Source organism: Schistocerca cancellata, chromosome 5 (genome assembly GCF_023864275.1).
Source record: "Schistocerca cancellata isolate TAMUIC-IGC-003103 chromosome 5, iqSchCanc2.1, whole genome shotgun sequence".
Lineage (NCBI taxonomy): Eukaryota > Metazoa > Arthropoda > Insecta > Orthoptera > Acrididae > Schistocerca > Schistocerca cancellata.
The window spans coordinates 393,437,106-393,573,795 of record NC_064630.1 but is presented as its reverse complement, the minus strand read 5'-3'; the positions used below and the strand labels follow the sequence as shown (position 1 = coordinate 393,573,795).

Genomic DNA, 136,690 nt, shown 5'->3' with positions numbered 1-136,690 from the left:
GCGGGCGCGAACGGCTGATGACGACATACTAAATCATCCTCATTCATTATGCGAAACATTTTTTTTACAATTTTTTGCTCATTATGTGAATTGTGCGTTATGGGAGGCACTCGTTAAGCGAGGTTCCACTGTATGTTACACTGTGGCATGTTTGCATTGCCGACAGGACATTGCCACAATGTGATCTCTGGAAACTCTTGAAAATGATGTGTTCAAAAGGGGAGTTAATTTGCAGTAGGTAGACTTATAGTAGAGGCAGAAACCATCCCTTGCGGAGGTCTGCAGCCAACCAAAAATGGTGTAGAAGGTCAGCTCTTATCAGAGGCTAAGCGACAACAGCCATGATGAAACACCACTGAATCATACGTTTTCTGACCAAGGTCCAATTCAATTCGTTTTTGAGATGTCTGAATGTGGGAGCTGTTGGCAGCTGTCAGCAGCTACATGCTAAGAGAGCTGTCTCCTTCAGAGCAGTGTGGTGGGAGCATACTACAATCAGACCCCATGTCTTCCAGAAATGTGGTGCCAGGCAGTTTGTAAGTCACAAGCAAATCTCTCTAAACTGTTCCTTCTGCATGTGCAAAAGCAATCTTCAGTATTCTGTCCACCTATGAAGGATAAATCGCGGCATTTTCCATATCAGTTAATCTTAATTTTTCAAACCTGTAATCCTCAAAACCTGTCATAAATGAGCAGGGTATTCAGTGTCCTGGAAAATGGAAAAGTCGGGGAATTTTTGTGTTTTGCCTAAAAAAAAAAGCCTGGCGTCTCATTTGAATTTTGGCAGATGCATTTGCATTTGCTTGCCTTCTGGTTGACTTGATGCAGTACTTTGCTCGCTGTTCACCCTCAACTCGGTGCTGTGAGAGCACCCTTTACTAGCATTGTGGTATCCCCCAACCTTTGCTCTTGCTCAGTCCAATGCAATGCTAACCAGCCCAGCCTGGCCAAGCCCAGACAGGTTGTGTGGAGGTTCGTCATTGCTGATATGGAATGGCTTGCGTGCTTGGACATGCTACACTGAATTGTTATTGTTGTCATGATTTTATGTAAAAATAAATTTCTTTTACTTTGCATCTATGGGCATAACTTTTATATCACACTACCGGTTTCAGTTTATAATGACCATCTTGAAATCTGTTTCATAAAAACATGTCCTAATGTATGGAAGCCATATTGCCATCATCAAATGTTAAACACAAAATCAGCACCAGTGTCATAAAATATATATAAATAACAGCATATGGAAGTGTCGTCTTGTCAGCAGCATTACTGTTCAAAACTGAAGGGGCCATCAACAAGGTCAGTGTACGAACTATTCAATGAAACATCATCGATATGGGCTTTCAGAGCCAAAGGCTCACTCATATGCCCTTGATGACTGCACAACACAAATCTTTATGCCTCACCTGAGCCAGTCAACACTGTCATTAGACTGTTGATGACTGGAAATATGTTGCCTGGTTGGACAAGTCTTGTCTTGAGCGGATGGACATGTACCGATATGGAGACAACCTAATGAATCCATGGACCCTGTATGTCAACAAGGGACTGCTCAAGCTGGTGGAGGCTCTCTAATGATGTGGGGAGTGTGCAGTTGGAGTGATATGAGACCCCTTATATGTCTAGATATGACTCTGACAGGTGACACATACGTAAGTATCCTGTCTGATCACCTTCATCCATTCATGTCCATTGTGCATTCCGACGGACTTGGGCACTTCCAACAGGACAATGCGACACCCCACATGGCCAGAATTACTACAAAGTGGCTCCAGGAACGCTCATCTGAGTTTAAACACTACCACTGGCCACCAAATTCCCCAGACATGAACATTGTTGAGCGTATCTGGATGCCTTGCACATTGCTGTTCAGAAAAGATCTCCACCCCCTTGTACTCTTGCGGATTTATGGACAGCCCTGCAGGGTTCATGGTGTCAGCACTATTGACATTATTAGAGTCCATGCCACAACACGTTGTGGCACTTCTGCATGCTCGCAGGGGCTCTACATGATATCAGGCAGGTGTACCAGTTTCTTTGGCTGTTCAGTTATGTGCAACTGTTAAGCATACAGACTGCCTACACGAATCAAGGGGCTACCAACAGTGTCTCCTCAATGACTGGTCAGCGATCACTGCAGCATATGGGCCTTCGCAGCAGGTTCCTGGTTCTTTCGTGACACTCTGGTGAGTGTCCAGATAGTTTTACAAAACTCAGGGAACGTTAATGCATGTAGATTCACTGGCACTAAAGGAGTGTTCATGGGAATAAGTGTCATTTCTCCCCACATGGAAGCTTGGAGCACTATGTGTACTGACTAATTGGGTGGCAAGAAGCCATTGCTCACCCAGAATCACATTTGTTGTCGTAGCAGAATTACTATGCAGGAAGGCACTCGGCGCCTTCACAGTGCTATCACCTGCCACACTGGGAATTCGACACACCTCTTGGATGATTTGATGTGAAGTGACGTGGAAACAGTGGAAGCATTGTTTTTGGTTCACTACACACTGCCAAATGGGACACTTTGCTCAGGTTTTGGCGTAACTGCAGCAAACTAAGGCACGCAATGTTCGTGGAATTCACAGGCATTGATGAAGAGGTGAGACTGACATCCCTCACAACAAGAAACGGTTGAGTTTGAGGTAGCTGCAGCATTGCAGAACAACAGACAGACACGGGAGATTTTATATTTAAAATGCACGTCACCACTGTAGGAAGTACGGTACTCGGGATAGTAGTTATGTATAATGTATGTTATGTATAATAACAACTAACAGGTTGTACGATTCCATGCACATAGATTATATTGTCCTACAAGATACGAAACATCTTGTACTTTGTAGGACAATAAATATATTTTTACAGAATCATACGACCTTTTAGTTGTTATTGTGCACAACTACTATTTTGAGTACTGTAGTTCCTAGTTCTACAGCTCTACATAAGGCGCTCAGTAACTGGACAAGATTCTAGTGAATGCAAGTACAAATTGTCTTAAAGTCACCATGCATACTATGTAAGCTATATATTCTGAAGTCCAAAAGCATGAGACTCTCTGGGTTACCTTAAACTTTGACCTGGCTTTTCAGCTCTCTTAGGAATGCTTTATTAACATTAGTGCCATCCGTGGACACATGGATCAGAACGAGCTAATTGCAGGCCCAGAGAGGTTAGTTGAGCTACCTCAGAGCAGCGATATTGTTCTTGGCGACTCCATATAATCATGAAAAACTACTATAATAACTAGAATTAAGACCAGTATCACCATGTACGAAGTGGCTGAGTGGTTCTAGGCACTACAGTCTGGAAACGCGTGAATGCTACTGTAACAGGTTCGAATCCTGCCTTGGGCATGGATGTTTGTGCTGTCCTTGGGTTAGTTTAAGTAGTTCTAAGTTCTAGGGGACTGATGACCTCAGAAGTTGAGTCCCATAGTGCTCAGAGCCATTTTTGAACCTTGTACCCTGTACAACAAATGATGAAAAGACTAAATACATAAACCAACAAACGAATAAATCTATTTAAAAATGAACCCTCCCACCAAGCTGATTTCAACGATAGAGCAAGCACCTTTGTTTTCCGACAGAACTTTGGCGCTGTTTGGTGGGTGAAAAATGAAATAGTGTCAGTCTTGGCTCAGCAAATATTAATGGCTGTTTTAAAGTGTGTAAAAGAAGTAGAAAGAGTAAAAAAGGGCCAGAAGTAGGTGAAACCAAAACCTAGGGTCTCTATTGGAATTCCTAAGAATCATGGCGATCAGCTAGAGCGTAACTCTTTGCATGGCAAGATGCTTATAGTTCATCACGCCATTTTTGAGACTATGGCTGGCTGCCCAGGTTGAGACGTTTCTGACTAGATTTCAGTCAGATGCTCCCTTAGCTCCTTTCCTCTATAATTCTGCTAAGTCTGTGGTCAGATAATTAATGAGCAAATTTGTCCCAACAAAATTTAACAAAATGTGTTGCAAACTAGGAAAGTGGGCATCAGGTAAGAACCAAAAAACCTCTGGGTCAAGGTAACGTATCAGAGAAAGATATTTTGGCGTTCTGGAATGAATGTCTTACATTTATGAAGACTCTGGTATCCAAAATTCTGGATAAATCGCCCCTTGCTTATTTCATTACAAAGGGCATACCATGTTCAGTCCCAGAAGTGGCCATTAATGCCGGTCAGGAGGGGAGATGGTTAGGCATAGGATTGCTTTGGTCGTCTTGAAGCTGACGCCATTGCTTCAGAGTTCCAGACTCTAACACAGATCTTTTCAGTAAAGGAAATCCTCAAAGAATTTTATGCAGATCATGTTCACACCAGTTAATTCTGGATGATGATCACTGGGTTCCAGAGTGGGCATGAAAATGTGAAGAGATTTATCAAGGTTGCTTACAGTCTCTGATTGTGACTTCACTTTATGTCCATAATGTGTCCTTATCAGATTATTCTATTACTGTTTCTTCAATAATCATATTTGAATTTTATTCTTAAATCTCTATGTAAAAAGCGTAATTTTTTACTGAAATAGATAATGTCATTTTTATGTCTGTGTGCTCCCAGTGGCTGATTGTTCCTGATTTAAACTTTTATTAATGATATTTTACTTCCTTTGCGACCTAGTTTCATCCTTCACTGTCAAGTCGCATTAACGGACCAGCTGTCAAAAGCCTGAATACTATCCCCAAGAATAGGTGCATGCTCGTATTCACCCAGCGTACCTTCCAGAATGACGAGATCACCCAGGATATGCCACAAAAAAATTTCCCAGTTCATAAAGCTCCCTCCTCCAAACTGGACCCCTTGCTTCCAAACATTTCTCGTCGTACACACAAGTGGCCCTCTGTCGAATGGAGCATAAAACGTGATTCATCTGTTAAGGTAACCTGTCACCATTCAGATGTCTATTTACTATATTGGCGTGCAAATTCCAGTCTTCGTCGCCTTGAAAAGTAGTCAGCATAGTTGGATGTACCAGGAACCTGCTGTGGAGGGCCATAGACTGCAACGTTCGCTGAACGATAGTTGAGGAGACACTGTTGGTAGCCCTTTGATTCATCTAGGCAGTCCATGCACTTAACAGTTGCACATAAACTGAACAGCTAAAGAAACTGGTACACCTGCCTGATATCATGTAGGGGGCCTGCAATCACTCGGAAGTGCCGCAACAGGACTTGGCATGGATACGACTAATATCTGAAATAGTGCTGTACGGAACTGACACCATGAACCATGTAGGGCTGTCCATAAATCCATAAGAGTACGAGGGGTGGATATCTCTTCTGAACAACACGTTGCATGGCATCCCAGATATGCTCAATAATGTTCATGTCTGGGGAGTTTGGTGGCAAGCAGAAGTGTTTAAACTCAGAAGAGTATTCCTGGTGTCACTCTGTAGCAATTCTGGTCGTTTGGGGTGTCATATTGTCCTGCTAGAATTGCCCAAGTCTGTCGGAAAGCACAATGGATATGAATGGATGCAGGTGATCATACAGGATGCTTCCATACGTGTCACTTGTCAGAGTCGTATATCACTCCATTGATTCATGAGGTAGTCTCCATGACCGTACATTTCCATCTGCTCAATGCGATTTGAAATGAGACTCATCTGACCAGGTAACATATTTCCAGTCGTCAACAGTCCAATCTCAGTGTTGACATACCCAGGTGAGGCATAAGGCTTTGAGTTGTGCAGTCATCAAAGGGTATATAAGTGATCCTTCAGTTCCGAAAGCCCATATCGATGATGTTTCGTTGAATGTTTCACACTGACTTTTGTTGATGGCACAGCATTGAAATCTGGAACAATTTGCGGAAGGGTTGCACTTCTGTCATGTTGAACGATTCTCTTCAGTCGTCGTCGGTCACGCTCTTGCAGCATCTTTTCCCTGCCACAGCGATGTCTGAGATTTAATGTTTTACTAGATTCCTGATATTCACGGTACATTCTTGAAATGGTCATACGGGAAAATCCCCATTTCATCGCTACCTCAGAATGCTGTGTCCCATCGCTCGTACGCCGACTATAACACCACTTTCAAACTCACTTTAATCTTGATAACCTGCCATTGTAGTGACAGTAACTGATCTATCAAGTGCGCCAGACACTTGTTGTCTTATATAGATGTTGCAGACTGCAGCACCGTATTATGCCTGTTTACAAATCTTTGTACTTCATATGCCAGTTTCTTTGGCACTTCAGTGTATATTCACCTATACACATCTCTGCAACTATCATTAACCCCCTAATCTACAGCCTGTCACGCAGCACTGGTGCGTCAACACTGGTTTTGGATAGCACAGTATACTTAACCCGTGGTGGCATGTGAATGGTTTACAAACGTAGCTGTATCAGAAATGCTTCCACCCTTGGCCAGCAAGCCAATGATCATGCTCTTTTGGACGTCAGATAAATTGCTCCGTTTCTGCGTTACGACAACGGCTGTACTGTTCTCTGTGTCCCCCAATGTGCTTTGTATACCCTCCACTAATAGTGCTTCCACCTGCCATCTGTGAGTGATTATTGCACGTTGACATCGAACAGAGGCGGTGGTCACATGAATATGACTGACCTGTGTAATCTTCCTGTAACTTTTTTGTTCACCCTAAATTTTACACTTAATTCGGTTGTCAGATACTGGGACGTTTATTTCCTGCTTAAAAGGAACCATTTCATTTAGGTTTTTTGTCTTTTAACTCAGTGAATAGCCCCAATTATGTTCCTATATACTGACGTAATTCGTAGATCGATCAAAACTGGTTAAGGTCTAAGCACAATGCGACCCTGGAACAATCAGAAACTGGCCTGGAGAACCTGTAATTCTCAAAGACTTTTTTGAGGTCACTGTTAGACACGCTGATGAGATTTAGTGATGTGTGGTGCTTTTCGTGTAGGTACTCCATCCTTTAAATAACCTCAGAACCCTGATCTGGTGCGAACTTGACGTTGTAAGTTCTGGAATGGCAATGAGTGTATCCGAATTGAGGCCTATTGGCCATGCCAGTTTTCTTTGGGGTCTGGAGAACATTAACGTGATGAGGGTGTTACGGAACAGTCTGCTTGCTGAAGTGCCTATTGTCTCTGCTAGACCATTTGGTACTGTAGCCAGTGGAGTAAGATGTAGTATGTTCATGGATGTCTTCTTTGTTGTTCATTCAAGTGACATATGTGACAGAAATACCATGGAAGTCTTCTCACATAGTGGATCTTGATGTACTCGGTGGGTCAGAATTGAAACCTACCTCTCTTTGTTACTGGCGCGGAAGGGAGAAATGGGGGGATGTAGGTTGGTGATGAACAGGTACTTGCACCCTTTAGGGGCCGTCACATGCGTTTGGGTGACTACATGGTTCGGGCCTTGCTGCTAAACCTTTGGTGATATGATACTAACACCAGCCGCGAAAACTATGTTACTTGCCTTCTTGCTCAGTGAAAGTGATGGTCAGTTTCCGAAATATTCCTAACTTGCCTTTTAAAGCAGCTATTGTGGCGTGCAGTGCCTGTACACACTAACAAGCGAAGGCCAGAGTGGCCGTGGGGTTCTAGGCGCTACAGTCTGGAACCGCGAGACCGCTATGGTCGCAGGTTCGAATCCTGCCTTGGGCATGGATGTGTGTGATGTCCTTAGGTTAGTTAGGTTTAAGTAGATCTAAGTTCTAGGGGACTGATGACCTCAGATGTTGAGTCCCATAGTGCTCAGAGCCATTTGAACCATTTATGAACTGATGAGCCATTTCCTCCTTTGCGTTGTAAGAAATGCGCGTGTTGGAGCTGATGGGAGTTCCCACCCCATGGGTCCTTGGTCCAGATGTGCAGTGGGCCGCCTTATTGCCACTCTCTACAGTGGTGCAAACATTATACTGTGAGCTATTGGCAATGGCTTTCACATTATTAGCCAAAACATTGAGTGGTAAATCAGTGTGAGCCGCTAAAATTGACCTAATATTTGGAGGAAGACACTTAAACTATACCAAGTGTAAGGAATTTTCCATTAATAAGTCATTTCCTGGGGGGCGGGGTTCTAACAGTAGCTGTTTCGGTGATTTTTGTCTTAATTTCTCGCCACACACAAATTTCTGAAACTGTAGCTTGCGAATGAGAGAAAAATATTTGGTTAGACAAGTTTTTCATTCGAAATAACTTTGAGCGTGAAGCCCAACCTCTGCCTGTACTTTCTGCATTTTGTTGAGATGGGTCACAAGACATTGAAAAAGTTCTGTAGATTCGCGGACGCTACGCTACTCAAAAACGCTTTAAAATTGCTTAAACCACAAATGTGGCCTTTCGTCCAGAAAGGCAGGAACTTAACGTGGTTGACGTTCCTACCTTGTGATGTTCTCAGGGAACAGTTTAAGAGAGGAACTTGTCTCTGGATGCCGTGTAGCTGCGGTAGACTGCTGTGGATCTTCTTTCTGATTGTGGAGTCAGTGTTGAGGTTATCCATTGTAGCAGCTCATATCGTGTTCTCTGTTTGTGGGGTCACCACTATAGGATTTTATGATAGCTAGGAATATAAGAAGTATTCGTAACTGAAACCCACACTAATCTAGAAAACATATGTTTATTTTGCATACAAAAAGACCTTTTACAACGAATAGGTTACACGGGCAATGCACATGCAAAGAGTAAACGAAGAGAGGTAAAACAAAAGATCAGACACATGGATTAGCTTATCTTGTCCTTGTCTCGTAGATCGATAACTGCAGTCACCATATGTGTTTCTGGAAGCTGGTTTCTGTGTATGGTTTCCATATTTTACCCACACAGATATACAGTCTGGTCGCAATCTATGCTACGGAGCAGCCTGTAAACTAATTTGTACAGTGCAAAAGAAATGGCGATAGGACGAGGATTTCGAGGTTTGTTGTTGTCTGTTTCATTGGACGAGGATTTCGAGGTTTGTTGTTGTCTGTTTCATTAGTTATGGAATGGATCTTGCTTGCAGAATGTTGGAGAAAAGTTGGACTACTCATGTTTGAGCATCTTTTCTGCATTGCAGAAGGAATTCTATACATATACTATCAGAATCTGGAGCTTTACCTGATATAATGTCATGTGAAGTTTTTGAAAAGTCTTCGGAAGTAATTGGGAAAGAATCTGGGCTATTATGTGAACATTTCACCACCATATTTCTCAGTTCTCACTTCATTTGTATAGTGCGAGGGCAGAAAATAGATGGTTTAGATGTTGAGACGATGTGTGCAAAATCTCTATTCGGTTCTATGAGGTTGTCGCATGTTATTTGATTTGCATCTCCTACTTTGCACAATAGAGAATAGGCTTTTTTGCTTGATTATTAGAAGTCTAGGTTTTTAACAGTGGCCAGCCATTTCTGGTGGCGTGTGGCATCTATTTTATGAAGCAGTTCGTCTGCTAGTTATCATTTTTTGGTTGAGAGAAAGTTCTGTTCTGTTAGGCAGCTGCCTATGGCGACAAAATTTTAGGAGCGAAAAAGGGCGGAAAAAATTAATTTCAAATCAAATGATGAAAAAATTGAGCAAATGAGAAGAAAAAGTGAAAATGAGGGATATCTGAAACCACGAATTATTTTTAAAATTATGTAGAACAATTACTTAAGAAGTTTATACTTACTTTGATAAAAGTGGTTAATGAAAAGATGAGATTTATTCTTCACTCTAAAAATAGTTTAATTAAAACATAAAGAAATAATGATGTTTATCCAGATGACCTGTTTTAATACTTCAGCATGTCTCCCACCAGTATAGCATAATTTCTGAATTCAAGGAAAAATTCATTTGCACCAGAAATAGTGTCACACCTTTATTAGTCCATTTTCTTGCAATAAAATAAAATAAATGATTGATGCCAAATGTGATTGTACTAGTATAATCAGTTGAGTTCTAGCTTATATGTTTAGCACATCATTCGTATTTCAGTTATTTTGGAAAAGTTCGTAAACTTAGGACAAAAAAATAAGAAATTGAAGATTTGTTGTCTTCAGTCGGTTTGAAAGGAACTGAGGACAAAGCTTGAAAGTTGAGGACATGGGGTCACCTTAGTTTAACCATTAAAAACGTGTTAGGATATTTACATTGTTGAGCCTTTGGATGCTGGTGGTGGTGATGATGGGATGTGGGGGAGGACAGTAAAACGAGGGGGGTGTCATTTTTCTAGTCTTGCCTAGAGCAGCAAAACACCTAGGAAGGGTCCTGTTCCTCGTACAGTTTCTAACTCATCTCAGACCATCCAGAAACGTACTCCTTCCACTAATCTCCGAAAATAAGTTTTCTTTCTGTGCTTGATACTGCACCTAAAAATCTTCCATAGGTATTGCTCAAGAGGAGAATCCATTGAAAGATCTTATCAAGGTTTTTAGAGAAGTCTGCCATCTGAAAGCTCCAGTGTTGACAAGGAATGGAATTTATCACTAGGATCTGCAAGTCCACTTGTGGGTACTGCTGACTGCGTGGAATGTTCATGTGATTGCTAATGGCTGGAGGTTATGATTCAGATTTACAAAATGTAGATCAAGATTGTACTCTTGCCTCCATGTAGCTGATCTAAATGTGAATCCGTCCTTGGCATTAAAAATTAGGTAGATAAAATGTACGTAGGGCATGTTTAGGTGGGAGTCCCATTTCAGGGAGTTTGGCCGCTTCGTGCAAGTTTTTGTATTTGATGTCATTTCGGGGACTTGTGTATTGATGATGATGAAATGGTGAAGAGTACACAACATCCATACGTGAATAGAGAAAATCTTTGACCTGCAAGGGAATCAAACCTGTGTTCTGTCAGTGCGAGAGGGTATGCTACTGGGAATTAGAGGTACTGGAGTGTGCAGCAATCTGGGCCACCACCTCTGAAGGTCTCGCTGTATGGTGGTACAACAGTCAATGTGTGGTTTTCATGAGCAATAAAAAGGGCAGAAATGGTGTTTATGTTGATCTCTATTCCAATTTTCTGTACAGGTTCTGGAACTCTCAGAACCGAGGTGATGCAAAACTTTTTTTGATGTGTGTATATACTCCTGTCAAGGGTCATGCTACGTTGAATGTACACTGCAGCAACATCCTCAAGTGAAAACTTTTTGATGGGACCTTATATAGTGTGATGATAATTAAAGTGCAGCAACTCATGGAGGTCCAGTGTTGGCTGTAATTATCGTATGGCAACGAAGCTTGGTAGATATGCTCATGCATTAACGTGGTACCGATCTAAAGTGACAAAACGTAGTTCCAGTTTTAGCCATCAGTTCCAATTGTAGGCACCAGTTTCAAATCTGGTGCTTTACAGCATCTCGTTGACGTCTCCAGTGTTCACATTGTGCAAGAGGTGGTTAATTATTGAAATCAACATTGTGTGTTTCTCACATGTTTGATGTTTTTTGCCCACATCCCGTTACTACATATGGAAAAATTTCAACATGTCGTTTTTGCATTCACAGTGCCAGATTTGCACCTGCTGCTAAAATTGGAATTAATTTTTTCCCAGTGTAAAGTGGTTTTGCATTAACACATTAGAATGTCTACCAAGTTTCGTTGCCATACGATAATTACAGCCAACACTAGACATCTGCACTTGAGTTATAACCACTCAGTATATTGTAAACAGTACCTAGTGTACCTCAAAAAAGTGTTATGGAATATAGCTTAAATAAAAGACTGCTAATAAAAAACAAATCCCACCACTCGATGCCTGACACCGCAGCCGCCGGCGGACGAAAACCAGCGCGAGCCATCGCTCTCACACTGCTGCAGGTGAAATTTGGGTCTATTTTCGCGTATACAGTTAGAATTCTTCGAGTGTTATACTGACATCACAGAACTCCAAGGCGCACTCACGCTGGTCCCATACGCGATGACGCATAGCTGTGTTACGGTCCGACATCGAGAGAGATGTTCAATGCTACCCAGAATAGCACAGGGTGTATTGTTCCTCGCGCAACATGGGAGACGTGTCTAACAGTGCTTAACTGCCCAGCGTGACTGACGCAACCCCATGAAGTGCGCACAAGTAGCTACAAACCCTCCCAACTGCATATAACAAGGTTCTCAATCTTATACTGATGCCACATGACTATGTAAAAATAAGGATCCAGTCGACTTCACGGAAATTGCATAGTGTCCCAGAAATAGTTAACGCTAGCTTTCTTGATGTCTCCGGTTGTATGTACATAAATTCTTGCCCTAACAGAACCTGTTTACGAAACTAGCGCAGAATGGCGTCGAATGCAGTATTCCTTGCGGACTTAACGTGGTACCCCGTAAATCATGTGTTACAACACACACAAACGCTCTCTCCGCTATGTAGAGGCTCCTATACCTCAGCACAAAGGATGTGAATGAATCGAGCATTATGATTGACACTTATCGAATTTACCCACCGCATTACTGATGCCGCCGGTATCGAAGCACCATCTGCCTTTTCTTTCTTTCTGCAGGTGAGACTTTCAGCGGTTATTTTATATGGATTGTCATATTGCACTGGCAATTAAGTCTTACAAACTACCATACATATCGTTAAATACGGAAAGACTCTTACTCATATACACTGCTCTCCCACCGAGGACAGGAGCTTGAATATTAGTGCGCGAAACCGATCTCCATCCCAGAAATATATCACCACATACCGTGTCGATGTAGTAAGCATACAATTCGTATCCTGCACCAAACAAAATCATACCTTTTACATCATTCATACATATACCACGAAGACAGGCAGAACCACATATATATACACCTCTCAGCACTAGATATTTTCCTGCATCCAACAATCACAAGTCATCCACCCCCAATGCGCGACCAGAACACCCACAACACGCCAAAGTCACTCTCAGAACTGTTCTACAAATTTGGGATCGTTTCCTCTTGGCACAAACACATTACTGTTTCTGCTCCGAACCTGCTGCCTTGCTTGCTTGCTTTTCTACACACGTCTCCAGACTTGGGGATTACAAGAACACATGTATTTTTTCGCATGGTTCCCCATAATATTATACCATTTTCGCAGTATTTCTCGATATCAAGCACTAGGCAGCATCCTACTGATCGCTAGCGCAACATAATACCCAAGATATAGATTGGAAATTAGTTATCTACAAACCTGAAACTTTAGCTAGCTGGGGCATGCTGTAAACCACTGACTAACTAGAAACTTGTCACATCCACGAAGACATTTACTCGGCAACTGTAAACAAATAGAGCAATGAGATATTTCCACTCTCGAATACCGATGTTGGTGATGTAGTAGATTCCAAATCATCCCCATAAGGTCAACTAAAGTGTTTCTCATGTCTAGATAAGAGGCAAACTTGTCTTCCACACGCTAGATGCACACACCACAATCGATCTACTCTCAACTAAATAAAGGCGTGAAATTGTCAGAAGCAGTTAACTTAACAAATTACATGTGCGGGAATAACGATCCAGTGCAAACGCACCTCCACATTCAATCTTCTCAAATTTCCACGCAATCTCGAAAGCTATCCAACACATACTAAGTATTAGTTCGCTATTTGGTCATCTAGAGGTCAACACGGTTAATTCATCTACATTCCTACACTCCAACAGGCATTTCCAGTCTGACAGCTCCTACCGGTAATGGGAAACGTGAATCACCCCCACACAGGTCACCGGCGCTGCAGGCTGAGCACGTACAGGTAGAATGTTTATCCTAAGAAATAGGTCACATTTATATTTTATCCCTGTACCTAGACTAAATGTTATGATTGCGGTCTCAGCTGAACGACATTCGACAATAAGCAAAGTATTGGAAATATACTTTGTTGTCAGCTGTGGCTCTGGAAATAGAAATATCAGTACCATTCATATGAATCGACATACTCTTCCCATGCAATCACAGTACTCCACATCAAATCTATACCTTTCTTACGATTGGACACAGTCACTTCCTTTACACATGTCAGAACACAAACACATACTTTATAAACCTGATGCTCAAATACGAACATATCATGCACCCTCTACTACTAAGTATAATACTTCATCAATAACCGATCGCTGGCAATACGAAATAATACTGAGAGAAAATCAACTATTTGTGGACATGTCTCATAAGTTTTTTCTTGCGAGTGCTACCACTGTGTTCTAGAAAGAGAGACGTAATCGGCCAGATGTTAAAAAAACTCGATCCCAACAACTACTGTATGTTACTGTCACAAGTAATCATGTTTCTACAGGTGCACACAAGTATCCATGTTAAAGGCTATACTGGCTTTATAAATCGAGGTACGACATTACCTCTCAATGAGGTGGTTTTTCTATCTGGACAAATGCCGAAACGGTGATCGCTGGAATTTTTATTATCAGACCAGCACTCCAGTTATACTTAGCCCATGATGCAATGTCATTATAAGATCACTGAATTTTGAAAGTGATTCGGCTAAGCGACGTGATATGTAAGCGGTATTTGCGACTCCCTCACACTGCCCCAGCTAGATATTTCTATAGTACATGTAACGTATTCTGACTCGATACCGTATCAGGGGTTCTGCTATGTATCCACTGAGTTATAGGCGATGACTGACTGAGAAAGAACACAAACAGCATTAGTAGATAATGTACTGATTGAGGTCATAAGAAAATGTACACAAGCTTTTCAGATCTCTAGTGTTACACTATCTGCTAGAAATGATGTCCATTATTTGGAATCCAGCCTTTCCATTCAACCACATACCTACATCAGACCACACCCACGGGTGAATCATATTTCTAGCGCTCTCATATCTCGAAACGAGACCCCTTTATCCAATATGTTTGCTACAGTAAAATCCCAACGTGGTTTTAGTCGCTCCCTATGCATCTTGCAACTGCTCACATTTCTACAGTTTAGCACATGTGATAGTTCTAATTTAAGTCGGAACTGCGCAGAAGTCGGAGAATGACATATCCACCACCTTCTGCAACCCTACAGAAAACAGAGCAAACGCTCTCCAAATGCGGATGTGACTGGATACAGTCGAGTACAGTGCTATATTACGCCTCCCGATCAGTGCATTTGGGCTAGGTGTTGGCAGCTGTGCTACATTGCAAGCAATTTTAGAACACAGAACGAGAGGTTAATTCATGATCACATGGATATATCCGGCATAAAATCGATAGAATTGCGAAAAATGACGAGGGGATAGGTATAAATTGACCGAATATACACCGAAATGCGGGGAAATTGAGGAAGTACTTGCGTATTTCTGGTTCGCGCCAAACAATTAGTACATGGGAACAAGTATGCAGCAACAAAAGGAATCCGAGAAAACGTTGACATCGAAACGGGGGGAATCAGGGAGGCAGTCAATTTTTTTACGTCGAGGCACCATTATACTGAATGTCTATTGAGATACCAGTGATACACGGGAGTTGACTACCGTATTTGATGCTTTTCAGGAGTACAGAGAACCATTCACCTCTGAACTTACTTGCATCTGCGTTAAAGGATAACAGAGAGTGGATAGGGTGATCGATTGAGATGTAGCTGTAACGAGGTACGATTTAATGGTTGACTGATGCATTCTAGAGAAGGAGAAGTTGTTGCAGGTCAATTTTTCCACTGTTCTGTCCGGATGCAACAGTTGCGTGACATAGCCTGTGTTCTACTCGTATACAGCCACGTGTTCTGTATGTGGTTTAAAGCACTGTCTACTTGCAATCGTTAATGGTAAACCTGTCGGTCATCAGAAGACTTCCATCTCATGTGTGACGAAACTTGACACAATCCTCTAAAGAAACTTTGATTTATGCGATGTACTCCATCCCCCCTGTTGCATCTTGGGTGTAAAATCAAGACTTCAGCGTCATAACGAAGTTATTGATAGGCGCTTGTGAGGCGCTGCAATTCCTGTGTACATATTTGCTTGACAGATGTGCTGTTTACGGAGTTAGTGACGGAATGACTTGTAATTTTCACATGTCGGAAGCTGCTGCTATGCGATTATCTGTTTCCTTGTAGGATCATTTTAGTAGTTCTGATGCAGGCATCGTATAATTTCCGAACCGTGATCGCATATGAACGGTGGACACTATGTGTCTCCAGAAACCTATATCGTGCTTGTATCACGCAGAGCAAATGTTTTACGGAAGTAGTTTTTTCGTTTTACGGTTCGATAACATAGTTTATCGTAGACAAACCGAGAAGAAGGATGTATATCATGCGCTTGAAATATATTTCTCACATTGGAATATTAACAGCGCTACATTCCATACGACTGATAGGTTGGAAACGCAGGCGATCTAACATTATAGCCCATTTTAAGCGTAGAACGTTGTAGCCTTAGGAGTGTGTATGTTTATGTTCTCTCTTACCTATATCTTCCAGGTACCGATCCTAGACTCTAAAACAATTCACAGTTTTAATCTGCCAGAAAGTTTCATATCACCGCACACTCCACTCCAGAGTGAAAATCTCATTCTGGAAACATCCTCCAGGCTGTGGCTAAGCCATGTCTCCGCAATATCCTTTCTTCCAGGACTGCTAGTTCTGCAAGTTTCGCAGAAGAGCTTCTGTGAAGTTTGGAAAGTAGGAGACGAGGTACTGGCAGAGTTGAAGCTCTGAGAGTGGGTCGTGAGTCGTGTTTGAGTAGCTCAGATGGTAGAGCACCTGCCTGTGAAAGGCAAAGGTCCCGGGTTCGAGTCTCGGTCTGGAACACAGTTTTAACCTGCCAGGAAGTTTCATATCAGCGCACACTCTGCTGCAGGGTGAAAATCTCATTCTGGAGGACAGAGCGTCTATCTTGGATGGTACATCATTGACAGATTGAGAAATAACTTCAGGCATGCTCCTGGGAATTTTGTCAAGCCTTCTGCTGTTCATGACCTGGTAGACAATAGTGATAGTAACCTTAATACGTATTTCAGATGATATCAGTGTCCATGATGAAGTACGAGTAATATCTGGTAACAAGTGCTCAAATAACCAGGGAATTAATTATATGCTTCTGGACGTTCAGACCGGTTGTTTTTTCCATTATATGCACAATATTTCGATGACCGACCCAGCCATCTTCTTCAAGTGCTCTGGTTGGAATCCAGATAGCGAGTAGGCATAACAGCAAAACTCACAGCACCTGAAGAAGATGGCTGGTTTGATCGCCAAAATATTATGTATGGAAAGGAAACAATTAGGTTGAATGCCTGGGCATATACCATCAGTCATTCATGCTGAGAAAACCTTAGAGATCACATGTAGTCACATCATGATAAAATTTCAAATGGTGTCAAGATTGGCAGCTTGCTTTAAATCGAGGTCAGTCACAGTGTGCCAAACTGCATGCGATCACAATGTGTGGGCTGCATGCAGGTTGAGGCTTGGCTTGTTTCAGCTTTGGCCGTTCCTTCTTGGAAGTACTTGTTACATTGAGACATTTCATTAGTGTAGTGATGTGGGATTTTTTGGTCACCACAACTCTCTTCACTTTGGCAGAATCGTGGGGTCAGCCTCGTTTACCCTTCGCTATTTGTTCATGGTGTAATGAAATTCGTGGATCCATTGGCTGTTTGCATGAAAAGTGGCAGTCTACCATCAAAAGCCTTTAAAAATCAATGGGGACGACAGAAGAGAAGGATAAGAATTTTCAGTATTGCAGAACAGATATACAGCCGCATAATTGGTGGGTATCGCAAATTTCCTATGGAATGACATACCTTACAACACTATGCAGAATAAGATTTAATACTTTAGATAACAATGAAGAAGCAAAAAATTACAACATTGATAGCTGGAGTTTATTGTTATGTACTTCAAGAAACACTGTGTGCTAAATTTGCGAGCATGGAAGAGACAATGAAATTTGAAGTACAAATAGTAAATTTTCTAAAGGCGCCTGCATTGTTCCACTGTCAGTTGAGCAGTTTTCCGTGGAAATGGACAAATTGTTTGAAGACTTTACGATATATTACTGCAAAGTATGTTGCTCAACTCAAACGCTATGCCTGGGATGATTTTTCTATTTAAAACCTGCTATTCTTGAAATTATGATGGAAAAATATGGGCAAGAACGACAGTTAGAACATCTCGTGTGTTTGCAGATGTCGCGTTTTAAGTGAACTTGACTGCCTGCTGCCAACAGTAAAACACTGCAAGACGACGATTAATTTATTTCTGACTTGATCAGGATACATTTAAAAAGAAAATCACATCGTGGAAAGGACAAATTCTGACAAAAAACACCATCTGTCTCCCTAAGATCATAGACGTTAAAGAAAAAGCTCGGTTTGAAGAACTCATTGTGACCTTTAGGAATTACAAGGAAAGTTTTCTAAACGTTTCGAGGACACTGCCAGTCTTGCGTCTGGTTTCGAGGCCGTTGCCTTTTCAATTGAAAGCGCCCATGCCCATATACTGACCTGCAGTGTAATTCCCATATGTAAGATAAATTCTTTTGTATTAAAACTGCCCAGTCTACGATGCTTTCCTCGGGAAGAGTTTCCACGTCTCCATAATGAGATTGCATATGTGATAAAATATTTCTATCAACATATGTGTGTGTGAAAGGCCTTTTTCGATTACTAAGCTAAGTCACGATTATGTGGCAAATTTTGAGTGTAGAAATCTGTGAAACTGTCTGTGTGTGTCTGTACGGCAGTAGTCTGTACCAGATAAAAATTATATTGTCTTCAGGGTGCCAAAAATAATTAAATAATAATGTAAACTTGTTTCGTTTGTGATCTAAGTTGTTGAGAAATATGATATCAAGCTGTATGCAGTGCAACTGCATCGACGCCTTAATGTAGTATTCTTTCAATTTCCCCTTCTTCACCCTCCTAATGCTCAGACAGTGTTGTGTGGCAGTGAGGAAAGTGTGCAGGCATGCAAGAACACTGCTCATGTGCCAAATATGTGGCTGTTCCTGCTTTAAATGTTCAGAAATTTAAAACTGTGTACTTCACAAAACGCAGCAATGTAGTATTTGGTGGCTAAAATGTCAAATAGACAATTCATACGAATACCTGTGTCTAACAATTTTTGATTATAGGTAATGGAATGGTCCATACAGTCAGCACCAGATAAAGCAACTGGCAGACCATGGTTCATTGTGAGGATACTGAGAAGCACAGTTAGTCTACAAAAGAAGTGCTTGCAAAAAATATGATCCTTACTAGGTTAGTACTCAGTTCTGTGGGACCTGTACACAATAACTCTTGTGGGAAATATTGAAAAAGTACGAAAAAAGAGGAGCATTAAGAGTCACAGATTTGTTTTACTCTTAAGAGAGTGCCACAGAAATGCTGAGCAGCCTGAACTAAAAAACACTTGAAAATAAGTGGTAAAACCGCACAAAAGTCTAGTCCAAAAGTTTCAAGAACGAGAACCAAGTGAAGAATTTAGGAATACTCTACAGGCCCATAGAGACATACGTAAGTATTCATGCAATCACTCTTCCCGCACTGCATATGCAAGTGAAATGGGAAGAAACCCTAATGTGCAGTACAATGGGAAGTACTAGTTGTGTTTATAATTCGATATAGTGAGATAATTTTTTTGTGTTGCACTTGCAACTCGCAATTGCGGGACTTTAGTACTGACGTGGCTTTAGAATAGTATTTCACAACACAGGCATAAAAACACAGCATACTATACATCTAAACCACTCATGAATGATTTATACCATATTTTATGTCACAGACGAGGCAATAATGAGGTGTACTGTCTTGGAAGCGTGATGACCATTCGGCTGTATAAAATATATATTCCTGAGAAAAAGTTTATTGGTGTTCTGGTTTCCTAAAAACATCTATCACTTCAGATTCTCTACATAGGAATTACACAGCTGAAAAATGATACAATTGTGTGTGGTAATTTTGAGTCTCTCGTCGTTTTGAAACAAAGCATTACTTCAAGTGCGAGAAAAGGTACGACGTCGACACAGTAGGATGGGCGGTCGAAAAGCTTCCATCGAAAAGACTGGAGAATACTACGGGCTGCGATGTTTGAACACGCCTTGGTCTGGAGTAGTGCTATCCTGCACGAGAGTCCCCACGCCGTCGAGATTAGATGGTACCTCCGTATTTGGTGAATCTTTGCGATATATTTCATCTATAATTTCTCCTCCTCATTACATAAGATCAATCAAAATGTTGCCCATTTCGTCCAGATAACGATGGCCTTTGTTTTTCTAAGGAGATTGTTTGAAGTTTTTCGACCTTGGTGAAGTTAAATGGCACCACCGTATTGACTGTTGTTTTGATTCTTTACCAGTGTTAGATATCCGTATCTCCAAGAATGTGGCAAGACGACTCTCCATCTCGTCGATAGCAGCCGAAAACTTTCGTTTGCTTGACATTCTTTGATCTTTGTGTTTTTAGTCAGTAAACATATTAGGTACGCATCTTGCACACTGTCTGTGATATCCGAGCTTTTCCATGACTGCTGGGTAAACAGGGGCACATCCAACTTCAGGAAATTCATCATGCAGAGTACCAATCATCAACTGCCAATGTAGATCACATTTCCTGGGCTACTAGTTAAATGATTTAACTTGTCTAGATCGTGGGCCTGCCACTCTGCTTTTCATCATGCACATTGGTACAGCCACTTTAAAAGTCTCGATACTTTTGTCTAATCCTTCCTTCACTCATTACTGTAGGCCCATAAAACAGCCATAGGCCCTGATGGCTTTGAGCATCTGTACATATTTTTGTAGGCGAAAATCGAAATACAGCACACACTTTGCAATTTAAGGGAGCAACGATAATCGACACCATTATTGTTTGCTTTCATCCATAGTGAAACTGTAAGAAAACAACGACTTGTGTGGGTTTGTAAACAACCATTAGGTGGTGCTGCATTCCAACTTTGTTTTCCTGGCTGCCAACATTTAATTGTAAAAATACTCTTTTAACGTACTTCGTATTCCTAATATTTGTCTCCTACAGTCGTAACTACTGCGAGAACCCATAAAGGGTAAGAGATGTCAGCTCTTTATTTAGGTCTGACCCCATTTTTTTAGACATAAAGCGTCATTTCTTTAGTAATACTGCGTATAATTCTTATAAATATACGTAATATTTTACAGCAGTTGGGCTTTCCCCATTTTGTTTATCTCTATGTACACACATTATACATTTAGCATTTTCCTTTCAGCTTAGTCCTTGCCTACTCTCCCTATCCCCCCCCCTTCCCCCTTACTCAATGAGAGGTGTCTGGTCTTTTTATATAATAACGTAATGATGTGCAGTATCCTTTTTAGAAAACTAAGAGCTTCCTTACTAAATTATAACTTTGTGTTTTGTATACCGGTACCATTAAGTAGTTACGGAGCTATTGTAATTTTTGTACCACATGCGTCTACTGACTATAAACAGCGGAGTGAAGATATTATTAACAAGTAAACGATGGAGCCCATGCGCTCTTTATACCGTTTGGTCAGTTCTATACCGTTCTAACTGGACTTTGCTCTCCGGAGGTCGAGAAGTCCTTGAACCCTCTGGGCTCTGCCGCTCGATAAGCATGCGGCGATCTTGGGAGAGGGCAGAGGATCAAGCATGGTTGTCATATTTTCAACAAAAATGATGTAACTACGAGGCTGCGTTATCATGAATTGATTAAGGGAGGACGGGCAGGGACATAAACACAAGAGAGACCGTATTGGCGTATTCTTCCGTACTATTAGGCTACATGAGTAGTTTTACATCAAGAAACTGCGAAGGTTCAACGTTGATTTAAAATTTTTCGGTAAACGCAATTTATCAAAAATGAAAATAGCTAGTGATAGAGAATGTTGAACTTTTAGGCTACAGGTGCCACGCTTTTATTTTCCTTCGTATGATCACGTGGTGAAGGATTTTATCTGCCGGTCTGTTTGTTGATAAGAACCTCTTTGGCAAGAACTGTGTTCAGTGGCAAACTCAAGTTGGCTATCCGTGCGCGCTGTAAGAGTTACAGAATTAGGTTTTCAAACTTTACGCAATGGTTGTTTCCGTGCATGTCATTTTGCGATCTAGGCATATTTCGGCTCTTACATGTCGTGTGCTGCATAAAATAAGTAATGTAGAAGCCGGCAGTAGTAGTAAACGGGTAAACTTTGCTAGGTGTCTCAGCACGACAGTTCCGAAGACAACAGGAGGTAGGTGCAATGATTTTGACGATTAACCATTACACACAGTCATTTTATATGTTGGAATAAAGTGCAAAATAAGTTCAATAGTTTTAGGGTTATTTCTTTGTGCTTTGGCCAGATGTCTACCGGTCTCGTCAGTCAATACGAATGTGTTGGGCAGTTACAGTGACTGAAGTTTCTAGTTGTATTGAATTTGTCAGTAGTTATTGTGAGAGGAGAACATATTCAGTATTAAATGTGACACCTTTGTTGCCACAAGGAAAAAAAATGGCAGTTAAATATGCAGCTGAATCTTCTATTCTCTTCAACTTCACTTTATTGCTCGTAACACACAATTTTATATGCACGTGCTCTTTCTACTAAGTGAAAAGTTTTTAAACTCACAATTTTTTTAGTTTACATCATTTCTTATAAATTCAAGTTACAAGGGCATTTTTGGATAAGCCACTGCTTGACTCGCTTTTTAAAAGTATCCGCCGTCAGTATATTCATTTGGTAACGAGTTATTAAAAACAGCTCCTTTGACTTAGGGGCTTTTTACTGTTAATCTTCTGTTAACCGTATGAAAGTCTTTTCTGTGCCTTGTTTTATAGTTGTAAATATCCACGTTTCTTTTTGCGACCTTACTGTCTTCTTTCACTATCATTATAGTTTCTGGTATATACGCGGCATAAACTGTGAGAATATTGTCTAATGAATAGGTGTTTGCGAGAAGCTCCTGATTTTTCTTTTGCTATGATCCTCAAGGCTTGCTTTTGCAGTATGAAAACCCTTTTCATATTAGTTTGGCTGGTCACAAGGAAGGGCACACTAATCTATAGGCCTAATATACAGTCCATATGGTTTCAGGATTAAGGTATAGTGACAATCTTTGTAATACTCTTTTTTTTTTTTTTTTACAGGCATAATCAGCTTGCTGCTTCCATGAAAGTAGATTACATATGCATAAACACAAGAATTTACAATTGTACAGTTTTTACAATAATTTTATTGATCACAGTCTGTTTGGTCCACTTAGTGTGACTTTTAGGCTCATAGTTCCTGTATTCAGATTGTACCATAAGTGAAAGTAACTTAAAATTTTAAACAAATATTTAGGGACAAGTCGTTACTAAATTCAGTAACATAGCCTACACAGAAAGTGTCTTTCACAATGGCTCAGAAGCGCATTTATTATTACATGAGCACCTTAATTAGCTACATCCATGATGAATACTGATGTCCATTCTTTTCTTACTGCATTATGTGATCAGTTTACTTCATCATCCTTTTTGCACAAAAGACACAAATGTACACATCATCATCATAGAATCAGTAATATGTATAGGTAATCAAAACATTAGTGCTGTCACTGAAACTAAATTTCTAGGGATTCATATCTAGGAAAATCTTAAATTGATCTCTCATATAACATCCCTAAATTTAAAACCAGCAAAAATGAGCTATGTATTAATAATTCTTTGCAACAATACTACTGCAGAAACAGTTAGGGCTGTATACTTTGCTCGTGTATATGCAGTACTGAAGTACGGTATCATTTTCTGGGGAAATGTACAACAGCCAAAACTGTGTCCAGGAAACAAAAGACAATTATAAGTATAATGAAATAAGTGAGCAGCAGAAAACCATGCAAACCTATCTTTAAAGATCTTACCCCTTCCCTCCATTTATATACTAGAAGTAGTCATGCATGTAAAAAAAAAAGTACTGAGAAGAAGACCTTTTTCCTCAAAACAAAAGTGGCCATGATTACTGTACCAGGTCAGTGACATACATGTTAGTCATTGTAACACCACATTATACCAGAAAGGTGTATATCTTGCAGGGGCAAAACTATATAACAGATTACCATGGCATATAACCTCTCTTCTTGAATGACAGATCCAATTTGTTATAAAAATTTAAATGGTGTATGTTTCCTGTTTGTAAAACCAATAGATAAGAATGTTTTCTGTCTGATATCCTGTGTTTGATATAAGTACTGAAAGAAAGATTTATATGGACAGATAAATACATAAATTGCATATGAATTTACAACAATTAATGAAATTGGAAAATGTTTACAGGTTTTACAGTATCTTTGTTGGCCATAGTTTACAACTGCACCTTTTTGCATAAAAAACACAAATTAGAAAATTAAGACATTTAAAATTCACATGATGAAAATGTGTTGGGTCATCCCATGGTAACTCACGTTACAAAGTGATGTTTATATTATAAGTCTTGGACAGTTAACAGATGGAAATGCTTCTATTAAATATTTTTTATACTTCAAAACGTACTTCATACAGAATGCTGTATAAACCTAGATCACAATAATTGTTACATTACTATATTTATAAAACCAAATCTTATAACTATTCTTGGTAACTCACATTACATTTCCAAGAAATGGCTTTTGCATATGATATGATATAGAAAATACAATAGTCTGCTCTGTTTTATGTGAACATTTCTTGTAAGTTTTACACACAATACCAGAAAATCTTATAAGTATTTTAACAAAGTTACAAACATTTAATCTCCAATAAAATAAATATTAAAACATAATGAACAAGTAACTCGCATTACAATATACAGTGACTCACGTTACATTGTCGCAGATCACAGTCAAACTTTAAATAACCACGGCAATTTACAACACTTGGAGGGTTCACTTTTCTGACAAGCTTGTCTTTAGTATAGTATATCTCACCTTTACTTTCAGGCCACTTCCAAAACTTCCCATCTTTCATCGTAACATCAACTTTAAACTCACCATTTTCGTTCAATTTTAGTAAATTACCAGGAAAATATGTATTGTCATATTGTACCACCACCCTGTCATCTACTCATATAGCTAGTGTTTTTTCTGTTCTGTTGGTGTTTTCCTTCACAGCTGATGAAGTGATGTGCCCTACAACTTCATTATTATAGAATTCCAAATGATGAATTTTAGAAATGTTCAAGAAAGGCTTGCAGTTCTTGATTAAGGCCAAGAGATGTAGTTTTTTGCTTCTTTGGCTAAAGTCTTCTTCACCCACAAGAACTGCTGTCACATTATAAGAAGAATTCAACAATGCTTTCACAAAATCTGTTGCATTGTTTACAACACATTTTGTGCTTTTCACACGAGACTAAACTTGGTGTTTGACAGCCCCACCAATTCCATACACTGGCCCATGAGAAGTTGCAAAGTACTTCCTTGTAATTCTTTTGGCATGACTCTTACTTAGAACTTGTATAGCCAATATATCTGCTTTTAAACTGGAAAGTAAGACCATCTGACCCAGATTGCAACTTCTATAATATTTTTTGATAGTTCTTCAAGAAGTTTATCAACATAGGGAATGACAATGTTTTTGTGTGGTCCAGATTATCAAATACCAACAGGCAGGGGTGAGAAGTACCTGAATGCCAAATCATGGCAGTAAAAATACTAATTAGATTCTGCTGCCAATGTGCACTTTGAATTTCATATTGACTTACACATGTAACATTTTCAGGAAAATCAATTTGCATCATGACAGTTAGCATCAGATTCCTTATCGCTTTGATAGTTCTTTGAGTGTTCTCTCTTAGAGAAACAGTGCTCTAAAAGTTTAAGTCCAATGGTGAGAATATGATACATAAGATTCTGTAATCTACCTTCTTCCTCTACTTTCAAAATTCTGCCATCACTCTCGTACCACACATACCATTTCATGTCGTACTCTTGTACACCAGTACACAAATCAAGAAGTTTAACTGCCAATAAATCTTTGCATTTCATGCACTTTCCCAACCAACAGTTGGCTGTAGGCTTTGCATAGAAAATATTCTGGCCAGTTACTGGTGCACTCATATATTTGAGGTAGTATACTAGGAAAAGAGTTAATAGCACAGATGAAATTCTTGTGATATCTGCAGAGACATGCGTTGGAAATTTATTGGCAAGCATGACAAGTTTGGGTCTTAATTCTCCGAATTTACTTTTACCAATCACTTTCACATTTTCTTCATGAAACATTGCATGGGCTTCTTTCAAAGAAAACATCAAGTATCGTACTTGCAACTTACTCTTACCTTTGTCATCTTTTACAGTCACAACGTCTTTGCGTCCAGGGGCCTGTCTGCTAATGTCATCCCTTTCATAGAATGTGCTCACTGCACTTATTGTTTCATCACTTATTTTTTGTTTAGAGATTGTTTCCACTTCTAAAGGTTCAACAGATGTATGATACAACCTAACAACACATTTTTGTTTTATGGGTTATGCTGGAAGTACACGTTTCACTTTTGATATGGCATTTCCCAATGAAGACCATATTTTTATATGGTGGAGAAGCAGAACTACTCGGTGTAGCTGAAGATGCTTCCTTCGTGTGCTTCCGGTACTTGGCAACTCTTTCTGTAACATTCAGTTTCCTGTCTGCAGCAATCCTTTCTTGTTCTCTTTTACTCAAACATTTTTCCTGTTCCTGCTTTTTTTTACCTGAATTTTTTTCATAATTTCCGTGTGTTTGATTTTACACTCTTCATATCTGCCTTCATCTTTCAATTTCTGTTTTTTTCTTCTTCTTCTTCTTCTTCTTCTTCTTCTTCTCCTCCTCCTCATCTTTTCAGCTGCACTTAAAGGCATTCCGCAAAAATTGAAAATGTTGCAAAGTAGAAATAGGTATTCCCTATGGGATTTTATGTGGCATATGGAGATAAATATACATTAAATATGTTGAAATATAATGTTAGTTGTGTTGTATGTAATTCAGAACCAATCTGACTGCTCAGAATTATAACTAAACCTACAAAAATTATAGTAACTCATGTTACATAAATAAATGTAACTCACATTACTTGAATTAAATATCCTATACCAGGAGAAGGCTTCCAGGATGAAATTTGTGACACCAAATTATCAGCTACTCTTCTGTGAAGGACAGAATGGTATGTTTCTATACTTTATGTATTTTGTGAAAATCTTAAAAAAAAAATTGGCATTTGGTAACTCCTGTTACACATTTTGTGTTAGGTTATATAATTTTTTTGTATTTATCATGCTTTGTTTGCTTCTAAAAATATACCAAAAATAAGTAGAAGCTGTGCACTTTAAAGTGATATACAAACCATAAAGAATTATTATAAATTTCATGATTTTTTTCTTACCTTGAAATTGATCAAATCTTCTGCATGAACAAACTAAACAATAGTCTACATCTACATTTATACTCCGCAAGCCACCCAACGGTGTGTGGCGGAGGGCACTTTACGTGCCACTGTCATTACCTCCCTTTCCTGTTCGTCACGTATGGTTCGCGGGAAGAACGACTGTCTGAAAGCCTCTGTGCGCGCTCTAATCTCTCTAATTTTACATTCGTGATCTCCTCGGGAGGTATAAGTAGGGGGAAGCAATATATTAGATACCTCATCCAGAAACGCACCCTCTCGAAACCTGGCGAGCAAGCTACACCGCGATGCAGAGCGCCTCTCTTGCAGAGTCTCCACTTGAGTTTGTTAAACATCTCCGTAACGCTATCACGGTTACCAAATAACCCTGTGACGAAACGCGCCACTCTTCTTTGGATCTTCTCTATCTCCTCCGTCAATCCGATCTGGTGCGGATCCCACACTGATGAGCAATACTCAAGTATAGGTCGAACGAGTGTTTTGTAAGCCACCTCCTTTGTTGATGGACTACATTTTCTAAGGACTCTCCCAATGAATCTCAACCTGGTACCCGCCTTACCAACAATTAATTTTATATGATCATTCCACTTCAAATCGTTCCGCACGCATACTCCCAGATATTTTACAGAAGTAACTGCTACCAGTGTTTGTTCCGCTAGCATATAATCATACAATAAAGGATCCTTCTTTCTATGTATTCTCAATACATTACATTTGTCTATGTTAAGGGCCAGTTGCCACTCCCTGCACCAAGTGCCTATCCGCTGGAGATCTTCCTGCATTTCGCTGCAACTTCTCTGTATACTACAGCATCATCCGCGAAAAGCCGCATGGAACTTCCGACACTACCTACTAGGTCATTTATATATATTGTGAAAAGCAATGGTCCCATAACACTCCCCTGTGGCATGCCAGAGGTTACTTTAACGTCTGTAGACGTCTCTCCGTTGATAACATGCTGTGTTCTGTTTGCTAAAAACTCTTCAATCCAGCCACACAGCTGGTCTGATATTCCGTAGGCTCTTACTTTGTTTATCAGGCGACATTGCGGAACTGTATTGAACGCCTTCCGGAAGTCAAGAAAAATAGCATCTACCTGGGAGCCTGTATCTAATATTTTCTGGGTCTCATGAACAAATAGAGCGAGTTGGGTCTCACACGATCGCTGTTTCCAGAATCCATGTTGATTCCTACATAGTAGATTCTGAGTTTCCAAAAACGACATGATACTCGAGCAAAAAACATGTTCTAAAATTCTACAACAGATAGACGTCAGAGATATAGGTCTATAGTTTTGCGCATCTGCTCGACGACCCTTCTTGAAGACTGGGACTACCTGTGCTCTTTTCCAATCATTTGGAGCCTTCCGTTCCTCTAGAGACTTGCGGTACACGGCTGTTAGAAGGGGGGCAAGTTCTTTCGCGTACTCTGTGTAGAATCGAATTGGTATCCCATCAGGTCCAGTGGACTTTCCTCTGTTGAGTGATTCCAGTTGCTTTTCTATTCCTTGGACACTTATTTCGATGTCAGCCATTTTTTCGTTTGTGCGAGGATTTAGAGAAGGAACTGCAGTGCGGTCTTCCTCTGTGAAACAGCTTTGGAAAAAGGTGTTTAGTATTTCAGCTTTACGCTTGTCATCCTCTGTTTCAATGCCATCATCATCCCGGAGTGTCTGGACATGATGTTTCGAGCCACTTACTGATTTAACGTAAGACCAGAACTTCCTAGGATTTTCTGTCAAGTCGGTACATAGTATTTTACTTTCGAATTCACTAAACGCTTCACGCATAGCCCTCCTTACTCTAACTTTGACATCGTTTAGCTTCTGTTTGTCTGAGAGGTTTTGGCTGCGTTTAAATCTGGAGTGAAGCTCTCTTTGCTTTCGTAGTAATTTCCTAACTTTGTTGTTGTACCAAGGTGGGTTATTCCCGTCCCTCACAGTTTTACTTGGCACGTACCTGTCTAAAATGCATTTTACGATTGCCTTGAACTTTTTCCATAAACACTCAACATTGTCAGTGTCGGAAAAGAAATTTTCGTTTTGATCTGTTAGGTTGTCTGAAATGTGCCTTCTATTACTCTTGCTAAACAGATAAACCTTCCTCCCTTTTTTTATATTCCTATTAACTTCCATATTCAGGGATGCTGCAACGGCCTTATGATCACTGATTCCCTGTTCTGCGCTTACAGAGTCGAAATGTTCGGGTCTGTTTGTTATCAGTAGGTCCAAGATGTTATCTCCACGAGTCGGTTCTCTGTTTAATTGCTCGAGGTAATTTTCGGATAGTGCACTCAGTATAATGTCACTCGATGCTCTGTCCCTACCACTCGTCCTAAACATCTGAGTGTCCCAGTCTATATCTGGTAAATTGAAATCTCCACCTAAGACTACAACATGCTGAGAAAATTTATGTGAAATGTATTCCAAATTTTCTCTCAGCTGTTCTGCCACTAATGCTGCTAAGTCGGGGGGTCGGTAAAAGGAGCCAATTATTAACCTAGCTCGGTTGTTGAGTGTAACCTCCACCCATAATAATTCACAGGAACTATCCACTTCTACTTCACTACAGGATAAACTACTACTAACAGCAACGAACACTCCACCACCGGTTGCATGCAATTTATCCTTTCTAAACACCGTCTGCACGTTTGTAAAAATTTCGGCAGAATTTATCTCTGGCTTCAGCCAGCTTTCTGTACCTATAACGATTTCAGCTTCGGTGCTTTCTATCAGCGCTTGAAGTTCCGGTACTTTACCAACGCAGCTTCGACAGTTTACAATTACAATACCGATTGCTGCTTGGTCCCCGCATGTCCTGACTTTGCCCCGCACCCGTTGAGGCTGTTGCCCTTTCTGTACTTGCCCGAGGCCATCTAACCTAAAAAACCGCCCAGCCCACGCCACACAACCCCTGCTACCCGTGTAGCCGCTTGTTGCGTGTAGTGGACTCCTGACCTATCCAGCGGAACCCGAAACCCCACCACCCTATGGCGCAAGTCGAGGAATCTGCAGCCCACACGGTCGCAGAACCGTCTCAGCCTCTGAATCAGACCCTGCACTCGGCTCTGTACCAAAGGTCCGCAGTCAGTCCTGTCGAGGATGCTGCAGATGGTGAGCTCTGCTTTCATCCCGCTAGCGAGACTGACAGTCTTCACCAAATCAGATAGCCGCTGGAAGCCAGAGAGGATTTCCTCCGATCCATAGCGACACACATCATTGGTGCCGACATGAGCGACCACCTGCAGATGGGTGCACCCTGTACCCTTCATGGCATCCGGAAGGACCCTTTCCACATCTGGAATGACTCCCCCTCGTTATGCACACGGAGTGCACTTTGGTTTTCTTCCCCTCCCTTGCTGCCATATCCCTAAGGGGCCCCATTACGCGCCTGACGTTGGAGCTCCCAACTACCAGTAAGCCCACCCTCTGCGACCGCCCGGATCTTGCAGACTGAGGGCAACCTCTGGAACAGGACAAGCAGCCATGTCAGGCCGAAGATCAGTATCAGCCTGAGACAGAGCCTGAAACTGGTTCGTCAGACAAACTGGAGAGGCCTTCCGCTCAGCCCTCCGGAATGTCTTTCGCCCTCTGCCACACCTTGAGACGACCTCCCACTCTACCACAGATGAGGGATCAGCCTCAATGCGGGCAGAATCCCGGGCAACCACAGTCGTAGTCCGATCGGGGGATGCATGGGACGAGCTGGCTGTCCCCGACAAACCCCCATCCGGACCCCCACAGTGATGACCATTGGCAACAGCCTCAAGCTGTGTGACCGAAGCCAACACTGCCTGAAGCTGGGAGCGAAGGGATGCCAACTCAGCCTGCATCCGAACACAGCAGTTGCAGTCCCTATCCATGCTAAAACTGTTGTGCAAAGAACGTCTGAACTAATCTACAGAGAGCGCAAACAAATCGACACAAAATTTCCACGGTTATTAAAATACAAGATTGCCTAGTAAATGCAGTAATGCTGCCACTTGTGCACTGCTGACACACTGCTCGGCGGCGGAAGGAGACTACGCGATTTTACACTATTCAGGTACTAAAACGTGATGCTACAACTCTCAAATACTATAATACGCCCGAAATTTATGAATTAAACAATGCAAGTACCAAAAACACGCAAAGAAATTAAGAATTAAACTATGTAACAAATGAGTGAGCTAGGAGTATACGACTTGCTGCTGCAGCTGCTTATCCAACGGCGGCAGGGAGCACACTGACTGTGACCAACCGACACTGGCCATTCAAAACAAAAACAGAAGAGAGACGACTACGCGAATTTACACTATTCAGGTACTAAAACGCGATGCTACAACTCTCAAATACTATAATACGCCCGAAATTTATGAATTAAACAATGCAAGTACCAAAAACACGCAAACAAATTAAGAATTAAACTATGTAACAAATGAATGAGCTAGGAGTATACGACTTGCTGCTGCAGCTGCTTATCCAACGGCGGCAGGGAGCACAGTCTTCAAAACAATGGCTCCCACAAGTAAACAATAGGTTTTGGAGGGAAAAATCAATCTTGTCAACAAAATTCAATGCCCAACCTACAAATGTAACAGGTCAAAAGATTCCCACAGAAAAATTAATTTTTTGATAATGATTCCACATTTACATGGAATGACCCTGTTGTATAGTAGTCTACTTCTTTATGCTAACAAATATTTATTTGTGTTGCAAGAAAATTTACTGAAATGATAGCTGTGCATAGATTTTAATACCAACATACACATTTAGGTTTTAACCTGATAGCGACTCAGCTACACCATAGTAACACATCTGCAGTAGGCAGGTATGAACAACTGGTTTGAATGCCAAAATATTTTTGATAATTTTGATGTCACAAGGTAGTTTGTTGTACAGCTTGTTTCCTGCTTGGCGTGTTCCATTTTATTTGTGTGGTATTTGAATATTGGACATGTATATGTCTTCTGTTATGTGAGTGAATACCTTGCTTTCTGACTCCAAACTGATTTTTATTGTCTTAAGATTTTCCTAATAAAAAGCAAAATATATAAACAATCCAATGGAGGGACTTCAATAAAGGCTTCCACAAGCTTTTGTGAGCTCCCCTTTCCATGGCTTGTGCCACTCCTTTGGGTTGAGAAACAACTTGCTAGCACTAAAATTCCCTGAGAAGTTTAAATCTTGCAGAAGTTTACATCTGCTGTGACAAAGCATACATTTTTTATTGTTTGCTTTCATGTGCAACTTGAAAGAATTTTAGTGCAGTAACAGTGGTGTTCAGTTTATTGGTTACATATTTAGTATGAGGAACCCATCTCAGATACTCATGGATCCATATTCCAAGAAACTTAGTAGCGTTCACATTTTCTGTGTTTCTGGTGAATAAATATAGGTAGGGCAAATGGCTGCTTAATCTGTACTGTGCGTAGATTCATAGTAACTGTTTATTGGATATTTATTATTAGATTGTTTGCAGAAAACCACTTTGTAATTTCTAAGGTGCATTTTCTGATTTCATTCCACAATTGCTGGACAGTCATTCCTTTGACTAACACACTTGTCATCAGCAAATTTATTATACTTGTGATGTGGGCTGGTTGGCCCCAGCTCATTTACATAGAGCAAAAACAAAACTTCTCCTTGAATGGACCCTTGTGGTACACTACACTAAGTGCATAGTTTTTCAGTTTGATAGGTCTTCATGTTATTCCATTCTTGGAATGCAAGTTCAACTATTTGCTCTCTATTTTGTATGTAGGACTTTAACCACTCATTAGCTAGTCCCCTAGTACCTACACATTGTAGTTTTGTAAACAAGATGGTGTGGCTTATGATGTCAGATGCCTTTGAGGGGTCTAGAAAAATTGCAGAAATACTCTCGATTGTTAATTACATTTAAAGTGTCATTCAGGAATGCCAAAATTGTAGTGTCAGTAGATTTGGGTTCAAGAAAACCTTGCTGAGAGTCTGAGAAATAGTTACTTTTTCCTGTAAAGTTTATTAATCTCTTTGGTAGATTTCTGTCCATTATTCTGGAACACCCAGATATGAATCATATTGGCTCATAGCTGAATAATCCGTTTTTATCCCTTTTTTGTAGAGGGGCTTTACTCTGGCTGTTCCCAATTTTTTGGGGGATATGCCCTCTGAGGGTGAACAGTTGCAGATTCACCTAGAGGCTTGACTATGAAGGGAGCATTTTTCTATACAATGAAGACAGTTATATTGTGTATAACAAATGCGTATTTTGATTTGAGTTCCTTAATATCGTCTAGCATTCCTTTCTCACTAATCGAGTATAGGAGGAGAGTTTTATCATTTCACCTACATCTGAACTGATTCATTACTGCATACTGAGAGTTTTGCTGTGTGAGGTTTTCTGCTACCTGTGTGAAGTATGCATTGAATGTATTTGCAATTTTTCTGTGGTCAGATAATACAACTGATCTTTCTGAGCTGTTAATATCCTGAGATTCTACATTTTTTGCTGCTGTTTCCCTACTTACAATATTCTACAAGGTGTTTATTTTATTTTCAGAGTTTTATATGTATTTCCAGAATGAAATTTTCACTATGCAGCAGAGTGTGTGGTGATTTTTTGTGTGTTTGTTTTGGCTTGTTTTGTGAGCCTGTTGAGGATTTTCTTGTAGGATCTGAAATATGGTACAATTCTAGAGATGAGTTCTATTTGGACATTTTGTGTAGTAATCTTTTTCTTTTGTTTGCAGGTATTTGTATTACAAAGACAATCCAATTACTTTTTTGCATTTCCTTTTTATATATTTTTTCCATTTTCAGGAGGAAACAGAGATATAAGTAATAAGCCACTAATGAAGCTATTGAATTTGTCATCAGTATTTGAGTATTTATGTCTTTCTTCCCAGTTTTCTTTGCTCAAGCAGTAGTGAAATTAATTTGTGAATGAGATCGTGGCAGAGTAAGGAGTTGTAGTTTTTTTAAACTATGGCATGCATAAATCTCTGGGAGGTGTATTTTCAGTGGTCGTAATATTTTAGTCCTTTTCTGTGGTACAGAGCATCTATTTCGAGGAGAGTTCTCCCATCTTCAAATGTAATACATTTTTCCAAAGGGGAGGATGATTCTAAATTGTTTATTTAAAAAAAGTAAGGGCTTCATTCAGCCTAAGATCAAGCCATGGGTACACAGTGTTCTTTTTGCCCCCATGCCTGGCATCCACTTAACACTGTTTCCTCCTCCTGCATTGACTTGACTATTTGTTGCCTGTTTTGAAGGTAAATAAAGTTATAATTTTTTTGCATATCTCAGGGTTTTAATGTCAGTATCCTTTATGAGGTCTAAAAATACAGCTGTTAAATGTTCTTTATGTTCCATCATTGTTAGGAGAAAGAAAACTGCTGTTTTACAGATCGGAGTGTGGAGTGTCAGATCCCTTAATCGGGTAGGTAGGTTAGAAAATTTAAAAAGGGAAATGAATAGTTTAAAGTTAGATATAGTGGGAATTAGTGAAGTTCGGTAGCAGCAGGAACAAGACTTCTGCTCAGGTGAATACAGGGCTATAAATACAAAATCAAATAGGGGTAATGCAGGAGTAGGTTTAATAATGAATTAAAAAATAGGAGCGTGTTTAAACTATGAACAGCATTATGGTAGCCAAGATAGACACGAAGCCCACAGTAGTGCAAGTTTATATGCCAACTACGTCCGCAGATGATGAAGAGATTGAAGAAATGTATAATGCGATAAAAGAAATTATTCAGATAGTGAAGGGAGGTGAAAATTTAGTAGCCATGGGGGACTGGAATTTGATAGTAGGAAGAGGAAGAGAAAGAATAGTAGGAGAATATGGAATGGGGGTAAGGAATGAAAGAGGAAGCCACCTGGTCGATTTTTGAACAGAGCAAACCTTAATCATAGCCAATACACGGTTTAAGAATCATGAAAGAAGGTTGTGTACATGGAAGAGGCCTGGAGTCACTGGAAGGTTTCAGATGGATTATATAATGGTAAGACAGAGATGTAGGAATCAGGTTTTAAATTGTAAGACATTTCCATGGGCAGATGTGGACTCTGACCACAATCTATTGGTTATGAACTGTAGATTAAAACTAAAGAAACTGCAAACAGATGGGAATTTAAGGAGATGGGACCTGGGCAAACTGAAAGAACTAGATGTTGTAGAAAGTTCCAGATAGAGCATTAGGGAACGATTGAAAAGAATGGGGCAAAGAAATACAGTAGAAAAAGAATCGGTAGCTTTGAGAGACGAAATAGTGAAGGCAGCAGAGAATCAAGTAGGTAAAAAGATGAGGGGTAGTAGAAATCCTTGGGTAACAGAAGAGATACTGAATTTAATTGATGAATGGAGGAAATATAAAAACGTAGTAAATGAATTAGGTAAAAAGGAATACAAACGTTTTAAAAATGAAATTGACAGGAAGTGCAAAATGGCTAAGCAGGGATGGAGGGATGGCTAGAGGACAAATGTATGGATGTAGAGGCATATATCACTAGGGGGTAAGATAGGTAGTGCCTACAGGAAAGTTAGAGACATTTGGAGAAATAGAACCACTTATATGAATATCAAGAGCTCAGATGGAAAACCAGTTCTAAGCAAAGAAGGGAAAGCAGATAGGTGGAAGGAGTACATAGAGGGTACTTGTGGAAATAGAAGAGGATGTAGATGAAGATGAAATGGGAGATAAGATACTGTGTGAAGAATTTGATAGAGCACTGAAAAACCTAAGTAGAAACAAGTCCACGGGAATAGACAACATTCCATTAGAACTACTGCTAGCCTTCGGAGAGCCAGCCCTGACAAAACTGTACCATCTGGTGAGCAAAATGTACAAGACAGGCGAAATACCCTCAGATTTAAAGACGAATGTAATAATCCCAATCCCAAAGAAAGCAGGCGTTGACAAGTGTGAAAATTACCGAACTGTCAGTTTAATAAGTCATGGCTGCAAAATAATAAATAGAATTCTTTACAGACAAATGGAAAAACTGGTGGAAGCTGACCTTGGGGAAGATCAATTTGGATTCCGTAGAAATGTTGGAACACGTGAGGCAATACTGACCTGATGACTTATCTTAGACGATAGATTAAGGAGAGGCAAACCGATCTTTCTAGCATTTGTAGACTTAGAGAAAGCTTTTGACAATGTTGAGTGGAATACTCTCTTTCAAATTCTGAAGGTGGCAGGGATAAAATACAGGGAGGAAAAGGCTATTTACAATTTGTACAGAAACCAGACACCCCCCTGCGGGTTCGAGGGTTAGAATAGGCCCGCAGTATTCCTGCCTGTCGTAAGAGGCGACTAAAAGGAGTCTCACATGTTTTGGCCTTATGTGATGGTCCCCTCTCGGGTTTGACCTCCATCTTTCTAAATTATTCCGAAGAGCGAGCCAATTGGGGAAGGGCGCCTTACATGGTGCACTGTATCCGTCGTGCAATTAGACCTTTAGCCGGCTTTCACGTCGTTGCAATGGTGTCCCGCTCGTTTTCGATCTTTAGGGCGGGGATACGTCCCTGGGTGCGATTACCACGCTGCCCTCTGCAGTGTTTCTTTTAACTGCGACGACGACCTTGGACAGTTTTGCACCTAAGATCCAGCACGGTAGCCAGTCCGTTGTGGTGGGGCCGCCATGTACCCTCTTGGTTGTAGCCCCCTGACAACACAGGGATCGCTCTACTGATGCCTGCGCCGTTAACTCCCCACGTATGCCAAGGAGTAGATGCCTATCCTCCTGGGGTATCAGGACTCCCGGCAATGGCCATCCTGCCAGGTGGCCTTTGCTGTGGCTGGGTTGCGCCCGTGGGGAGGGACCTTGGTCGGAGTAGGTGGCATCAGGGCGGATGACCCGCAATGAAGCGTGGTACATCATCTCTCGCTGGCGGCCAGCCGCCAGCAGTCTCTAAGCGTTCTCGGGCTCAATTTAATGCTCAGAAGTACGATCCGAAAACGTTCCCCTCCCTGGCCACGCCGTGGGAAGAGCGTAAGTCCCAGGATGGAGGTAACAGTTATTCGCCCCGATTCTTAGTTTGCACGAGAGCTGATGGGGAGTCTTTTCTCTCCACAAAGCCTCAGTTCTTCGTCGAGCATTTAGAGGACAAGTTTGGGGAGGTGGAGGGCTTGTCTAAAATGCGCTCTGGCTCAGTGCTGATACAAACGGCATCCTCCGCCCAGTCACGCAGGTTACTTGCTTGTGACAAGTTGGGGGATGTTAACGTTACTATTACTCCACATAAGAGTTTAAATATGGTCCAGGGTGTTATTTTCCATAGGGACCTCCTTTTGCAGTCTGATGACGAGCTGCGCGCCAACTTAGAACGTAGAGGTGTTCATTTCGTCCGGCGCGTTCATCGGGGTCCGAGGGACAATCAGGTTGCTACCGGTGCCTTCATCTTGGCCTTCGAGGGTGATACGTTACCGGAAAAGGTCAAGGTGATGGTCTACCGATGTGACGTCAAGCCCTATATCCCTCCCCCGATGCGGTGCTTCAAGTGCTGGAAGTTCGGCCATATGTCTTCCCGCTGCACTTCCAGCCTCACATGTCGAGATTGCGGACGCCCATCTCATCCCGATACTCCATGTGCCACGCCTCCCATCTGCGTCAACTGCGGGGAGCACCATTCACCTTGCTCGCCAGACTGCAGAATATTCCAGAAAGAGCGCAAAATCATGGAATATAAGACCCTGGACCGACTGACTTATACTGAGGCCAAACGGAAATACGACCGATTACATGCAGTGCGAATGACAACTTCCTACGCCGCTGCTACAACACCTGTGCTAGCCCCATCAGTTTCGCGCCTTCCGGCCGGATCGACGAGTGGTACAACTCCTCCTGCCCCCTTGCCAGTGGGGGGCTCTACCCACCGGGTTGCTCCTGTGCCACCTACCTCAGGAGCAACACCATCCCCCCCATCGGGGACGTCGGTCCCCGCTTCTAAGCCGGAGAAGTGTCCAACTTCTTCGGCTTCTCACGCTCGCAAGGGGTCCCTTGGGTCCCTCCCTTCCCAGGTTTCCACCGGCGGGAAGGCTGACGATCGACAGTGGCGTAAGTGCCCACAATCTGCAGGTCGAAGGGCTTCCCGATCCTCCTCAGTCCCGGAGACTGAATCGGTGAAGCCCTCCCAGCAAGTTAAACCCAAGGAGCAGTGTGAGAAATCAAAGAAGAGCAGCTCTAAGCCCAAGGAACGCGCGGTGGTAGCCACCCCATCGCAACCTTCTAGCTCTGCGTCTGGGGACGAGGTGGAGATTCTGGCGTCCGCTGAGGACCTCGATCTCGCCGGTCCCTCAGACGCCGTGAATAGCAATAGCACTAGCACGGGTGCTCAATCGGAGGCAGCAGGTGACCCAGCGGCGTAATCTGCCGTCCCAGTCCCGGCACGTCTTTCTCAGCCATGGACAAAACCATCCTCCAGTGGAACTGCAGCGGTTTCTTCCACCATCTAGCTGAGCTCCGCCAACTTATCAGCCTTCACTCTTTCCTCTGCATTGCTCTGCAGGAAACTTGGTTTCCAGCAATGCGCACCCCCGCCCTCCGTGGCTATCGGGGTTATTATAAGAACCGAGCAGCTTATGAAAGGGTGTCTGGTGGCGTCTGCATCTATGTCCTTAACTCTCTTCACAGCGAGTCTGTCCCTCTACAAACAGCTTTAGAGGCTGTCGCTGTTAGGGTGTGGACGCCGCAGGCTCTTACCGTCTGCAGTCTTTACCTTCCACTGGAGGGTGATGTCGCGCAGCATGTCCTGGCTGCGCTGATAGCCCAATTGCCGCCACCTTTCTTATTACTGGGCGACTTTAACGCCCATAACCCTCTGTGGGGTGGGTCAGTGGCAACAGGTCGAGGCGCCACCGTTGAGCATTTATTGTCGCAGCTCGATCTCTCGATTTTGAATGATGGTGCCTCCACACACTTCAGTGTGGCGCATGGCACCTACTCCGCCATTGACCTTTCAATCTGTAGCCCTAGCCTCTTACCATCTGTCCACTGGAGTGTGCATGACGACCTGTGTGGTAGTGACCACTTTCCGATCTTTCTGTCACTACCACAGCGTCACTCTTCTGGGCGCCCTAGCAGATGGGCTATGAATAAGGCTGACTGGGACTTGTTCTCCTCCACTGCCGCTATTGAGCCTCTCTCAACTGATGCCATTGATGCGGTGGTTACATCGGTCACCGCCGGCATCGTCACTGCCGCCGAGTCTGCCATTCCCCGTTCTTCTGGGTCCCCTCGGCGGAGGGCTGTGCCTTGGTGGTCGCCTGAGATCGCTGAAGCGATTAAAGATCGCCGGCGGGCGCTCCAGCGTCACAAGCGACATCCCTCCATGGACCACCTTATCGCCTTCAAACGGCTGCGTGCGCGGGCCCGCCTCCTTATCCACCAAGGCAAGAAGGAGTGCTGGGAGCGGTATGTGTCCACCATTGGACTCCGTCACTCCATCGCAGGTCTGGGCCAAGATTCGACGGGTCTTCGGCTATCAGACCCCTGCCAGCGTCCCTGCGCTCTCACTGAATGGAGCAGTTTGTACTGACTCCGACGTCATTGCAAACTGCTTAGCAGAGCATTTTGCTATGAGTTCCGCTTCTGCGAATTACCCCCAGGCCCTCCGCTCCATTAAAGAGCGGATGGAACGTCAGAGCCTTTCTTTTCGCACCAACGCTTCTGAACCCTACAACGCTCCATTCAGTGAGTGGGAATTTCAGAGTGCCCTTGCCGCTTGCCCTGATACCGCTCCCGGGCCAGATCGCATCCACTGTCAGATGCTGAAACACCTTTCAGTGGACTGCAAGCGACGCCTCCTCGACCTTTACAACCGTCTCTGGGTCGAGGGTGAGTTTCCGTCACAATGGCGGGAAAGTATTGTCATCCCCATTTTGAAACCTGGAAAGAACCCTCTGGAGGTGGACAGCTACCGTCCCATTAGTCTCACCAACGTTCTTTGCAAGTTGCTTGAACGGATGGTGAGCCGGCGCTTAAATTGGGTGCTGGAGTCTCGGGGCCTTCTGGCTCCGTCTCAGGGTGGGTTCCGTAAAGGCCGCTCCGCCACCGACAATCTGGTGAGCCTTGAGTCGGCCATCCGTACAGCCTTTGCCCGCCGTCAGCACCTGGTCGCTGTCTTTTTTGACATGCGGAAGGCGTACGATACGACATGGCGTCATCACATCCTTTCTACGCTTCATGGATGGGGTCTTCGGGGCCCTCTGCCGATCTTTATCAGAAATTTTCTGTCGTATCGTACCTTCCGCGTGCAAGTCGCGGCCTCGTATAGTTCCTCCCTCGTCCAGGAGAACGGGGTACCCCAGGGCTCTGTCCTCAGTGTCTGCCTGTTTTTAATTGCAATAAACGGTCTCGCTGCGGCAGTAGGAAATTCTGTCTCCGCTTCCCTGTATGCTGACGACTTCTGTCTTTACTATAGTTCTATTAGCATTGCAGCAGCTGAACGTCAGCTACAGGGCGCAATCCGCAAGGCGCAGTCTTGGGCTGTAGCGCGTGGTTTTCAGTTTTCGGCTGCCAAGACCCGCGTTATGCATTTCTGCCGGCGCCGAACGGTCCATCCTGAGCCGCGGCTTTATCTTGCCGACGAACTTCTTGCTGTGGTGGAGACCCACAGGTTTTTGGGTGTCCTTTTTGATGCCCGGTTGACTTGGCTGCCTCATATCCGGCAGCTTAAACAAGCGTGTTGGCGGCATCTCAACGCCCTGCGTTGTTTGAGCCACACCCGCTGGGGCGCCGACCGATCTACCCTGTTGCGGCTCTACCAGGCGTTAATCCAGTCTCGCCTGGATTATGGGTGCCTAGCTTATGGCTCAGCATCCCCATCTGCGTTGCGGGTGCTGGACCCAATTCTCCACAGCGGGATACGCCTTGCCACTGGTGCTTTCCGCACCAGCCCTGTGGACAGCGTCCTAGTGGAGGCAGGTGTACCTCCACTGCGGTTCCGACGCCAACGTTTGCTGACCGCTTATGCTGCCCGTGTTTTTAGCTTGCCCGGGCATCCAAATTATCGTGTCCTGTTCCCGCAGTCAGTCGTCCATCTGCCAGACCGTCGGCCCCGGTCGGGTTGTCCGATCGCCGTACGCATCAAGGAGCATCTCTGCGGGCTTGGGTTTTTCCCAGTTCCACCTCCTTTCCGGGCGCCTCTGCGTACACCCCCGTGGTGTGTTCCTCGCCCTTGCGTTCGGCTCGCCTTGGCACAGGGCTCGAAGGACTCGGTCCCTCCAGAGGCCTTCCGCCGCCGCTTTTATTCCATCCTGGCCACGTATCAGGGCTCTGGAATTGTTTACACCGACGGTTCGATGGTTGCTGGTCGTGTCGGGTATGCGCTAACTCTAGGGGACCATTCCGAACAACGGTCCTTGGCGGCTGGCTGCAGCGTTTACACTGCTGAGCTAGTCGCCATCTTTCGTGCCCTAGAGTATATCCGCTCCTGCTCAGGTGAGTCCTTCGTTATCTGTAGCGATTCCCTGAGCGGTTTACGAGCTCTCGACCAGTGTTTTCCTCGTTCTCGTCTGGTGATGGCTATCCATGAGTCCCTGCATACTCTTGCGCATTGCGGCCGCTCTGTGGTCTTTGTGTGGACCCCCGGTCATGTCGGTATCCCGGGCAATGAACATGTTGACCGCCTGGCGAAAGAGGCCACGAGTAAACAGTCTCTGGACGTTGGCCTCCCAGAGACTGATTTGCGGGCAGTCCTCCGCCGAAAAGTTTTTGCGCTTTGGGACGCTGAATGGCGCAATCGGATCATGCCCAATAAACTCCGTGCCATCAAGGAGACGACGACTGTGTGGCGGTCATCCCTGCGAGCCAACCGCAGGGACTCTGTCGTCCTTTGTCGGCTCCGCATTGGCCACTCCCACCTGACACACAGTTATTTACTGCGCCGGGAGGACCCTCCTGTATGTCGCTGCGGGGCGGCTTTGACAGTGGCCCACATTTTGTTGGCCTGCCCCCTTTTAGCTGTGGTCAGGCAGACATTTGCGCTGCCTGATACGCTCCCTGCCCTCTTATGTGATGACCCTGGTATGGCTGACTTAGTTTTCCGTTTTATTCGGGCAGGGGGTTTTTATTATTTACTCTGAGTGTTTGTTCTGTTCTTTTGTGTTGATTCTGGCCATTGGCCTACGATTTTACGCTGAGTTTTTAATGTGTTCTCGGTGATTGGCTTTTCCTTTTTATCTCTATGGTCGGCCAACCACTGTCACACTGTGTGATTTTAATTTGTTTCGTCTGATCTCTGTAGGAGTATTTCATGTCCTGTGTCGTCTGACGTCTTTCCTGTTGTTAGTTTTTTTTTTTTTAATTCTCTTTGGTTGGTTTTACTTTTTTTGGAAAAAGGGTCCGATGACCGTCGCAGTCTGGTCCCTTTAATCCCCCCAAACCAACCAAGCCTCAGTGGTTTTTTTAGGTACTGAGTTGGTGACACATTGTCAGATCATTGAGCAGGAGAATGGTGCTCCTCAGGGTAGTGTTTTGTTACCAACTTTGCCATAGCCATAAACAGTATAACATTTACCACATAGAGCCCCGTACAATGATTCTTATTTGTGGATGATTTTGCTGTGTTCTCCTCCTCCTCCTCCAGTGTAACAACAGCAACTCTTGAGTTGCAACTTACAGTGCGGAAGTTAGAAGAGTGGGCTGTAAAGATGGTTGGACATCAGTGTGGTTTCTGAGCCTCATTTTTTATTCCAGAGGGGTAGTCACCACACCTACGAAACATGAAAGCCAGAACCCAGAAGGCACTGAATATTAAAAAATGCCTTAGCTATAGTTCTTTGGGAGCAGACAGGGCATGTCTTCTACATCTGTCGATGACTCTCCATCCAATATAACATGCTGTGTTTGCTCCACCAGAAAATCTTCAATCCAGTCACAGATTTTGTCTAATATCCCATACGATCATACTTTTAATAATAAGCATGAGTGTTGTACTGAGTCAAATGCTTTTCAGAAATCAAGAAATATGCATCTGTCTGACTGCCCTTATCCATGGCTTTCAGAATGTCGTGAGAAAAGTGCTAATTGTTTCACATGACCTGTGTTCTCAAAATCCACACTGTTTGGCGTGGAGGATACCATTCTGTTTGAGAATATGATCTAAGATTCTGATTTATTGTTGTGTCCTCTGTTAATTTTTTTCATAGTTGATGAAGGATATAAGTACATAATATGTAGCTAAGTATTTATTGGAGATTTTTTTATATTATTTAATACAGTTTTTACCCAAAAAAATCACACGACAAAACTATAAAAGTGCAAAGATACAGAATGACTGGTGAGTAATTACCTTCAGGTCATGTAATCATTGAATTTTTATAATGTGCAATTGATTCAGTTGTAACTATCGTAGAATCATTCAAAGAGCTATAATCAATAGAATGGAAATGCCTTGGTCATGCAATATTAGTTGGAAGTGACTATAGTCTTGCAGATATATGGGCAGTCATTCACCTGAAGTAGTTCTGAACACATTTATCAAAAACTGTCTTGAGCTGCTAGTGTGACGACCTATGTGGAATGGAAAAATTCTCTCATGAATTCTCGGTCTTCGAATTTAAAGTGGTTTCCTTATTGGGTTTTGGCTATTGAGTAGAAAAGAAGTAAGTGTGCATTCTAAATATTAAAACATGGAGAGTTGAAGAAATGAAAAGTTAATTGAAGAGTGAAGACCAAAGCATTTATGATCAGATGGGAGGTAAGTAATGTCCATGAGGGAATGTGAGTTAGGAGTCGGAATTGCATTAACAGAAACTTAGAGATGAGGCAGTTACATCAACAATATAATGGCGATATGTTGCAGGAGGAATTCAGTGTGGTGATAGTATTAGGAAGTTTTTGTGTAATGTTAGTGGTGAGAGAAGCTTAAGAAAGTTGTAAAAATAACAAAGGTTTACTAGTTAGGTATGAGGCTGATATATTAAATTATTGGCAGGACCGTATTATGATTAAATAGATCCTCGTGACCCAAATTTTTTATTTACATGGTATGCAAGTTTAAAACTGGGTTATCTGGTATTTTTTTGTGGACAATCAGGGTTAGTTTGTAGGCTGCAACATGAGTTTGTCAGAGAATCCAGCACTACGAACTGAAAGTGCAGAAGAAAATGAAGGGACAGAGGGAGGTCAGGTGAAGTAAGACATGAAGACTGCAAATACAAGAAAGCACCTGTAATGTATTAATAGAGAAAAGATTAACTGACTATGAAAGAATACAGAAATGTAAAGCTTTCACAAAGAGCTGTTACTATGGCAGGTTTATTGGTAATAAAACTGTCCAAAATATTAAAGTAGCAAAAAATGTAACAAACAATCAGTAGATAGGGCCAATACAGAAAGTAGCAATATTAAATGAAGCTGAGTGAATATATGTTTGATAAGAAAGCAGACAAACAGAAACAAGCAATGCACAAGTGTATGTTTGTGTATAGGCAGATAAAGAAACCAATGTTCTGAAATGCACCATGATTACAGAAAAGAAAGAAATCTGTTTTTGAGTCTGGTTTCCTTGTTTTTCTTCCGGTAATAGCAAAAAAATTATCATGGACACAACATACAGGGACATCATAATTATACTCAAAATGAGTAATATTTGTATTGAACAATACTGAATAGTGTCGGCAATCATCTGTTTTGAATTAGAAACAACTGCCCAAAAATTTTCCGTAACTACCATACAGTGTCATTAAAAAAAACTACAGCACAGAAATGTCCAAGGACATGAAAACACTAGAAATTCATAATATTTCATAGTGTTCGTATTTGGAAGCTTGCTCTTAATGTGTTTTCTTTGTAGGTTTAAGTACACTTTAATTTCTATTCTCGCTTTGTACAATATGTAATTGATGTGATGGCAGAGGTGCTGCCTGTTTCTTACTTTTGTGTGGAAACATGAGACAGAGAAGAGCTTATTACCTTTAGCTTGAATAACTTGTTAAATGTGATTTTTTTCCCCCTTGCAGATCTGATGTTCAGTGCAAAACACGAATGGATATTGTATGATGGAAAAGTGGGCACAGTTGGAATTTCAGACCATGCACAGGTGAGATGTTCATTCACTACTCACATTCTAAAAATGAAAATTAGCATGAATTGAAGGAGGTTTTATCTTTGCTGAATTGTGTGTCCTTTAGTGTAGAAAATTTTGATTGGAAAAATTCATGCCTTGCAAATTTTCATGTAGAGGATTTTATAAATATGATAGTAATAGTGTTTATAAGAGCCTTATATTGATAAGGTAACTGTCAGATTTATAAAAAGAACAACAAAAACACTCCTTGCTTTTTGTTTCATCCTTAGGAAACTTGTTAGTGTATAACTTCTTTTAAACAGAAGTTAGGCTGTCAAAAGTTTTCCCCGTTTGCATCTCTTTATTCATTTCAGTTAAGAAAACATGTGAAAATAAATTACAAACCAGTATTTTGATCCAGTGAAGTGGCTGCAGTAATAGCTGTGCATGGAGGAAATCTAAATGAAGATTGATGTCACTTGGCAAGACAGTGTTTATTCATGATGTCACTTGGTGAGGCAGTATTTATTCAGCCATTGGGAAAATAAACTTGGTCATGTGAGGAGGTACAGTCACGTTTCAATTCGGAAGAGCGCACATTGTTATCTTGCAGTGTGAGTGTGAGAAGTGATCACCGAAAATGCCTTCTTGGGAGCCTGTAAGAACTTGGTGTCAACGTCAAATAAGAATGAGAAAGGTGTGATGTTGCTAACAAAATGCAGTGGAATGTGAAAGCAAATGTTAACAAGCAAAAGTTAAGTCAGTGTTGTGCAAATTACAGGAGGAAGAACATGATGCTGAGTGGAGCTGGATTCAGATATCTGCCCCAGAGCAGAATAAGTAAAAGACACACAATAAATATTTGATATAGAGAAATGTGATAGTAGACAGTAATTTCTGCAGTATTATGAACAATACAAGGAAATACCATCTTTGCAAAAACTTCAGAGCTTTTGTTGTACAAAATTGTAATCTCAAGCTAGCAAAGATACTCTGAGGAAGAAAATGTTCCATCTATGTTGTTGTTGTTGTGGTCTTCAGTCCTGAGACTGGTTTGATGCAGCTCTCCATGCTACTCTATCCTGTGCAAGCTTCATCTCCCAGTACTTACTGCAACCTACATCCTTCTGAATCTGCTTGGTCTCCCTCTTCGATTTTTACCTTCCACGCTGCCCTCCAATGCTAAATTTGTGATCCCTTGATGCCTCAGAACATGTCCTACCAACTGGTCCCTTCTTGTCAAGTTGTGCCACGAACTCCTCTCTCCCCAATTCTATTCAATACCTCCTCATTAGTTATGTGATCTACCCATCTAATCTCCAGAATTATTTTTTAGCACCACATTTCAGAAGCTTATATTATCTTCTTGTCCAGACTATTTATCGTCCGTGTTTCACTTCCATACATGGCTACACTCCATACAACCGAACGAGGTGGCACAGTGGTTAGCACACTGGACTCGCATTCCGGAGGACGACAGTTCAATCCCGCGTCCGGCCATCCTGATTTAGGTTCTCCGTTATTTACCTAGATCACTCCAGGCAAATGCCGGGATGGTTCCTTCGAAAGGGCACGGCCGATTTCCTTCCCCACCCTTCACTAATCCGAGCTTGTGCTCCGTCTCTAATGACTATGTTGTCAACGGGACGTTAAACACTAATCTCCCCCTCCTTTCTCACTTCATACAAAAACTTTCAGGAACGACTTCCTGACACTTAAATCTATACTCAATGTTAACAAATGTCTCTTCTTCAGAAATGCTTTCCTTGCCATTGCTAGTCTACATTTTATATCCTCTCTACTTCGACCATCATCAATTATTTTGCTCCCTAAATAGCGAAACTTCTTTACTACTTTAAGTGTCTCATTTCCTAATCTAATTCCCTCAGCATCACCTGACTTAATTCGACTACATTCCATTATTCTCGTTTTGCTTTTGTTGATGTTCATCTTATATCCTCCTTTCAAGACACTATCCATTCCGTTCAACTGCTCTTCCAAGTCCTTTGCTGTCTCTGACAGAATTAAAATGTCATCGGTGAACCTTAAAATTTTTATTTCTTCTCCATGGATTTTAATACCTACTCTGAATTTTTCTTCTGTTTCCTATACTGCTTGCTCAATGTACAGATTGAATAACATCGGGGAGCGGCTACAACCCTGTCTCACTCCCTTCCCAACCACTGCTTCCCTTTCATACCCCTCGACCCTTATAACTGCCATCTGGTTTCTGTACAAATTGTAAATAGCCTTTTGCTCCCTGTATTTTATCCCTGCCACCTCCAGAATTTGAAAGAGAGTATTCCAGTCACCATTTTCAAAAGCTTTCTCTAAGTCTAAAAATGCTAGAAACGTAGTTTTGCCTTTCCTTAATCTATCTTCTAAGATAAGTCGTAGGGTCAGTATTGCCTCACGTGTTGCAACATTTCTATGGAATCCAAACTGATGTTCCCTGAGGTCGGCTTCTACCAGTTTTTCCATTCGTCTGTAAAGAGTTGCGTTAGTATTTTGCAGCTGTGACTTATTAAACTGATTGTTCGGTAATTTTCACATCTGTCAACACCTGATTTCTTTGGGATTGGAATTATTATATTCTTCTTGAAGTCTGAGAGTATTTCACCTGTCATACATCTTGCTCACCAGGTGGTAGAGTTTTGTCATACTGGCTCTCCCAAGGTCGTCAGTAGTTCTAATGGAGTGTTGTTGTCTACTCCCGGGGCCTTGTTTCGACTTAGGTCTTTCACTGCTCTGTCAAACTCTTCACGCAGTATCATATCTCCCATTTCACCTACATCCTCTTCCATTTCCATAATATTGTCCTCAAGTACATCGCCCTTGTATAGACCCTCTATATACTCCTTCCACCTTTCTGCTTTCCCTTCTTTGCTTAGAACTGGTTTTCCATCTGAGCTCTTGATATTCATACAAGTGGTTCTCTTTTCTCCAAAGGTCTCTTTAATTTTCCTGTAGGCAGTATCTAACCCCTAGTGAGATAAGCGTCTACATCCTTACATTTGTCCTCTAGCCATCCCTTCTTAGCTATTTTGCACTTCCTGTTGTCATTTTCGAGATGTTTGTATTCCTTTTTGCCTGCTTCATTTACTGCATTTTTATATTTTCTCCTTTCATCAATTAAATTCAATATTTCTTCTGTTACCCAAGGATTTCTACTAGCCCTCATCTTTTTACCTACTCGATCGTCTGCTGTCTTCACTACTTCATCCCTCAGAGTTACCCATTCTTCTTCTACTGTATTTCTTTCCCCCATTCCTGTCAATACCGTGAAGTTCCATCTAAGAGATCTGATATTAAAAGAAACCAGAATAAATGAGTCGTTGTGTCCAGATGAATGAATGTACTTGCAAAAAATGCAGACTACATTAGATTTTTGTACGAAAAATAAGGCTTTCGAAATTAAAGTGGTATTAGTTTTAGATGAACTGTGGATTCATTCAGAGTACACTGTGAATAGTTGTTGTAAAGTAACAGTATGCAAATAGTATTCTCAAACAACAGTGTTGGTCAGTGTTTCTATTGTGTGAATGCAGAGTTTCATTTCCTGTTCACTTCTCCTCTATGTCAGCAATGGAAAAGTCAGACTTATCATATAGAAATGGAGAAACAAAGGAAAAAATATATAAACCCAAGGAAACCTAACTTTTGGCATTAAATAAGTTCATTCTGCAGACAAAATGTTTGCAAGAAAATGGTTCCTTTCCTATTTCTGCCATACTATACAGTCCCAAATCCTACAGAACTGGTGTGCAATCTTTGAAAGGATAAGATCAATAGTCTGAATGTGTCAGACATTTTGCTCAGTAAACTAAAAATAACACATGATGGTTTTGCTCCTAATAAATAAATATTGTGTGTCACATAGCATTTGGCAAGCCTTTTGATATCAAATATTGCTTAGGTGACTTGTGTGTCAATTTCACTGCTTCTATATTAGGGATAGCAGTTATTGCTGAAACAGTTGGTTTTGGGTTATATACTTTCTTTTAACCTGACTGTTAAGACTGCTCAAAAAACTGGTTTCTGAAGTAACTGAGGGTAGGTTTTTTATGGCTATTATTTCCAATAATAAACAGAGATAGTGAACAAAGATTGAAAAATTCTAATGCAGGTGAAGGAGACGGAGATCTCCATCGATATGGGGTTAAGGCTGTGGCAGCAATTGCTCTCATTGTCTCCAGCAAAGATGGTGAAGGACCTGTACTATTGGGTGGGGAATTGTAGGACTCCACTCCCAATAGATGAAGGTGCACTACACAAATGAAGCAGCTTAGGTAGCAGAGTACTTGGGGAGTCCCGTAGCGTTTGTTTAGCGTAGGTAGTAATTTGAGGTACTCTCATGAACACTTGCCAGATGGTACACTGACAGCAAAATTAGACAATGTTCAGAGTAAAGACACTTTGTCTGTCAACATATTATCAGTATATTGTTGAAGTATTTGTAACTAAGTTCCTGAATTTACTGCTCTCCAGGAAAGTTCCTGCAGGAAAGTTCTTACACTCAAAGTATTCTCAGGACCAAGAACTGGCGAAATCTGAAGTAGAAAGCTCTAAGACATTTACCATGTCATGGACTGTATGTCGGGAAGACAGATTAGATGCTACAGGAGGGGGGGAGGGGGTATGTTTGTTGCAGTTGACAAAAATATTCTCTCTATTGAGATTGTATTTGAGTGTGACAGAGAAGGTATCTGGTCGCATATAAAGGGTGTATTTGAAATAAAGGTAATTGTTGGATGTTTTTACCAGCCAACCAGATCTGACATAACAGTTTTTTAGTAATTCAAAGAACATCTATGGTTAGTAGCACATAAATACCCAAACCACTAGTTGGTGGTGGCTTTAACATATCGAGTATAGACTGGGACATCTATGGATTCAGTGTGTGTGTGTGTGTGTGTGTGTGTGTGTGTGTGTGTGTGTGTGTGTGTGTGTGTGTGTGAGGGGGGGGGAGGAGACAGACAGACAGACTTGCAAAGTGATTTTGAGCTCAGTTTTCTAAAACCTGTCTTCTACTTCTACATGGATACTCTGCAAATCACATTTAAGTGCCTGGCAGAGGGTTCATCGAACCTCCTTCACAATTATCTATCATTCCAATCTCATATAGCGCACGGAAAGAACGAACACCTATATCTTTCTGTACGAGCTCTGATTTGCCTTATTTTATCATGGTGATCATTTCTCCCTGTGTAGGTCGGTTTCAACAAAATACTTTCGCATTCAGAGGAGAAAGTTGGTGATGGGAATTTCATGAGAAGATTCTGTTGCAATGAAAAACACCTTTATTTTAATGATGTCCTGCCCAAATCCTGTATCATTTCAGTGACACTCTCTCCTGTATTTCACGATAGTACAAAATGTGCTGCCCTTCTTTGAACTTCTTCGATGTACTCCCTCAGTCCTGTCTGGTAAGGATCCCACACTGTGCAGCAGTATTGTAAAAGAGGATGGACGAACGTAGTGTAGGCAGTCTCCTTAGTAGATCTTTTACATTTTCTAAGTGTCGTAACAGTAGACTGCAGTCTTTGGTTAGCCTTCCCCACAACATTTTTTGTGTGTTCCCTTCAAATTTAAGTTGTTCGTAAATGTAATTCCTAGGTATTTATTTGAATTTATGGCCTTCTGATTTGACGAATTTATCATCTAACCGAAGTTCAACGAATTCATTTTAGCACTCGTGGATGACCTTTCACTTTCCATTGTTTGGGGTCAATTGCCAATTTTCACACCATACAGATATCTATTCTAAATCATTTTGCAAATTGTTTTGATCATCTGATGACTTTATTAGTTAATAAACAACAGTGCCATCTGCAAACAACCTAAGATGACTGCTGCGATTGTATCCCAAATTGTTTATGTAGATAAGGAACAGCACTGGCTCAGTGACTGTCAGACCCAGACAGCATGTGGAACCTGCTTGTCAGACAAACCGGGGAGGCCTTATGTACAGCAGCTTGGGAAGTCTTTCTCCGCTTGCTATGCCCTATGGCGACCTCCCACTCAACCATGGGTGAGGGGTGGGCTGGCCTCCAGTGAGGACCGATAGGAGGACTTGGATGTGCTGGATGTCCGTTGGATTCCCACAGCTGGCCCACAGCAGTGGTGTCCACCCACTGCAGCCTCAAGCTGTGTAACCGAAGCCATCACAGCCTGAAGCTGAGAGCGAAGTGTTACCTACTAGGCTCACATCCGCACACAACAATCGCAGTCCCTGTCCATACTAAAGACCGTGGAAAACTAAACTATGCAGATAAACGAACTATCGGCTCGTGCCGTGCAACTCTACTGTAGACCCTGTCGAAAATACAGTAACTGTGTCTAATAATTTAGATTAATACGCAGAGATTCAGAAACCTAACTACTGAAGCACTCAGGTGAAACTATATAATTCATCCCTGATTAGTAACTTGAGCAGCTAGTTTGACAGCCCACACCCAGTGGGAATATTTTAGACCTTGTAGCTACAAACAGGCCTGACCTTATTGACGGCACAAATATTGAGACAGTGATAAGTGATCATGATGTTATGTTAGTAACTATGGTTGCAGAAGTTAATAAATCAGTCAAGAAGGCTAGGAGAGAATTTGTTAGAGCAGATGATCTGTGGTTAGCAACTGTCTTGGACAATGAATTGACATAATTTAGTTCCAGTACGAGGGGAAGTACATGCGTAGTAAGTGGATTAAGGATGGAAAGGATCCACCATAGTTTAACTGTGAAATTTGGAAGATGCTGAGGAAGCAAAAGCTGTTACTCTTAGTGCAAAAGAGAATGTGTAAATATTGGAAAGCTAAGGGTAGTGGAGGTTTATACATCTGTAAAGAGATCTGGCAGAGAACAAGAGAAAATTCTGGCTCTATGTAAAATTGCTAATGTCGTCTAATGCTTCCATCCAATCACTCGTTGACCAGTCTGTTGAGGCAGTAGAGGATAGCAAAACAAAAACTGAAGTTTCAAGTTTCGTATTTAAGAAATAATGCAGGAGAAATCACACAGACACTCATACGGACAACATAGTAATAGGCATCCTTGGCATGGAGAAGCAACTGAAAGAGTTGAAAATAGATAAGTTGCCACATCCGGATGGAATCCCAGCTTGGTTGTAGAAAGAGTACTCTACAACACTGGCCCTTACTTATCTTGTGTTTGTTGTGAATCTCTTGCCCAGCGGAAAGTCCCAAACAATTGGAAAATACTGTTGGTGACTCCTGTATATGAGAAGGGTAAAAAATGTACCCAAAAAATTAAACCTATGTCCTTAACATGAGTTTTCTGTAAAAGTCTTGAATGTATTCTCAGTTCAAATATAATAAATTTCCTTGAGACAAGAAAAGTTCCTGACCACGAATCAGCGCGATTTTAGAAAGCATTGTTAGTGCAAAACAAAGCTTGTCCTTTTGTCACATCATATATTGTGAACTACAGATGAAGGGCAACTGGCAGATGCCACATTTTTAGGTTTCTGAAAAGCATTTGACACAGTGGCCCACTGCAGACTGTTAACAAAGGTGCGAGCATGTGAGCAGCTTGAAAACTTCTTAAGTGATAGAACTCGATATGTTATCCACCACAGCAAATGTTCGTCAGACAAAGGTATCATCAGAAGTATCCGAGGGGATTGTGATAGAACTATTAGTATTTTCTATATACTTAAGTGATCTGGCGGGCAAGATAGGCAGCAGTCTACAGGTATTTGCTGATGACACTGTGGTGGTTCAGGAAAGTGTTCTCATTGACAGACTGTAGGAGGATACAATGACTGAGACAAGATTTATAATTGGTGTGTTGAATGGCAGCTAGCTGTAAATTTAGAGAAATGTCAGTTAATGCAAATGAGTTGGAAAAACCAATGCGTAATGTTTAAATACAGAATTTCTAGTATGCTGCTTAACAGTCACGTTATTTAAATATCTGACTGTAACCTTGGAAAGCAATATGACATGAAACGAGTATGTAGTGCTTGTGTTAGGTAAGGCAAATAGTCAGCTTAAATTTATTGGGAGAATTTTGGGAAGTTTTGTTCCTCTGCATATAGGACACTAGTGCGACGTAATTCTGGAGTATTGCTGAAGTGTTTGGGATCTGCACCAGGTTGGTTTAGAGTAAGACATGGAAGCAATTCAGAGAGGGGCTGCTACGTCTGTTACTGGTGGGTGTGAATGATGCACAAGTGTCATGGCTTTGCTGCAGGAACTCAAATGGGAATCCCTGGAAGTAAGGCATCATTCTTTTCAAGGATACTATTAACAACATTTAAGACAGCAGAATGATTCTACTGCCACAAACATGCATTTCGCTCAAGGACCACGAAGTTTAGAGAAATTAAGGCTCATATGGAGGCATATAGACAGTCATTACAACCTTGCTCTATTTGTTAGTGGAACAGGAAATGAAATGATTAGTAGTGGTACAAAGTACCCTCTGCCATGCACCAAACAGTGGCTTGTGGAATGTGGATGTAGATGTAGGATACTGGCACAGCAAGAGCAGAAGGTCACAAGTCAATGAGTTCCCTGCATTTTTTTTTAATGTGATAATCTTATGGCCTTCAGGCCCTCTCTTACATCGGACCAGGGTTTCACACATACAGTATAGGTATACCATTTAAATTTGCCTTGTCTTCCAAGGAACATTATGGATGTTTTCTACTTCTATGATGATGATGTGCTTCCTCTCATTTTTCATCACTTAAAGCAAATACACCATCGCACTTCATTACTATTGTAAAGCACTCCCAAATTAGGAATATCATTCTGCAATACTACCAATATCCAAGGATGACAACAAAAAAAAAAACCATATAGACCAGCTGTTGGCATGTGTTCCTGCATGTGCAGGCCTGTTGTGTAATAGGCCATGCCACTAGGTACATTAATGTTGCCGGCCGCGGTGGTCTCGCGGTTCTGGCGCTGCAGTCCGGAACCGCGGGACTGCAACGGTCGCAGGTTCGAATCCTGCCTCGGGCATGGGTGTGTATGTGATGTCCGTAGGTTAGTTAGATTTAAGTAGTTCTAAGTTCTAGGGGACTTATGACCTAAGATGTTGAGTCCCATAGTGCTCAGAGCCAACCATTAATGTTGTTGCAGTGCTGTGCATATAATAACAGAATATTCCAGAGCAATAAAGTATTTTAACACTGCTGCAGTGGCAAATTGATATGCTGGTTTTTTACCCAGTTCGCAGTAAAAATGGAAAAAAAAACTATTGTAACTGAAATGAAGAAAATACCAAAAAATACCATTTATCTGAAACTAAAATACTGGTATTGGTTAACTTGTCAGTTCTTCCCATCCCTATTCCGTACTTGAGCAACTTCTCAGTCTCACAAGTCGAGAGAATGCTCCTTCCAGACCTTGAAGTTATCACTGGAAATCAGATCCTGGACCCTGACATTAGCAGCCAGAAACTCTAACTGCTAGACCATGCAGGCAGATTAATTTTATTGCTGTGGCATTAGCTTTAGTGATGTCACTTTAGGAAACTAAAAAGGCTATTTATAATGATTAAAAAAGTTTGTGAATACTTGTGGAGGGAGAGAGACTTTGATGGTGGAGGAAACTGAAAATATAACAATCATTTGGCATATATTCAAACAAGGAGTCTACACAACCAGCTCTAACTGAACCAGCAGACAAAGAATGTGAACATCTACAGCTGTGGAAAATACACACATCACTGCGAAGAAAGTTTTACAGATACTGCCAAAGAAGTGAAGTGTCATGAACAGTCAAGATGAGATATACTGTGTGTGTCTTGTTTTTGTCCTTATTCTAAATGGGCACTTCATTCAGTGACGCTTACGGATGTGTAGAATCTGGCAGCACTCTGCTTGCAAGAATAATGGAGTTTTTTCCTGTTACTGCCTCCCCTCACACGTTCTTGGACATAAACATTAACATCAACATTCATACTCTGCAAGCCACCATACAGTGCCTGATGGAGACTACGTTGTATCTCTACTAGTCATTTCCTTTCCTCTTCCACTTACAGTTGGTGCAAGGGAGTAATGACTGTCTATATGCCTCCATAAGAGTCGTAAATTTTCTTATCTTGTCTTCGTGGTCCTTAAGTGAATTCTACGTTGGTGGCTGTAGATGCACTGTACAGTCGGCTGCAAAGGCCTAAGTTTTCTCAGTAGTGTTTTGTGAATTGTCTTCCCTTCACGGTTTCTCATTTGAGTTCATGAAGCATCTCCGTAATACTCGTGTGTTGATTGAATGTATCAGTAATAAATCTAGCAGCACACCTGAGCGTTGCTTTGATATCTGCCTTTAATCTGACTTGGTGGGACCCCAAACACTCAAACAGTACTCAAGAATTGACGACACTAGTGCTCTGTACATAGTATCATATATAGATGAGCTACACTGTCCTAAAATTCTCCCAATAAACCGAAGTCAACCTCTTCAATTACCTTCCTTACATGCTCGTGACATTTCTTTGCACCATTATGTCTACATACATAATTGACATGACACTGTAAAGCAGCAAACTCCTAATACTGTATTTGAACATTGCAGTTCTGTTCTTCCTACTCATCTGCATTAACTTAAGTTTTTCCACATTTAGACCAAACCACCACTCATAATACCAAATGGAAATAAGTCATCTTGTATCCTTCTACAGTTGCTGAATGATGATACTCACCTACAATGTGCTGACATGAGGAAAGTTTCCAACCGATTTCTCATACACAAGCAGCAGTTGACCGAAATTGCCTGGTGAAACGTTGTTGTGATGCCTCGTGTACGGAGGAGAAATGTGTACCATCACATTTCCGACTTTGATAAAGGTCGGATTGTAGCCTATCGATCGCGATTGCGGTTTATCGTATCGCGACGTTGCTGCTCGCATTGGTTGAGATCCAATGACTGTTGGCAGAATATGGAATCAGTGGGTTCAGGAGGGTAATACGGAACGCCATGCTGGATCCCAATGGCCTCGTATCACTAGCAGTCGAGATGACAGGCATCTTCTCCGTATAGCTGTAACGGATTGTGCAGCCATGTCTCGATCCCTGAGTCAAAAGGTGGGGATGTTTGCAAGACAACCACCATCTGCACGAACAGTTAGATGACATGTGCAGCAGCATGGACTATCGGCTCAGAGACCATGGCTGTGGTTACCCTTGACGCTACATCACAGACAGGAGTGCCTGCAATGGTGTACTCAACAATGAACCTGGGTGCGCGAATGGCACGTCGTCATTTTTTCGGAGGAATCCAGGTTGTGTTTACAGCATCGTGATGGTCGCATCCATGTTTGGTGACATTGCAGTGAACGCATATTGGAAGCGTTTATTCGTCATCACCATACTGGCGTATCACCTGGCGTGATGGTATGGGGTGCCTTTGGTTACACGTCTCGGTCACCTCTTGTTCGCATTGATGGCACTTTGAACAGTGGAAGTTACATTTCAGATGTGTTACGACCCGTGGCTCTACCCTTAATTCGATCCATGCGAAACCCTACATTTCAGCAGGATAATGCACGACCGCATGTTGAAGGTCCTGTACGGTACTTTCTGGATACAGAAAATGGTCGACTGCTGCCCTAGCCAGCACATTCTCCAGATCTCTCACCAATTGAAAACGTCTGGTCAATGGTGGCCGAGCAACTGGCTTGTCACAATATGCGTCACTACTCTTGATGAACTGTGGTATCATTCTAGTATAATATATTTGTCCAATCCTTTGAGACTTCCCTGAGGCACTCAGGCTGTTCCCCTTCTCTCTGATATACAGCCCACTGGGGACAGTGTAATGGGTTCTATTAAAAGGTAATCAAGCCACTCACATATCTGGGAACCCATTCGGTGTGCTATGACATTTGTTAAGTCTGCTGTGGGGACACTGTGTCAAATGTTTTTTGGAACATGACAGTACTGGGCACCTTGGACAGGTAACCAGTTCTTATGTTTCACTTTGAGCATTTTTCTATTTATACTGAGATCTAATATACATTATCTAAATGTAATGTCAACAAGGTATAGCCAATTCTGTCAGACACATATGCTTTAAGTTTTGATACTAAATTTTAGTAAAATTTAAAAGATAGAACACAGTTAATGGAGAGGTGCAAAGCATTACATTTCATAAACAGGTCTTCTGAATTGTATCATTGGTATTATGAATTGTACCACTAAAAATTTTTTTCTTTCATAGCAATAAATACAAAAATTTGTTATCAGCAATATTTATTTTAATTTTTCAGACATTAGGAAAGAAATCTGAGCCCTTAATACATATTCATTATCTAAAATATTAGCCTACTTTTGGACTTACACTGAACAGTTTCAACATTAACTAGTCATTCAGGTTTGCAGGTATCACAATACAATACCTTTTTCTTTGCACATACTTTTGCACATCAGGTATGCAATCATACACCACATCTGAGGCACTTAATATGCGCTGTTTAGTTTCCTTAGACTGACTTTCATTTCTCTCATATTCTGTATCAAGGAGGACATCTTGTAAGGACCACCGGTGATTGCAAAAGCAGATGATGTTGCTCTTCTTCGTTTTATTTGTCCTTTGGGAATATGTCCAATAGCATCACTACCCCTCTCCTTGTCTTCTTGGGACCAAAAACCATATTCCATTGGTACCGCTACATGAAAAAACTGTAGTGTTGTAAGATAAGTTACAATCTGATAATATTATCATCAGCATTATTTATAGTTACTAATTCACCCTTACTACATCACTGGGGCTCTAGTAACTAGTTTTTATTTTGATTAAAAACTGAGGAATGTCTTTTTTAATTACATGATTACTAGCATAACATGGCATATAATTGTGTTTCAATAAAATGATGCAACATGTGAAGTGCAGTAAGACAATATTTGTAATTGTAATTATAGATTTGACATTTGCTCCATTTCAAGGTTAAATAAAATGGAAGAATAAAGCATGCAAAATTCCATCTTCCAATAAAAACCATAAACTATAAATAGGCCCCCTTCATTGGCTACACATGTAGCAGTACAATATTATTAGATCAAATCAGTTGGTAAAATATGTACGGTGAATATTATTTTAAAATGTGCTGCTGCAGTATATAATAGGTGGTGGTACAATTTGATATATTTTTAGACATGCTTTTTACTGCAAAGGGGCTAGGATTTAAAAATTTTCTATGCTGTATTACTGAATAAGTATAGTTATATGCTATATAAAGTGTAAATAGACTTGACGTACCTGTAAGAGTACAGATGCTTAACATCACAAATATTTACTTCATCAGAGCACAAAATAAATTAGTTACTCCATGCCAGAATTCTCAATAGTCTGATGAATGGCTCTTACAACAGCTAGATACAATCTAAAATGCATTCTATCCATGTGGTAGCATCATGCAGATATTTTGTTTTGCATGTCAAAGAAGACGGTGAATTCATTTGATTTCAACTGTACTAGATTTTAGTGATACATGAAAATTTGCGCGAGTTGAGGATTCGAACCTGCATTTCCTTCAGGCAAGCACTTGCAATAAGTGGGAAATCATGGCTTGAGTCCCAGTCCAGCATTAAGTTTCAAATGCTGCTGTTGGGTACTAAATCTGTGCATAATGCGGCTGATGTTAAGGAATTTGCAGCCAGCGCATTACTTTCAAAGTAACTGAAGTGCAATCTTAACTAGAGCTGCTGAATAGTTTTGTTGACACTTCATGATTGCATGTAGCCGCGCGGGATTAGCTGAGCAGTCTAAGGCGCTGCAGTCATGGACTGTGCGGCAGATCCCGGCGGAGGTTCGAGTCCTCCCTCGGGCATGGGTGGGTGTGTTTGTCCTTAGGATAATTTAGGTTAAGTATTGTGTAAGCTTAGGGACTGATGACCTTAGCAGTTAAGTCCCATAGGATTTCACACACATTTGAACATATTTGATTGCATGTAAAATTATATATGTGAATACACTATTAATTGCTAAACATGTTAAAAACCAATAATTAGCAATAGTATTCTAACTCTCCTAGTTTTAAAATTTGTTAATCCACTATTCTTCATTGTTAATTTTGATATTGGAAATTGCTGTCATTTGAGTCTCTACCATTCTTTATGTTACTAATGTTAGCATACATTTTTAGGATTCATTGGGGGAAGTGGTGTATGCCCAACTGCCAGATGTAGGAACCATTGTCAAAAAAGATGGTGAGATTATATTATTGATTTATTCATATTCAAACAATGAAAAATCCAGGATGGAGTGTAACAATACCAGAGAAGGAAAGTTGCTACTCACCATATAGTGGAGATGCTGAGTCACGATAGGCACAACAAAAAGATTCACACAATTAAAGCTTTCGGCCATTAAGGCCTTTGTCAGCAGTAAACACACACACACACACACACACACACACACACACACACACACACGGGAACGCAACTTGCACACGTCTGCAGTCTCGGAGAGCTGAAACCACAATGTGAACAGCAGCACCAGTGCAGGATGGGAGTGGCGACTGTGTGGGGGCAAGGAGGAGGCTGGGGCGGGGAGGGGGAGGGATGGTATGGTGGGAGTGGCGGACAGTGAAGTGTTGCAGTTTAGACAGAGGGCAGGAGTGAAGGTGCGGAGGGGGGAGAGGGGGTAAGTAGTGGAAAGGAGAGAAATAAAAAGACTGGGTGGAGCGGTAAAATGATGGCTGTGTAGTGCTGGAATGGAAACAGGGAGGGGGCTGGATGGGTGAGGACTGTGACTAACGAAGGTTGAGACCAGGAGGGTTACAGGAACATAGGATGTACTGCAGGGAAGGTTCCAACCTGCGCAATTCAGAAAAGCTGGTGTTGGTGGGAAGGAAGGTTCCAGAACCTCAACTACTTCTCCCTCAGTTGCTTCACCTGGTGGTACTCAACCCAACAAGCCACCTTCCTAGATGTTGACCTTCACCTCGGAGATGGCTACATCAGTACCTCTGTCCATATCGAACCTACTAACCACCAGCAATACCTCCACTTTGACAGCTGCCACCCATTCTATACCAAGAAGCCCCTTCCGTACATCCTAGCCACTCGTGGTCGTTGCATCTGCAGTGACGAGCAGTCCCTCTCAGAATATACCGAGGGTCTCACTGAAGCCTTCACTGACTGTAATTATCCTCCCATCCTTGTACAAAAACAAATCTCCGATGCCTTATCTTTCCAGTCTCCCACCACCTCCCAAAGTCCCACAGTCTGGCCACAGAGGTGCATTTCCCTCTTAACTCAGTACCATCCAGGACTGGAGCAACTGAATTACATTCTCCGCCAGGGTTTCGATTACCTCTCATTGTGCCCTGAAATGAGAAATGTCCTGCCCACTATCCTTCTCACCCCCCTTCCTGTGGTATTCCACCGTCCATGCAACCTACACAATATACTCGTCCATCCTTACACAACCCCTGCTCCCAATCCCTTACCTCATGGCTCATACCCCTGTAATAGACCTAGATGTAAGACCTGTCCCATACATCCTCCTACCACCACCTACTCCAATCTGCTAACTAACATCACCTATCCCAACAAAGGCAGGGCTACCTGTGAAACCAGTCATGTGATTTACAAGTTAAGCTGCAGCCTCTGTGCTGCATTCTATGTAGGCATGACAACCAACAAGCTGTCTGTCCGCATTAATGGCCACCGACAAACTGTGGCCAAAAAACAAGTGGACCATCCTGTTGCTGTACATGCTGCCAAACATGATATCCCTCATCTCAATGACTGCTTCACAGCCTGTGCCATATGGATCCTTCCCACCACCACCAGCTTTTCTGAATTGCGCAGGTGGGAACGTTCCCTGCAATACATCCTACGTTCCCGTAACCCTCCTGGCCTCAACCTTCGTTAGTCACTGTCCTCACCCATCCAGCCCCCTCCCTGTTCCCATTCCAGCACTACACAGCTGTCATTTCACCACCACACCCAGTCTTTTAATTTATTTTTATTTTTCTCCTTTCCACTACTTACCCCCTCCTCTCTCCGCACCTCTCTCCTGCCCTCTGTCTAAACTGCGACACTTCACTGTCTGCCACTCCCACCATAATATCCCTCCCCCTCCCCGCCCCAGCCTCCTCCTTACCCCCACCCAGTCACCATTCCCATCATGCGCTGGTGCTGCTGTTTGCATTGTGGTTTCAGCTCTCTGAGACTGCAGGTGTGTGTGTGTGTGTGTGTGTGTGTGTGTGTGTGTGTTGCTGACAAAGGCTTTAATGGCCGAAAGCTTTAATTGTGTGAATCTTTTTGTTGTGCCTATCGTGACTCAGCATCTCCGCTATATGGTGAGTAGCATCTTTCCTTCTCTGGTATTAATGATTTATTCATATCAAATATTTGCAATTTTGTTGTGCTCTAAATCTAAATTTTGGGCACTTTAATTGCTTGAGCAAATATAATTGTTGTAATTTAATCTCTTTTGGTTTTGAAAAGCAACAGTTATCATGAACAAATCCAGATTTGTCTGATTGATAGACAGCTGAATAGATTTTTTTAATATAAATAGTTAAGAGTGGTGTTGTATTTTAGTTTCTGTATAGTTTTAATGTGTTGTGATTCCAGATGAATGTGGTGCACTGGAAAGTGTGAAAGCTGCTAGTGAACTGTACAGTCCTATATCAGGAAAAGTAGTAGAAAAGAACACATCTGTGGAAGAAAAGCCTGGTTTGATAAATAAATCCTGTTACAAAGAAGGTAATAATATAGTTGTAAATTAAGAGAAATCATTGATACATTCAAATTACTTTTCAGTAATGTAGTTATTTATTCCAATTTTAATTCACTTTACATGCTTACATTTTTGCATGAGAGAAAACACACTAAACCTTTCACAAATACTGCGCACACAGTAAAAAGTTGCAGTGTTATTTTGTCCTTTTTTTCCTTTTTAATAAAGAGCCTAAGGTGATAATTTTAATTTTTTCCTTAAAAGAAAAGAAAAAAAGAAAAGAAAAACTGTTATTGGGTTGTTAAACTGCTTCCTCCAGTGTTACTGTGATGTAACTGTGTAACTTCAGTGACTGCCAGAAACTTCTCATTTTTCCCATTCAATTGTATAGTCAGATTTTTGTGCCATGGTTAAGTTACTGTTGGAGAGCATGTCTTCAGCGAACTGAATTAGCAATGAAAGGTGGCTAGCTTTGATAGTTCACATTTAGCCACAAAAATAGTGTATTTTATAATGTAGTTGCTAAAACGCAAGTGTCATCAAATGTCATTCTATTTAAGTAGTTTCCCTTTATACTTGGCATAATATTGTACACTGATCAACCAGAATATTATCACCACCTACCTAATAGCCAGTATGTCCACCTTTGACACAGATAACGGTGATGACTCATCAGGGCATGGAAATAATGAGGTGTTGGGGGCCGCTGGAGGGAGTTGGCATCACATGTGCATACACAAGTCATGTAATTCCCGTAAATTCCAGGGAGGAGAGCTCTGATGCCACATTCAGTCACTTTCCAGATGTTTTCGATCAGGTTCAGATCTGGTAAGTTGGAGGGCCAGCATGTCAGTTGGAACTTGTCATCGTGTTTCTCAAACCACTCCAACACACTTTTGACCTTGTGACATGGCATGTTATCCTGTTGAAAAATGCCACTACCATTGGTAAACATGAAGGGATATATGTGCTCTTCAACCCTTGTATGATATCCTTGGCCATCCTGGTGCCTTGCACAAAATCCACTTGACCCATGGATGCCCACATGAATGTTCCCCAAAGCATAATGGAGCCCCACCAACTTGTATCCATTCCGAAGTTCAGGTGTCAAGGAGCTGTTCCCCTGGAAGACGATGGATTCACACCCTCTCATTGATATGATGAAGGTGAGATATTCATCAGACCATGCAATGCTGTCAGTGCACCAGTGTCCAGTGCCAATGGTCATGTGCCCATTTCAGTCGTAGTTGTTGTTGTCGTAGTGTTAACATTGACATATGCAGGTGTTGTAGGCTGTGGAGGCTCAGTGTTAGAAGTGAATGGTGCACTCTGTGTTCAGACACACTTGTACTCTGCCCAGCATTAAAGTCTGATAGTACTTCCACCATAATTCGCTACCTGTCCTGTTTTACCAGTCTGCGCAGCCTATGATGTCCGACATCTGTAATGCTGGTGGCCACCCAACCCATCTCATCTGGACATGGTTTCACCTTTGTTTTGCCATGTGTTGAAGATGCTCACCACAGCAGTACTGAACACCTGACAAGTCGTACGTTTCCGAAATGCTTATGCCAAGCCCCCAAGCTATCATGATCTGCACTTCGTCAGCCTCAATTAGATCATGCGCCTTCCCCATTCTAAACAGAGAGGGCATGCTCACTGATACTACACACACTGTGCATGTGTCTGACTAGCAGTCATTCTTCCCCAGGTGATGCTGCTATTGCCTGGATAGGTTTACATTGATAGCAGGTTGCTGATCATAACATTCTGGCTCATCAGTGTATTTTGCCTGATGATATAACTGGAAGATGCCATCTTTTTGAGTTATGATTGCAGTATCAGTTGTTAAAAGGCTGTTCTTAGAAAGATAGTTCAGTATTCTGTTATGAGCTATCTCATCCACAGTGAGACCTGGTTGGTAGGTACTCGGAGAGAACACAAGGTAAAGTTATGATTGTGGATGGGGCCGTAAAGTTACTATGAGTTGCACAAACAAACACACAACTTTATTTTTCTATCAACCACTCATTTACACATTGCTTTAAAATATCACAATTAAACAATACAGTTGAAGGTCTAGTTAAAGAACTTGAGATGCTTTCTGGGCTGAAAGCCCAAAACTACACCAAAAACAAGAATGGCTGAAGGCCTGGCTTAGAAATCAAAAGCAATTAAAAATAGAAGGTAATTTTTTTTTCCTTTAGAAAAAAACCGTGCAATTGAAAACAATTAGTGGCTGAAGGCCTACACTACACATCTGAAGGACAACTATAATAAAACACATTAATAAAAAAATTTTCCAACCAAGAAATTTTTTTAAACTTACAACAGAACAGCCAAAAGCCTAATTAAAGAAATATTAACTTATTGCACGGCTGAAGGCCACAAATAAATTTGAAACAATGGCTGAGGGCCTGAACAAGAAGTCAGACAAACAGTTTAAAATAAACCCCCTCCTTCTTATAAAAAAGTTTGCCTGTAAAGAATACACACGGCTGAAGGCTTTATTAAAAGGGGTTCACATAAATCATCAGCTGAAGGCCACACACAACACTGGGGCATTAATGGCCACAGGGCAGAAAGTACTGCTGGTGCACTTCACTGGCAAGTAACAGTCAATTTAATAATTAATCACAATATAGGAAGATGACTGCAAGATTTCACCGACTCCAACACATCATAAGTTGCTGCTAGCCCGATTGGCCCAGGCAGCAACAACCTGCAAATTAACGAAGAGATGTCAAAATAGTTGAGATGTCATAACAGGTTAACTGATCACTCAACTTCAGCGTCTAGGTTTGGTGGGCAACGAACTTTGTCACTCTCGCAGCTAGCGCCTAACAATCCGACAGTGCGTGCACGCTGCCAGCAGTCCCGGCCTGGCTTCGCGCGCGTAGACTTCCTCGCTGCTCTGTCCCAACCAACTGACTACCTCAATCCAGCACGCAGACACCATTAAAATAACTGCTCAGTCAAAACCACACAAGCTACACACGGTTCTGCAAAAACACTTCCACAAATAACTTGAACAATACTAAAACCAGTCACTGTGGAACAACTAGGAGAAATCACAAGTCAGCACACACAGAGAACCTGGAAGTGGTAGGCGACCAAATACACATCGTCCGATGAGACGACTGACCGAACGACCAACCTAGGTCGTCCCCACTGAAGTCAGGTGTGCCGGCAACGGTCGGGCGGGTCATGGCTGCCCGGACCTCACTGCTGCTCCGTTCCTACTCAACTCGCTTGACACAAGACGACCCGGAAATCCTAGCGGTCGCTCCAAAGATAGTATGACAGTGCTCTTATCTATAAGTGCTGCTGCTGCCACTCACGGGAAGGCAAACCAGCAACTTAGTGACACTAGTAAATCAAATAAGAAATGAGACGGCAGTACCGCCAAGACAAGATGTGAAGCCATAACGGCACAAACATGAGCCGCGCACAACTCACACAGCAAAAATGAGAATGTGACAAAGAAGATGCAGTCTACAATTAGAGGTCAATTTTAATAACGGGACAGATGGCGAACTGTGCTGGAACTAGCATCAGACTTTAACGGTGGACAGAGTGCAAGTGTGTGTGAGTACGCAGTTTACCAAACACTTCTAACAATGGGTCTCCATAGCTGACCGTCCATGCATGTGCCAATTGCATAGGGTAGCATTCAGGAAATACACATTGACTCACTGGCGGATTGCAAAGATAAGTATCAAGTCAGTAAAAGATTTCAGTGCTTTTGATGAAATGTCATAACCAGAACAGTTATTACTTATGATCCCTCTGACATTGGATGTGACAAAACTGATGTCTGTTGTTAAAACTGCAATGCCTTTCTAAGTAAATTTAACTTTCTTCCTGTGTTTTCTGCTACTTACAGGAAGAGTTCATTGAATTTAGAGGCCAATGATTTCAATTTAACAATCTCACTACTGATGTTGTTAGAGAGTTGAATATCATTTACCTTGCTGAAGTCACATGTTTCATGCCTAATAATGTTCCCAATTATTTGCTTTGCTGTGGGGATTTTGAATTTTGTTGAGGTTTGGTCACAAGGTAAAAAATCTTTAGAAGAGTTGTTTTGCTGCCTAAATTATATAAGTAAACAAATCCAGTTTATTTTGGATGTTTTAGTTATGACAGACTGATGGAAGGTATGTACAAGCTATTCAGACCATACCCACAATAAAAGAGGGATGTCTTGTTAACAGAGCCAAAAGAATTTGCCCACTTACACTTAGTTAAAACATCTGAAGCAGGCTTTTGAGAAAAATTGGTGTTCAGGAGAGGAACTAGTTGTATGACCAAATAACAGTAGGCCAAAGAACAAGGATAAAATGCAGCCATGGGAGAACACAGTTTTCTCCTTTATATTAAAAAATAAAATCACAATGAAATGAACACCCTTGGCTGCTTACAGGCGTTGACATACGTCAACGGGGACAGATGAAAATGTGTACCCTGACCGGGACTCGAACAAGGGATCTCCTGCTAACATGGCAGACGCTCTATCCATCTGAGCCACCGAGGACACAGAGGATAGTGTGACTGCAGGGATTTATCTCTGGCAAGCCTCTTGCGAAACCCACATTCTCAACGTATTGTCCCGCACTACATTCGTAGTGCCCCCACCCATTATACTCATTACTCATGGCGCGTTGCTGATTCCCGTATGAGTTCGGGCACTGTTTGTGCATTCGCACAGAAGAAGAAGATGGTCAAATGGCCGTGGGGAATGTGGGTTTCGCAGGAGGCGTGCCAGAGATAAACCCCTGCAGTCGCGCTATCCTTTGTGTCCTCGGTGGCTCAGATGGATAGAGCGTCTGCCATGTAAGCAGGAGATCCCTTGTTAGTCCCGGTCGAGGCACACATTTTCATCTGTCCCCGTTGACGTATGTCAACGCCTGTAAGCAGCTAAGGGTGTTCATTTCATTGTAATTTCATTCTAACGAGCTGCATGGTCACAGGTGGTATCTGTTCTTTCGGGCATGTCCGGAAAGACAGATACCATTTAGTATATATATTAAAAAATAACCGATCAATTCAGAAAGATTTTATAGAAATGTAACACCAGGCCAGTTTTTAGACCAACAAAGAAATTATGTCAAGCCCTCAGAGCTGTATACCATAAATGACCTGGTCTGTTTGCATGTGAGTTGTTACAAAATTGTGTATACTTGTGAGGTCTACATGAGAACTAAAAAGAGGTGTGTTAATACACATTTGGAAGAACACATTAGCCTTCACTGAAAAATTAACTGTAGTAGAGCACACTCTTTGGTCAGGAAATCATAAAGTGAAGTTATCCAAAATCAAAATTTATCAGCAATGATGAACTGTTATCAGTGTTTGTACAGATAAACCACTGAAATAGTGATACGTGGATTGATAGATAAGCTGCATCTGTGACAAGTATTACCTCTGCTGATCATGTGTAAACTTTTACAATGCCCCTTTCCACAGTATTCATGTTGTTCTCCGTTATCTCTCCCAGCTGCCAACAAGACTTAAGTGGAACCAGGACCACCTCTGAAGATGTCCAACCCAGTTCTGGATGAAGCATCATGAACAAAATAGTTTCATAAACCACAACTGTATATCCCAGAAGATTCACCAGCAGCTAAAATATATTCTCCTTTTTCTTATTTATACAATGGAAACACTTTGCCACCAATCCTTCTAACCAAAACTAACATAAAACCAACACTGAATCTTGCCTCTTCCAGTTCATGCCTCAGTCCAACCTTTATCCTTTCTCACTACAGTCAGCTGCTTTCTAGTTACTTTCCAGCAAGTCATTATTATCCAATAACACGTAGCTCTCAGCAGAAAATGTAGTAGCCATTCTCAGTCTCAAGTCAGACCCTAATTTGATCATTCTCCCTATGAACAGAGGCTCCCCCACTCATACCGAATTAGAGTGATTACCCACAGAAGGTATTGTAGCAACCTGGGTTGAGTGAGGTCGCTATATTGTAGAGGTGGTGGAGTATCAGGTTATGGAGGCAGTGGAGCTGACTAGGAAAAATCTGCTGCAAGATGCAGCACATTTTATTCATCTTGGATAAGAATATCAGCGTACTGTAGTGCCCCTGGATTCACCCTTTGCCAGTGTGTGGTCCACTGGTGACATCAGAAGGTTTTAGTGGTGGGATGGTCATTTGGTGTCTTTGTTCTGCGCTGTTGGCACTGCTTCTCACTCAGCAGTGAGTGCCTGAGCTGTCATGTGGCTGTGAGTGAGCAGTGCCAGCAACACACACATCTGCTGAATTTCCATAGGCGGCCATGGTTACTGGATTAGAAGCTCGCCCTGCTGTGGAGGGGTGGAGTCAATACTCTACCCTGTCTGGGAACTGCTGCCCTCCAAGGTAGAATTTTGATGCTGTTGTGGTGTGGGGGAAAGGGGGGGGGGGCAGCAGACTTAGAATCAGGAGTTGGTTTGGTAGAGCTGGCTGCCCAGACTGGTGTCAGCTGCTGCCTGGCAGATAGCATGTTGGTGGCTGACCTGGACCTAATGTTGTGGAGGTCTACCAAACTGTGCATAACTGTTCTAGAAAAAAGAGTGTACTTATAGTGATTGGTAGAACCCTTGTTGTGCCGTTACACTGCTTCCACGCATGTGCAGATGAACCACATCTGTTTCCCAATGGTGTTGAAATATACTGCAGGTCATCATGTCATTGCATTATGTTTCTGTGATGTCACCATGATTGTGCAGCTTAACCTGAGTGCGCCAATGAAATTCCATATCAGCACCTCTGTGGCTGGCCACTTGCCTCACGTATGGTTCCTCTCTTTGGGGGACCCGTGACCAGTCTGCAACAGAAGACTTCCTTACAAAGCTATGACACATATTATTTTACAATTTTTGCTCTTACATCAAGAACAAGCTTTTAAAAAGGGGAATATTCCTCCCCTACAATTCCCAGCCCATTGGTTCCATGGTCCTTAAGCTACTACATAAAGCTTCCATTCTTGTTTGAGCTACCTCTTAACCATTAAACCCCACAAAACATTAAATTATTTACATGAATATCGTCTTATTGTGCCTTTATGACGTCTCGTATGGTAAGCAGCAATACTCATTTCTACAACACTCACTGTTTCTTGTCCTTCAAATCACAGTTAAGAGTACAATACAGTTACATCTAGCTTTTGCACCAATCATACCTTCTCATGTATGAACAGCTAACTAGGCAAAAGGTATCTTATGTACTGCAGGATCGCATTGGCAAGCTGCCCTCCGCCTAAAGTAAGTGAATGCTATGCGAACAGTCACTAACACAGTGCATGTGGATGTGACATTTGAGATCTTCATTTGCTGCTGTTCCTTCCAGATCACTGAGCATTGTGAAAGCATTTGCTCTACAGAAATATGCCCCTCTTGCATGCCTATTAGTTGGTCTAAAGGCAGTATTAGATGAGGATCCAATGTTTCATTCAGGTAGGTCTAGAAGGACTGCTAGTGGCTTCTCTGGTCAGTACAACTATGGCTGTGTAATGTTAAAGTTTGTTTCCCCTGTAACAGAGGCTGCCAGATGAAATGTCTGTCCTGTTATGTCACAGTATATCCTGTTAATAAGTATTCCACTCTTGTGCTGATCCAAAAATTCAGCCTCCGTGAGCTTACCTTGCTTTCACCAGTTTGCTACTACCATTTCGGTGCTGTTTACAAAAACCACCCAATGCAAACCCGCTTGCTGAAAATAGGGTCGTGGCTCCAGTATGTCATTTGGACAATCCTGACCTGCCTACCTAATTACAACTGCTTCTGACAGTGATAGAATTTGGTTAGCAACATCACCGTGTGATTGCCACCATTTTCTGTGATCAGCACTACTCCTTTTGTCTTTACTTGGCCGAATTTCACCAAATTTCCCCAATTCAGTGGGTATGCATGTATGGTGTAACAACTGAACCTGACTTGCCTGTTGCTAATTGGAAACCATGCTGTTATATACAGTTGCAGTACGTCTGTCCTGATTTTGATCTGTGCCATATGGTAATAACAGTGGTAGGTTCAACTTGTTTGGTTGAACTAAAAGTTCCATTTCTGACAGCAACTCCTCCTACACTTTCCATAGGCCTACCAAGAACTGATTTGGCATTAACACAGCTGGACTCACTCATCTGTGTGCCACATGTAAGGCCTCTTCCTGCAATTCTTTTACCACTACCCGAGTGTTCCACAAGCTGCTGGCCAAAGACTGCAACAGTCTTGTTACTGCCATTCTCCTGTCCAAAATATCCACCTGAGCCTCTATAACTTCCAGGTCCCAGTTTATTGTATGTACTGCTGTCTACATGTAATGTAGTTCCCTGACATCCGAAAACCATTTTTAATAACCTTTTCCCTGTGTGTAACCAGTCCCACTTAAGACGCCATACTGTGCGTGGTACTGCTTCCACTCTTTGCTGTATTTGGCTTCACAGTGACTGGTGCAACTTACCGTACTCACACCTCATTTCCTTCAGCATTTCTCTCCATTCCATTTCCCTTCACAAATTCATAAAAACATCTTCTAAATGGCTCACTTCATTATAAATTTTCCAAGCATTCTATCAGCTTCAATGCCCAACGAGTGCCTTGTGAGTACCATGTCCTCTTGCCTTCTAAAAAGTGCTCAAATTTCCAGTGGTAGCACCTGCAATGCCCCGACTCTACTCCTGGTGAAGAGGTGCAACACTGATTATATTCTGTTCATCATAAGAATAAACCTGATGTAAACATTACGCCATGTATTCTTCTGCATCTGCTTGAATGTCATTGGATTTTGTTTCACATGAAGTGAAAGCCAAGCCGTGACTGGTACAGTCAAGTACGATCTTAAGGATATGTTTTATGCTGTGTATCAATGCACATAGACTGAGCAATAATGCGAGACAACAGCTTTACCGGCACATTAAACTTCGGGCAGCACTGGCGAGCCAGTGGTCCAACTAACCTGTAATGATGTGAGCAATTGCAGTTCAGGCATGGAAAGAGATGAGCAAAGAAACAATAAATCTTCGAATGTCTTTTAACTTTTAAAGAGAATGAAATAATATTCAACAAAACGGCAGCACTACCGCATGCTTCTAAGGTGTCCAGACGGAAAGCATAAAATGGTCTCATTCTCACCTGACATGGGATTCTAATTACAAATAAGGGTGGTGAAAATTCCTAACTTAAACACAGGGTGATTTTTTTCTGAGTGTGCTGCAAAAGCATACTGCAGGGATTTCACTATACTGTTGAATACTGAAGCCACTGAAGGTATTAATTGCAGTAAGTTGTCTGGTAATCTCTTAGCTCCTTCCTTATCCGATTCGGAGAAATACATTTCTGTTTTGGAAGTGTCACATGCTATGTTGATAACGAGCCTATCAACAACAGAATCCATGAAACCAACCAGGCACCGTGTTTCTCCTCTTTTTTTTATGACAAGCTGTTCTATACCCGGCCAGCATTTGGCAGTGACGTGTGAAAAACCTGTGTCCATTAGTTCCAGTAAATCTGACAGCTTAACATTCTTGTTATTCCTTAGGCCAAATCCCGTAACTTGGCTCCAGATCAGTTCTACTGGGTTCATATTGTAATGGTACAGTGGCAAATGTAAAAATGCAGCATTTGTATGGTGTGCTCGATGTGAAAATGATTGTTTTTCATGGTTCTATGACACTTATCTAAATCTGTGGTAGAAAACGATGGACATAGTCCAAATAAAGAGTAACTGGTTTTTTATTTTTGCCTTAAAAATTAAATTGTTATGTTTCCATAATTTAACCAACTTCGATCAACAATCTTTCATAAAATATCACTAACTAAGAATTTATATTTGAAATGAAAACAGGAATATCGCGTGCAATATGTAATTCGAAACAAGATGATGTGAATTATTCATAAAACATTATGATGAATTTTACTATTACAAGATGTAGATATTTCAGATGGAATGAGAAAAAAAACAATGCCTTAGACGAGATTTGATAGAGAGAACCACAAACTGTAACATGTTTACCAGTCCATTACACATACGCTCAGTATGTGTTTGTGTCTCAACTGTTTCTAATACAGTTCCTCGGAAGACATCAAAGCTATCTCTTAAAATTTATGAAAAACATTGAGGACAACCTATTCCTCGGCATTTTTAACAGTGTTCCACATGCATGTTTCACAACTGAACAGGAAACAGCCTCAGCCATTTTCATACTGTGCATTAACAGCGTGACAATCAGAGCACAACATTGCAGAGGCTGTGACTGTACACGATTTTTTAAATAAAAACTACATAGCTAAAGTGTGATTAAGAAAAACGTTGATGGCTGTTAATACATTTGAACATCCTAAAGTTTCATTTAACGTAATTTAGTAATAATATATCTAATACATAAGTAAGACCTACTTCCAAGAGCAAACAACACCAGTGTACATGTGATACGGCTTCTGTGACCAATCACTGCAGTTATTTGTTTGCATCATGTTTTTTCATATGATGAACAGAGTATAGACAGGGACTCCCTTCACCTCTTACTTCAACGTCCAGCAACCTGGGAACAGGGAACTCCCATTGTTCCCCACCCTCTCTCCATCAAGAGGTTGCCATTACGTAGACATACAAAACAAAACTGAGCCCTAAAATACCAAACTCACACACCTGAACATAAAAGTATAATCCTACATATACCATGAACAAAACTTCTTCCTACTATTCTCATCTTTTGCTGATACACTAATCCTTATGCCTCTAAATGGCACATATACTCTACCCAAATATAAACTATTCCTACCTATTTGCTTGGTCTATTCCTAGTTATCCATACTCTTACCCTCAATGGATGATGACTCCTGCAACAATGCGTCTGGAAGACATCGATATGGCTTTAGATGCCCCACATGCACAATAGTTGTTATAGTCAGTAATTGAAGCTTGATGTTTACTGGCAGTGTTGTCTCAGCTATCTAATAGGGCCCTTGATAATGAGTTACAAATTTCTTGGTCTTATCCTTCTGCAGGTACAGGTTCAATAACATTATCCAATGACTGATTTTATACTGTGGTATTATAATCTACCTCATATGGTGCTAACCTGGTTTCAGAATGGACGTTTGAATTACATGTCCCAATCATTATGGCGTATGCCCACATAATGACTCAACGTCCTTCCATTTGTGGGATGTACCATCTCCAGCTCCATCCCACCAGTAGCCTGAGGGTGCAATGGACTCGTACATAACTTCTTAATCATAGCACATTACACAGCTGCTTATACCTTAACAAATCAAATGTAAAGTTGGTCCCTTGATCAGTGATCATAGTTTCTGGCACACCAGGTTTGAGCACCCAGCTGTTGGACCAATGCTCTCTGTTGTTTAGGGATTGCAATCACTTCCACATTCATATCTGCCCACTGCATGTGTTGCACACAACCTCATACATACCAGTCTGCTTTTCTTTCCTGGACCTTTACCGGTAGCACACCATTACTCACCTGTTTGTTGTTGTACTACCCCTGTGTCCTGAGAACAAGTGGTCACGCACTTCTTTCAGTGCTTCCTCTTTAAGATTTCCTGGTGCTGTTACTCATTGTCTACTACCTCATTGTCTTACACAATAACATATCCCACACAGTGAATTGTGGATGTGATATACTGCTTAAATTCGAAATCTGTCTGTTGCACTGCTTGCCATTGTGCAAGTTCGTGATCCAGAATCTGTATCACTGTTATTTTTCAACTTAAACTATCTGTATTTGTGTGTGTCTTACCAGACTTGTGTATATCCTCATACTCAAATTCACTTAACTTCGATTACCATCTATCCAGCTTATTAGAAGGGTCCTTAAGCCCCAACAAGTGTTTAAGGACTGCATGGTCCATTACTACTTTAAACCTCTTTCCATACAAATAACATCTGAAATAAGTGTGTCCATATGTCACACTAATTACCTCATTTTCTGTTGACGAGTAGTTTTCCTCTGCTCTGTCCATCTACTTGGAGGCATATGGTACTGGATGTTCCTTTCCATTTACCATCTGACTGAGAACACACTGTATAGCCTGATTGAAAGTGATCATTGACAAGAGAAACTCTTTCTCATAGTTCAGAAAAATTAGTACTCAACGTCAATGCTCTCTTTAACTCTTTGAATGTACCTTAGAATTCCTTCATCCATTCAAACTTAACCCCCACCCCCTTTTTTTTTTAACAGTCATGCAAGTGGTCCCACTATATCTGCAAATCCTTCTATGTGCATTTTCTATAATAATTCTCTAAACCCAAAAAAGATTGTAACTCCTCAGCATTACTAGGAATCGGAAATCCCTGTACTGCCTGCATCAAATTCAATCCATCTTAATCCCTTCACTGCTAAGAACATGCCCTAAGTATGTAACTTCTAATGCAGAGCAACATTTTTCTGTGTTGTAATGTTAAATTCACTGCTCAAAATCTTCTAAAAGGCTCTTACTTACGCTCTGCCATGTCCTTTGCAAAAATGATTACACAACACAGGTTCACCATGCACTAGTGAGGTTTCAGCTCCCTCAGCATTCCATCCACCAAATGCTAAAATACTGCTGGAGCATTTTTCAACCCAAACAGCATTCTGCAATACTGAAAATGGCCCCAGGGAATTGAGAATGCTGTTTTTGGATGGTTCTCTGTGTGTACCTCTATCTAATGGTAGAAAAGTACCTACAATGCCCCAAATTGTCAATAGTTTCAGTAATGTTTGGGTTTGGATATACATCAGTTAGGTTATGCTGTTAACATGTCTGTAGTCCCAACAGAATCTATACATTTTGCTCCCATCCAGGGACTTTTTTGAATGCAACTATGGCAGGTACAGTCCATGGACTAGTGCTGTACCCTCTTTTTTTAAAGGCGCTTGAAGAAAAAACATATCTTCAAATTCAAACAATAATTCTCCATTTCCAATCAATCCATACCTCTAAGATGCTCTAACTTCCTACACAATACAGTTTTATTGGTGGTTTTCACATTACTCTGGTGCCCACTGACAGTCCATATCCATATCATCCAAGACTTTCAAGCTATCTACGTACATTCCCTTGGTGAGCTTTACTCCATCGGCACCAATATTATTCAAAATCATGGGCACTGCCTTCCGGTTCCTCTCATACATATGTGTACTAAGCTTCTCCTTATTAAGCAATGTGATGAGTCTAATATATCATTTTCTGCCAGTGGTTATACCAAGGACAGTGCATTTACTCAGGCCAACTTCTCAGTATCTTGCGGCATAGTAATGTGCAAATTAATCCTTGGTGCTGTTGACTGCGGTTTAAGTAGTTCGCCCCCTTAAGATTGGTGCACTTCGCAGTTTCTGCTTAACTAGCGACAGTCCCCCTAGCTGGAACTTTGTCCCCCTAAGTTCAACTACATGTCGCCAAAGGTCAGTTTTGGCACGCTGTGTTGTCACAGTCTAATCCTGAGATCGTACCATAACCATCACTGACTTGGGGTATAATGTCTACACATTTCCTAAAATGCTGTATCCCCACCTGAAAATCTTTCATTGCTGAACCCAAAGATTTCACATCACCATTTCCAACTCCACATAAATTATACCACAGAGGGCTTAATCGCCTCTGGCCCACGACTTCCATACTTGCCACCGACATGTGCCCCTGTGTGTAGCAAAAACTTGTACTTTCTACCACTGTACTACCTTCCACCTCTGCATTCACATTCGCTGCATTGAAATTTATCAGGAACTGCATGTTGCTGGCCTGAGGTGTCAATTTACGTTTAACACCTGGTTACTCAAGGTGTGTTTTCCCTTACCATTTCTACAACAACATTGGTGTTGTCCAACCACACATCTACTAGACTGAGGTTAGTGACATTGACCTTTCCTCCTACATCTGTAACACCTCACGTCAGTGGAAAATACTCCTCTGTAATTCCGTATTCCTGTTAAATCAGTTTCTTCAAACTGGCAAATTTGAGTGTAGAGTATAAATCCTTTGGCGTACCTGCTCTCATCCTTCTACACACATCAGGCAACAAGCCCCTCAAAAATATGTCCCACTCTGCTCTGCTTCATGGAGTATGACAATTCGCCTTGTCACTCCCCTAATTCGTACATCTGTACGTTCACTTTCTTTATTCTGTCTACAAAATTCTCTACCAACTCATTATGCTTTTTTGAAATACTAACCAACTCCTCGCAAAAAAATCATGCTGTTTTGATTTTTGCAATTTTTCAACAGTCTTTTTTTCAATTTCATCAAATGTCCATGCGTCTCTTAGTCCCTCTGTACATCTGACATATATTTTGGATTCCCCTACTAACTATAACTTTGTCAACTGTAATAACTGATCCTGTGACCATCCCCTAATATTAGCTGCTAACTGTAGGTAATCCAAAAAAGACATTACATTGTCAGTCAACTTTCCAGAGAAGGGTGGTATCTAATAGAAGGAGTAGATTGCTCGGCTAATTCCAGTTCTTCCTCCATAGCTGCAAGCCTATTATGCAAGTCAGCATTTTCTGCTTTCAGTTGCGCCATTTCTTTAACCAATGCTTGAATTGCCACCAACTAGTGACACCCTTTGCTTGAGATTCTGCTGTTGCGGAATCTTAAACTCCAGTACACACCAAGAGATACAAAACAAAACAAGTTTTATGATCCCATACAAACTTACACTGATCAGCCAGAACATTGTGACCACTTACCTAATAGCTGGTATGTCCATCTTTGGCATGGATAACAGTGATACCTCATGGTGTCGAAGGAAGGAGGACAGGGTAGGTCGCTGGAGGGAGTTGCCGCCACACACACACACACACACACACACACACACACACACACACACACACACACACACACACACACAGTCACATAGTTCCCTTACATTCTGGAGAAGGGACTATGAGCTCTTTTACCCCACATTGTCACATCCCAGAAGTGTTAGATTGAGTTCAGATTTGGCAAAATGGAGGGCCAGCACATCACCTCAAACTGCTCCATCACACTCTTGGCCTTGTGACATGGCACATTATCTTGTTGAAAAATGTCACTGCCTTCAGGAAACATGATCGTTATTTAAGGGGTGTACATGGTCTGCAACCAGTGTATGATACCCCTTGGCCATAGTGGTGCCTTGCAGGATCTCCACTGAATCCATGGATGTCGACATGAATGTTTTCCAGAGCATAATGGAGCCACCGCCATCTTGTGTCAAGGAGCTGTCCCCTGAAAGAGGACAGATTCACACCCTCCAGTCAGCAAAAAGAAGAATGTATCACGATTCATCAGACCATGCAGTGCTCTGCCTTTGCACCAACATCCAGTGCCGATGGTCATATGCCCATTTCAGTAGCTGCTGGTGCAGTTTTAAAATTGGCATATGCATGGGGCATCAGCTTTGGAACTCCATTGTTAGGAGTGTGGTGCACTGTGCATTCAGACTGACGTGTACTCTCGCCAGAATGAAAGTGTGATGTTACTTCCACCACATTTTGCTGGCTGTCCTGTTTTATCAGTCTGCCCAACCTATGATGTTAGACATCTGTAATGAGGGGTGGCCACTCAACCACATGATGCTTGGACATGCCAGTCAAGACTGGAAGACTTGTTTCTGTGAAGACCCAAAACTACTCACCACTCTTTAAATCATGTTGTTGCCACAGCACAAAATGGAAACATGAGCTTGGCTGTGTTTGGATAACAGCAGTTGGAGTGAGAGACTTGGTCAGAGTCCCATCTAGTGTGCACACCTGTTTTAGAAAACATGTATGCTACCATCTATTCAATCTCTTTATCTGGCAGAAATGATGCCTGTCATTGACTTTGTGCACAAGAGCAGTAGTGTGTGCACAGAAACAGTATCTAAAATTGGCTGAACTGGCACCCAGAGGTATTCGTATTGGAATAGCCCATAATGTCTCCAGATATACACCCAATCAGTCGTGTTCGGGAATAGTTGATTTCAGATTGGGGGCTGCATCATGAATGTACACGAGACTTTGGAAACGAGTCGTACCACGTGGGAGAGCATTAGTTCAGGTCAGCATATTTTTAGCTCCTTTGTCCCTCAGGCTCAATACTGTTATGGATAGTGAGGGACAATGCATTCATCAAAAATAAGAGATGCATTTTGTTTTCTGTTCTCAAAATAATGCAGTGTTTCCCAAATACATTGCACCATGTCAGTTCTGGACAAAGGATATTCGTGGAGGTCGTAAGTATAAAAAAGTTTATTTTTGGTATATCATTTTCATGGTGTCATGTGGTCTCAAGTCCCTTAAAAAGTATTTTGATAATAAAGAAAATGGAGCTTACTGCATGATTTTCATTTCAAAAATTATGCATTTTTTTCTTAGTTTAACTAAGCCAACAATTGGAAAGTTTTTGATTCAACCATATCAGGAGTAAGCTTATCAAATATGTACATCAATAATTTAATTCCTGAAAAAGTTCAGTGACCAGTCACTAAACAATTATTTACTACAAAACTATGGTTCATTCTAAAGTCATAAGTATGGAGTACTCTGTGTGTGAAAAATTTGTGTCGAAGGTGGTGATGTTGGATCTATTCCAGACCAGGTGAAGTTGTTAGAACACACAGAGATAACGGAATGTTACACATACATATCAGGCTCACATCCTTATAGTTCCTGAAAAGTTGAAGAATTAGTGACTTCAGTGCATTACACATGTACTTGAGGAATTCTTGTGTTATCTGGAACAGTGGCCATGTTGCGTAGGGCATGCATCCATATCTGTTTCTGTGCACATGGGCTTGAATTACACTCTTTTTTTTTCTTGTTCGAAAGAGAATGAATGCCCTCACAAAATTGTTACTTTAAATAAAATTTCATTATGAGTAAGCACAAAAGGTTAATTTCAGTACCGATTTACTGTGAGATTTTTTTTCCATGTGTTTTTTTTTCCCCTCACAAAATGTTATCCTTGTTTATGGAACAATAAGATGTAAAAGTGACCATAATTGTAATACAATTATTGCTGTAATCTCTCACTTTGTTTTTCAAAGACTCATTTATTTTCTTCATCGTAGTAAACCTTAAGTGTGATGCACTGATATTCACAATAGAGGCAGTGATAGCAGGGAAATGTACTGCACCTTCAGTACCTGATGAAAAGCAAACTTAGTATATTTATGAAGATACTTCTCTAGACAGTTAATTTTGATGCATGCCACACGTATGATAAATTTGTGGGAAGTATTGGGACTGACTAATAATGACTGTAGGTCTTCATGTAAAAAAAAAAAGAAATTGTTGTAAGAAGTGTAAGTCAAATGTGTGCAAGTAAGTTGCCCATAATGTCAATGCATAACGCACACCTCTTTTCGACCATTTCAGTTAGCAAGGACAGTACTCTACAGTTAATAGAAATCACTGTCTTAAATTTAAGAGTTATATTGCAGGCATTATATGTATAAATAAAATTTCCTTATTTTTGAGTGTTCTAACTGTACCATATGATCCAAAACAGATTCTGTGTCGTGGCTTTTGACCTAGATTTTTTGGAAACAGTAGTAAATTAGTGTAATGACTTCAGCCATTTCACAGGAGTGGTCCTAGACTAGTAGATCATTGAAATCAATGAATGAGATGATCTGGCTTCTCCTTGTAAGCTTTCTTGGTTTGAAATTGTTAAACATGTTGTTGCTTTTTTTTATGAAAGAGGACTATGGAAAAAACGATGGTTAGGCTTCAAGAAATTGACAAGATTCACCAGGTTTCTTGGCAAAAAGTTTTACAGTAGTTGTTCACTGTCTTATGTGTGATATACAAAAAAATGTATTGCACCACTGCAAGTAGTAGATATATACACAGCTTGTGTTGACAGAGTCATCCATCCTCAAGGGTTGTATGCTGCCACGCTATTCACCATACATGTCCCAAAAGTTTTTTTTTATTTATTTTTTTAATGCAAGTATACAAATATTGCCCTATATTTGTCATTTAAATGAGTGAATACAGAGGACAGAAATAGAATGGAAAGCTGTGCTTACTGAAAACTGTAGAAACAAGGTTGAGAATGACATTAAATGGAAGTCTTGAGACATGACTGTTATTTGTACAAAGTTGAGGAGCAACCTTGACAGAAGGGTCATTCACAATTCATCTTGTTAGTTATGAAATTTGTGTGTCTGCAAGATCATTGTCAGCTTTACAGAGAAATTTATTGCTTTAATCTTAATAGCTCCAAAGCATTTTAGATGTGCTCTGATTTCCCACGTGCCCTTCAAGCTGTTGCACAAATTCATGCAATAGAGAAACAAGTTCACAATATTTAAGATTCCCTTCTCTGCTTGCAAAGGCACTAAAGCAGAGGAGGTGGTATTATTCAACAGTACACATACAAAGTCAACTAAATAATGGATGTGGCTGTAGAGGAAACTTGCATGATACTCGCTTCCATACATTGTTGCCTTCCTGTGTGGTATGATCCATCTCTCTCTCTCTCTCTCTCTCTCTCTCTCTCTCTCTCTCTCTCTCTCTCTCTCTCTCTCTCTAACAGAATACTGGTGACAGGTGAATGAATGGTTGTAAGAGACAGTCATTTGTATTCAGCGAAAGCAAAATGAGCAACCCCTTCACAGGTACTTAAACAGGATATGATTTTCTCAACTATCTTGTGTAAAGGATATTACCATGTGATGCATGGAGTCTTTCTTAGCTAACAGGACCTATGTGGTTACAGCTTTCTTGGCTTTCTCTCAGTAAAGCTCATGTAGGGAGTAGCTGTAAAGCTGTCTACTAACGTGACCTGTTTTAAGGAAACCAAGTGATTCTTTTTTATAGTTATTGCCTCACTATCTTTATATATCAATCTCAATTGTGTTAATTTGCTTGTATGTATATTTTATACCATTTCTTCTTTTTAGGTTCTTGGGTGAGTTTGTGTGAGTGGGAAGTTTGACAGAGTCTAACATTATTGTATGGTTTTATTCAATTTACCTCTCAGTTTGTTGCCATGATGATTTTTGGTTACTGACTGTGATTTTCTTCACTGCAGAAATAGCACAGAGGGAAGTCCAACAACAGATAGCAAAAGATGGGTTTCTAAATCCTTTGGATTAATCTTCCAGTGCGTGCAACGAGATCTCTGTATCCATAGAAACAAATATGGTTTATTATTGATACAGTACTTCTAAGAAATCTGTATTGACAGTTGGAAATTGCATAGTTGATGTTTAATTATATTTTATATTTACCTGCAGTGAAGGTACCAGTCAAGATCTGTTGTCTGTTCTAGGTTGGCTGTTCAAAGTAGAGGTTACAAAACCAGAGGAACTAGAGAAGCTGATGACTGAGGCAGATTATAAAGAGTTCTTAAAGTCAGAAGAAAATTAGGCTGGGATATTTGGTTGTTACGGAATATTCACAATGTTCTGGATCATGCATAATTGTTATTGAAAGAACATCATTTTATTACATGGCTTTTTATATGTATAACGCATGTTTTGAAATGACTACACATTTTTGAAACAGCACTTTCTGTTACGATGTGTAATATGTTTGTCATGTTGAGGAGGAAATGAAGCTGCACAAAATGAGTTTTCATATTTATTGCAATTAAAGGCTTCTCTGTAGCATCTACATTTTATTTTTATCATTACTTTTGTCATTAACTATGGCTAATGGTTCTATCAGTATTGTATGTAAAGACCGTCATAAGAAGTATGTGTAAGACGATGACAACAGTGAGACCATCTTCCAGAAGTTTACTGCACACTGGGACTTTCATGACCATGAGCCTTGATCTGTTTGTTTGCCCTATGATAGCCAGTTTGTCAGAGCATTTCAAACTGAAATAAATGCTCGTAGAAGCCGATTAGTAAGTTGGAGCATTCAGCTAAAGACAACCATGTTTTTGAGATGCTGAAATCTAATGTGCTTTTGTCATAGGACACGCTGGAATCAGTGGGATAAGGCAGACAGGTATATTCAGTATTTCTCAATTTCTACAAAGTTAGTTCAGTACCACATCTACACTTGTCAAAACTACAATCATATGGGGTATCAAGTGAAATCTGTGGCTGGATTGAGAATTTCTTAATACAGAGGATGCAGCAAGTAATCTTCGATGGAGATTCATTAATAGGTGTAGATGTAATTTTGGGTGTGCTCCAGGGAAGTGTGTTTGGTCTCTTGCACTGATTTTTTTATATTAATAATTTTGCAGACAATAGTAATGTCAGACTTTCTGCAATGATGCAGTTATCTATAATGGAATACAATCTGAAAGAAACTGCAAAAATATTCAGTCAGATCATAAGATTTCAGAGCGATGCAAGGACTGGTAATTGACTTTAAATGTTCAGAAATGTGTAATTGTGCACAACAAGAGGAAAAAAAGGGTATCCTGTGACTACAGTGTCAGTGAGTCCCGGTTGGAATCTGTCAAACCATACAAATACTTAAGTGTAACAATATGTAGGGATATGAGATTGAATAGTGTCAGTTACAGGTAAAGCGGGTGTAGTGTAACGACGTAAGTTTCTTATAAATGATTCGTTCGACATATGACCATGTGCAGACTTCGTCACCTACGTCAGTTACAACCCACTCCAAAATTATTTATATTCTTTTTAAATTGTCTCAGAATGGTTCTTGAACGAAACTGTAAAACATCATTTGAGTCGTATGCACAGAATTACGTCACTCGGGCCAATTGGTTTGCGTGAACTTCTTCAATTTTTGACGTCGTTTGTTTCTCCTCAGAAATTATATTGATACACTTTATCTTGATTTAATCGATATTGGAATCACATTAAGTAAACTTTGAGATTCAAAGTCGCGATGAACACTGTCAAAATTCAATAATCTCGTCAAATACAGTATTAATTCATTCACATAATTCTTCATAAATAAATCCTCAGAACACGTATTTCAACTTTAATAGCATCCACCAGTTTATTATCTTCCTACATGCAGACGTGAACCTGAGCCTTGATGAGACAAAACTAACTTTTCAATAAGATTAAACTTCCTATGATATCATTGTATCATTACATATTTTTATTTATCAATTTTTAGAAGCATGACGCAACAACTCGGTTCCAGGATCTTCTGTTGCTCTTTGGCTGTCGACCTGCGACGTATAGTGGCCAGCAATTTTCTCTCTGGTCGCGGCAGCGAAGATGCTGTCTCCGTTCGTTGCGCTGCCCTCTCCGTACATGAAACACAAAAAAAGATACAAAACTTTAGGCAATTCACAACCATTACAAAATATTACAAAAATACATAAACAAAAACTAAATTAAACTTATATTCACCTGCAAACTGGGCTGACACTGGTGGATGGGTGACGCTTCAATTTCGTCCCACTACATACCCCACCCACAAGCTCAGTTTGTTAGGTTTTAACCGAAAATAAAACTTTTTCTATATACCATATTTAACTGTTAATACATTTTCCTCACATTTTACGTAATCTAGAGTCCTTGTTCTTAGATAGATTTAATCCTTTTACTGCGATATTGTTGTGACTATTTGTCATTTACTCTTAATTGTGCTATTATGGTAATTCATAACCGAATATATGGAGATTACTCCTTTTCGTTTAATAGTTGCTAGTAAATACTAATTTTGTATGTTCTTTAACGTTGGTACATTAGGACAGAGCGTTCAAATTGTGATAAATTAGTTTGTTTTATTCATTTACTAGAGTTATTCTTTCCAAAAATGTATATTACTAATAAGTTTCTCACAATAACTAATAGTACTATTTACTTTACGTCATTCTTTTCCCTAATGCCTTATTTATGCCTGAGGTCAAGAAGAAATCAAGCAAAATTTTCTTTAGAATCTCGGCACGGCTTTCTTTACCTTCGGACACCTTGTTGGGTAATGGCAATTTATTTAGGAGAAACAAGCGAGAGAGCCCCGTTTGGTGTGTCCTATATTAACACTATTACAAACCTCTATTAAAGGCACTCTGCTATGTTCTTGTGAGCCATATAGCTCTGGACGCCCACGGTCCCTAAAATTATTAACCATCCCCTTTGGTTCCTACTATCCGAGTAAATTTAAAATATACAAAATTCCTTTTGACCTAATAGCAAAATTTCTTCCATATAAATCCCCCCTTTGGTTATCTTTCTCTTTTTGAAGTACCAGTGGATTATTGTAGAACACTTGTTTAAACTTTCTGTTATTTCTTTAAAATAACACGTAACTATCACGAAAACTTCACATGAATAAACTATGAACGCTCTTCCGTATGTAACATATACTAAATATTAACTTATTTAGGAATGAAGGGTTTCATTTGATCAACACTATATAATCCTTTAATTACACCTGATGAAGGTTCCATAAGAAGTAACGCTTTGGGATGTACAATCTTATGTACAACATATGGACCTTCAAAGATAAAGAAGAATTTTCTATATTACTTATTGATCTTCGAACTTTCAGCATGAGATCGTACTAATACACGATCACCTTTGCTCGTTCGGTTGGATAATTCGTAGAATAACATTTTTCTTTCCTTTACATAATACGGTAATCCACTAATTAGGACTCGTGTTAGATGACTTTCAATCATTGGTTCTCCAATTAATTTAGCACGGTTTAAATGCCATTCGAAATAATTCCTGTAACCTCTCCACCGTTTAGAATATGGAGGAGGGTCTAACAACTCTAAATTTAAGCGTTGTTGTTTTCCTCTTGACCAATAATTTTGTTTAAACTGTGTAACGAAATCATCCCATTCCGCAGCTTCTGCTTCTAAATGTCCTATTACAAATTGAATCCGTTTCTCATTACTCCATTTAGGAGATAATGAAGTTTCAAAAGCTTTTATAAAGATTATAGGGTGAACTTCGCCTCCTGGTTTGAATACAGGAAATCGACTTGCTACATTTGAATTTGTCATTATATCATCCCAACATTCTGCGAGAGACAACATAGTTGGATTTAGTTTAGATTGCAGAGACGGAGTTGCATCGGATTGGCTTGCCGTGATTTCTTTATTCGTATTGTTGTCGTCGGAGCTAGCAAACTCGATGCGACTGTTGTCTCTGATTACTTTATTGCTTCTACTACTTGAAATGTTTTCATTATTATCTAATTCCGATAACCGTTTAGTAATTTCCTGTATTCGCATTTCTGTATTGGACACACGATTAGCTAATATCGATTCTTCACTGTGTTCACGATGTGAACGCTCTGTACCTTCATCAGTGTTATTATCTTTGGAAGTCTCAAGGTTACCGTGTATTTCGGTAATTAAATATTTCATGTTTTCTATTTCAGTATGATCTTTTTCTACTCGATGAGTTAGTATCTCTAATTCTACATTATCTATTGAAGAAATCTCTACAGGTTTGGTAGAAACCTCTTTAATAGATTCTAATAATTCTCTACGAACAGTTTCTGTTTGCATAGAAAATTCATCCCGTAACTTATCGTTATTTTTCTCTATTTCATTTACAACTAAGACATTGACATTATCTAGTCTCTTGGTTAAGTCAGTAATATCATTTCACATACGAGCTTTTTCCTCACGCGATTCCTGGATATGTTCTTCTATCCGCAATCTTATTACTAAGTCCTACTAGTTTTTTCTGCATTTCAACATTAGAAGCCTCTATTTTATCACTTAATTCTCGACTGGTTTCATTAAGATGTTCCTGTAACCTGTCTGTCGATTTTGTTAGCTCCCCTTTAAGTTCCTCTTTTAATCTAGCCTAGATTCTTCGTTAGACTGTTTTAATTCCTCTTTCAGTTCCTCTTTTAATCTAGCAGTAGATTCTTCGTTAGATGTTTTAATTCCTCTTTTAATCTAGCAGTAGATTCTTCATTAGACTGGTTTAATCTAGCAGTAGATTCTTCGTTAGACTGGTTTAATCTAGCAGTAGATTCTTCGTTAGACTGTTTTAATTCCTGTTTTAGTTCCTCTTTTAATCTAGCAATGGATTCTTCGTTAGATTGTTTTAATTTAGCAGTCGCCCTAAAAAGGGATCTCATGCTCCTATCGGACATAGATTGCTCTTCGTCTGACATTTCACTTCCTGACATTATTGTAAGATATTAACTAGTTACACACGCAGACTTGTAATCAACAATCCTGTAAAAGCACACTCCCTATGTACAACACTCCACTTCCAACTTGAAACAAACTCACTGGACACTAATATTGTAGTTTATAGTTCTCGGTGATCAGTGTGCTGCTATGGGCTGCAGAAGTAACAGCCGTCGATGCAGCCGCTGAGATGCTGCGACCATGCTTCCGCAACCGACAGGACGCTGAGTCGAACACCGGAGACGTCACTGACTGCAACCATGCCCGGCACCACCGTGGACAGGCGAAGCCCTCAGCAACACCTCTAATACCAGCCGGAGGAACGTCCCGCAGCTGACGAACTGGGCCTGTTTAGGGAGAAAAAGGGTTGTCGGGGTTTGCAGCGTTCAGCTGCTGCCCAACAGATATGCCTTCTCGTGGAATAATTACAAAAATACATAAACAAAAACTAAATTAAACTTATATTCACCTGCAAACTGGGCTGACACTGGTGGATGGGTGACGCTTCAATTTCGTCCCACTACACAGGTTGCAGACTTCATTATGTTGGTAGAATACTAGGGAAACAGGAACATTGTATACAGAATACTCTTGCGACCTATCCTACTCCAAATAGGAGTAAGTGAATGTATACAAAGAAGGGCAACACAAATGATCACAGGTTTGTCTGGTCCTTCGAAGTGTCATGAAGATGCTGAAAGAACTTAAATGGTATATGCTTGAAGATAAGTGCAAACTATCGCATGAAAACCTGCTTAGAAAGTTTCTACAACCAACTATACATAATGACTCTTAGGAATATTCTACAATCTGCTACATATTGCTTCTAAGGGAATCCCAGAGGCAAGATAAGACTAAGCCACAGAAGAGCCTGAACGTCTTATGCCTGCCAGTACAACATCCTTTACTAAGTGTGCAACAGTCAACGAGTTACATGAATGGAATGTGAGAAAACCCTAAAGAAGGTACAATGGCTTGTATCTTCTGCCATGGGTGACACTTTACCCGATAACCCAAAAAACAAGTAAGTCTCAAAACACATTTGTTTCACTTTTATTAAGGTTAGACTGAAACAATTTTTGTTATGCCTAGTCAATATCAGTGAATGAAAGTAAGGTAATGAATCTATTAATAAGATTAGATTTGAAATTTTGCAAGCAAAAAAATTTATAGGTGGCATTGATGTTGAATAGATTTTCCTTCACTTAGAAGTGTATTGGCCAGTGGCAGTCTTTTCTGATTGTTTTTGTTGATACCCAGCTGGATTTCTTCAATTGATATGCTGTTTTTAAAGTTTAGAATTTTAATTTTCTATGCCAATGTAACATTATTAAAATGTAGATGTTAATATATTCTTGCCTTATTTCCTAACTCTTTGGATATGTCGGATTTAACCATTTGAGTGTGTAATTGCAGACATTAAAATAAAAATGGTAGTCATTAATAATATAAGTGAGTTTTCAGTATGAAAGTAATCTTAAATTAAAAAAAAATGCCTGATAGCAAAAGTTTGAGATTCAGTAACCTTTGTGTGTGGCACTTATCTAAAATTTAGTCCTTGGGTCACGAGACATTCCTGAAATTCACTGAATCGGGTATGGTATATAAAATATGAGAATTGTAGAATATTGCCCTCTTTTGGATAAAGTTCTGCAGATGTCCATGCATGGAGACATTGTACATTTCCACATTTTTTAGTATTTCTTGGCATTGGCTGGTAATATGAGAAGAAACATTGTGAATTGAAGGTGCGTCACTACTGGAAGCTTTTAGAACCCAGATCCATCTGGCATATTTAGTTGTAAGAAGGATGGTGAAATGTTTTTGAGGTTACATGACAAATGATTCTCTGGAACACTTTTTACTAGTTACTATCCATTATACATCTGTATTCTACAGAATACCGTGAACTACATGGCAGGGTATACATAGTAGACTTTCTTGGGATTATTTCTGTCCATCTTAAAGAGTCTGCCACTTCTGTTCTTTCAGCATCTCAGTGAGAATGTGACAACCATGGGTCAAACAAACCTGTGACAATTGGTGCTGTCCTGTGTACATTCAGTATCCCGTGTTAATCATACATGATAGGGGCCACACATTTGAGAAGTATTTTATGATGGGGCACATGAGTGAACTGCAAGCAGTCTCCTTCGTGGACTGACTGAATTTTCTTATTATTCTATCAAGAAACCGAAGTATGCTGTCTACCTTACCCATGACTTGAGCCTTTGTGGTACTTCCATTTCATATCTTTACTAAGTGTTACACCCACATATTTGTATGAGATTACAGATTCCAGCTGTAACTCGTTGATATTATAGTCATACGATATAAGTTTTTTGTGTTGTGAAGTGCTTAGTTTTACATTTCTGAACCTTTAAAGCAAGTTTCAGGTCTTTGCACCCTAACTGAATATTTATACACCTTCTTTCAGACAGTACTACATTACAGATAACTGCATCATCAGCAAAAAGTCTGAGGTTACTGTTAATGTATTAACATACAATATGAACAGCAATGGTCTCAACACACTTCCTTAGGACACCCCCGAAGCTAGTTCTACATCTGATGATTACGCTCTGTCCAAGAAAACGTGCAGCATTCTCCCTACCAGAAGGTCCTCAATCCAATCACATATTTCACTTTATACACAGTATGATCGTACTTTAGACAATAAACTTAGGTATGATAGTGAAATCAAGAAATACTGCAACTACCTGACTGCCTTGATCCAAAGCTTCCAATATGTTTTTGGAATCTTTGCTGGTTGGCATGGAGGAGGTCATTATGTTTGAGATACCTCATTATGTATGAGCTCAGAATATGTTCTAAGATTCTACAACAAATTGATATCGAGGAAATTGGACATTATTTTTGTGCATCAACCACCCTTCATGTAGATGGGTGTGACCTGTGCTTTCTTCCAACTACTGGGCACAGTTTCTTATTCGACAGACCTCTGATAAAGTATAGTTAGAAGAGGGGTTAACTCTGCCACAAATACAGTGTAGAGACTGATAGAGATTCTGTCGGGCCCTGAAACTTGGTTCAGTTTTATCGATTTCAGTTGTTTCTCAACACCACTTACTTCACTCCTCTCTTCAGTGGTACGAGGATTCAATTGGAGCGATTCTCACGGGTTTTGATTTGTCAAGGAGCATTTGAAAACGGTTTGGTATTTTAGTTTTTGCTTTTCTACCCTCCGAATTTAAGTTCGTCCCATTTTTTGGGGACTGGACACAAACTGTGGTGCCATTAATATCCTGTACATAGGACCATAATTTTTTGGGGTTTTTTGATTAAAGTTGATACGTGTGACTGTTTCAGGGCTGTGCGCGGATGTGGTTTGCCCCTCCCTGACCGTCGCTGGGTGCATGCCAACCGGAGTTAAACGTCCTCAGTATTTCGATCTGGATGCTAAGCGAGTCACGTTATGTGGATGTCTTTTGTTCGAGTGGCGGAAGCTAGGTGACGCGCGCGACTCCGCTTCCGTCAAGTTCTCCGCCTTCCGCTCGCCGGTCGTGTGTGCGAGAGAGGACAAGACACGCAGCCAGCTGTTCAGGAAGCTGTGGCAGATGCCGCCATTCAGAGCAGAATAATCAGGCGACAGGAAGTGTTTTTTCAATATATGTCTTGTCTTGTTTACGAGAACCTTATGGCGGAAATGACGGTATTATGTTTTGCGCTGTTTGTAGCGTCCTTCATCATTTACAACATTTGTCGTATTTCTTCTCCAACTTCAGAACGACTGCGTATGACTAAAGCGCCATGACAGTTTCTCTCTTTTTTCGCAGAACTCTTGAATCGTCTTATAGTTAAACGTATAGAGTTCAGGAAAGTTGATTAATGCATATATATCTCCATATACATTCCGCTTCTTTCCCTTGATTCAATAGGGGCACAACGTTTTTCTGTTATTCCTGTCATTAGGAGACGTCACTCAGGCCCCAATTCATCTACTGTGTGTGGCAGATATGTCTGATATATGTGCGACCATCGTGTAACGAATGGTTTCAATCTCGAAAATTATTTTAGAGGTTTGCTTAACAGCCGGTTGAAGTTGCCTCGGGGCAGTGACGTAGCTTAGAAGGGTCCTGATCAAAATTTGTCGCGGGGCCGCTTTGCCCGACTGTGGCGAAGCTCAAATGGAAGGTACAGATTTTTCGCCGGCCAGAGTGGCCTAGCGGTTCTAGGCGCTACAGTCTGGAACAGCTTCGATTCCTGCCTCGGGCATAGATGTGTGTGATGTCTTTAGGTTAGGTTTAAGTAGTTCTAAGTTCTAGGGGACCTAGATAAGTAATTATTTACAATTAATTCTCCTAGGAGCCAAGTCAGGCAAACAATTAAAATATATTCTTTCTTCGCCCATTTCCCGGCAAACTGACTTATTAAAAACATCGATAACTGAAGATGATTTTAGTTTATCGAGATGTTCTGCCTCTATAGAAAGCACTGACAAATCTGAAAACCGTTCGTGGCTTATAGAAGTACTAAGATAGTTTTTAATCAGTTTTAATTTCGGAAAATTCTTTCAATTGTTGCAGTTGTTACAGGAAGGCTAAAAAATGGAAACATGCTGTTATTACCTCCGAAAAACTGGATGCAAGGCTACTGAATTAAATCAGTAATAAGTCAGTGAGTTCCTTAATGGGATTTTCTGAACTTAAGTTTTTAAGCACATTTTCAAAGAAATTATTGTTCGTACAGATCAAATGACACGTCTTTACAGTATTTAGCAGTCAGTTTTTCCGCTTCCTTTTTTATTATTTCTTTTGAAAATGAGTTTCTCCGGTTGTAACAGTTCGACTGTATTACTAAGGTCACAGACGCTTTGAAACTTTGTTTAGTTGAGAAAATATATATAACAGCAATAGTACACACTAACTTTAAAGTACGATTCCGGGTCTGAAATTCTCTCATCTTCTGATAACTTATAAAAATATCGCTTTGTCATCTTCCGTCTTTTATTTCTGAAAACAATTGTTATCCCCCCACTGTTTTACAAGGTCTCTGGACTCTTTTAGCAAACAATGGAATGAATTTTGGTTTTTTATTTCGCTCAGTCTATTCAAAACATTACTTACTGAAATACTATCTTTCTGTAAGGCATTATTTTCATAAAACTGGAATAATGATTTCAAATAATGAATTAAAAAAGGCGACAAGCACTACAAAATCGTTTTTCTCTCATATATTAATTATACTTTTACATTCGTCAAGCTCGTCTTTTTCAGTGGAAATTAAATTTATCTTGTACAATGTTTTCATTATTGATTATTTATTATAGCCGATAAAGCGCCGTGTCTTGAAGACCATCTAGTACGGCATACCTTCTTAGGGTAATTATATATTTTAAATACTTACCGTTACTCAGTATTGACCAGGGTTTTATACTATAATTATCCAAAAAAATGATACTTCAATAACACGTTTCGTAGCGTCATTTAAAATTAAATTTAGTGCATGTACCGCACAATGAATATAATCGGAATCTGGCGCATGTTCTTTTATAAGGGCTAGTAATCCTCCATATACACCCGACACACCATTTGCTCCGTTGTAACCCTGCCCTCTACATTTGGACGAATCAATTCCATATTCTTTTATACTATTAAAAATGTCAGTTTTCAACCCTTCTGCACTATAATAAGCTACTGATATAAATTCCAAAAAGGACACGCAGATTTTTATTTCTTTAGGCACATGATCATCATTTTCTGCTATTGAGATGTATCGAAAAACTACAGAATTTTGTAAGTTTTTGTCAGGTCTTGAGTTGTATCCAAAATAATCGTCAGAAATGAAGCTTTTTAAATTTGTAAAACAATATTTTTCTCTAACCGCGGTAGCAAGTAAATTAATAATCTCATTTTCAGTCGTGGAGCTTCAATAATTTATTTCTCCTTTTGGCTTTAAAAGTAGTTCTTTTAAAATAGGATTATAATTAGATAGTAAATTGATAGTAAATTGATGGTAATAGATTGAGATGAAATTTCCATATTCGGAATTAAGGCCGCTTAAAGGTAAATTGCATGAAGCTGAAGTAATTGTGACATTAATAACACGGTGCAACATATCTCGCCAGAAAGTAATTTTACTATTGATTTCACTTTGCAGTAAATTAATGTTATTACCAGGTAACCAATTATTAAAAGAGTAGCGCTAATGCGGCTGTGAGTTTTCATGGTCAGATGTACATTGTGTAAAATTGCTTCTAACCGAAACACCGTTGGCCCATGCGGAAGAGTATGAATTGCTTGACCATCTGCAAACAACCAACAGAAGTGACAGTACGGTTTGTTTAAAATATTAGAATAACATAGCCGTGGCCTTGAAATGTTTATACTAGCCTTATTGAAATATGGGTAATGTTAGGCTGAAAAACATAGCTCTTTGGAAACGGTCCTTGTGGTTTAAATGGGCCCAAATTAAAAATTATTTTTCGTTCGTAATCAGAAAGGCTGTCACCAAAATTTCCTCTATGTGACGAAGATATATTATGAAATTCCCCAGACTGATTAAGATATTCGGTTTGTGTTTCTTCATTTCCCGAGTCTCTGGCAGGCAATGTGTTCCAGATGAATCTAAAAATAAAATGAAGTAAAATTAATATTGAAAGATTTTGGAAGTTATTTTTCAAAACTGTGCCGTTAAAAGTGTTCATTAAACAAATATTTAATTTTTAAAATTAATCTTTAAACCTGACTCGACGAACCAAAATTGTTTCACGGGCCGCCTCGTAAAACCATTTTCCTGTCGTGCCGCACGACTGCTTTGGCGGAGATTTAGGCCTAGTTTACACGACGACATCGGGTTGCGCTACTCGTTGCGTGGAATGAGTTGCACGCACGTGGTTGCACATTTGACTGTAGTATATCAGTATACCCTTTAGTTTATTCGTTTTGTTTCTGGCGCTGCAGTCCGGAACCACGGGACTGCTACGGTCGCAGGTTCGAATCCTGCCTCGGGCATGGGTGTGTGTGATGTCCTTAGGTTAGTTAGGTTTAAGTAGTTCTAAGTTCTAGGGGACTTATGACCTAAGATGTTGAGTCCCATAGTGCTCAGAGCCATTTGAACCATTTATTCGTTTTGTGGGTCCCTGAGTCGTGTCTGAAATGAAAGTTTTGGCAGCTGGCTGCTGGCAGCTGTACGTTGCACGAGTTGTGATGGAGTTAAAGCTTGTAGCGTGGAATCGCTGTCCAAGAAAAAAATAAGAAACCTGTTTCAGTTCGTGACTGGATAAAGAAAAGACGTCAGCTCGGTTGCTCAGCATCCTTGCTGAAATAATTATAACGGAAGACCCAAGAATTCTTTTAATTATCTTAGAATGCCACTAGAACTGTTCACGTTTCTTCTAAATAGAGTTAATTATGTGATAAGGAATGAAGATACTGTAATGCATGAAATACTGTCGCCAGAACTGAAATTACATATCATATTGCGTGCATTACAATCGAGAACACTCGACATGCTATAAGTTACGAGATTAGTTGGTGGTGACGCCTTTTCATTAACACCATTAATTATTAACATTAACAGCAATAATTATTCGAAGCCGGCCGCGGTGGTCTAGCGGTTCTAGGAGCTCAGTCCGGAACAGCGCGACTGCTACGGTCGCAGGTTCGAATCCTGCCTCGGGCATGGATGTGATGTCCTTAGGTTAGTTAGGTTTAAGTAGTTCTAAGTTCTAGGGTACTGATGACCACAGATGTTAAGTCCCATAGTGCTCAGAGCCATTTGAACCATTTTTTGAATTATTCGAAGCAGGCCGCATTAAGAAGAGAATGGTTTGCAAAATATTCTCTTGAAGATAGATCTGTACAGTGGCAATATTTCAAAATTCTAACATGTGTCAATGGGGAGCACTGCTGCGACATTTTAAATAGATGAATGTTGAAGAAAGTATGCAGCTTCCTGAATTTGTATAGCCAACAATATTCCTTAACAAAGAGTCAGCCAACGTTGGGACTTTGTCTTGTAGATGAGAGCATTGCCATAGCTAGAATTACACTTGCTTGTATTTTTCGTTATTCTGTTGTATATGTGTTCCTAACTCAATAAATTTTGCCCTGCAGCTCGGATATTGTCAAACCGTCTATTTTATTATCCCATATGAAGGTCTCAAGGGGCAGCAATATGTTGCTTATTTTTATCAGCATCACTGAAATCCTACAAACACCTATGCAAAGCATAGATATCAAAAAAGCGAACGTTATTCTCCGTCCCCCAATTCATATTTCAGTTTAACTGATGCTGCAGCACAACACAAATGATCACTGCATAGATTGGCTAATGCTTCAAAGCAGCACGAAAAAGTTCTAAGCATCACGGGCGAGATTCTTTCAAATCATAGGGATCATCAAAATGTGAATAAAATAGTGGAGCACAGTGGTTAATTAGGACCGGAACGGCGTTTCGGCACCACCGAGGGAAGATTTTTTTTTTGGATCCGAGTGGACCAAGTCCACTCCGGAGATTGAAAGTAGTACACTTATTTTAAAACGTAATGTGCGCAGCGGTGAACGTAACAGTGATCGGTTTATATGTTAAAGTGTGTTACGGATTTGTCTGAAAAAAAAAATAATAATACCGTACGAAAATCTATTTGCAGTAGCTGCGAAACTGCAAAATGCGCTGACTGACCTCTCCGAATTTGAGCTCTTCTAATTTGTAATCCTCTGTGAGTTTGGTTTATATCGAGAGATATTTCTGTTGATTCATGTTACACTTCTGCAAAGTTTACTTATGTAATGTTCCTGATCTTTTTCGATGTATAATGTGCCTTTCTTTTCTTTGGTATAGTATTTTTTCATCCTCTCCATTCGTGGAAAATGAATGTTGCAATAAATACTATGTAAGATTATTGACCTATGATGTTTTCCAAGGCGCATCAAGATATGTAAAAAAACATTTGTAGAAGCTCTAAGTATAATTAAAGGTCTTGGGGAATATATAGTCAGAAAAGTCAACACGTTGAACATACCATCCTGGAATTTATATCGTTGATTCAGACGTTTTCGTCTAACCTATAATCCATAAATTCATCGAACTTACTCGAAAAATTCGATTATCGTCCTTAGTTATAACAAATTTTCCATCGGGCCAGTTCTTCCAAGGAACTATTTTATTGCTATTGAAGCTATCACCCTTATTTTGTTTTCATTACGCGTGTCAAAGAGCAAATATCTGTAAAACCTACTTTTATAATCTTTGGTTAAATGTACCGCACGCGCTGATAATCGCGGCTCCCGACCTACAATACGTTAGAAACGAGGCAACGACGGGTAGTTTGCTCTGTAGTTAAGTTTCTTGCATTCATTTCGGAAAAAAATTACGGCAATGTTCTAAGTTTGTGTTAAAATGAAATTTAATTACGCCTGTGACGGAAAAGAGTTCGTAAATCGCTTTAACCGAAATTCGTGTTAACCGATAAAATTTACAATTAGGACTAATGTATTCCTGTCTGGGCCAATTTTTTTTTCCCGTTAACCATCAGTTTGTCGTGAGCGGTTTCGCGCCACTGAGGGTGAACAGTAATATCGTACTATACTGATTACAATTTTATTTTATTGAATGTGTACTTAATAAAGCCTAAATTGACTTTATTTTTCATCGCCCTTTCCACACCAGATGTGTTGGCCGGAAGAGATCTTTTCCTGATATAATCTCAGTTCCGTAAACAAGTTTAATACTATCTTATTAATTGCGTATGATAAAAATTTATTTAATTAATACACCTAATGCGGGAAAATTTGTGTATATAAAATTATGGACTGTATTTACTTATACAGGGTGTTACAAAAAGGTACGGCCAAACTTTCAGGAAACATTCCTCACACACAAAGAAAGAAAATATGTTATTTGGACATGTGTCCGGAAACGCTTACTTTCCATGTTAGAGTTCATTTTATTACTTCTCTTCCAATCACATTAATTATGGAATGGAAACACACAGCAACAGAACGTACCAGCGTGACTTCAAACACACAGCTACAGAACGTACCAGCGTGACTTCAAACACACAGCTACAGAACGTACCAGCGTGACTTCAAACACTTTGTTACAGGAAATGTTCAAAATGTCCTCCGTTAGCGAGGATACATTCATCCACCCTCCGTCGCATGGAATCCCTGATGCGCTGATGCAGCCCTGGAGAATGGCGTATTGTATCATAGCCGTCCACAATACGAGCACGAAGAGTCTCTACATTTGGTACCGGGGTTGCGTAGACAAGAGCTTTCAAATGCCCCCATAAATGAAAGTCAAGAGGGTTGAGGTCAGGAGAGCGTGGAGGCCATGGAATTGGTCCGCCTCTACCAATCCATCGGTCACCGAATCTGTTGTTGAGAAGCTTACGAACACTTAGACTGAAATGTGCAGGAGCTCCATCGTGCATGAACCACATGTTGTGTCGTACTTGTAAAGGCACATGTTCTACCAGCACAGGTAGAGTATCTCGTATGAAATCATGATAACGTGCTCCATTGAGCGTAAGTGGAAGAACATGGGGCCCAATCAAGACATCACCTGCCGGCCGCGGTGGTCTCGCGGTTCTAGGCGCGCAGTCCGGAACCGCGCGACTACTACGGTCGCAGGTTCGAATCCTGCCTCGGGCATGGATGTGTGTTCTGTCCTTAGGTTAGTTAGGTTTAAGTAGTTCTAAGTTCTAGGGGACTGATGACCACAGCTGTTAAGTCCCATAGTGATCAGAGCCATTTGAACCATTTTTGAACCAAGACATCACCAACAATGTCTGCCCAAACGTTCACAGAAAATCTGTGTTGATGACGTAATTGCACAATTGCGTGCGGATTCTCGTCAGCCCACACATGTTGATTGTGAAAAGTAACGATTTGATCACGTTGGAATGAAGCCTCATCCGTAAAGAGAACATTTGCACTGAAATGAGGATTGACACATTGTTAGATGAACCATTCGCAGAAGTGTACCCGTGGAGACCAATCAGCTGCTGATAGTGCCTGCACACGCTGTACACGGTACGGAAACAACTGGTTCTCCCGTAGCACTCTCCATACAGTGACGTGTCAACGTTACCTTGTACAGCAGCAACTTCTCTGACGCTGACATTAGGGTTATCGTCAACTGCACGAAGAATTACCTCGTCCATTGCAGGTGTCCTCGTCGTTCTAGGTCTTCCCCAGTCGCGAGTCATAGTCTGGAATGTTCCGTGCTCCCTAAGACGCCGATCAATTGCTTCGAAAGTCTTTCTGTCGGGACACCTTCGTCCTGGAAATCTGTCTCGATACAAACGTACCGCGCCACGGCTATTGCCCCGTGCTAATCCGTACATCAAATGGGCATCTGCCAACTCCGCATTTGTAAACATTGCACTAACAACCTGTTGATGCTACGTACTGATGTGCTTGATGCTAGTACTATAGAGCAATGAGTCGCATGTCAACACAAGCACCGAAGTCAACATTACCTTCCTTCAATTGGGCCAACTGGCGGTGAATCGAGGAAGTACAGTACATACTGACGAAACTAAAATGAGCTCTAACGTGGAAATTAAGCGTTTCCGGACACATGTGTGAGGAATGTTTCCTGAAAGTTTGGCCGTACCTTTTTGTAACACCCCGTATAGATGCGTACTGCCTGTGTTCAAATTTAGCGAACGCGCTGCTCCCATGCATTTACCCAATGCAGTTCGTTCGACTAGGCGATAGACCTAGATCCAGCTTTTCAGACGCCGCTGCTCTCGAGCGACATGCATCACATGCGCACCATCACTCCAACCGTATAATTTGTTACCATAATTGAAATAAAATTATGTATGTTGTACATTTCCGCGACGACGTGCAATGATACTTAAGAGTCGTACGTTAGACAGAGTAGAACGCTACATAACGTGATGTAAATTATAAACAAGAAGTTTTTTTCCGTGGAGATGGGTAAGTTTTTAGTACTTACAACTGCAAATTAAATCACTCACTGAATCTTATTGCTGAAAAACTGAAGAAATTTTGGGCAACTTCTTTATAATTTCCTCCTTCACCTCCTCTTTATTTCTTCTTTTCATAACTTCGCTGAGGAGCTTATGACTCAGTTCCTTCACAATTAAACTTATTAACGAACAAATAATCACTACATTTACACCGTATGAATGTCATTAACCGCGTGCACAGATTGAAATAAACACGCAAAGATTGTTCTCATTTAACAGAAAAGGAGAAATACCATAATCATTATTTGCTGAGGTGTGCCCCGGGAAACCTCAGACGTTCAGTGTTGTCAAAATTTGGACGCTGCGTTAATTAAACGTTTGGGCTACAGCGTAAGACATAAGCGTTCATCTTGAGTGATATTGTGAAAAACATTTTACGAATTTTTGTTAACATATGTCGAGGCCCCTGTGGCCAAGGGGCCCCGTATCATTGACACGGATAACGGAGTGCATAGAAAGTCGTTATTCACGTTGAAATACAGTATCGTTTGAGCGTTCATAGATGGATTGTGTCAGGTTATGTCCACAAAACCTTAGCCATATGTCAGACTTCGCATCCAAGCCTCTCAGCAAATTAAGTAATATTCGTGATGTACTCTTCACTATCTTCAAAGCTCAAATCGTGTCATCATTTACATAATGACGTTCCGAGCTGCTCAGAAACCTAGTGGCACCAAATAATTAAAAATTCCTTAATGACTGAAAAAGTCATGAACTTACTGATAAGCTCACAGTTGTCTACGCCATCATCCACCTATACGTGAAGAGACGATCAAAAATTTTTTTGTTTGGGGGCGTTGCTGTAGTGTATATGTAACGTAACGCGTCTGAGCTACGGATGTAGAAGCACCGACATGTAGGCAAGGAACCAGTGTGGCATTCGTGTCTGTCCGACGTGCGTGCGGTAGATGGGGAAACGAAATATGGCGACGTTATTACCAAATGCGTGCATACAGGACCAACGTGCTGATATTCTTTTCTTGGCTGCCGAAGGACGAACACCAGTAGACATCCACCGGACAACGAATGTGTATGCGGCAGCATGCCTATCGAAAACCACCGTGGTGGAATGGTGTGCCAAGTTGTGCTGGCAAGGCAATGATGCTCACGCTATTCCTTGATTACAGGGGCCCATTGCTGAGTGATTTCAAGGAACTTGGCATCTCCGTCACTGGGGAATGGCACTGCACAATGCTGGAGAATTTACGGAGTGCAATTGCGGCGAAAGGAGCCGGAAAACTGCGACAAGAGGGGCTGCTGCTTTATAATAACGCACTCTGCATATGTCAAATTTAGTAACGCAGACGTTATGCCATCTCAAGTGCAAGACCCTGGGGCATCCGACCTATATTTCTGATCTCTCATCCATGCGAATATCACGCCTTTGGCCCATTAACAAGGTCTTGAAGGGTCGACAATTCCTGTCGGACGAGGGTGTGCCGCAGGCAGTTAAGATTTCTTCATGCAGCAGAACACAGTGTTTTAGATTTTTTTGATATCAGGTAATGCAGCACACTTTCTAAACAAATTAGAAGTATTTGGAATATTTTTGAACCTGCTTAGGGCTATTAAAAATGCAAAGAAATTGATTCAATTTTTTTCCAAAATGCTTCCTCAAATTGAGGTACCATTTAATCCAGTGTTATATATTTGAAGGAAACCAAATTTTTACCAGATATGCATGACATGACGGCTGAGGTAGTAGACCTATTTAATTCTACCTATTACGTATATTGCAAGGATAAAAAAATCCCCTTACATTTTAATTTTTATAATTTTTTCCTAGTAAAAGTTATTTTTTCTATAATTTAGTTGATTCTGCAATAAAGCTTAGGTCTACTACATAGTTAAAGACTATTGCAAGTTACAGAAAAAAATTAGAGCAATGCTTTATAAACTTTAGGAAATATTTGTACCTGAATTCTGAAAAATACCACTTGTGGGAAATTGCGAATGAAGATATGAGTCCTATTAAACATGCCTCAGAACATTCCTGAAGCATATTCTTCATCCTGCAGCATTTCATCTACAAGCTTCCTTTCATTTGTATTCTGAGTTCCCCCATGAAGACATTTACTACTCAGGTCTCTAAAATTGATTTTATTTCATTAATAACAGGTTCAGGAAGAGAATGCTTTTGCTTGTATATTTGACCACTTTTTGATTTTTGGTAACCACACCAAGAATCTGCTCTTTTAGGGCAAAGTCCGTGAACAGGGTGGTCATCTGTGGACAACTCATGAAAGTAGGTGACCCATACAGCTTTTCTCATTGCTGTAACATCATTCAGAGGTGCAGTTCGTCTAATGTCCAATCCATAATAACTCTGAAGGAGGTCTATTTAAGTTTCTGACAATCTGCCAGCGCCAGGCAGAGATTTTCCATCAGATAGCAACTTTCATTTCTCTTTGTAGCTTGCTCAATCTAGCACCCATCTTGCACATGTCCACAATACTTCAGTTTTGTTACCAAGGCATCATCATAAACATTGAACTCATTAGAGTTCCCATCGCCTAGGTACTTCATATATCTAATGTGATAAATGGGCACCGACCTCAGAAATATTTGTAGAGCTCCATCACACTCCAGACCTCCGCTGTAACCTTCATAATTCTTAGAACACTGATGTTCAATATGCCCTTCAGTGTTACCATGGCAGGTGTGGCAGTACTTAGATAAGCACTCAGCATCAACAGCTTTTCCGTTCTCCAGAGAAGTAGCACTTACAACACCATTATAGGAACGATGTCCTTGATGTTGCCATATCCCATCAAGTCCAACAGCAATGTCCTTGGTTCCACTAATATTTGCAGTTTCTTCTACTGCACATTTCATAGATGCTTTAGACACAACCGTCAAGGCACCTAAAAACATTTTTATGTACTTGCTGAACCTACTGGGTGGACGAGGAAGAAGAATAAGAAGATCCATCAAACCACAAAACGTTTGAACAGCTTTTTTTCCTATTGCATGGATTGCATACACTAACTTCAAATTCACATGATATGAATTATGCACAATGTTCGAAGTCATTTTCGAGGTAGATTTATTGCAGGATCCGCACAGAACAACTAATTTTGACGTTAAACCCTTCCTGCTACTCTGTTGTTCATTTATTTCCAGACAGTCTACACCATCACATTGTTTACACTTCACCACTTTCTTTATGAAAGAAAAGATGTCCACATCAGCAACAAGAAGTCCACTACAAACAGCGTCATTGTTAACACAAAAATTTGAATCACCAGGAGGCGTGTCATGTGGGCGTTTCTTTCCTGAAGAACTGATACATAAGTTACTTTAAATGTGGCTTGCTTTGTTTGTGAACTGGTTACCACGGAACTTCCTTTTATTGAATTTCTTGATGTGTGGCATAGTTCGCATTTATTGAACACTAAAGGGTATGTATTTCCACAAATATATGTAGCACTTGGGCAACATACATCCATTAACTCCTGAACAAACTCTCTTCAACGAAAAAAAAGTAAATACTAGTAAAGTTAATCATTTAGAGACACTAGAAACCTGTACTGTTACCAACATACACAATGTATTATACGTATAATCGCTGGAAACAAACTCCACAGTTCTTTTCGAAATACACCGTTTCTGTAACAGAAATAAAAGGGGTGTGGCAGCATACATGACCGTAACTATAAAATTTGGTATATATAGGTAAGTTTTTATTTGGAAACCCTATTATGTATTATCAATGTAATCAGGAAAGACTTTAGAATTTAATGAAGTATAAAAAAATTATATTTTTCCACCATTTATAAGTACTCTGTATCCTTAAGGGTCTAAGTTTCGCAATTGGAAAAGACTGAAAACACGAGTGTTTTAAAAAGTACCATCTTAAGAGACACTTTTAATTTTTCCCCCCTGGATGTGATATATCGTACTTAATAAAAGATAAGCCTAGTTTCCCCTGTCCCTTTGAACATAAACAACAATCACCTTGTGATTACTGACCAGTTAGCACCTCACCCACAAAGCCCCAAAATATATTGTTCACCATCAGCTGTGCGAATAGTTACGCAAATTTAACTTATGTAATAAAAATCAGTCTGATTTTCGTAAACTATGCGCACAAACACTGCATCAAGACAACCGATTGCCTGAAGTATGCCAGGATGATGCCCAGCTAGCCAGATGTCTGGTTGTAATGGGAAATTTAATGCATGGAGTGGACCAAAATTAGTGATCATGATGTCAACGGCCCAGATATCGGTAGAGAATTTTATGCAACATCCCAAAGGTAGAAGTGGAAGATACCTCTTCAGGGCAGGCCTGCCTGGGAATGTTACCCAGTGGGCGCAGAAGCGGTGAGGTAGCAGTCCCATCACCAACTTAACCTGCCATTGCCCATAATCCAGGGGTTTCATACATACTCGCACTTTTCACAGTACACAGCCTCGGATGAATAGCATGGATTATCGAGACGACTTAGGCAAGTACAGGATAAAAATAGCTAAATCAAAGGTAAGAGGGACTGGAAATAAATAGACCATAAATTAAGAGGTAAACAAACTGATATGGCTGTTATAACAGAAACAAAGAAGTGAAAAGGAACAACAGATATCTATTATTACACAGTGGTTTACAGCAGAGTATTTCAAAATACATCAGCAATTTGTGGGGTAGCAATCCTGATGGATAACAAATGGGAAATAAAAAGTATAGAATATTTTTATTAGTGAAAGAATTGTCACAGATAAATTTAAAACTGATGGAGGAAGTTTGATCGTTACTTGAACTGATGGACCAAGTAACTGGGGGGGGGGGGGTGGTGGTGGTGTTGTGTTTATGGAACTAAATGGCCAGGTCATCAGTCCTGTGCAGTCCACTAAAAGTGGATAGATCGAATCAGACGAGTCAAACTATAAACCGAAGTTAAAACACACACAGTAGAAGATAAAGAGTAGTCTAAATCTAAAAACTGAAAAAAAACAGAAGAATAAAAGAAGGGTCCTTGCAATTGAGTGGTCATGGGCCCCAGAAAGAGAAAACATGGAAAGGCTCCAACAACCACCACCCTGACCCTGCTCTGGGAGTAAAGCAGAACCTTGTATCTGAAAATGAAAACCACTTTCTTGGAGGAAACTGAGGATCAGTTCAACCACCCATGAATCATCTGCTAATATTAAAATGAAGGAATCTGGAAGACTATACTTGGTGTGAAGGGTCAAAATATGGGGTATGTCAGTCTGGCTCCACAACAACATTATGGGGATGGTTGGTTATGCAAGAGGAAACGATGAGTGAGCCTGGTATGACCAATGTGCAGATGGCATAAGGCAGTGGACCCCCTCTGAGAGGAGCAGAAGGAAGAGCGCCAAACCGCAGTAGGCTCCTTGAGTGTACAGAGTTTATTAGTGAGAGCAGTAGCACACCAGATTCATTCAAATTTTGGGCAAAGAGATTTGAGGTACATCCGCATATCCTCAGCTGAAATTATGACAGGGAATGGGGGTAAGTATCCGCTTCTCTAACCAAATTGTCATCTAATTCATTCCCTGGGATGCCCACATGGCTTGGCATCTAGAGAAAGACAACTGAGCAGGTGGTATGGCCAAGGGCAGAGTGAAGGTGATGGACAGCATATACCAAAGAACGATGAGTAGCATTGGTTGATAGCCTGTAGGCTGCTCATTGACTATGTCAATATTAAAACACGGTGGAGGAAGGCCTGATTAATAATGGCTAGCAGCTCTGCTGTGAACACACTACATGATCCTGGCAATAAATGGTGTTCTAAGCCAGTAGGATACGTGAAAGCATATCTCACCTTATCTACTGTCTTAGAACCATCAGTGTAGACAATGGTGGCACACTGGTACTCTGCAAGGATGGAATGTACAAGACACTGGAAGACCGTAGGGGCGACAGAGACTGTAGAATGCTGGAATAGGTTGGTGGTAATTTGTGGTCTAGGCACCATCCAAGGGAAGGGGGATGTGTGGGAGAAGTAAATGGGTGCATTCCAGTGAGTGAAGGTCGAGATCCGAAAAGAGGGAAGTGAGATGCTTCTCAACTGGAAATCCCACCCATGGGTGGTGATCAGGAGTGAGACATCCCTCGTTTGTCAAGAAGACAGTGTACACGGGATGGTCAGAGAGATTGCTGAATGGCGATTGTGTAAGAAACCAGGAGGTGTTTCCATCATATTTGTGGAGCAGGGATCCACACTTCTTGAGGAGTGTGTCAACTGGACTAATATGAAAGGCACCAATAGCCAGATGCACCCCATAATGATGAACAGGATCAAGTATTTTCAGTGTGGAAGGAGCTGCTGAGCCATAACCTGACTACCATAATCTAGTCTGGACAAGACCACAGCGTGGTAAAGGTGGAGAAGAGTGGCTCAGTCTGCACCCCAAGATATGTGGACCAGGAGGCAGAGTGCATTAAGCTTCCTCATGCATGTAGTCTTCAGGTTGTGAATATGGGGCAGCCACGTCAGTTTTTTTCAAAAATAAGGCCCAAGAAACGGGACTGTGGTACAACGTATAGGATCTGGTTGCCTAAATAATGTTCTGGATTGAGGTGTACTGTAGGTCGATGAGAAAAATGCATAACCCGTGTTCTGGAGGGAGAAAACTGGAAGCTATGGGACCATGCAGTGGCCCGTCTGATGGCGCCTTGGAGCCAACACTCAGCAGTTGCTACGGAGTGGGAGCTACACCAGATGCACAAATCGTCTACATACAATGCTGAGGTAACCAGAGGCCCAAAAGAGGTTAAAAGCCCATTGATGGCTCTGAGGAAGAGTGTGACGACACAGAACCCTGTGGGATACCATTCTCCAGATAAAAATCTGGAGGGGGCTGCGAAAGCCCCCCATCATGGAGGGTAAATAATTGTAAAGGCGCCAAACCATGTCATATGACTCATATAGGTCAAAGTAGATGGCGGAAAGGTGCCAGCGGTCAGTAAAATGCTGTCGGATTGCTATTTCCAATTTGAGTAAATAGTCAGTTGTAGATCAGCCTTCCCAGAAGCCACACTGATATGGGGACAAAAGGCCCCAAGATATCCATCGTAATCAGAAGCTAACCATCCTCACACTCACCCTGCCCTCAGGCCACAAGTGGCCCATCGGGACCATACGACCACTGTGTCATCCTCAGCTGAGGATGCGGATAGGAGGGACGTGTGGTCAGCACACAGCTCTCCCGGTCGTTATGATGGTTTTCTTTGACCAGAGCCACTAGTATTCAGTCAAGTAGCTCCTCAATTTGCATCATGAGAATGAGTGCATCCCGAAAAATGGCAACCATCCTCTCAAGCAGTTTATAAAGTACATTCATAAGATTAATTGGGCAGTAGCTGTCAAGAGATGTTAGGCTCTTCCCAGGCTTAAGAACAGGGATAACTATATTGTCTCGCCATTGTGAAGGGAAATCACACATGATCCATATGTGGTTGAAGACCCTGAGTAGATGTTGCCTCTCAGTAACGTCCAAGTGTTGGATCATCTGGTTGTGGATGGAATTCAGGCCTGGGGCTGTGTCATGTGAAGAGGTAAGAGCCTCTAAGAATTCCCATTCAGTGAAGGGTTCATTGTAGGATTCAGCTTGGTGAGGGATGAAATGGTGGTTTGTTCAACTCTATGTTTCTGCCATGAAAGGTAGCAGGATAGGAAGAGGACACTGATGCCATCCCAAGGTGTGTCACGAGGTGTTCTGCAAGAAACAATGGATCAGTACACAGAGGACCATTGAGGATAAGACCCTGGACAGTTGACCGTCGCTGGCAATCCAGAAGGCTGTGGAACAATGGCATCACCAGAAAGTGGTCACTTCGCAAAGATCATCATGGTGTGACCAATGTAGGGAAGCCACAAGAGCAGAGGAGGAGGATGTGAGATCGATAGCAGTGAGGTGCCATGATGGCACTGAAATGGGTAGAACTGTCTTTGAGGAGACAGCGGATGTTGTGCATTGAAGGTCCAAAGGAGGAAAAACGGGGGTGGGAGTTGCTGTATTAAGGTAGACAGTTCAACACAAGCAAGTGGCTTACCTGGAGAGAGGCAGACACTACAAACAGTGATTGCCGGAGTTATTTGGACTCTAACCACTATTGCTTCTAGGTTGGTATGAAGGGGGATCCAGTCACTAATGACAATGGAGTGAACCCAAGTGAAAACCCCTCCAAATGCTATCCTGGAGCTGTCACAGTTTCAACGGAACACCCAGTAACCACAAAACATTGGAGAGTGACCATCACAGAAGTGCGCTTCTTTAAGAGTGGGACAGAACACAAAATAGGAGGAAACAAGGCATTGTAGGTGGTGATGGTATTCGTTGCAATTCCAATAGATTATCATGTGGCTGGAGTCCAGGTTAGACATAAAGAAGCTGATGGGTCAGTCAGTGATTGTCACTGACAAGGATGGGGTGACATCCATAAATTAGATGTAGACTCAAGTTGCAGGGGGGAGATGGCAGCTTCCGGGGCCTTGTCCTGGGATTTATGTTTCTTCTTGTTCTCTTCTGGAGGTGGAGGGTGGGGTACAGAGGGGGTACAGGCTTATGCAAGATCCAGAACCTAAACAGAGTGGTCTACATTAGGCACACAGATGGTGCATCTTGTGCCCGAGCTGTGGTAATAGGCTTCTGGCCTGAGAGACACCAAGGAGAGAGGTCCTGGTGGGAGTCCCATCACTGGCAGGTGCCAAAGAATGGGCACTTCTTTGGATGGGAAGGAGGATTGGCTCTCAGAGGGGATGGTGTGGGAACTGCAGGGGAGGGGGAGGGGGACAGGGCTGAGATAAGGAATAGGTAGTTGGGGGGAAAGGATGTAACAGAGGAAAAAGTTGAGGAAAGTGGCACTGGATGGAGTCTGTCATATTTTTGGCCAACCTCAGCATAAGACAGGTGGTTCAGGGACTCTTGGATCTTTCTTTCTTTCTTGTAAGATGGGCAGTTTGGCAAGCAAGGAGAGTGGCGGTCATGACAACTTACACACACAGGTTGTGGAACACAAGGGCTTCCCTCACACTGTGGGTGTCCACAGCCACTGCATAGAAGGTCTGCTGTACAGTGGGAAGACATACGTCTAAAACCTAAGCGCTGAAAGCTCTTATGGGTGGTGTGATAGATGGCATCATGTCACATCTGTGGCACTTAACCTTGACGTTTTCTGTAAGGATATCCCCCTTAAAATCCAAAATGAAGGCGCCAGTACCAGTGCAGTTGTCTTAATGACTGTTCTGCACATGTCGAACAAAATGAATGCCATGTCGTCCCAGATTAGTTCAGAGTTCCTCATCAGTTTGCAGGATGAGTTCCCTATGAAAAATAACTTCTTGGACCATATTCAGAGACTGGTGGGGTTTAATAGACGCTGGGACATTGCCAAGACAATCACAAGCACAAAGAGCTGCAGATTGGGCTGCAGGAGAAGCTTTGACCAACAGGGAGCCTGATGGCATCTTACTGAGAGACTCCACTTCACCAAACTTGGCCTCAATATTCTCCACAAAAAACAATGGCTTTGTGGCAGTGAATGTGTCCCTGTTTGTCTTGATACAGATAGAGTAGCAAGTGCATCATCTGACAATGGCCAGCCTGCCCCTCCTTCCACTGTGCAGCCAGGAAGGGTACCCTGCCAGGCCATGCGAAGCAGCATTCAGTGATCCTTCACCATTTGAAGAGACAGCTGTTTGAGAATGGCCAGATTTTCAGCTTGATGCACTTCATGCACCAAGCATCCATCCTGATACCATCCACTCCCATCAGGGGCTCTCCACGTGGGTGACTCCCAGACACAGCAAGGACTGCCTGGTACAGTGGCCATTGCTGAGAGTTCCAATGCTCCAGGAAGACAAGCAACCACTCCTTGGCATACATGGCGAGGGAACAGCTCAGGTATCAGTAACGTGATCCCTGTGTTGTAAGGGAGCTCAGCGAGGTAGGTACATAACAGCCCCACACACTCTGGCCACATGTGCTGGTGACCTAGAAGAGTGGAAGGGAGCTACGGTGGGGAAGGAAGAGGCGAAGGAACAGAAGAGGAACCTACACCATAGACACTATGGAGGGAGTTCTTCCCCAAATGGCACATACTAAAAACAGAAAATTTAGAAGTCAAGGTCAGACCTCAAATTGGGACCTAAACGACAAAAAGGATGAACGAGAACAGACAGGAGGAACAAAATTGCAAGCAAAAGAGGGAACCAGATGGACAGCCAGGTCGACATATATCAGAACACCGAGACAGGGGGAGGAGGGGGCAATGGCGAAGGAGTGAGGGTAGGGAGAGAGGGCCAGGGTGGAGGAAATGCAGCCAGGGAAGGTACAATGGGTTGCAGTAGCTTGGGGCTCTGTGTGCTCTATGCACGACTTCACGAAAGAACTATGAGTCCCCCAGGGCAATCGTTACCTGAAGTCTGGAAGAAAACTGTTCTATGACAAACTGCAAATGGTCCTAAATAAAGATAATAAAACAAAAAAAAATGGTGAAGAACTTCAGACAGTTCGTAATCTTCAACCAGCTTAAGATCACTAACAGGTTTTTGGGAAAAAAGAGACACATAAGAGAGAGCGACGTCCGTTCCGGTCACTAGTCATCGCAGGAATTGCAACAACAGCTAAGAGGAAGATACGTAGGCAAAAAAAGACGAAGCTTGAAGATGGCCTTAAGTGGACTACAGATATATTTGGTAGACACACCTGTAACAACTGGCTTATTTCGCGCATGGGATACTGAGTACAAGAAAAGTGGGCATATCTCATTGGCGCAAAATAACAAGCACCATCTACACTGAAGAGCAAAAGAAACTGGTACACGTCGTGAAGGGCCCCTGCGAGCACACGACATGGCGTGGACTCGACTAATGTCTGAAGTAGTGCTGGAGGAAATTGACTCCATGAATCCTGCAGGGTTGCCCATAAATCCGTAAGAATACGACAGGGTGGAGATCTCCTCTGAACAGCACGTTGCAAGCTATCCCAGATATGTTCAATAATGTTCGTGTCTGGGGAGTTTGGTGGCCAGCGGAAGTGTTTAAACTCAGAAGAGTATTCGTGGAGCTACTCTGTAGTAATTCTGGGTGTCGCAGTGTCCTCCTGGAATTGCCCAAGTCCGTCGGAATGCACAATGGCCATGAATGGATGCAGGTGATCAGACAGGATGCTTACGTACGTGACACCTGTCAGAATCGTATCTAGACGTAACAGGGGTCCCATATCACTCCAACTGCACACGCTTCGGACATTACAAAGCCTCCACCATCTTGAACAGTCCCCTGCTGACATGCAGGGTCCATGGATTCATGAGGTTGTCTTCATACCCATACACGTCCATCTACTCGAAACAATTTGAAACGAGACTCGTCCGGCCACGCAACTTCCAGTCATCAACAGTCCAGGCGTGGCATGAAGCTTTGTATCCTGCTGTCATCAAGAGTACACGAACGGGCCTTCGGCTCCGAAAGCCCATATCGTTGATTTTTCGACGAGTGGTTCGCACTCTCACTTGTTAACGGTCCAGCATCGACATCTGGAGGAATTTGTGGGAGGGTTGCACTTCTATCACGTTGAACGATTCTCTTCAGTCGTCGTTGATATCGTTCTTACAGGATCTTTTCCGGCCGCAGCGATGTCTGAGATTTGATGTTTAATCGGATTCCTGATATTCACGGTACATTCGTGAAATGGTCGTACGGGAAAATCCCCGCTTCATCGCTACCTCAGAGATGCTGTGTCCTATCGCTTGTGCGCCGACTATAACACCACGTTCAAACTGACTTAAATCTTGATAACCTCCCATTGTAGCAGCAGTAACCGATCTAACACCTGCGCCAGACACTTGTCTTATATAGGCATTGCTGACAGCAGTGCCGTATTCTGCCTATTTACATATCTCTGTATTTGAATACGCATGGCTGTATCAGTTTCTTTGGAGATTCAGTGTTAATTTCTAGATAAAGCCTATTTTGATTGCATTCGTGGTAAAACAAGCAAGGATTTGCAGCACAGTTTTGAAAAGTCATTTTCTTCATGACTTTCATAACACGTTGGACTCCATGGAGATTTCGTTCCAAGAGACACGCTCAATTTTCCTGGTTGTTCCTTATACACTTCTTCTTCAAGTATTCATTCAACAAGGCTGTTTTCACGTCAAATTGAGTTACCAGCATCTTCTTTGAAGCAGCTACCACTAGCAAAGCTTGAATGGTGTCATAACAAGCAACATGACTAAAAGTATCTTCATAATCAATTCTTGTTTCTTGAATATACGCTTTAACAACCAGTAGGGCTTTGAAGCGAGTACTTCTATCAGCTGCAGTTTTTTGAGATTGAAGCCAGCGATAGTACAGTACTTGGGCCTTCGTGTGACGCCCAACTAACACCCTCTGATTGTCTCTCTTAAGTTATTCAAATTCTTCATTTATAAATTGCATCTACTTTTCCTTCTAGTTTGACTGCAATACTTCAGAATAACAGTTTTGGTCTTTATATTAGTCGCTAACAACTTTTGTTAGCATCAAGAATTCATCACTTTCCGTCCAGGCTGAGATTAGACCAGCATGGTATCAAAAGCAGACAGTGGAAACAATATAGAGGCAGTCCTAAAAAGGATCTAAATTTTTTTTGTTTCACGTCTCTCTCTAAACACTGAGAATATTTCCAGTAACGAGTTGTTATTAACAACATCACATTACAAATGAGTAACTATCCATCAGTGTACTATTCCATCAGTATTTTCCGAAAAACTCATTCCACAACTACGAAATAGGCAAGATTCCTATGATTTCTGCATGAAGCCGACACTGTATGTAGAACATAATGCATATATAGGGTAAGAAGAAATCCAATACTGATGTTCTACGCTCTCGCTGGAAAAATTAACTTTCGTAAAACATCTAGGAGTAAGCGTCTGGAGTGAGCTAAAGCATATGTCGGGTTTGCATTCGTTTGCAGGAATCTTAAGGAAAGTTCTTAGTCATGCATGCAAGAAGACCGGTATTTTTCACGAGTATTTGCTCGTCGGCCTGATAACCTTACCAGGTTGGATTAATAAAAGAGCTATGCTTTTCTGTGATAGGATGGAAATAATATTACAGAATGGCCACCACCACCACCACCACCAACAACAACAACAACAACGAGGTGGCGTTGTTCATCATGGAGAGGTACTTTGTTCAGTGTATGAGTGTGCCGGTTGTATGGATGACTTGTCAATTTTATTTTGTGATGAGGTGATGCTGTCGGGATTAGATCATTTGTGCTTAGTCACGTAATCCGCAGAACGTGTCTGTGAATTGACTGGTGTTGTCTATATGGTCTTCCATTGTACAGCTGGGTACGAAATCGGTCGTTGCAGCGTCTAAGGGACTATTACGGCATTCGTGTAAATCACCTCAACAAAAAACTAGAGAAAGGTACTGATGGCCGACTTTATTGAAGGTTTTTATTCTCTTGGGAATGAATGCAATTATTCTGGGTGCTTTCTTCAGAGTATACATGTCTGCAGCATTATTTCTCCCCTGATACTTCTGTGAACTCTTTCTTGACGTCTGATCGGAAAGTTTTGTAAAATTCATTGGGGATACCGAATACCCCTGACGCCCGTGTTTTAGCATGGTTTTTATTATGTCTTCTTCAGATATTGTTCTTATCACACTCGCAAATATATGTGCAATCTTGTAACAGCTGTGCTATTTTCGTGTATCATTACATATGGTTGTGCTGCATACAGCCTTTGGAAATCATCGTTTGCCCCCCCCCCCCCCCCCTACCGGCTAACATGTTTGTTCCTATATGAAAACACGATATAGTCTATATGTCCCTGTCGTTATTACAAAATTATCACTAGTGTCTAATTGTCGAGCAGTGTACTATTCTTTCGTCATTTTCCTGAAACTCATTCCACAAGTACGAAATTGGTTGGTTCCTATGATCCCAACATGAAAGTTAAGAACTGCTAATAGGCATGAAAAAACGGGATGCATTCGTGTCTTTGTTACTAGAGGCAGGCTTACAACTCCGATTACGCGGATTATTCAACAATTATTTTTGAGTGTGAATCCACTCTCGTAGCTTGTTGTACATTTTTCGTAACACACCACAAATGATACACGAAAAAAACTGTTAAAAATCGGAATCACTTCCCGAAAGATATCAGGTATGAGATAATTAATTCGAGTTGTAGATTGGTCCGGATGAGTAATCTAACGTATTTTACCGTAGCTTATTGCCATAGTGTAACTTAGTGCGATTTAAACACATACTGTTATGTGTTTGTATTGTTAGAGCGCCGGCCAGGGTGGCCGAGCGGTTCTAGGCGCTGCAGTCTGGAACCGCGCGGCCGCTACGGTCGCAGGTTCGAATCCTGCCTCGGGCATGGATGTGTGTGATGTCCTTAAGTTACTTAGGTTTAAGTAGTTCTAAGTTCTAGGGGACTGATGACCTCAGAAGTTAAGTCCCATAGTGCTCAGAGCCATTTGAACCATTTATTGTTAGAGCATTAAGGGCTCGGACATACGGGTGAAGCTGATATCACGAACCAACCAATCACGTAATGCATTTTTATCAGTAGTGTCAACATGTGTTCTAATTTAAGAGTAATGTACCGGTAGCTGAAGTGTCATCATGATCACGTGACCTACTTATACGAATAAAGCTATCCAGCATTACAGTCATAAACCATTCCTCAAGCAAAATATAATACAATACTAGCTGAAGTACAATGTTATGAAAGCGGTATTATAAAATTATCCTCATATGCAGGTGTCCACAGTGAATTAAATTACAAAGGGCGTTCAAAAAGTTTCCACAGTCGTCTCAAATTTTTTTTATGTTTTGCAGGAGGAGAATCAAATTTTTTGTGAACATATTTGGAACATTTAGCTATACGTTGAGCCTACTCAATGTAGCCTCCATCAGCTGTGACGCATCTGGCCCAATGTTCTTTCCATAATGTAAATGCAGTTTGGTAAAATTTTGGGGATTGACTTTTACACCATCGCTTGACACAGGAAATAAGGTCTTTCTCACTATCAAATGTTTTACCGCGCGGGTGAGCCTTCATACAACCAAAGAGGTAAAAATCAGACGCAGCCAAGTCTGGACTGTAGGGAGGATGAGGAACAATTTTCCAACCCATTTTCCTGATTTTCTTCTGCCTCATAAGAGCTGTATGGGGTCTGGGATTGTCATGGTGTAGTCTGATGAGCTGACACTGAAGCTGTGGTCTGTGGATCTTGATGGCACGTCGCAGCCTGTCCAATGACAAAAAGTGACGGTCCCAGTTAATTGTGGAGCCAGGTTCCAAAAAGTCAATGAAAATGACACCACACTGATCTCAGAAGGAGGAGGCCATCATCACCTTTCGGCCAGCTGTTCGTGAAAGTCTTGGTTTCTTCTTCTGAGGGGAATCCGGATGACGCCACTCCATGGATTGGGTTTTGCTCTCAAGTTCCCCAAAAAAACCACGTTTCATCCTGGTTAATGCCGCCGTCAAAACAGTTCCCACTCTTCAGTAAAGTTCTTCATAAGATCTCGCGCAAATTCTTCCTCATAGTTTTCATTTCTCTTGTCAGTAATCTAGGCGCCCAACGTGCACAGATTTTTTCTGTACCTTAGTGACTGTACCAATGATACCACAATACCCAATGACAAACGAGTCATTTGAGCGAGCTGTCGTGTCGTCACACTTCTGTCATTTTGGATGATCTGATCAATGGTCTCCTTATTCACATCGCTTACTGCCGTCGATGGTCTCCCGCAAAGTGGATTGTCCGCTAGAGAGAAATCACCTTCTTTAAACCTCTGCAACCAGCGCTGGACACTGCTGCGATCCACTGCGTCCTCCCCATAAACAGGGAGCAACTTCCTGTGAATCGTTGTGGCAGAGTCATCGCCGGTCTTGAAGAGGAACTCCATCACCGACCATTGTCGCAATCTGACATCTACTTCACGGTCCATTATGGCTCAGCCGTAAATAAAAGAAAATACTTTTATGTGCCAGCTTATAGCTAAATGTTCCAGTATGTTCACAAAAAAATTCGTTCTCCTCCCGCAAAAAATTAAAACAAATTAGAGATGACTGTGCAAAACTTTCTGAACGCCCTCTGTATGTTGCAATACTTGCACTTGGCGGCCGAACACGAATAGGGCCTCCCGGCCAACAATGCCGTACGATTATTTCATTTCATTAGTGGGTTTGTGTGGTAGCAGAATCAAATATTTTTCTCCGTTCTGCACATTCAGCTGTGGCCTTCAGTCGGTACTAGGTTAGTGAAGTGTACTACTTGCCTCTGAAATGCTACTCTTTCGTCACTAAACACCCTACAGAAATGCATAAAATATTCACGTTCCAATACCACGACTGTCATTCCACAAAAGCTATAGGGCAGGTCTACATTAGTTCTGCTGTGTTGGTATAAAGATCGGACTCACACGTGACTATTAATAATTGCTTCCAGCCACAGTAGCACAGACAACTGTCTTACTCTAGGATGGGAAGGTGCCGGTTTCGATCTCACATAAGTTGCTTGGATTGCATTTAGCATAACAGTATGGCCAGAATGCATACCACTGGCAAACACTTTTTTTTTTTTTGCTGATAATGATTGTCCGTACCCCAGTAAGTTGGATGATGAATCGCGAAAAGTGTCGGCACAAGCGTAATCGATTTCCATGTCCTTTACCTCCATACCAACACAAATGCTCGTTAAATATAATTATTCCACAGGTTTAAAAGAAAACTCAGCAAAGAACCGAAAGAATGAATTAATAACTTTTTCATAATGTGGGGCCACAGTCATAATATATTCCTTTAAAGTCAGTACGGCCATTAGACTGTTGTTTATTTACAGTGTTACATTTACACTTACACAATCATGATTTCGGCTTCAGAGTGCCATTATCGAGTGTTTTAAGTGTTATAAATCGCCTCAGATGTCATACTGTCGTATTAAAATACATTGTTAGTCACATTGTCTAAGAGTCGATGTATCTAGCGGAGCCTACTGCTTTGTTTCATTACTGAGTACACCATCTTATAACAATACCTCCACTAACAGTTAATTAGTTAAAAAATTATCTCGTCGCGCACTCAAAGTATGATCTTTTTATTGCGCAACTAAAAGGCATTTAATGTGGCAGGTATTGTTACATCAATTGCTTACAGTCACTGAAGAAAATTAACAATAATATCACTTATCTTGTATTTGAAATCCAACGACGATCTCGGCTCTAGCTTTGGCTCGTAATTAAAAATGTTGTCTAGGTAGCATGACTGTCGCTGTTGGTGCGAAAGGCATTCAGATGTTAATTACGCCGACTTGAAGAACTTACGAAGACAATCTTTCAGGATAAATTTCATTGCAATGTGCTTCATACTTTTTTAAACAATGGTCACTTGAAAATAATTCTTCACACTCACTTTTCACAGAAATTCACATTTATTAAACTTTTTATACTTTCGCATGTTCAAAACATCACTTCATCATATAATTTCGCAGCCGTTACTGCTCTTAATAAAACTCACAACATTTTTTATTGTCCACAACTCAGACTCATCTTTTCATTTCCAACACAAAGTGAAGACTGTTCATATTCAACAGCAAAAATTGACTACCTTATACGCTTCCGCGCCATAAGTCACAAGCCAGCCTCAAAGATAGCAATAAGTACAAAGATATTTACACTAGATATTATATCGATTTCAACATCTCAAAATATCGACGTACCTACATATAAAAATGAAACAAAGTTTATTGAGTGAAAAATATGAGACATTACGTAGAAAAATATTCATTAATCTACGGCAGGGGTCTCCAAACGTTTTAGTCTGCGGGCCACATTGATTCCTCCACGAAGTCATAAGGGCCAAGATCTAGCTAGTGGGATTAAAGAACTCTAGCGCTCCATGATCACCGTAAAGTAAGGCCAAAGGAAAGATGAAATCGTGAAAATCTATGGTTGTGGGAATAGCTAGCACTGAAACCAACTACGATTTTTATTTAATTACATAATTTTGATTGGTGGACGTATCTGACCGAATTTCTGGCATATTTTATTCTGGCGAATTTCAACGACAAAAAGTATGTCACATTCTTCACGAAAGCGTCCTGCAGAGTTAACGAAATCTCAAAATCATTGTTAGCAACACTACTACTACAACACGTGACAGAGGTAGAGTATGTCAACGCATTGTTATTTCAAGCAGCGCAACAATAAGTTCAGTTATGTTGTCTTGTAGCGAGTAGCAGAGCCAGAGCATATATTTGATAGTTCTGTTGCGTGATTGTGTCTATGTTGCGAGTCTCTCCAGAGTTTTTTAGTATTTTATGCGCTGTACTAATAGGTGTGGGACAATTCAAAGTTTGAATTCGAAGAGACAAGGAAAATCTGAAAATCGAAATACGTAAAGAAAGTGAAACCTTGCTTAAGAAGCATCTTCCATAATGATTGATTGCTAAGGCTAGTCGCCGAAGTGGCATCCATTTGAAGGACTTGCAGCAGACTCGTGGGTAGAATAAAATGCAAAATACTTTTTTTACTTAAAATGTTTTCGCCAAACTAGTCTGTTAACCGTTTTTATTTTTATTTTCACTATCGCACGGAGAATGGTCTGTCTGTTTATTGTGGATAGACACAAGTTTGACCATGACCTTCCGCTTTAGTGCATTGGTCACGATAGGCCTCGAAACAGATACGTCGCTCGGCCAACAGCGGCCTACTGCAGACTGACACTTAAGAGACACCAAATACAAATCGACATCGAGAGACAGGCCCTGTCATATGGCAGTCGCGGCGTATACGCTGAAATTGAATGTAAATAATACGTCTTTTGTAGTGGGCGTCGCTCTACTGCAGTGTCACACTTGACGAATAAATAGGAAAACAGTAGAACGTCTGTTTTTACCTACAGTGTCACTTGGCTGAATGTGTAGAAGGCTCTGTGGCATCACTCAGACACAACCAAATTGTCACACTAGCTGTGTATCTCTAACAAAGTTGACGTATGTCTTCACCTCGGTGACGGTTAAAACGATTTCGCCCCCGGGTGGGCTCGGACCACCAACCTTTCGGTTTACAGCCGAACGCGCTAGCCGATTGCGCCACGGGGGCCTTGACTTTGGCTCACATGTGCTCTGTATATCAACGCAATTCGTATACCTTCTGCAGGAATCTCGCAGAATGGTAGCATCTGCTTACGCCTCTTCACATGGATAACGTGTTGGCAGTATAGGCACCACCTCAAATATTTGGCGGGTCTGATACCAGGGATGTCCGGCCAGCTAACGCGGGCCGGTTTGCCGGACCTCGCGGGTCGGTTTCGTCCCGTGGGCCGTAGTTTGGAGACCCCTGATCTACGGTATCGAAAAATTGGGTGGAGGGTGGTAATGGTTTCGCAAATAAAGATCCATTACAATCTTGAGTCAAGAGTCATTCACTATCATACACTATGAAACATAGACAAGGAAAAAAGCAATCATTAACAGAATTCCGAATACAGATAACATAAAGGAGACGCAAAAAGATGTCACAAAGAATGATACCTATTAATTCCAGAAGTAAAAGTACCAACTGAGTTTCATGATCTCTGGTGAAGTTATGTAATAGCCAAATGCACTGACATCATGTTAAGAAAAATCGGGTTACGATCAAAGTCTACTGTGATTAACACTGAAAGTAGGATGAAGCACCACATAATGCTAGTAAAATACAAAGTGGTTATAATTACACTTTCGCTACTTGAAAGGGTCCTCATGAAACACGAGAGCTCTCGTAGGAGAGTGAAACATTGGGGAAGCATTCAAGGACATACAGAAGTGAAATAACAAATAAAACATTGAACGAAACACATTTTAATATCCACATGAGAGGGCAACATTTGTTAATTAGGTACCATGTTTTCGTCCCACGTTACAAACATTGCCCAGTGTGACGACCATCTGCATCTACAACTCGACACCGCGCTATAGATTGCCCCACTCCTGTCCGGAGCAACGGACCATGGAATTTTCAGCTGTCGTGATACAGCTCACACACTACTTGAAGTTCGCACATTGCGTCCTGCATTGTCAACCACGCCAATGATAACTTATTCAACAATTTGTGGCGCAATTGGCCGTCGACCCCTCCCAGAACAATTCCCAATACTGATGTTTTGATAAGAGCTTTACGACTAAAGCCCATCTCACCATTTCTGGACGAATGTTGACTGTTTGCAACTGTAATGCACGCTGATGCATGTAAACCCTACGTCACCTTACCAGTACCGGCGTGTAGCGGGAAATCATTACACTAACACTACTAAAATCCTGCAGCGCGCTGCCTGAATATCATTCCTATAATGTTGGCATCCTTACGGTAAATAGTTGTTTGTCTACACTGGCTCAAGCAGCGAACGTTTAATTATAACCACCCTGTACTATATAAAAGATATAAATAGCTACTTTAGGCATACGACCTAGCCAAAGTTAACTATTACTTTATTTTGCTAATATAGTAAGAAATAGAATGTGTAAGTTGAGTAGGATTGAAGCTCCCGTAGGTCCAAACCAACTTAACCTGTATACACTACTGGCCATTAAAATTGTTACGCCACGAAGATGACGTGCTACAGACGCGAAATTTAACCGACAGGAAGATGATGTTGTGATATGCAAATGATTAGCTTTTAGAGCATTCACACAAGGTTGGCGCCGGTGGCGACACCTACAACGTGCTGACATGAGGAAAGTTTCCAACCGATTTCTCATACACAAACATCAGTTGACCGGCGTTCCCTGGTGAAACGTTGTTGTGATGCCTCGTGTAAGGAGGGGGAATGCGTACCATCACGTTTCCGACTTTGATAATGGTCGGATTGTAGCCTATCGCGATTGCGGTTTATCGTATCGCGATATTGCTGCTCGCGTTGGTCGAGATACAATGACTGTTAGCAGAATATGGAATCGATGGGTTCAGGAGAGTAATCGGAACGCCAAGCTGGATTCCAACGGCTTTGTATCACTAGCAGTCAAGATGACAGGCGTCTTATCCGCATGGCTGTAACGGATCGTGCAGCCACGTCTCAATTCCTGAGTCAACAGATGGGGACCTTTGCAAGACAACAACCATCTGCACGAACAGTTCGACGACGTTTGCAGCAGCATGGACTATCAGCTCGGAGACCATGGCTGCGGTTACCCTTGACGCTGCATCACAGACAGGAGCGCCTGCGATGGTGTACTCGACGACGAACCTGGATGCACGAATGGCAAAACGTCAATCTTTCGGATGAATCCAGGTTGTGTTTACAGCATCATGATGGTCGCATCCGTGTTTGGCAACATCGCGATGAAAGCACATTGGAAACGTTTATTCATCGTCGCCATACTGGCGTATCACCCGGCGTGATGGTATGGGGTGCTATTGGTTACACGTCTCGGTCACCTCTTGTTCGCATTGACGGCACTTTGAACTGTGGACGTTACATTTCAGATGTGTTACGACCCGTGGCTCTACCCTTCATTCGATCCCTGCGAAAGCCTACATTTCAGCAGGATAATGCACGACCGCGTGTTGCAGGTCCTGTACGGGCCTTTCTAGATACAGAAAATGTTTGACTGCTGCCCTGGCCAGCACATTCTCCATATCTCTCACTAATTGAAAACATCTGGTCAATGGTGGCCAAGCAACTGGCTCGTCACAATACGCCAGTCACTACTGTTGATGAACTGTGGTATCGTGTTGAAGCTGCATGGCCATCTGTACCTGTACACGCCATCCAAGCTCTGTTTGACTCAATGCCCAGGCGTATCAAGGCCGTTATTACGGCCAGAGTAGGTTGTACTGGATACTGATTTCTCATTATCTATGCACCCAAATTGCGTGAAAATGTAATCACATGTCAGTTCTAGTATAATATATTTGTCCAATGAATACCCGTTTATCATCTGCATTTCTTCTTGGTGTAGAAATTTTAATGGCCAGTAGTGTATATATAGATACAAATGAAAAACACGTAAGTTGAAAGTCTTGCTGAAGCAAAAATGTACTTTGAGAGGATAACACAACTGACATTTTTATATAACATATTGACCTTATTCCCAGTCTACGTTCAGGCAAGCGTGTCACACCCAAGTTTGGCACACGCATAGCATACACACACACACACACACACACACACACACACACACACACACACACAGAGAGAGAGAGAGAGAGAGAGAGAGAGAGAGAGAGAGAGAGACTGATTTTCGCCGGCATCCGTTGTTTGCTGCTTCCGTCGTATCAGTGATTTCTGTCGGTACATCCATTGTGATTTTTGAAGTAGTGAATATTCCATGAGATTTCGGGACTGCAGGCGGATCATGTTTACTTCTTGCCACAATATTTTGTCTGGCAACCGCCCAGCCATCTTTAGGTGAGTGTCCGCCACTGGAGTATCTTAGTCTACGGTGTCGGCTTATAGCAAAAATGGGCGCGGAAACGCATGTGCATTGGCGGCCGTAAATGACGATTTTCCGATCAGCTCTCTCTCTCACGGATTTGCCAGACAACTTCGTCGCTGCATCTGCATGTTGATGTGGGATGCTTAATGTCAGGACCGAGGCAAGACAAAAACTTCTCCTACTGACATACGAGTATTTATGAATTTCTCGGGGTCTCGTAGTCTCTCAGCAAAAGAGAAGCTGTTCGTGTATTATAGTTGTACTTGTCATGGTAGTCTCTGCGAAGGCATTGACAGTTAAAAACTGGTTTAGCATTCGTGAGGTCCAATCATTGATTATAAAAGAGCAAAGGAAAAATTTGTTTGTGAGACGACACCAAACACAGGATACTGTTTACAGATTACTGTGAAAGACGAACGTGCTTCTCAGACCACCGTGTTGTCGGTGAAATCTAAGGGGTTTCTCATAAAGAGAAAAAAAAAGAGATGTCTTTTTGAGCACAGCGCTGCCAGGCGTAGCGGAATATCCTCGATCTTCTTCGTCAGAAGGTAGTGCTTTAAAGTGTCGCCTGGCCCTGCAGTTGTTTACGTCCCCAACCCTTGCAGAGATGGTTTCAGTGTCTTTTCCCGGCTGTTGCATAAGTTTAGTGTGGTCACACTTCGTGCTGCACTTCATACGGAGTGCGAGGGATCGCCGTGCCAGGAACAAGCCGCCGCTGTGCCTGCACAGTAGAAGCTCTGTCATTGTTCGGGCTGTCTGAGGGTGTGCCGGCTGCTCCGTAACTGAGGTTAGGGTTGCGGAAACAGACTGGTTAAAACTGATACCGGTATTTTTGTTCTGAATAACTCGTAATTTTTGGCATTTATTTGGTCCTGGTGTAACCAGGCAGCGGTGGGTGCCAAAATTTTTGGCTTTAAATAGATTTTTTTTAGAAAGGGTAATGTTTATGAACAGATATGACAAATATTGGCCATTGGCCACTGGAGTACTGAAAAATGGCTCTGAGCACTATGGGACTTAACATCTGTGGTCATCAGTCCCCTAGAACTTAGAACTACTTAAACCTAACTAAGGACATCACACACATCCATGCCCGAGGCAGGATTCGAACCTGCGACCGTAGCAGTCGCGCGATTCCTGACTGAGCGCCTAGAACCGCTAGACCACCGCGGCCGGCGGAGTACTGAAATTTTTTAGCTACTGTCATGAAGTTGTTTGTGATAAACGTTCCATTTCACATAGCATCTAAATTGTTATCTGAACTTTTCGACAGTGCATTTCTTTTAGTTTTGTCAGCAAAAAATCAATTGTATTCAAATTCTTTTTCGAAAGGAAATAACCGATTTGACTACAAAACTGGTTTTTCATTTGCAATAATTAAAGAAAAAAAGGCTACAAATTTTACGCAAATCTTATTAGTTGCCTGCAATTTCTACGAAATACTAAAATAGAAAGGAAATTAATGTTTTTTCTTTCAAAAGGCTAAGCCTTGTCTCTGCAGCTCAGCTTCCTCTCTTCAGGAGTTCTCTTCATCTCCATATATGAAGAACATCCCATATGTTCTCAATCGTCCCTTTATTTTCTTTCGTATGATCTTCCCTGCGAAAATGTTTTGTAGAACAATATCAAATATAATGAAGTGTCCAACGAGTTTGTGCTGCCCTATAACTTTGTGTAGTTCTTTCTTCTCTCCTATTTCCTGTAAAACTATCTCATACTTTTTGCTGTTAGTCCAGCCAATTGTTGCCATTCTTCTCTAGGACCACGTTACCGCCGCTTTGACGCTAGCTTTCTCCTGCTTTGCTAACGTCCGAGTTTAACATCCTTATGTCAGTATACTCAACACAAATGTCCTTACAATATTTTCCTAGTGTGGGGGTTATGTGCTTGTTCAGTAGGAGGTGGTTTTTATTTTGGATGGCACTCTTCGCCAGTGTTACTCTTATCTTAATTTCTGTGAGATACCTATTATTTCCGTCCACGATGCTATTGACATAGTGCCCAAAAAGTGGTATTATCCATGATTACATCATTTTTAGGAGAGCTTCAAAAAATTTGAAACCGTACGAGGGTACTAGTGATTTTTGTAGTATTCAGCCCCCTCCCCCATTACTTTTTTGAAAAGCAGCGAATTGTAGATGGACGAAACTCTCTTTTATTGACCTATTGTGTTTGATATTTTGAGTCTGCATATCTTGAACCATATAATGCAGAAGTCCAAGGAAGTCTTAGAATTTTCCAGACTTTGTTCAATGTATACATCTTTTACTGGAAATAATAGCAATAAAAGACCGCAAATCGGTTATTTCAGAAAACAGTTTTTTTAGCGGTTTTAACAGTCAAGTGAAATTGGACATGAAAGAAACCGGTATAACCGAATGTAGGTTGTTTCAGCTGTAACTTCCATCTCTACCCTGAGACCATCGTACCAGACTGCCTGACAGTAACGCACCAAATCATCTCCTCTCCGTGAGAGCACAAGGAGTATCGCCGTACGTCCGATAAAGCTTTCTCTCTCTCTCTCTCTCTCCCTCCCCCCCTCTCTCTGCCTTCAGCAGCGGGCGTGCTCCCCTCGAGATGACACCCTGAGGTGCGGTCTGCCCCCCCTGACATTGGCCACCAGCAGTTCATTCCGGCTAACCCAGTGTCTGTCTTTACCGTGTGCCCTATCTGCACAAAGCTCAACATAACAATTACAGTCTTATCCTAAATCAATGTTTATGTACACACACAAAAAAGGAAACTTTTCTGTGAGGGACACAATTTAAGCTAAACAACATCCATTCATCTCCTGGTGTCGCAGCTACATTTGCAATCGATGGACATTTCATCAAGAAACGAATGTGTAACAGTTAACGTAGCCCTAAGGCTACTTGTATCCCATTACTACCAATTTTATTTTGCAAATGTTCAAATGTGTGCGAATTCCTAAGGAACCAAACTGCTGGAGTAATCGGTTCCTAGACTTATACAGTACTTAAACTAACTTACGCTAAGAACCGAGGGAGGACTCGAAACTCCGGCGCGAGGGGCCGCGTAATCCGTGACATGGCGTCTCTAACCACGCGGCCATTCCGCGCGGTTATTTTGCATAACGCTTAATTTACAAGTTTCATTGAAACCATCATTTCATAACAACTGAACTTTATAGTTACTTAAAAATTCTCTTTCTTTTAGGGATTGGAACCATCACAAAATTTGGACTTCGATACTAACTTTTTTTTTTCGTTAGTGGCCTGAGTTAGTAGCTGGTTACCAGACAATCTGCGTTTCCCCTGGCTAAACGCCATTTCAATGTAACTACATGCATTAACCTATTTAATATATACTTTTAGGATCTACTGATAAACTATGGAAACGTACTCTTCACACTCCCATGGGCCCTAAACCCGACGACATACTCTGATTTTGATTTAATTTCGACCCCCTGCTTCCTCTTTTCTCCTTAGTGGTTGTTTTGTTTGCTCTCCATCTAGACTTTGCTTTGGAGAGGTAGCGCCAGTCTGGAACATATTTCACACAAAAACTTCGACAAACATACGACCTACGCAATGGCCTTCTAAAGGGACGCCCAAATTAATTAACATCGACATGACATAGGGCAATATTAGATAACAAAATCGATTTTCTTACTCACTCATACCAGCATCTTACCTTGTGTGGTACCTCAACTAACTTTGGCGGTTGATTCTAGTAATCATAGTAATTCCTATGTCATTTGTCGTTTGTCCTCCTCTTTGCTTTCTTACCTGTACGACTTCATATTACCGTCGTAATTTTGTTACCCTACAACCTCACTCTCTTCGCATTTGTGTGGATCGGTAGTTTTCACATAATTACTTCACTTACGGAACTCTTTCTTTAACTGCTCCTGAAAAAGTATTAGTCACAAGACTTATAACACTTTCTGTCAACCACTAAATCTACTTACGTTAGGCGTCTGCCTTTGCACCTGTTCTCCATACCATCAGTCATTCACATCTGCGTCTATCCGCGGGCACTCGCCTCTTCGCACAAAAATTCGATTAAAAACATCGTTTTCGTGATCCGTTTTCACGATTCAGATACCCCTTCTGTGACTTCAGCACCACCTCCTTACGATAACTCGCGCAGTCTGTCTCATAAAGCGGAAACAACATACACAGAACAAATCCTTTATCCACATCACACTTTCAGGTATCCAAGTAGTTATTTTCGTAGACAAATAAGACAAAAATTTGAACTTATCAAATACTCACTCACAAAAGGTACATTCAAGGTTCAGCAAACAACAACAGGTAAGACAACTACTGCACACTTTCAGCCCCCATGATTCCTTTTGTTTTTATTCATCTGTCTCGTTCTCTGGACTTCTTTACTATCTCTGTCTCACAAATCATCCTGTCAAGAAACAGGAAGACAAAGAAAACTCCTCCACAAAGCGTTATAACTTCCAAATTAATGCATACAGTATATTAAAACTACTTAACCAATATAACGAACACGAGGCAGAACTCGTCCCATGGACATCAGCTAACCAGACACAGCTACAAAGTCTCAAGAAATAACTTCCTAGGAACGAAAGAAGAGCCGGCGTCTGTGGCCGAGCGGTTCGAGGCTCTTCAGTCCGGAACCAGGCTGCTGCTACGGTCGCAGGTTCGAATTGTGCCTCGGGCATGGATGTGTGTGATGTCCATGTTAGTTAGGTTTAAGTAGTTCTAAGTCTAGGGGACTGATGACCTCAGATGTTAAGTACCATAGTGCTCAGAGCCATTTGAATCATTTTTGAACGAAAGAAGAGAGAGAAACAAATGTAGTCAGGTCATCGCCATGACAAATATAAAGATAAGGCCGGTATTACACTATCAAATTTCTTTGTCAAATATCTTTGTCCAATATCTTTGTCAAAGATATTTGATGGTGTAATAGGGAACTTTGTCAAAGTCGTCCAATATTTGATCAAATCTAGGGCCTCGCTGTAGATTTGATCAAAGAAGTTGTTTGTCTTCTGTTCACTGCAGTGGAGCGCTAGCATCGCTGCATTCTGTCGTCTGTAGTGTTTTTATAAACATTGCGGGTAAATACAATTGGTGTGTGCCGACAACTACAAAATTAATAGAGATGTATGAAGCTGATGAGCTGCTTTACAACGTGAGGCACGCTGAATATAAAAATAGATTACGAAGATTGGAGACCTGACCTGACCAGACCTAACCTAACCCAACCTAACCCAACCCTCTCCTGTAGCAAGGAATCGGGGTGTTACAGTGAGCGTGTCCTCTGCAGATGTAGCAGTTCTTAAGTGAATATTGTGCTTTGTAAAATGAGGATATACTTCAACGAGCACATACAGAAATGTATGCTCATCCATTCTTAAATAATTAATGTACGACTTGACGTCCTCCACTATAATCTCACGTAACAAGTTTTGTTGAATACTTTTATCGTGTCGTAAAACCCACGGCTTCACCCAGGTATGTTTCCTTTTTTTTCCCCGCTTCTCTTCCGCATATGCACACAGTGCAGTTGTGATTCATGCAACTGCTGCGGTTAATAACAAGTTGTTGTTGTCAGCCATCTTGAACTTTGACGAAAAATATGATGACAGTGTAATACCCTTTCTAGCGCTACGTCAAAGATCTTTGTCAAATATATTTGACGGAATATTTGATCACATTTTTGATCAAATCTTTGACAAAGAAATTTGATAGTGTAATACCGGCCTAACCAGCATTCATGAGAAAAACTACAACATGGAAACATAAAATAATTTTACCTCCTGCCCTCGATGAGTAAACACGGTGCGCGTAGCTACCCCCGTCGGAGGTTCGAGTCCTCCCTCGGGCATGGGTGTGTGTGTTGTCCTTAGCGTAAGATAGTTTAAGTTAGATTAAGTAGCGTGTAAGCCTAGGGACCGATGACCTCCGCAGTTTGGTCCCATAGGAACTTACCACAAATTTCCAATAAACACCGACGGTGATAACGCAATCGACGACAAAACATCGTAGGCTTCGCAATTTAATGAGGGTAAGGGGAGTATAGAAGCATTTCACCACAACTGGCCTTGGAGAGCGAGTTCGAAAATTCTCGCGCGGTCTGAGAGACCACACATTGTGAGTTAAGGATGCAGTTAAGAATGTAAGATCCAACCTATTTACCCTTCATAATTCATGAATAACAGTGTCCAGTATTCAATTATTGCACAAGGAAATGCTGTAGGTTGCACAGTGGATCAGAGATGGTTTGGGGGGGGGGTGACTTTCAATAATGGAGAGGTTAAATAAAATTATAGGTAAAAATGAACATTCATTTACTTCGACAACTTAACTAAAAACACTTTTGAACAAAATAAAATGTGACGATCGCTGGTGCCTGATGCATGTTTAGTTCCATACATGACAAATCTTAAACCTTGGTTCTGAGTCTGCTACTAAATTCGTGATTTTGGAACGGGAATAGTCAAAGGATGGATTAACCATACACGCACCTCACACCCACATATAGTTGATGGATTTACACCGGGGAGAAAAGAAAAGAACAAAGGTTCTGCACCATGACTACGTGTGGATAGCAAATAGATGCTGCTCCCTCGCTTTTAAAAGTGGAATGACTATTTAAAGCTGCCGTTGAAATACATAAACAAAGATTAAAATATCAACTAAAAAGACTTTTAATTTAAATGCACTGTAGAAGAGGAAGATTACAGAAGCTATAGCAGAAAAAGCTCAAACCAGAACACGAGCACGTGGTGGTAACTGCCGAAATTAAGTATAGAAGAAATAGGAATACCAGGATAAACGGACCAGAATTGCACTAAATTCATCACAAAGATAACAAGATGTGAAAGCTGAAAGCTCTCAAACATGAACACTAACACATGTGGTAATGAACAAAGACAAGTACCGCACAGTGGGAGGTACATGAAACAAATTGAAACAATGGCAGAATTACAGTGATATCATATAATGCACATGCATTTGTGGTTAGAAGATAGGAATCTGATTGAACTGAATCATTACCATTCAACACATCTCCACGTTTTCAAAGAATAGTCTCGGAATCACCTAAATTCCAAAGTATTCAACACCCCTTTTTATTAAAATAAAAATTCATAACAAAACTAATAAAGTTATGAGAGAAAAGAGTTAGGGATTCAGTTAGACCGAAAACTTACACAAATTCAAACATTACCTGAACTACCGAGGAGAATATCTTCCGAGCAAACGATCTTACCAGACAGTGAAGACCTCTCCTTGCGAAACCAGGGTTTATTCCTTGAAGGAAGTGACCAGAGAGCAGACCTACTGTATTGTCCCAACTTTCACAAAAGGTTCGACCAATGCAAACAGAAACCTCTTTGCTATCCACCAAGCATCTACTAAAATTGGCTATACTGTCGCGGCAGCAGATTACTCTGTTTTGACGGTGACGAACAGAAAATTCGTAACTGCACACATCCACATTTATTCGTTTCATTTTTATAGGAGAGAAAAGAAAGAACAGGTACAGTGAAATATGGTGCAGGAGCTTTGTGAACATGAATATGGGACTCAAAGAAGTACCATTCTTGTTAGACCTAGCACAAGTACATCTAGGTTGGGCAATTAGCAAACTAGTTTAGTGTAAAATATGAAAAATATACAGGGTGAATCACCTAAAACTTGCACCACAAATATTCCGGAAATGGAAAGAGCTGTTGATTTGTGGTTTTCACGGAATGGATTCGTAGTCAATCCATTGTTAGCCAATGAACAGATTGTAATAATACTTATAAAGTGTATTTTTTGTGAAGACATACACTTTTTTCAAATGCAACAGTGCCTGTTGACATTAACACACTAAAAGTGGGGTAATTTATGTGCAGTTTCAACCTCTCGCGGCGTAATGAAAAGTCCATTACACTTCGGGCATGCAGGCGCGCAAATAAAATTTCCTCCACTGATATTTCGGCCACGTATCGTCCGGCCATCCTCAGAGTGAGTCACAAGACTGATGACAAGATTTTTTTTCCTTTATTGTATTTCAATTCCCCATCGGAACGGGCTGGCAGCAGCATATGGGCTGCTCTTCAGCCGAAAGACATCGAACAAACAATAGAAGACATTTAAAAATATACAAAGGAGAAAACATGGCGAACATAGATATAAAAAAGGGGGAACATCATGGAAGACAATAGACAAAAAAAGGGGCGACTGTAAAATGGAGGTAAAAACCGTAAAAAAGTAGCGCACACAAAAAACCACACACTGGGACAATTAAAAGAACACAAGGCACAGTATGACCAGAGCATAAAAGTATCGACGGATTTCGTAGCACATAACAAACACGGACAGTGACACTAAGTGCAATGCCAGCACACAATTAAAACCACACCCCTCGAGGCACAGGAGAAACAGTACTGACGACAAGATGCCAAGCGCGGCCTTATATGCTCCACCGCGGCGGTACCAATCATGTGGGTCACAGATGTTGGTCGGCGGCAAAGAAATACGCTTACACATGCGCCGCCTGTGGCAAAGGCGTACAGACATTCGATACGCTTATTGATATATGACCGGCGGCGGTGACACCATGACGACTTCTCTGCAGTTTAAATACCCCAAGAGCCGGATTCCATGGTTTGTCCAAATTAAAACCATTATCTCTATTTATTAAATTATTAGCTAATCTAATCTCTATAGTTTCCTTGAAGGCAGATTCCCAAAAGGGAGAGGTGGATGTTAAAACCTTCATATCACTGTAATTCATGGAATGCCCTGTATCAATAAAATGTTCGGCCACAGCTGACTTGTCTGGCTGTAATAAGCGTGTGTATCTTCGATGCTCCACACATCTCTCATGAACGGTGCGTGTTGTTTGACCTACGTACGACTTCTCACAATTTCCGCAAGGAATCTGATACACACCCGTCTATGAAGCGGTAAACCGTCCTTCACAGAGCCGAGTAAAGCTGCAATCTTCGTGTGGGGCCGGAAGATCACCTTAACAGAGTGTTTCTCAAGAATACGGCCTATCTTCGAGGAAAGAGCACCCACTTAAGGCCAAAACGCCATAGATCTGAGGGAATTACTATCTTCTTTCCCAGCACATACCTGCATTCTAGGTTTTGCATTGAATGCTCTACGAATTTGTTGTGGAGAAAATCCATTCGATTTAAAAATGCTCTTGAGGTATGTGAACTCTTCTTGCAAATTGTCTTTATCGGATACACAGTGCGCCCTATACACTAAGGTATTAAGGACACCTATGGTCTGTGACGGGTGATGGCAGCTACTGGCATGAAGATATAGATTTGTGTGTGTTGGTTTCCGATGTACGGCTTGTGCTAATGTGCCATCAACTTCCGGCGAACGACAACATCCAAAAAGGGGAGGCAACCGTCTTTTTCTATTTCCATAATAAATTTGATGCTAGCGTGGATGGAATTCAAATGCTTAAGAAATTGATGTAATTCGTCCATACCGTGCGGCCGTACCACAAATGTGTCGTCCACCTGCCTCCAGAAGACCGTTGGTTTAAGACTTGCGGAGTCCAATGCCTAGTCCTCGAAGTCTTCCATGAATAAATTAACTACCAGAGGGGAGAGGGGGCTTCCCATAGCAACGCCATTTATCTGCTCATGAAATTCACCATTAAACAGAAAAGAAGATGATAAAAGCACATGTTCATATAAGGCTGCGCTTAGCATCTTGTCGTCAGTCTTGTGACTCACACTGAGGATGGCCGGACGATACGCGGCCGAAATATCAGTGGAGGAAATTTTATTTGCGCGGCTGCGTGCCCGAAATTTAATGGACTAGGGTAAATTAGATTGTCAGTAATGTTTGTTGCAGGATTGTAGTGCTAGTCGTTTACGAGGTATTGTATTTTGAAAAGTTATCACACCGACACTTCTTTGTGCCATTCAGCCTGCGTAGTTGGTAGATACGATGTTGTTATGTTTGCTTACAGTGTGTTTGTGTGTTCCTTGTATGCATTGCGACTTGCTAGTCAGTGAGAGTGTGACAGATCAAGCAGTAGGTCGTAAGTGTACGATGGGATTTACCAGTGCAGAAATAGGCGACACGCTCGTGATGTATGGAGAGTGTAGAAAGAATGCAGTTCGTTCTTGTAGATGTATGCGGCAAGATATCCCAATAGACGTCAATCATATCGGCAATTATTTATCAACCTCTTCAACCAGTTACGTGGAAGTGGTAGTGCAACACCTAGACAACGTAAAACAGGGAAAAATAAGTGATGACAGAAGAGAGGGAAATTACTGTTCTTGCTGCTGTTGCACTTGATCCGCACGTTAGCTCCCGTGCAATCGCACGAGGATGTGGCATACGTCAGGCAAATGTCCTATGCATTCGCCATTGACGTATGTTCTATCACATCTCTCTCCATAAAGAGCTGCATGGAAACGATTATGAGAATCGTGATAACTTCTATACACGGGCGTTAAGACAGGATATTCCAGATGTATCATGTGTATCGTTTAGTGATGCAGTCGCATTTACCAATCAAGGCCAGGTAAACCGCTGAAAAATGCACTATTAGTCGTTGACAATCCCCGTTGGCTTTCGTCATGTGGAACGTCAGTGTCCATGGACTGTAAATGTTTGGTGTAAGATAGTGAACTATCACCTCATAGGCCCGTTTTTCATAGACGGAACACTGAACGTGCATAAGTATCGCAGCCTCGTAACAGACGATCTTCCACGGATGCTGTAAGACATTCCTCTGCAGACTAGGAGGAACCTAGTCCAGCCCATAGTGCACCAAGTACTACAGCGTGTCTTCACGAATTGTTTCCAAATCGTTGGACTGTATGCAGAGGATCTGTATCTTGGCCGGCTCGTTCCCCGAATTTGACGCCGGTAAACTTTTTTTTATGGAAAAAGCTAAAAGACGGTGTCTAGAAGGACACACCAGCTACAACTGATGTAATACAACGACGCATTTCTGCAGCCTGCTCGGACATTTCCGCTGAAATGCTAGCACGTGTGCCGTTCCATACCAGACTGGAAGCGTGTATTGCCACTGCCGGTGGTCATCTTGAACGCAACCTGTTATGGTCAGTTGTCTCGTTACTGGTCAGAATCCACATAACTAGTGTATGCAGTGCGCGCTACAGCAAGTATTATGTAAGTGTTGGTGAGGAAATTTTTCAAAATACGATATCTGGTAAACGACTCGCACTAGAATCCTGCAAGAAACACCACTGACACTCTATTTTATCCCACTTTGAGTCCGTTAACGTCAAGTGGCACTGTTCCGTTTAAAAAAGATCACGTTGACACAAAAATACAGTTTATAAATATTGTTACGATCAGATGATTGGCTAGCACATCAACAGCACTATCTGCAGTTCAAGTTTTAGGCGATTCACACTGTATAACTGTGGCTGACGCGAACGGGCTCAGCCGCTCACTCTTTTCATACCGGAGGACATTTACTAACTGCATTGTAAGATGAGGTGCCAGAGATACACGAAGACCGTTCATCACACACAATCTCCGGGGAAAAGATTGTACAGGGACTGGTTTTGCCATGCAAAGACATACGCAAGCAAACTTTAACTCACTCTAGCAATGCTGCAAAATTAACTATTTTCCAAAAACACGAACAGTTTTCAACAAAACAAAATCAGAATTAAGAGCACTATAGCCTAACACATTACTTAACACTAAAAATTTACATATTAATCATTTAATCTTGTGTCATTGCTTTTAGAATTTAATTCAAACTTTATTTTGCTGAGCAAGACTGAATTCGACACTGTGCTGTTCTCTCACTTGAAGAAAAATATCACCCTCTTCATGGGTCAAGTTTACAGTTCAACGGAATATCAAACAAAACACAGCTTTGCAAGACTACTCGACATTTGCATCACAAATAATATGCAAATGTTCCTCAGTAAAGAAAATAAGCAAAAATGATATCAAGCAAACAGCATAAGCCTACGGCGTATTAACCGTGGGTGCAGAAGGGGCAGTCGCCCCCTCCATTACTTCAAAGTCTGAGGGGGGGGGACACGGTTTCTACCCCTCCCCCCCACCCCAATTCATTTGGAGTTTAATTTGATCTATAGGCAGAGCCAGTGAATAAACTATGCTGCTGTCAAGAAGTATGGGATCAGTATTTTTTGTTGGCAGCGATTTTTACTTTTGACTGAAGCATCATGTAACACCTACTAATTCTGTCCCCTCCCTTCGTCCCATTTTTCGGTCTGTAACTCCTAATGAGGGACTGTCCATGTTAAGCATACGTTAACAAATTCTGCATAGCACTCTCGAACAATAGTTGAGACTGGTCGGGCCCTTAGGGACGGCCATGTCGTAAAGGCGAGCTATGGAGTGGCCAGTGCGCCGAATTTGGGGGAGGAGCGCCAGATTTAAGACAGAAATCTTGACTGTAAAAAACGAGTTTGTTCTCCCTCCACGTTGTTAACAGTTATCCTCTTCACCTGCGTGATAGTATACTGTATTACCACCACCCTCGTTACTTACAATTCGGTTGCCCTTGAATCTAAGCCAGCATACGTTCGCAAATCTGCAGGTGCTGCAAAACTTTCTAACACTCCCACCTTTCCCCCTCCCTTCACGACCACCATGCCTTCACGCTGTAGCTACATTGTCACGCATTGTTGCTCTGGTATCGAACGTGAAACGCGTACAGTGTAGTCAGTGATTTTTTCTATACAGAGATGAAGACACACACATTTGATTTGCAGTTCCAAGGTGATATCAGTGAACCTTCGTGGTGAAGGTAGATAATTATTTTATGTCATTTATTCGTCATAAATCTCCTAGCTCAATGGGGGGGGGGGGGGAGGGGGAGGGGGAGCTATAGCGTACCCGAAAGTATTTGCACAAACATGTCAGTTTTTTTCGATACAGCGGAAATGCTTTTGAATTAAAGGGGACACCAAATCTCAATGCAAAAGCGATAAACATTACTTTGGTCTACACTGGAATACTCAGAACTCGCTTGCCTATCCGTATCATTGGCAAACAGGTTAGCCCCAAGGACTCAAGCAGGAAAAAGCGAAGAAATGTTCCAGAAATAACTAACAACGGTCGGTGAATAAGCGTTCCCTACCACTACAACAAAGCAGAGGTTCAATCAAAAAAGGTGTCGATATTCACTATGTAACAATATAAGTGAAACTCGTACTGAAAGGTGCAAACTACGTACATATAACATCGCATCGAGAACGGAATAATTCTTGAAGTTGCAGGAACTAGTATTTGGACGCATGCGTTTCACCTAGGTGTAGTATTGCAAGAAAATCCCTCCATAACCCTCACAGCTTGTCCTGAAATTAGGCATCACGACACTGTTCTCATATCATCCTTCTATTCCACAGCAAGAGAAAGTCCACTGCTGTTTCAGCATCAGTAAAGTGAGACTATGTTCCGGAACATAACTATATAGCAAGTTGTTATGAAGTTCATAGTTCATGATACGCACTACATTCACATTTCAGTATGAAAATTTTAATTAATTTGGCTAGCTACAAATATCCTTCATTTGTGTTACATAGGAATACATAATACATTCATGATTTGGCATAAGCTGCTTTGTTTTGGGGCCACATTTCTCATAGTCAACTCTTCAACAGTAGGTAAGCAATGCGCTCAATCAGTCGTGGCAATTATTGCTTGGATAATGCCTTTCATGCTAAAAACAGCCCTCATTTTACTTAGGAGCTATAGATAATTTTATCCTGGAGTCTAGTACGCACTGATTTATTATCCAGATTCATTAATGCAATTCGTTATCCCTGGCTCACAGACGCAGTATTATTGTTGCAGACTGTTTGTGGAGAACTCACTCGCACTGCAACACAAAAGAACCGAAGCGGAAATAGAATCTTCAGTCATATGGATCACTGTTTTCTATAAATGAGGCAAAGATCCATCCTTTTCTGAAATTAGTTTGTTCGAAAAACGTTTTACGATTTGCATACAAAAATTAAGAAAATACTGTTTTTGGATTTGTATGGGATTTTCCTTTTCACTATGCACCATTTGTCATGTGATTTCATAAAAAATTTGATATATTAAAGCTGAACATTGGTACTTGGCAGTGAAGTTTCGTTATTAATCATAATTTTTACACTGTTTATAAATGAAGTACCATAGCTCATTCAACGTAATTTGGAGAATTTGCAGTGAAGAATGACCTCACTGGCTACTTGACGTTTTGTGCACTTTAGGTCATGCTGTGCGGCATACCGACTGAAGCTAACGTATTTTTTATCGTGGTAGAAAATCTGTATCTTTCTAGTGACGAGTCAGTGGTTTGTATGTGTTGGTGATACACCGCACATAAGTCTCTACACGCCATGCAGAGTGCAGTGTGGCAAGTCACTACAGATAAACAATTCAAGAGACTGAAACAAGATTTTCAGCGAATAATAGTACGTAAAGGGATGAGTAATTCTCTGTACAATAAATACTGAAGTGTTTTTATTTATCATAATGTGGAAGTATGATAATGGCATTTGTTAGCTTATGAAAGTAAAAGTAGGCCTACAGTGCTATAATGCAAGTCAAAGTTTACAATAAAACTTGTCACAAAAACAGCAGCAACTAAAAATATACAGTCGCTTCTGGCAAGAAGTTTTAATACACTGCGAGTGTGGCTTCATTCTTGGCTGTTATACAGCCACTGAGCAAAGCATTCATACACAGAAAACAAGATTTGAGTTCCTTGTATTTCATACCAGTTTCATCACAAATGGTACTGAGAGATTGCAGGGCTCTCACTTCTGATTTGGTGATGTTCTGAGGGAAGATGATCTTTATTACGCTCTGACTTCATACATCATGATGAAATGGTGGGCAGTACTTAACGCTCTTCATCAGGTTACCCTCCATTCAGAGGCTGTTGCTCACAGCGACTGTTATATCGACTTGTAAGTAATAGATTTCAGCTATCAGTCGCCTTTTGGAGTTTTTATTGGCAGATCTAGCTGAAATCTAGATCTGCCAATAAAAAATTCCAAAGGACGACTGATAGCTGAACTCTATTATTTACAAGTTAACACACTTGCTTGTGTGCTCTAGTGAAGGAATAGCCATAAGCTTTACCTGCGTTCAAAGGAATAGGGTGCTGATTTAAACCACTGCAGTAAAAGCGTACAGCAACTGAGGGCCAAGGGGGGACTTAGAGTCTGTGCCAGTCACCCTCTGAACTATCAGAGGTACTGCTTCTAACATCACGCACACAACGAGTGATGCTTGGGTGTACTTATTTGTCTTGAGTCGGCCGTGTAAACATTTGACATATTCTGTCACGCATAGTCATGGGATGGAGTCAAATTGCTTTTGCAGAGCAGCAAACGGGTCCACCTGCACACTGGACTCCATCAGGGCTTCAGAGGGAAGTATGTGTGTTCTGAATTAGTCGAACCGTGAGACCACGTACTTGCATTTTTCGAGCGCGCGCCATTAATAAGAGATTGCTGCCGTCCATGACTTCAGTCGCCGAACGCATCGTGGTGTGCCGCCCTGACCAGCAGAGGGGTGAAGTACACTCCTGGAAATTGAAATAAGAACACCGTGAATTCATTGTCCCAGGAAGGGGAAACTTTATTGACACATTCCTGGGGTCAGATACATCACATGATCACACTGACAGAACCACAGGCACATAGACACAGGCAACAGAGCATGCACAATGTCGGCACTAGTACAGTGTATATCCACCTTTCGCAGCAATGCAGGCTGCTATTCTCCCATGGAGACGATCGTAGAGATGCTGGATGTAGTCCTGTGGAACGGCTTGCCATGCCATTTCCACCTGGCGCCTCAGTTGGACCAGCGTTCGTGCTGGACGTGCAGACCGCGTGAGACGACGCTTCATCCAGTCCCAAACATGCTCAATGGGGGACAGATCCGGAGATCTTGCTGGCCAGGGTAGTTGACTTACACCTTCTAGAGCACGTTGGGTGGCACGGGATACATGCGGACGTGCATTGTCCTGTTGGAACAGCAAGTTCCCTTGCCGGTCTAGGAATGGTAGAACGATGGGTTCGATGACGGTTTGGATGTACCGTGCACTATTCAGTGTCCCCTCGACGATCACCAGTGGTGTACGGCCAGTGTAGGAGATCGCTCCCCACGCCATGATGCCGGGTGTTGGCTCTGTGTGCCTCGGTCGTATGCAGTCCTGATTGTGGCGCTCACCTGCACGGCGCCAAACACGCATACGACCATCATTGGCACCAAGGCAGAAGCGACTCTCATCGCTGAAGACGACACGTCTCCATTCGTCCCTCCATTCACGCCTGTCGCGACACCACTGGAGGCGGGCTGCACGATGTTGGGGGGTGAGCGGAAGACGGCCTAACGGTGTGCGGGACCGTAGCCCAGCTTCATGGAGACGGTTGCGAATGGTCCTCGCCGATACCCCAGGAGCAACAGTGTCCCTAATTTGCTGGGAAGTGGCGGTGCGGTCCCCTACGGCACTGCGTAGGATCCTACGGTCTTGGCGTGGATCCGTGCGTCGCTGCGGTCCGGTC

At 41.4% G+C, this 136,690-nt stretch overlaps 1 protein-coding gene and 1 non-coding gene across 2 annotated transcripts; one reads left to right on the top strand and one right to left on the bottom strand.

The window, feature by feature from the left end:
* Positions 1-21,514: 21,514 nt before the first annotated feature.
* Positions 21,515-81,393, top strand: LOC126187896 (glycine cleavage system H protein, mitochondrial). The gene is made up of 5 exons (XM_049929247.1): positions 21,515-22,028; positions 45,099-45,178; positions 59,255-59,318; positions 61,698-61,829; positions 81,050-81,393. Exons 1-5 carry the CDS (start codon positions 21,872-21,874, stop codon positions 81,145-81,147), a joined length of 531 nt encoding a protein of 176 aa, XP_049785204.1. The 5' UTR covers positions 21,515-21,871; the 3' UTR covers positions 81,148-81,393.
* A 35,414-nt stretch (positions 81,394-116,807) lies between these two features.
* Positions 116,808-116,881, bottom strand: Trnay-gua (transfer RNA tyrosine (anticodon GUA)). Its single transcript has one exon. It is a non-coding gene; the product is annotated as a tRNA-Tyr (tRNA).
* Between the last annotated feature and the right edge of the window lie 19,809 nt (positions 116,882-136,690).

Coding starts and splice junctions, on each gene's coding strand:
- LOC126187896 (XM_049929247.1), top strand. CDS start 21,872: ATGGTTGTTTCCGTGCATGTCATTTTGCGATCTAGGCATATTTCGGCT. Junction 45,179..59,254: donor GAATTTCAGACCATGCACAG/GTGAGATGTTCA, acceptor ATACATTTTTAG/GATTCATTGGGGGAAGTGGT. Junction 61,830..81,049: donor TAAATCCTGTTACAAAGAAG/GTAATAATATAG, acceptor TGTCTGTTCTAG/GTTGGCTGTTCAAAGTAGAG.